The sequence below is a fragment of the Vombatus ursinus genome, unplaced genomic scaffold (assembly GCF_900497805.2).
Source record: "Vombatus ursinus unplaced genomic scaffold, bare-nosed wombat genome assembly UNPS02014798.1, whole genome shotgun sequence".
Lineage (NCBI taxonomy): Eukaryota > Metazoa > Chordata > Mammalia > Diprotodontia > Vombatidae > Vombatus > Vombatus ursinus.
In genome coordinates, this window is record NW_020954576.1 from 2628933 (window position 1) to 2773111 (window position 144179).

Here is a 144179-nt window from a genome sequence, read left to right on the forward strand (position 1 = left end):
TTTACAGATGAGGAAACTGAGGCAAACAGGGTTAAGTGACTTGCATGGGGTGACACAGCTAGTAGGTGTCTGAAGCCAGATTTGAACTCAGTTTTTTCTGACTGCAGGACCTGCCCCACCTAGCTGGCCAGCCTAAGGGCCCTCCATATGAGAAGTTGCTTCTTTCTTTTAGCTATGACCACATTTTCAGTATGGCTTGCCCTTCCCTCAGACATAAAGTCATAGGACTTTAGCATGGGAAAGGACTTTATAGGGCAGCTAGATGGTGCAGTATATAGAGTACAGGGCCTGGGAGTCAGGAAGACCTGAGTTCAAATCTGGCCTCAGACACTTAACAGCTGTGTGACTCTGGGCAAGTAGTCCAACCTCTGTTTGCCTCAGTTTCCTCATCTGTAGAATGGGGATAATAAGAGCACCCACTTCCCAGGATGGTTGTGAGGCTCAAATGGGATAATTATAAAGTACTTAGCACATATAAATGTTTGTTATTATTTAGTTCAATTTCCTCATTTTATAGGTAAAGAAATTTGACTCCTAGAGAGTTGAAATGACTCACCTAAGGTTGGTTAATGCAGAATGGTTCAGTGGATGGAGCCCTGGACCGAGATTCAGGAAGATCTTAGTTCAGATCTCACCTCAGACACTTACTAGCTGCATGACTCTCAACAATTTCCTTGCCTGTAAGACATGGAGGTTGGACTTCATTGCCCTTAAGGTTCCTTTTTGCTCTTAAATATATATATGGGGAGTCAAATCCCAGGATTTCAGGGCTTCTCATTTCAGGGCTTCCCCCACCCCAGACTGCTGCCGCTATGAACCGATACACTTTTACCCCTGTATTATGAACCTCTCAAAAACAATACCAGGGGAGGCTGGGAAAGGGGTCACACAGGAGAGCTGCTTTCAGTCACTTATACACGCACAGACACTTTCATGTGTCAGTGAGTGGCTGGGGCCCTGGTTCCAATCTACTTGAGTAAATATGTAACCTGAGCCTGTACCAAGCTGTGGTGTTCATCGGGGTAAGTGTGCACTGATTTGGACGCTTTTCCGATAAAAGACGCTTGCATCCACGTGTTTGGGTTCTGTCTAGTCAGCCCTAGCCCCCCTGGCCTGAGTGATGTCATCCCACCTGCCAGCCAGAACACAGCGAAGCTTGGGAATGGCTTCTATCCCCTGTCCTCCAGTATAAATAGAGCTGCAGTACCCCCAGGCTGGAGAAAGGTGTCCTAGGGCCTTTGGTGGAAGAGGCAGCCTGAGTCCCTGAGGACTGGAGTAAAAGGTAAGCCTAGAGTGGCTGGGGACCCTTCCCTCTCTTTTCCCCCTCAGCTCTCTGTAGGTGATCTTGGCAGCAGGCTGGGGCCAGAAAGATTAAGAGAGACGGGTACAGAGCTAGAAAATAACAATAACTTTGAATGGCAATAGAGGGCAGCTTGCCCGGGAAAAATCAAATTGGGAACACAACGAGCCAGGAACAAGCTGCTTTGTAGGGAACTTTTGCCAGCAGGAGGCTGAGGCAACAGAAAGAAATTATCCAACATCTCATTAATTCCCTTTGCCTGCAGTTGTCCCACTCCACCCCCAAAAGAGGTTTGGGTTTTTTTTTTTGTTTTGTTTTACAAAGAGTTCCTACTCCCTCGTAACATCACAAGAATGAGACCATAATGACTCCATAATAAACCTGTCCTCTCTACTTCTGGACCCAAGACTTGAGATGGAGAGAAAGAGGCAGGCTTGTATCATGCAGCCAGGATGACCTCAAGTCAGAGAGGAGAAGGCAGCCAATGTAATGACTGATGGGAGGCAACAGCGTGGGCATGGGAGGAGATGTGGGGGTCTGGCCAGATCCTCAACCCCCATAGTGGATGAGCCTTTTGGAGAAAGGACAAAGGAGCTCCGATCTCCCAGGGGACTGGAGGTGACACTGCACCAGAAAAACTGAGTTCTGTATAATGGAGGGGGCAAAGGTGGTCAACACGGGCAGGGCAGACATGGCTTGGCACCCTCCTTTTTCCTCCATAAGCTCCCTCTCGAGTATTTTGAAGCCTATTTGCCTACCACTTGTGCTTGTTTTGTCCTGGCTGCGAGGCCTTGGAGGCTTAAGTAGCAGAAAGTGACAGAGACAGAGAGGGGGGCAGCTGAAGAAGGAAAGGTTAAAAAGGAGAGGAAAAGAGCCAAATGGGAAAGAAGAGAAGGGGGAAGAGGAGGGAAGGACTGTGAGTCTGCAACAGATGGAACCATCTTTCATTTTCAAAACACCAGCTGCCTCCTACCTAGAAACATAGGCTTGTTGGGGACGGGGGGAGAGTTGGGGGAAGGGGAGCAAAACTCAAGACTACAATTGAAGGGGAAAGACAATCTCTAGCTCGAAAATGATCTGTGAAATTGCTTAGTCTGAGAGGGAGGCCACAAACTGCAGAAGGGGAGCCTGGGCTGAGACGGGGAGGAGGGAGTGCATCCCTGTCTTATCTGGATTAAGCAGACCCATGCCCTGCCTATGGATCCATAACTGCAGAGAGCTCGTGGAGCAATTGATTCCCAAAGGCTTTACTGCTGACTCATTTAGATGAGAAATCATTTGGCAAATTAGGCTTTGCCTGGAGTGGTTCAGAGGATATTTCTTATTTCCCTTCTTCATTATGTTTGTTTGTTTTAAATATAAATCTGTAATTTCATGGTGCAGGGAACTTCTGGTGTGGAAATACCTTCTAATGATGTGGTTCTTTAACACAAATTTGGGATATTATCCTGGGCAGAGAGAGTATAAGTGATTTGCTGAATGTCAAATGGTGTCTATCAGAGGCAACTCTTCACTTCATGACCAATCTATCTACTAAGCCAGGCTGCCTCTCCAGGCATGCCTCTCCAATCATTTATATTTGGTAAAAATTGTAGGTAAAGGGGGCAGCTAGGGGGCGCAATGGATAGGCACCAGCCCTGGAGTCAGGAGGATCTGAGTTCAAATCTGGCCTCAGACACTTGACACATACTAGCTGTGTGACCCTGGGCAAGTCACTTGACCCCATTGCCTCACCAAAAAAGAAAGAAAGAAAGAAAGAAAGAAAGAAAGAAAGAAAGAAAGAAAGAAAGAAAGAAAGAAAGAAAGAAAGAAAGAAAGAAAGAAAGAAAGAAAAAATTGTAGGTAAAATCAGAACGTATAAGCTGGGGTAGGGGTTGGGGGATGGTGAAGAAAAATCTTCAGGCTTTAGATTATGTCCCAGCATTGTGGTAGGCAAGACGAAGGAAAAGTAAATACAGTACATACAACTGGTTAAGTACAAGATAGGAATCACTGGCCATGTGCAAGGATAGTAGAAAAAAAATCTAAGGATCACAGTGGACCACAAAATGATGCTGTTCAGCAACAATGTAGTTAAAATTAAAGGTGGTAGTTAAGAATTTAAGCATATTGAAATCATACATGACACTGAAGCAGTCTGCACAATTTTATAGTACGGTATTTTTTTTTTAAATGATGGCAGCTGTTCACCTCCCTAAGGGCAGAGTAAGGGGAGATGAGTCTTTGATTAGCATCGTGTAGTGCAAAGAGAATTGGACTTGGAGCAGAAAGAGTGTTACTTTTGGAATCAGAGGATTTTGGATCAAATCCTGCCTCTGATATTTATCTGCCTCTGTTGTATGACCTTGGACAAGTCACTTAACTATCCTGGGTTTCCCTTTCCTCTTCATAAATCGAGAGGGTTGAACTAGATGACATCTGAGGTTCTTTCCAGCTCTGAATAAGGATTCTGGGATCCTATGACCAATGGAGAGAATAGGGAGCTGGGCCTGGGGTCAGGAAGACCTGAGTTCAAATTTGACCTCAGACACTTACTAGCTGTATGATCTTGGGCAAATCATTTAACCCCAATTTATCTCAGTTTCTTCAAGTGTAAAATGGGGATAATAATAGCATTAACCACAGGGCTGTTAAAAAGATCAAATAAGATAATTGGCAAAAAAAAATTATTAGCACAGTGCCTGGAACATAGTAAGCTTTATATAAATGCTTATACCCTATGTTTTAATACTTTCTAGCTGTTTGACCCTAAACAAGTCACTTAATTTCTCTGACACTGTTTCCTCATGTGCAAAATGAGGATAATAAAGCTTGCACTGCTTACTGTGCAGGATTGTTGAAAGGAAAGTGCTCTGTAAAAGTTCTATATAAATGGGAATTGTTGCTGTTTTATAGGCTGAGATGGGAGAAGGCATTTTTATGCCATAAGCTTGGTTTGAAAATTGCTCCATCTCCTCTGGGTTAGTGTCTACCACAGGCTTTGAGCCGCCACCCTAGTCAGTATACACCAATATTATCCCCAAATAAATACCCTATGGACAGGGAAATTTTCTGAACATTAAGATATTCACTTTTATTAAAAGTAAAGTAAAAAAGTGTGGTTCTTTTTACTGACTTCTTCTTAGCCATCTTCCTTCCCTCCTTTTTTGCCTTGCCCTCATCCCCACCTCCTGGCATTTAATGTTGTGCCCTATGCATACTTTGCCCACTCCTAATTCCAGATCTCAATATCAACCTAAGTGTTTCTTCACATGAAGGGTTGTTAAATATTAGAAGCAGTTACCAGGTGGAAGTGATGGAATTTCCTCTCTGGAAATCCAAGACAGATAAATTCTCCTGTGTGGAATGGATCAGTATAGTTCTATCCATTCATGGGAAAGATGCAAAGATCTCTCAAAGTCCTTTTTGATCCTACAAAGTCCACCCTTGCTGTAGTAACCCATCAGCATCTACATTCCATGGAGTAGTGTAGGGTGGCTCAACATAGATTGTGTTCTTACATCATTTGTGGGATTTGAGAAATGAGATCTAGCCCCTCATCACAGAACTCTATAGCTATGTCTTCTTTTCCAAGCAATCCTTCAGTGACTGTCCTCCCTACTGGGTTATAAGTGTGTTGAAGACACAGATTGGGTTTTTGTCTTCTCCCGCCATATATTGGACATGTAATAGCACTCATTAAGTACTGATCTGATAGACTGATACTTGGCTACTTTGCGACGAAGCTCTCCAAGGTCTGGTCTTAGCTCTACCAATGACATATGGTTCAGTCTTGGGCTACCCACTTCCTTTTCTCTGCATTCCTGTAATATAGGACAATTATCCACAGAGGCAAGGGGGTTAAACTATAGGATTTGGAGCTGGAAAGGATCTAGAAGACATCTAGACCTGCTCCCTTATTTGCATATGAGGAAAATGAGACCTCAAGAAATTAAGTGGCTTGCCTGAGGTCACACACATAGTAAATAGCACAGCCAGGATTTGAACTCAGTTCTTTTGACTCCTAGTTCACTCTTTTCACTACGCTACACTGGGCAACTCTTAAAGGACCTGGCCTATTGTAGACACATGATAATCAATCTTCTTTACCCTTTTCCAAAAATGTCATTTCAGGAAAAGCAGGAATTGTACCTGTTAGTAGCACCTGCTCCAGGATGTTACTGAGAGTCATTGTCATCCTGTTGGGCTGGACTGCCCTGGTGGTCAGTGACCGGGTGTACGTTCACCCTTTCTACCTCCTTACCTATAACCAAAGTACATGTGATGAGCTGAAGAAAGTGGATGCGGAGACCACCAAGGAACAGACCTTCACCCCTGTCCCAATTCAGGCCAAGACATCCCCTTTGGATGAGGTGGCCCTCAAAGACCAGTTGGTATCTTATGCCCAGACACTAGATGCAGAGGACAAGGACAGGTCAGTTGAGGTGGGGATACTGCTGAACTTTGTGGGTTTCCGCATGTATAAGATGCTGAGGGAGATGGCGACCTCAGACAATGGGGCAATTCTCTTGTCCCCTGTTGGCCTCTTTGGGACCCTCGCTTCCTTCTACTTGGGTTCTGAGGACTCCACAGCCACTAACCTCCAGGCATTTCTGGGTGTCCCTGAGAAAGACCAGAACTGTACCTCCCGACTAGATGGGCAAAAGGTCCTCTCTGCCTTGAAGGCTGTCCAAAGCCTCCTTTTAGCCCAAGAAAAGAAAGGCAGCTCCAGTCTGCTCCTGACCACAGTGGTGGGCCTATTCACCTCCCCTAACCTACGTCTGAAGCAGTCATTTGTGCAGGGCTTGGCTCCCTTTGCCAGCATCACCTATTCCCGCTCCCTGGATTTGGCCACAAACCCAAATGTTGCTGCAGAGAAAATTGACAAGTTCCTTAAGGCTGTCACAGGATGGACAAGGAAGACACAGCTGACTGGAATCAGCCTGGACACCACACTGCTCTTCACTACTTACATGCATTTCCAAGGTAAGGACAGCTCCTTGGTGACAGTTGTGCAGAGGCAATAGCTTTTTTGTAAGGCTTTTTTGGTTTCCAGTTGCTGCTTTAAACAACCAGAGCAGGATCAGGTCTAAGGACAACTGAAGACCAAGCAAAGGTCAACTTCAAAGGTGGCAATAAAGACTCTTTCCCACCCACTCCCTTGCCCACTTAACTCTGACCTTGGCAGGGAGGAGTTTATATCATGGTAGAAAAGCCATGCCAATTTCTCTCTTTCCCCCTCTTGTCTGTGGATTGCTTTTTTTAAATTATTGATTCCTTTGTTTGTATGTCACCTTGATTTCCAAATATATCCTCCCCACTGCCACCCCTAAGAAGCCAGGGCTCTGAAGAAAGAAAAAAAAAGAAAGGAAATTCAGGAAATCTAAACATCAGCCCTGATAGTATGAGCAACAAATAAAGGATGGCATATTTTCTCATCACTTCTCTAGGGCCAAGCTTGTTTATTATAATTACATAACACTTTCATTTGTTTTGTTTTATTCTTTCCATTGACACTGCTGCAGTCATTGTAAATATTGTTTTCCTGGTTTAGATTACTTCCCTCTGGGTCAGTCATATAAATTTTCCTAGCCTTCTCTAAATTCATCATGCTCATTATGCTCATCATTTCTTACAAAGGCTGCCCATAATATTCCTTTACATTCATAAATTACAGTCTGTTTAGCAATTCCAAAATCAATGGGCATCTACTTTGTTTCCAGTTTTTTGCCATCACCAAAAAATCCATATGCCCGATCTTAATTACTTATTTACTTAATTAATTATAAATTCATTTATCCTCCAGTTCCTCACTGAATTCCAAACTGGGTCATTCCATCATGAAACAAGAGGTAAATCTGCTGGTTTACATAATTCTCCAATTCAGAGGTGTTAAGAAAACCAAACAAAGAAAACCCACTTAGATCATTCTATAATACTGTAAATACTGTATAGTATTTATATAGTATATAACATAGTAAATACTGTTTAGACACAGACCGGTCCAATAGAAGATTGTTATTTTAATGACCATGGCAACGTCCTGGGCTTAAGAGAAAATAGCTCATGAAATGGAGCTTTTGTACTGCCCTTTGGACATTGGTAAATAAACCCAGAAATCATTCATTTCATGGCATTGGAAGAGAGTCTCCTAAATAACCAGAGCAGGGAACACCTTCATATGCCCTTGGGGAAGCTGTCTACCATGTTTGGGGCAAGAGGATTCATGTGAAGGGTCCATGAACACTTCCAAATCTAGCTTATGAGCTCTGCCTGATGGGTTAAAGAATACATGCTGATGCCTGAATGTCGGGACTTAATGGGAAAATCAAGGCTAATTATAAGGCAGAGCCAGGACAGGAGATCATTCTTAGGCCAAGGGTCCCATTAAACCAGGACTCTTCTGTGATGTAGATGGTTCATCTGAGAAAGAAAAAAGAAAAATAAAGTCCAACCACATGCAAACATCCCTTCCAAAGGACTGAATGTTTCCAACCACCCGAGGTTTGAGTTTTAGGATCTGGTGAGATTCATCCTGCCCTTTGATCAGCTATTCCAGCTAGTTCTGGAGCACAGGTTAATGACCACAGTAGTTTCCATGACATCAGTTGACTTAACCTTGTAAGATTTACCCAACTTTGTTCCCAGGAACAGTGGTCTTGCTTCTAGTGGAGGGGGTGGAGGAGGATGGCAGAAAGGATGACAGCACTCCTGTCAAATGCCAGCATCTTTCTGAAAGCAGCTATTATTATTATTATTGTTATTAGTGGGTACAGAGGGAAGGAGCCTGAACAGAGTCGTGCTGTCAGGGAAAGAAATCTAGTCATCAAAAACCCTTGAACGGTCATTGTCACACACTCCTTTCAGAAGTCAGTTGCTGTAAATTCACGCTGTTCTCTCCATACAACAGCTATCTCCCGCCTTCCTATCTTGGCTCAGGCTGCCGTCCACGATGCCTGAAATGCACTCTCTCTTTACCTCCACCTTTCAGAATTCCTAGTTTCCTTCAAAGCTCAGTTGGAGCCATTTCCTCCACCTTCTCCGATTCCCCCAGCTACTGGTGGCTTCCATTCCCAGGATGTAACTTGTGTTTCATATTCATGTTGCATACACTTAAACGTCTATTTATATTCTCACTTTGGGCAAGTCACCATGTTTCAAGGCCTCAGCTTCCTCCCCCACAAGATGAAGGGGAGGGGGGCGGCTTAGATGATCTCCAAGGGTTCTTTCAGCTCTGAATCTTATGATTCTGTGAATCAGTTAGAATCCACATCAGCCATCCAGGTACAGTTCATAGCTACCTCTCAGAAGCAATCTCTCTCTCTGCTTTCTCCTTTTCCTGAGAGACTTTCATTCTGAAGACTGGGGCCTCCATAACAGGTTAGGCGAGACTTAAGAGCTTGGACAAGGGCTAGAAGAAGGGACCTCCAAGGTCATCTAGTCAAACCCATCATTTCACAATGAGGCAAACTGACATGTAGGTGTTAAACATCCGAGGCAAGATCTGAACCCTGGTCCTAGTCCTCTTTTCCTCCAAACTACACTATATAGCAAGATAATTGATGTAGATGTAAAAGACCTCAGAGACCACTTAGTCCAAACCTGAAGAAACTGGGACCTAAAGAAATTCAGTGATTTGCCCAAGGTCACACACCATGTTAGTCAAGGATGGAGTGAGGGTCTCAATTCAGGTCTTAAAACTCAGCTTAGCCATCTTTCCATCATACGATGCCTCCTCTTTCAAAACCAGATCTGTTCATATTCCTCAGCTCCCTCATCCCAAATCTGGGTTGACTATTTCTCAGGCCTACCATCCTTTCTTAGAAACTATCATGGAACTTCTCTCTCTGATTAACTGCCAGGGATAAACATAGGAGATTAGAGATGAGGGAAGACATCCTAGAAGAGGCAGGTCTTGAGGTAGGCCTGGAAAGATAACATGTTCACTGCTCCTCCCAACAATTAACCTATGTAAAGACCTCTTCCACCATCTTGCCTACTTCTTTAAGGTTCAGTTAGTCAATCAATAAACATTTATTAAGCACCTACACAGTGGCAGGCAGGTTGGGGATACAAAGGAAAAAGAAAGACAGTTCCTGCTCTCAAGATTACAATCTTATGGTGGAAGACCCCACAAAATGAAGCTGAAAAGGTGGAAGGGGAAGAAAAGTGTTTTTGGGGCATGGTGGAGAAGGGCAGCCAGGTGGGAAAGGAAGAGACAACTGGCCTGGGTGCCCTCTTTCAGTGGAGGTTTGGGGAGGGGTTCTTCCCTTTATCTACCAGTCAAAGGGATCTGGAAGCAGAGGCTCACAATCTAAATGGTGATTAGCTAAAGCTTGACGAATAGAAGAAAAATAGAGAAAGACGTTCTGGAATACCCTTTTCCCCTTCCTACCCAAAGTCATATTTCCTAAACTCTTTATCCCTTTGACTATCTAAGGAAGAACCAGGGTGAGGCTTCCTGATTTTCAAAGAGTAACGAAGGCATTTTTCCACTGAAATCAAAACAATTTGTAGTCATATGAAAAAATGCTCTAAATCATTATTGACTAGAGAAATGCAAATTAAAACCTTAAGATATCATTTTAGATGTATCAGATTGGCTAAATTGATTGAAAGGGAAAGTGACAAACGTTGGAGGGAACGTGGAAAAATTGGGATACTAATTTCTTGTTGGTAGAACTGTGAATCAATCCAACCATTTTGGAGAACAATCTGGAATTGTGCCCAAAGAGTTATTAAACTGCCTATACCTTTTGATCCAGCAATACCACTACTACTTCTGTTTCCCAAGATGATTAGGGAAAAAGGAAAAAAACCCATATGTCCTAAAATATTTATAGCAGCTCGCTTTGTGGTGGCAAAGAACTGGAAATTGTGGGGATGCTTGTCAATTGGGGAATGACTGAACAAAGCCTGGTATATGATTGTGATGGAATACTACTGTGCTATAAGAAATGATGAGTTCAATGATTTTAGAGAAAAACAAGGATAGACTTGCACAAAATGGTGAAGAGAGAAGTGAGAAGAACCAAGAGAACATTGTATATAGTAACAACAATATTGTTTTAAGAATAACTTTGAGTGACTAAGTCATTTTGACTATTATTAACTACAAAGGACATATGAAAGAAGATGCTATCTGTAACCAGAGAAAGAATTGATAAATAGAAGTATGTATAGAATGATTTTACATACACACACACACACATGCATGCACACGCATGTTTGTGTCTAATGGTAGCCATCTCCAGGGTGTGGGGGAGGGAAAAAAAAGAAAAAAAAAGAAAATTGATAACTTTATTACACATTTAAAAGGAATAGAAAGTTGTACATAATAGATTTGCAGCTTCATGCATAATCATCTTTTTTTTCCTGTTCTGCCATGTTAAGGAAACAAGTTCAGAATAAAATAAGTACATTTTTAAAAAGGGTAATGAAGGAAGGACTCCCACCCCTCCTGAATCAGGACTAGAGGATATTATTATAGATAGACTTTGCCACAAGCTAGATCTCTTACTCTTTGATGGTGAAGAGACTTTCCAAACTTGTAAAGAAATCGGAGTCTCTTGAGTTGAAAATAGAACTTGGTCTCGAAAGGTAAGTGGACCTTAGAACAAGGATTAAGAAGGGCAGGGAAAGACCAGCAGTTAGAAGGGGGAAAAGGGAATGTGTGACATTAGGAGAGATGGTTTGGTGTTTTTGATGGTCTCCATTCTTCCCTGGCCACCACATCCCCATGTGGGTTGTCTCCCTCTATTAGAAGTAAGCTTCTTGAGGACAGCATTGTCTTAATTTTGTATTTTTATCTCTCTTCTTCCCTCCTTTCCTTGCTCTCATCCCCTCTTCCGTTACTCTCCTCTGCTCTTTCCCCATCTTCTCTTTTTTCCTCCCTTTCCCCGATTTCCTTCCATTGTTTACTCCTCCTTCATGGAAGTAGAATTGTCAGTGTTTAGATTTCTTTTTGCTATGTCCTTTCCAAGAGCTACCTGGGTCTGCTGTTGACCCTTTCTTCTCATTTCCTCTTTGGATTCTCAGGAGCAATAAAGGGATTCTCCCAGCTGGCCCAGCCCCAGGTGTTCTGGGTAAACAACACCACTAGGACATCCGTGCCAATGCTTTCAGGAACGGGCATCTTCCTCTACTGGAATGACATCAAAAACAACTTCTCTGTGACTCAAGTGCCATTTAATGAGAATGCCTTCCTCCTACTGCTTAAGCCTCAAAATGATAACCTACAGAAAATTGAGAATATTGCTTTTGGTCACGACTTTTCAAGTTGGATGAAAAATCTGTCCCCCCGGTATGACTTGGGGTGGGGCTCTGGTAGTATCTTGTATGACTTATTCTGAACCTCAGGCTCTCCATCTATCACATGTGGGTGGGAGGCAGCACCAACAACCCTAGGATGGGGGTTTGTTAGGACAAAGAGGATGTTGTTGCACTGGACCATTTTCTGAATTCCCTGGAGGTAGGCATAGCCACTTCTCCCTACAGGTGGAGATGGAGAGGAACAGGAAGAAATAGTATCCCAGCTCTTCATTCACATAGGTTTATTCTTCCAAGTCTTCTGTCACTGACAGTGCTTTCTGCTTTGTATCCCTCCTATTTTGAGGAGAAAAGGTGGGCAACAACTCCTATTCCCTTTCTCCCTAGACCATAAGCCCTGCTCCCTTCTATCACATGGCTCCAATGTCCATGGTGACAGGATGGGGGTCCTGTCCACATTCCAGGATACCCACAGGGCACCCCAAAGCTAGAGTCAGTTACTTTGAGGAATTACACATGGTAGTGTGTTTTCCAAAGGCAGTGGAGATGCGAGTGGGAGTACGGTGTCTGTTTCCAGGCTAGGCCATTTCCCAGTCTAAAAGACCACCACAGAGAATCGGGGGGGGCGCAGGGGTCCCAGCAAATTTCAGTTCACTCTAGGAGAGGAGGTTTGGTGTAGGATTCCTCTGGAGCACTGTAGAATTCTCCAGAGGCCTAAATAAGAAGGTGGCTAAATGACTAGCCTTTACCTGGAACACCGGATGGCTTTGCTGGTGTTGGCCCTTTAGCGACTGTGATGATAATTTATTACCTTCTCTTACTATGGTAGAAACACAACAGTTTAGCCTCAGTAAGAACGTCAGATGGCTAATTCAGTAATAAGACAGAAGTCGCGGTTTCTGACTCAGCTTACCAGTCTGATTTGAGACAGCTTCACATCAGGTGATCTAACAATGGAGGTTATTGATAGTATATGAACAGCTCTAATGGACAAAAGATATCAAAGAATGCATGTACCGCTTGGGTCTAGACATTGGTTCTGGTTATGAGAGACAAAGCAGCTCATGTGAGAATCCCCAGTCTTGCCCAGAGCTTTTCAGGCTGATTCTGAGCGGACTGGGGCAGTCAAGAGTCTATGGGGTTTTATCCGGAGACGGACAAATTAAACTGCAGCCTTTACCAAATGCGCCAATCTACATGAAGCAGACACCAGTCACCTGTGAATATGCCAGTCATGAGTAAATGAGATCAGGAGGAGCACGGGGTGGACAGAACGCTGTGGGTGTCAGGACCTTGTGTTTCCCCTCCTCCGTCTGGGAGGCAGGGGCTCAGTGTAACCAGACTGCATCCCTCTATCAATGGCACTAAAAGGACATTTTAGTAGATGGACATGTTTGTCCTCCTTAAAGTCAAATTCACAGTTAGAGGTATACATTGAACATCTTAAGTTTCCTTTACTAGAGCTATCAGCCATATCTTACAGGTTTTTTGTTTTGGTTTTTGGTATGCAGTCCTGACGTTCTTCCTCCTTGCCCTCCTCCTTTTTAACATCGTGGTTCTTTTTTTTTTAAAGCCAATTTGTTTAGTTATTTATATATAATCAGTACATTTTACTTTTATCACATACATAGTCTCATTTTTAACTCAACTTTCTTCATATATAATTAAGGTTTTAACTTGTGGATGGCTATTACAATGGCTTCATCTTGCTATTTTTTTTAAGTGAAAGTCTTCTGAGATTTTGAGAGACAATTTCAAAAACCCTCATTTATTGGCAACTCTGGTGCTAATAGCTCTCCATGTTGAGAACTGATTATGATTAAAAAGTCTAACATGAAAATCATTGTCCAAATACATCCATCACTTCTACGAGAGAAGTTTCTTACAAAAGAAGCAAACCCTCCAGTCTGTCATCATTACAGTAGGCAGTGAAACTATCAGCAAGAAAAATATTGGTGACCTTGAAAAATCATCAAGACATAAAACAATAACTCTTACTTATGCTGATACTGATGTGAAATTAGTACACTGGGTTCATCTTTTTTCTTGCACAAAACACTGATTTTTCTAGTGACACAACTTTAAAAAAGGTTTTATGGGTCCTTTAACCTTTGGTGCACAACTATTTTAAGACTGCCAACCAAAAGCATAATTAGGAGAATGTGTCTTTATCCCCAGTTCCCTGAGGGTTAAAATGGATAACATCTGACTTCCTCCTACTCCCCCCAACATAACTCCTGAAACAGATACAAACAAACAAATCAACTCATCTGTCTAGTCTAAAAATGTATGCCTCATTCTGCACCTCTAGGTCACCACTTCTACTCTCCAGTGACACATTTAGTCACTATATTTATCAGAGCTCCTTGTGGCATTCTTTATCCCTCCTTCCTTCCCCTCTCCCATGTCTCTCAGCCCAGCCTTGGGATGCTATGGAACATGAGGATATGGTGAATGGGCAACTAGTAAAACACGAATGATTTCATTTGCCTCTTAAGAACATGGAAGGTTAATTTAGATTATACAGGAATATATTCTGCTCCTCAGAGCATAGAAAACTTCAACTGTCCTAAGTGAAGGGTTCTGTAGGTTCATGGGGCTCACTAACCATCAGCTTCAGTGTCCTTGGGCTCTGTGAGGTCCTTCTTCATGTCTTGAGTGTTAGATAGATATTGGAAGCAAGACTTTACAATTCCCCTATCTTTTTAATCTCCTTCTAGGAAGATCCACTTGACCTTGCCAAAGCTGGTACAAGAGAGCACGTATGATGTGCAGAGCCTGCTTACCTACACCAAGTTGCCTGGATTGCTTGGAGATGAGGCAAAGCTCAGCAAAATAAGTGATACAAACCTCAAAGTTGGAAAGGTATGACATTTTAAAGTCTGTTCAGGCCACCCTCCTTGCCCATACTGCCCTTAGTTATCTGCAAATGAGTTCATGGAAATGTATGGTATGTATGGAATGGAGTATGGAAACAGAGGGATGCAAAGGGGCCAAGGGAAAGAAAGGGAAGGGAAGAGAAGAGATAGGAAGGTAAGGGGAAGTGTGGGTCAGGAGAGGGAAGAAAGGAATCAGCTCCTGCCTGGAGCATGGCAGGCACAGAAAGCGGGGTCGGGGTCAAACTATTCTACTTTCCATTGACTCCAATTCTTGTTGTGGCTACTTCCCATTGCCCTGCTCATCCTGCCTTAGCCTCTGGATATACTGTCTCCTACTCTGCATGTGCGTAGACATTCACATCAACACAGAATCTAAGAGGTATAAGGGAATCCAGCATTTAGCTCAACCCATACACAAAAGGAACACTATTATCTCCACTTTCAGAAAGATTCATGCACATACATGTACAAACACACACACACACACACACACACACAACAAACAATCCATGCAAACACATTCTATGGGCAGCACTATACTGGAAGTGTAAATAAAACATGCCTCTGAGAAAACATGCCTTCTATGCCCAAGGTACTTAATGCCTGAAACACTGAATGAATGACAAAGCATTTATTAAGCACCTACGTACCTGACACTGTACTAGGTGCTAGGGATACAAATACAAAAGTGAGACAGTCCCCGTCCTTAGGGAGCTTACATTCTAATAGGGGTAGGCAACACCTGAGGCAGAGTGGTGGTTAATTAGAGAAGTGTTTACATATACCTCTACTTCCCAATTCTTCTGTCATTTGGGATGGGTTCTACCCCTGGGAATACAACCTGAAGTGGTAAATCTTGATCTCTTGAGTAAAATGAAATGTGTGTGTGTTGCTGTCTTATAGGTGATGAATAGAGTACTTTTTGAACTGAAAGAGAGTCAGGGAGGACAAGAAGATCTTTTCCAAAGCAGTGAAGCTGTTCCCCTGGAAGTGAAACTGAACAGTCCATTCCTGTTTGCTGTCTATGAGCAAGAATCAAGAGCCTTCTACTTCTTAAGTCGTGTGACAAACCCACTGAGTGGTGTTTGAGACCCCAGGATCACACACACCCATGACACAGAAAGGCAAATTAGAGGATAACCCTAAGCTTCTGTAAGATTTAAAATTGTTATTCCCTGCCTTCTTCAGTGCTCTGTCAAGCTAGTGCCAATAACTCAGAAAAGCAGCAGATGGCACAAACACTAAATTGTCACCAATTTCCACTTTTTCTTCTAATTATTCAACTGTGAGCTAGTGGGAAGACATTTCTCCTTAGGTTAGTAGCATGAACTTGTGATGGCATAAATAAGCTTCAACAAGCTTTTTAAGTACCATGGAGCTGCTGGTTTTAGAGAGAATTTGAGAATTGTGTTTGAAAACTAAAAAAAGATTCATTTTTAGTAGAGAAGAAAATGTTGGTCTTAAAAATAAAATAGAATTGTTTGCTGCCTGTATTCAGACCCATCTCATTTAACATTTGTGAAAGTTACTAAGATGTGGTCTGAACAAAGGGCTCTTTATTTGGAAAAAAAAAGTTGGGGTAGGTATGTATGCTAGAAAATCATGAATACTTGCATGCGTGCAAACACAATGCCACTGGTGATTTTATTTTATGCTACTAATAAATAAGCTTTGCTTTATTAAAAAAAAAAAAGCTTCACCTTTCACTTAGTAGCAGCCCAATGGGCTAGCAGGGTGTCTTGTTACATATGTATGCATAAACAAAGGTGCTCTATAGACTATGAAACATATTTTGTATGGAATATCTGTGGACGTCCTGTCTCTGGTACCTAACCAGTCTCTAGGAATGTATGACTCAGTCCCCTTCTGTATTTAGACAGTAATGGCCAACAGAAAGCTGAGTTTGTGTTTGTGGGAAGTATTTCACTTCATATTGTACCTGAAAAGGGAAAAAGGAATGAGATCTCAGGAGCCACAACGGAGCAGGGTCTATTTATTGGACAGTCAGGTGTCAGGAGCATCAACATTTAAAGACTGTTGCTTGTATTTTACACGGGAGATGTTACTATCAATATGTAGCACAACATGGGAGGGCAAAGCCTTCACAAATAAATATTGACATGATGCTTTCTAGATGTTCTGTCTCTGTTTAAGCTCCTCCAGGGTGGGGACAGGGTGGCTGTTCTCTAAGACCTTAGAGTGCAGGATCCAGCTTTAGGAGCCCAGCAGGCTAAAAGAATGGTTGTAATTAAGCAAGTGATGCTTATAATGCATTGTTGGTACCAGGATTTTCTGGGTCTTTTACAGCCACCCCTCGTAACCGACTGAGTCTGCAAATGGCCACATTAAAGGAGATCCTGAGACCTTACCTTATACATTTTAGAAGGAACAGTGCATTTCCACTATTGCCATCAGAGGATGTATATGCAACAAATTTTCTGTTCTATCTACAGGACTGAAAATCTTGAAGCAATTTAAGTTCAGGATTTATGAAAAGAAATTAAATCGTCCCTCATTCACATCAAAATACATTTTTCTTCCTCTAGCCACCTATGAAAGTTTGTTGTTAAAATTCTGAACACACATTTCACTAACCTTTGAGATGAACATCTCAGAGGTCATGCAATTCCTTTCCCCTATGGAGCTGATGCGACATAATGTCACACTATTAATGTGTGGAATGGAATACCTTCCATTTCTATAATATTTTAAAAGTTCTTTACTTAAATTATCTCATTTGATCTTCCCAACAATAGTGGGAAGCAGGAACTATAGGAGGCAGGTAATATACATTTTACAAATAAGAAATCTAAGGTTCAGAAAGGTTGTGACTCATTCATGGTCACACACACCAATTCCAGTGTTCCTTCAGTATACTATATTGGAGAAATTACTTTTCCTTCACTTCACTGAGATAACAGAAACTTTAATTTTAAATATCATCTCCATCTATCTGACCAATGCGGTGGGATTGGACCAGTGGTTTAATTGACAAAGGGAACTTTCAGTATGGAAACTTTCTTTCTGAAAGCAGATCAACACTTAGATGATAATTTATAGTCTTAGAGAGCTGCCTGGGGAAACCATGAGGTTAACTAACATGCTGCAGGTCAGCCAGCCAGCATGTGTCAGGGGCTGGACTTGACAATCTTCCTGACTATGAAACTGACACTCTTTCCAATAGGCTGCAATACCTTTCTGACCTATGTTGTTCAATCACTTCTCAGTGGTATCCAACTCTTCATGATCCCATTCGGGTGTTCTTGGCAAAGATACTGAAGTGGTTTGCCATTTCCTTCTTCAGCCTGAGGCAAATAGAGTTAAGTGACTTGCCCAGGGTCACACAGCTTGTGTCTGAGGTCACATGTGAACTCAGGTCTCCCTGACTCCAGGCCCATGCTCCACCTAGCTCCCCTTCACGGGCTCTACTGCGCCACCTAGCTGCCTATTCTCTGAGTTGACTTATTTTCATGGTGATTCTACATTTTAAAAGCTAATAATGCAATGAAATTGCTGAGTTCTTTTAATTGTTAGCAACGACACTTGAAAGGCCTCCTAGAGTCCTAGGGAATATCTCTTCCATCTCCAATTTTCTTTAGGAGATTAAGGCAGTGTGAATTCTGAGAGCCAATCACTGCTTGGGGGAGAATATAGTAAAAGTAATAATAGCCAACATTTATACTGTCCTTTAAGGCTTGCAAAGTGTTAGGGGCAGGCCTGCCTCGGACCAGGTCATTGTTAGTTCAAGTTCTATTTTGAGGACAAATAAGGTGCTTGTTGATCCTTCGATAGGAACTAACAAAAGGTTTACTTAAGACAGCAGAGAAAAGATATTTAACAAAAGTACTGCAGCACTTCATTTAGGGAGATGCTGGATGAGAATCCCTTGTCTCCATGTGGTTAACAGGGTAAGGTGTGGAAACTCAGGCCTATCTGCAAAGTTTGAAGGGCCCCAACTCCACACAGACGTGTCTTTTAATGCCTTTGGGTGACCAGAGGCGAACAGGTAGCTGTTAATCAGTTAAGTTAATCAGTTAAGTGTCAATCAGTTAAGGTAGGCACAGTTTGAGCCTTGGATACCTAGGCCAATCAATTTCCAGGGACATCTTGGATCACCTTTCAGGGGAAAACGAGTCTAACCTATGTTGCAGAAGAAGTGGGGGACCCTGGTAAATAATGTTCCTTTCACACAAATCACCTTACATTGAACTCATTTATCTTCATAAGAACCCTGTAAGACAGGGGCTATTATTACACCCCTTTTACAGATGAGGAAACTGAGGCAGGCAGAGAAGTTACGCGACTTTCCCAGGGTCACATAACTGGCAAGTGTGTGAGCCAGTATTGGAACTCAGGTCTTCCTGACTCCAAGGCTAACACTGTACTCATTGAATCACCTACTGGTCCCTAATTTTCAGGAGAGAAGAGAAGAGATTTTTTTTTTTTTAGAAACAATCCCCACAGAGCCACTCTGAGGCCTATAAGCATCCCAGCAATCACTGCATGGGTAACCCATAATATCATTCCTCACCTTAAAGGTAAAGAATAAGATTATCTCTCTTTTCCCTGTTTCTAACCTCACCACTTACAGGGAGTCAGGGATGGAAATAGGGAGGGAAAGCAAAAATATGGTCATGAAACCCAGCACTGCAGCTTCCTGAGCCTTGGGGCCTTTCCCAGGGGCACCATCCTGTTACTGGGCCTGCAATACAGATTAACTTACTGCAAAATTCCCAAGGAAAGAGAAAATGTATCTTATGCTTTCTTGTGAGGATGAAGACATTACTAGGTAGTCATCCCCGTACTGTAACAGAATTCTGGTGACTAGGGAAAGGGCTGGGTGGGGAAGCAGGGGGACAACATGAGGATAGCCATGTAAAGGGATGACAGGGGGAGGGACCTATCTTAGATTCAGGAAGGCCTTGGGATCCCATTTTTGAGGGACACCAGCCTTCTCCATCATTATGCCATGGGTGAATTGTTCATGGTTAGGTATAGTGTTTCCAGAGGAAAAGTTGCCCTTCCTTCCCCGACAGAGTCTGGTCTATGCTCTTTATTGCTCAGCCAACTTTTATTCACCCCCAGCCGTATTTCTTCATATCTGTCTTTCCTCTTATCCCTTAAGGGGAGAGGAGTTGGAAGAGGTCTGGTAGTGATCTCCCTTACTCTGAGATGCCTAGAACATCAGAATATATGAAGGGCAGTAGGCCACCAGCCAGGGGAGAGGATCCTGCCTTGCTACTGGAGATGACTGGGTGTCATCAGGGAAGCAAGAGTCATTTGCTTCCTAGTTGAGGACCAGTGTTGCCATGGTGGGAAAGAGCCTGCAGTAGGTGAAAGGATGAGTTCCTTAGTTTGTGTGCCAAGTCCTCAGCTTCCCCTCCCTGTGCTCTGTACTCCTTTGATTCTCTTTTCTCTGAGTTGCTATGGTACTGAGTTGCTATGGTAAACCTGTTTTGCCTAGGTGTCTTAGGAAGATGGATGATAAGGCTTTTGAGCTATTTAAAAGCTGAGACTTTTGAAGCTATTCTGGACATCTTCCCCGTGCTGGCTCTGGAGGTTCAGAGCTGAGTGGCCAAAAGGAATTTTTTTGGTTTTGTTTTGTTCTTTTGAGTAGAAATCTGTGCCTTGTCAAAGGTTTTCTGGAAGCTAAGGCAAAGACTGCATTATAGTGAAAATGGGTTTTACAAATTATGATGGTTCCCCTTCTTGTAACTATTCATTTGCAAAAATGTCAAGGTGAATAGGGCTGTAAACATTGAAGAAGAATCTTTATGGAAGCTATCTTTAATAGATACCAACTGCTATACTTTCAGAAAGGCGTATCCAAAAAGCTTTGCTATGAGATTTTTGTGGAAATAAGAATACCTTTTGAAAATGGAAATGCTTTGCTTGAACAGGTGAGTGGGAAAGCTGTTTGAAGGAGATTCAGAATAGATGTTAAGGCCATGCAGGAGGAAGCCTCATTCATGTGAGACAAGTGGTTTGGGAATTAAGAGGATGGTACCATTGAGGGTCTGGATTTTGTATCTGATGCCAGTAGCTAAACTGCCTATGAACCAAGATGAGAGAGGAAGTGTCAGGAACTTATATCCCAGCCCCAGGACAGAGCTCAATTTGCTTTGCCCATCACTGTTCTTTGCCAGTTTGGTACTGGCAAACAAGCTATCATTTCTAAGCCAGTTCCAAGTATGCACTGGTCTCCTTCTTCTTTTCTCTCTTGTACATGCACACAAAATGAACAAAATGCATAATTCTGGCAAATGACTTTATCCGGTCCAATGGAACGCAAACAACATCAAAAGCAGTGAGCTAGGAATTAGCAGACAGTGTGTGACCACAGAAAAGTCATTTTAGTTTTTTCATCTGTAAAATGGGGATTATAATATCCATTATATTATGTAGTTATCTTGCCATGATGTCGTAAGGATCCAATGCAATGATGTCTAGGAAAGTGCTTTGGAAATTGCAAAGAGCCAGACAAATGTAAGGTGTTATAAGGGGCCCTTTATAAGTAGTCAGTGGACTGAAGTTTATAAGCCACTATGTAAGATAACTTGAAAACATAAATATCTCATTTTTGTGAGATGACTTAAGAGTTTTAAGGCATGAACCATGTGACTTTCTGACCTCCATGAACTAGTGCCCCATTTTTGCTCTCCCATCATGGTGTTCTGTAATATAAGCTCGGCCAAAACAGCATGCTTTCCTCAAAGTAGGCCACTCTTTTCCTGGGGATAGGAGAAAAGGGATTAGAAATAGGGTTACATTCCAGGCACAATAACTGACTTAGGCATAGTCCTTCCAAAGAAATCACTAAACAAGGAAGGCCTCCCTCAACATCACCAAGCTCACCTGGAAGTAGTTAGGCAGAATACTATAGCCTGTCTCCAGTGAAGACAGACTCTGTGTAAATCAACAAGCAAACCATGTGTGAAGAAAGGAAGATAGCAGGAGACCTACACCATTTTTAAGTGGCAAAGTGGGAAAATTGAGCACACAGGTAGAATAAATGCTTTAAGGACACATGGAAATACAGTTTCTGCAGCAAAGCCTTGCTGCAGGCCATTCAGAAATAGTAGCCATCTGCCAGGCAATTCTCTGGCATGAAGTGGTTGTGAGCAAAAATTCTTCCAGGATGCCAGTTAGTGGTATGGGCTGAGATGTAGAGTGATAGGCTCTATTCTAAGCAGTAAAAAGCAATATAATTCAATTAAATTTAATTCAAAAATGGTTAATCACCCTGGATACAAACCCAGGGTGCCTTTATGCAAACACACAAACAACAAAACATTAACAGCAAAAACTAGTTGCTGCCTTCAAGGAGCTGATGTTCTGCTGGAGAGAATATGACACATATACAAACAGGACAAGGCAAACTGATGATTGAGGAGGCATTAACTGAGGGAATCAGGGAAGACTTTGTAGAGCAGGTAGCACCTGAGATGAGACTAGAAACAAAGATTCCGAGAAGAAAACAGAAGGGAGGAGTAAGTGCATTCCAGGCATGGGGAACTTATTACTTAAATGCAAGTATGTTTAAATTTAGGAGTTGGAGGGAATGACTATTATTTACTTTGGAAGTCAGCATTTGGGGAAAAGGGTAGTCAACAAGCTAAGGAGCATTTATTAAGTGTCTACGATGTGCTGGGCATTGTGCTAAGTTCTGAAGATAAAGGAAGACAAAAACAACCACTGCCTTTAAAGAGCTTACAGTCTAACGGGGGAGACAAAATGCAACCAACTGTGTGCAACCAATATATACACTGGGAAATAATTTCAACTGAGAAAGTTTTCTTGTAGAAGGTGGTATTTTAACTGAGACTTGAAGAAAACCAGAGAAGCCAGGAGGAGGGGAGAAGGAAAGAAAGAATTCCAGGTATGGGGTGGCAGCTAGTGAAAATGGAGAATTGGGAGATAATAAATTGTATGAAGAAAAGTTAAGGAGGCCAGTGTCACAGTGTCACAGAATCACAGAGAAAGGAATAAGCATTTATATAGCACATATGTGCCAGACACTGTGCTGAGCATTTTTCATAAATATATCATTTGATCCTCATCACAACACTGCAAAGTAGGTAATCCTCATTATCCCCATTTTATAGTTGAAGAAACTGAGGTAGAAATTTGTGCAGAATTAATCTATGTAGGTTATTAAATTCAACAATACATCAATATCAATGGATAAGGTAAAAAGGAAGTATCTACCTGTGAAAAATGGGTAAATAAGGAACTAACACTTAGGACGGTGGCCAGTGAGTCAAACTCTTCCAGAGGAAGCAAGTTTCCTGTGAGAATAAGATAGAGTGTGAAAAGAAATAGAGAATAAAGAGAAATTTATTAGGGACTAAATGGGATTCTTCATGGGACACAATGGAAAAGAAGGGAACAGAGGAATGGGGAGTGTTATGATTGGGCTGGACAGGGATGAGTATGCAGAGAGGCAACAGAAGATTTCACACTGGGAGATGATGACTCTGAATCACTGGGATTAAGGGAAGAGGCATATTTGCTAGCCTAAGTAACATTTGGTTGGAGCCTCTACCTTCCTATGATGATGGAAGGTGGTACTGGGTGTGGTATTCCTTCTCTAAACTGGAGATTTGGGAGATGGTAGTGGTAGCAGAGAACGCAGGCCAAAGGTCTGGGCACCATGGACTATACTGAAATTACAAAAGGTGGTCATATTCCAAGATGGTGGGGTATGAGGAATACCAAGGTCATACTCCATGTAGAGCTTATATTTATTATGTTAAATCTGGTAACTGGGACCTTGGTCAGGGTAGGACTAAACCTTTGTCCAAGACACCTAAGCTCTAGTACTGCCTCTACAACTTTAAGTAAATCATTTTCCACTACTGCAACAGCAAAGGTCTCTTGATCACCCTTCATTCATACCTAAATATCTAGATAGTATTCACCATCATTTATTAACCTTGTCTTAGAATACAAAGGATAACGACACTAATATATAGATTGTCCAACACTGACTTTGTCAAAAGAAATTATACTGTGGCATTTTTAAAAAATGACAAAATACAACCTAGGGATACTGTGCTTACCAATATTTACTTTATTTAGCAGACCAGGCACCTGGCAAGAGTTTAGGCCCATGATGCTACAAACAAATAAATGTTTCCTCATTTTGGAAAAAAAAGAGTATGAATATTTTTCACAGCTTGGAGGTTAAAGTCTATTTAAGAATGGCCTCTAACAAAATCCACTATGCAGATCTTCTTTATTTAACATTTATTAAGCCACCACTATGTACAAGGCACTAAGTTAGAAGCTATGTTAGATGGCAATATGGTATAGAGACAAGAACAATGGGCTTGAGACTTAAGCAACTCAGTTTCTGCCTCTGTGTGGCTGAATGATCAATTGGAAAAGTCACTTAACCTCTCTGGGCCTCAGTTTCCTCATTTGTAAAATGAGAGATTTGGATTATGTTGGGTGTTCTTAACCTGGGGTCTGTAAACTTATTTTGAAATTTTGGTAACTCTATATAACTGATATAACTGGTTTCCTTAGAAATCCCTCATATTTTATTTTACACCATTAAAAACATTAATTCTGAAAAGGGGTCCATAAGCTTCACCTGACTGTCAAAGCACTCCATGATACACACAAAAAAGGTTATGAACCCAGGGTTTAAATGATCCTTTTGGTCCCTTCTAACAATGTGTAAGACACAGAAGTATAGAACACAATTCCTGACTTTGTAGAGCTTTACTAACTGCCTGTTAAAAAGACTGAAGAATTAAGTTACTTTACTTTCTTCCATCTTGATAGCCGTCCTGCTACCTGTACCAGAGACCATGCACTGGAAGACTGCATCTTCTCAGATTTCAACTCCTATTCTGAGGCCTGAGGTCCTGATTGGTAAGAGCTTCCTGTGCGTCCTTCTAGTGCAGGCTGGCTGTTCTACTCTTGGTTCACTTGACTTGGCCACTATCCTCCTGCCAGCTGTTTTGCTGTCTCAGTTGTTTACTCCATACCTCCCCTCTAATAACTCAACAATATTGTAACTACTGGAAAAGGTGTGTCAATCTACTCTCCTACGGTTCCATAAACCACTCCTAACTTTCCAGACCAAAATACCTCTCTCCCTCGCCACCATTCCCCTACATATGTTGTTTCCCCCATTACAATGCAATCTTCTTGAGGGCAGGGATTGTCTCCACTTATGTTTTTGTGTCACTAGTGCATGGCTTGATAAATGCTTATTAATCCATTCATGCATTCAAAAGACATTAATTACTTAATGTACTACTACATGCCAACCACTTGGCTAAATGCTGGTGGAAAATATAAAGTTTAAATAAGACACAGTTCCTGTTTATACAGCGCTTTTAATTCCATTTCACATCTATCATCAACAATTATTTGTACTAATGGAAAAGCAGAAGAGTAGATTGACACATTCATTCTACTCTCCTTCATGATCCAGCCACACTGGCTCATGTACTACTCATTGCACATCTCCTTTCTCTATACCTTTGTAGTAGGGAAATTATCTATAGAAGGGATAAGCAATCTTGCACTAAAAATCAGTGTCATTATATCATAGCTATCCCTGCTGACTCGGGAAAGGGGTTAAGCACAACAAAGATTTGAAAGTATGAGAGTAGGTTCATCAAGAATGGTAGGTATATAGTTACTGTGGCACACCCTCTGCCACCTCCACCCCCCACTTTTACCCTCCTCCTCTTTTAGGATTAGACTATTATTAAAATGATAGTTCATAACTGAGGGGGTCAGCTGCTCAGCTCCAATGTGCTATACCTTCATTATCTCCCTACACCCTGGTCATTGATTTCCCCTTACCATTCTCCCTTCCTTTTCTCCCCTTTAGGTTGGCCTAATTTTGCTGCCTTTCTACAACATTCTACCAAAATGCATCTTGGTTATTTTGATTTCTCACATTCTTGATACTCAAGCTTTTTAATGTATTAAGGAAAACAAGAGCAGTGGTGAACAGAGAACTGGCTTTGGAATTCTTTAGGAAATAACAGTAAGTTCATGCCCAATGGTACTGACTCTTACCAATGTCAGAATAACGTGCAGCCCTATCAGAAGCACATGAATAATGAGCACCAGAGCAGAGAACCACCATTTTAATGTTTGTTCTTTTAAAGTCACAATAATTTACAGCCATTTAATTTCAAGGAAAGTGGAGTAAGGAACTCTCCATATCATCAACTGTGAGATCTTCACAGCAACATCTTTTTTCTTCCAACTGTAGTGTCAGAAAGACAACTTTTTGCATACATACATATAGATTTTTAGATATATTTGCTTTAGTCATATTTTAGAAATCAGTTCTTCCACACTAAGATTTACAATAAAAATAATTTGCTTTGTAACCTATAGTAGAAAGTTTCAAATAAACAAAAAACCCCCCACTGTCTTCCATATAATGGAAGAAAAACTTGTGTGATTTTTTTGCTTGTGAAATAAGCCCCAACCATGTAGACAGGAGATGCACCAATTTGTTGCTGGAGAAGCATCCAGAAGCACTTCATTGCTCCAAAGGGATTGGTAAGAGAGCAGTGCCACCTTTCAGGTCTGAGAGGCCCAACAATCTGTTTCCCTTTTCAGGGGTATTCCAAAGTGCTTATGGCTGTTCTGCCATTGCCTGGTCCTTGGCAGCTACGACAAGCTCTATAAGAGCTGTAAAGCTTTTTATGTTGCTTGTTTGCAGGCCCATCTTTTGCATCTGAAAATGTTAAAAAAAAATAATTATGTTCTCAATTCTTTATGTTAAAAGAGGAAAAAAGACTATTTGCTATTTTTTTTCTTCTGTTGTGTTCTGTTTCCTCTTTCTGGTGGTTCCTCTTATTGGCTCTAATTCTTACAACATCAGTAATGTGAAAATATGTTGAAGAAGAATGTATATGTATAGCCTATATCAGATTGCGCTGTCTTGGGGACAGAGGTAAGGAGGTAGAGGGAGAAAAATTTGAAGCTCAGAAGCTTCTGGAAGTGATTGTTGATAATTCAAAATAAATTAATTAAAAAAAAAAAGAGGAAAAAAGAAACCTCCGTCCTCTCATAAATCTGAAAAAATAGCTCTCTCAAGCCCTGGTTAACAACTCTCTCTTCTATCCTCACTACCTTCAAAGCAAAGGACATCTATATGAAAACATTTTATTTACCTGATGAGTCAAATACCTAATATTCTAAGCAGTCACACCAACTGGTGCTAGGTGTTTAAGTATAGCTCACCATCAGTGAGGCCAATCTTGGGAGAGTAAGTCTCTTTCTGCATCTTTTATGCAAGGAGCATTTTCATGCCAAGGGAAACACAGAAACAAAAAATTCTAAAGTGAAAGATTTTGAAAAGAGGATGCATTAAACTTTTACTTTCTTGGCAACTTGAGAATTTACCTAAAAACAATTGGGCATAGTAACCACCATTTAATAAGCTGATGTGTTGAACTGAATTAAAAGTGGAATGACAAATGTAAGGTTTTAGGAGAAAATGTTTTTGAATCCACCTTAATGTATTTTTAAACTAAAAGTTTCTTTTCAGATATAGTGTTCCTACGTGTAAAGGCTACCCTTATGTTATATGTGAAGCATCTATTTCCTCAGTCAGTTGCAGCATCAAACATCAAGACGAAAATCTATTCACCTTTAGTTTGGAGTAAAAGCTTTGCAGCAATATGTATGCCATACTTTGCAGGACGCACAAACAGTTACATGCATATCCTTGTAAATCATACATAAACACTTTTCTTTCTACCTCACGTTAGAGATGTGGTCAACACCTATGATTAAGAACTCAATGATTACGTTTAATTATGATTAAGTACCGTATAGCAAAACTTCAGCTATCTGGAACCCTGAGTTGCTCTGGAATTAGATTAACCTTAAATGCTAAAACATTATATTTTAACTTTGTAAATGGTTAATTTGTCAAATATAGAATTCGTTATCTTTCCCCTTAAACTTAGTCCTCCTCCTCCTCCTCACTTACCTCTGTCTGTTGAAGGTTTCATCCTTCTAGTTATTCTTAGAGTTAGCAACCCTGGGATAGTCTATAACTCTTCATTTTACTTCTCTCTTATCTAATCTATTTCTAGATCTTGTTAATGCTACCTCCCCTTCTCTACATTTCCATGACCACCTAGTGGCTCTAAACACCTGGACTATGACAAGAGTCTCCTGAATGATCTGCCCGCTTCCCTTCTATCTCTTTAATATCCACACAGATGCTAATTTGATATTCCTAAAGCACAGAACTGACAATATCACTGGCCCCATCAAAAATCTTCAGTAGCTCCCTACTGCTTCTAGGAAGGGTAACAGGGAATAAGCATTTATATGGCACCTGCTATGTGCCAGACACTTTGTTAAGCAGTTTGAACAAATATTATATTACCTGATCCTTACAATAACCTTGCAAAGTAGATGCTGTTACTGTCCTCATATTACAGATGAGGAAACTGAGGCAAAGGGAGTTAAGTGACTTGCCCAGGGTTACACAGCTAGTAAATGTCTGAGGCTGGATTTGAACTAGAGGCTTTCTGACTGTATGCACAATGCTCTGTCTATTGTGCCACTTAGATGTCCCTAGGCACAAAATACAAACTTTTCTGTTTGACATTTAAAGCCTTTCATAATATGGTTATAGACTGATTCCATATGACACCCCCTCAGCCATTCTAACCAAAGTGGAACACTTGCTATTTCTTATATATGATATTCTATCTCCCACCTTGAATCCTTTTCACGGTCTGTCACCCTCACCTCTGGCTCCTGAAATGCTTGGTTCCTTCATCTTTTCTGATTGCCCCACTTGTCAGAATCCTTCCTCTCTCCCCAGTAATTCTATCGTGCATAATCTGTATTTACTTATCTGTATATGTGTTGCTCCCTGAATAGAATGAAAGGTCCTGTTAATTCCTGTCTTAACACAATGCCTGAGACATACTAAGCACTTAACACTTGCTGTACTGAAACATTCCCCCCACCCCAGCCTTCTGCTACATGCCTCTCTCCCTGTCTCCACTCCCAGTGTCAGTAACTGCATTTCTCTGCTTATAATTACTGAACTACCATCTCTTCGCTATCCCTTCTCACTCTCCCCGCATTTCTTGGCTATCCCATTTAAAAGTTTGGCCTTAAAAGACATCTTAAGCCGATCAGAATGCTTGCTTGCTTCCTTCCATGTAACATACTCATCCACCTCAGTGAGCACTTCAGGTATAATTCTCAAGTCAGGAGGTTGCACTGATTTGTGGCTAGGTGTTCAGAGTGCTGTGTTTTGGACCACATGAACTACAATAACTCTTTTAAGGGACTCCTGGCTCAGTTTAAGAAACACAGGAATTGGAAGCAGTTTATATAATACCTGTTCTCCTAAGGACTCAACATCCAAGGCCAGCTGCAGCCTGATCTTGTTGTCATCACTCATGCCGCCATTACTGCCAACAGGGTTGGGTGTGGCAGTTTTTCTGGCTTGCTTTAGTCTTTTCAAACTCTCTTCCATCTTCTTCACAGAACTCAGAACATCAGATACAGTTTCATAATACCTAAAGAAAATGACAAACATACTGGAGGATGAGAAAGAAGTCTAAGAAATGTGTGCATGAGGCAAACACAACAGTGTGACATGCGAAACAAGGTCTGGGGGAAAACACTGTAAAAAGAATAACTAATCTTCCAATTAAATGTACATCCTTGGTAGATGTTTAATGTGTGTTAAGGCTGAGAGAAGAAGATGGTCTCAAATGTATAAAGCTACCTTACGTCTCCCCTTCAAAGTCAGAGAATATAAGAATGTATTGCAGCATTTGTTTGGATGCTCCACAATAATATCAACAACTATTCACATTTACATAGAGTCTTTTAAAATGTGCAAACCATTTTGTTTATAATGCTCCTGTGAGGTAAGTAGTCTAAGTATTATCATTTCCATTTCACAGGTGAGAAAACTAAGGCTCTGAGAGGTTATGGGGTTTGCTGATTATTGAGAACTAGGAATGGTTTCAGAGTAGGTTCAGATGCAAGGCTGTTATTATTATATATTATTATAGAGGCCACTTGGGGTCTGACCAAGTCAAATAATTCAGAGCCAGATGGGATGGGAAAAATCAATCATACCCAGACAAATATGATTAAAATTCATTTTACTAAATGACAACATTTTCAATAAAACTTATTCATCTCCAATCATTCAGCTCTAAGTACAGGTACTTGCCAACTTATAAATAGGCAGTTTCCAAAGGTGATCTGTAAGAAGGTTATTTGGAACTTGGAATACTATATAAATGGAGGTCTGTTTAAGCCAAGCCTGTAGACTGGCAGTGAAAAGCAGGTGAACCCTAAAAAATTTCAATACTAATAATGAAACAGTAAGCCTGAACAAGGATATTTTTAAATTTTATTTTACGAATTGTGATGCTTTAAAAAAATAAAGAGAAGGATGAAGATAGAGAGACACTTGTATGAACTGTGCAGAAAACTTTACAGTTCTTTTCAAGAGCCTTGGAAACTAATGCTACTGTTTCTTTTTTATGTTTAACCTTGAAATATTTTCTTGGCATAGAGGAGATGCTTAATAAATGCTTACTGATTAACTGACACATATGTGTCACTATTACTATTTTCATGATTGGGTCATATTTTGACTCAAGTAGAATGGAAAAGGCAAAGAAAGTAGAGGACAAGAAGAAGGATAGAAAGGAAAGATGGAAGATGGGGCAGAGAGAAAGAAGGGTGAGGGAGGAAAAAAAAAAGGGAGAGGAAGAAAAGAAGAGGGAAGAGAGAAGGAAGAAGAAGTCAGCTAGTCACTCAACAAGTATTTTTATTCAGTTCTTATGATGTGCCAGGTACTGTGCTAAGCAGGAGGGATACAAAGAAAGGTGATAAACACAGTCCCCACCTTTAAGGAACTTATATTTTAATGTAAGAGACATCATGCAAAAAATTATATGTACAAGATATATATATAGTGTAAAGGGAAAGCAATCTCAAAGGGAAGGTACAAGCAGTGGGGGAGATAGGAAAGGCCTCATGTAGAGGGTGAGATTTGAGTAGAGTCATGAAGGAAGCCAGGAGGCCGAGGTCAAAAGAAAACAAAGAGCATTCTAAGCATGGGGGACAGGCAAGAAAAAGGCAAGGAGTCAGGAGATGGAGCTTGCTGTGTAAGGAACAACAAGACCAATGTCACATGACTGTAGAGCATGTGAAAGGAGGTGAAGAAGCCTGGAAAGGTAGGAAGGGGTCAAATTGTGAAGGGCTTTGAGAGCCTAAATGAGAAGGGAAGAGATTTTTCTGAGGATCTTAGTTAAGAGTCAGAAAAGAGGAAGCAAGGGGGCTTTAAAGGATGTACACACATCTTAAGAAAGAGCCTGCCTTAGGTAGAACTGAGTTGTGAGCAGTGGAAAAATGGAGGGCAATGCAGCCTATGCACAATGCAAAAGGAAAGAAGTGGTTTGGGGAGTGGGTAGGTGAGGAAATGTCTGGGAAATTGTTCTTTATAGGGGGTCCAGGAACTTGGCTGTTATCTAAAGATACGAGAGCTGAAGAATCTGGGGTGATGGGGAGGAATGGAGTCTGTGTTACAAATCAAAAGGCACATATTTGAAACATCAAAAGAACAAATGCTCTGACTTTTTCGGCTATTTTACCTTTATATGAACTTGATTTTCTAATTTGTCTCTGGCTTGGGACTTTTTTTTGAAACAGAGTATTTCATATATTTCTACTGTCATATTACTTACTTGTGAGTACTTTCTGAAAGAGCACCTTCTAACCACTGATGAACTATTGACTGCTTGAGTTTCTCCTTGTGCTCACTCTGAAGCTGGTAGAATGGCTTCAGAGCACTGTCCACGTAAGGGGAAGCTTTGGTCGGGGCCTCCTGTAATAGTGTTGGCACAGGGGTGGGGATGGGAAAATTGGGGTAGAAAGAAAAATGGAAGAGAATCACAACTCATTCAAAAATCTTAATGTCAAATTCATGTTGCAGGTGGACCTTCATTTGGAGAAAGGCACGGCATGTTTTAAAGTAAGACACATAGCTATACAATAAGCTGCTGAATGGCAAGGAATAATTGGGCTGTGAAGGATATGAAAAATGGAAAGCAATCATTCCAAAAAAATAGCTCCTCCCTTCCCCAATTTCCAAATGGTTACTGCAAATGAGAATAGAAGGGGTAAAATGCAGCATTCTGAACGATAAAACTGAGCACTTTAGCACAGTGCTCACAGTGTTTCTTTGTATCTGAGATGTAAGGAAAAAAAAGATGAAGTATAGGCACTGGTTATAAACCTCTAGCCAGAGGAGCCAAGAGCCCTTCTATCATCCCTACTCTGTACAGAACAACTGTAAGAGATAACAAGAAATCGTAGAATCCTTGTACCCACAAGGCTGACCAAATAACAGGCTTGCTAAATAAGAAACTGATTTTTATAACAACTCCAAAGGGATTCAGAATAAGTATACTTAACATTTCCTGACGATCTGTTAATAGCAAAGGAAGTAAAAATTAACTATACCAAAGGAAAAAAGAATTGAGAGGAAAAAAAACAGATTTCTTGGATACTCTAGAAGAAGGATAGTGAGAATAATGTAGGATGAGGAGAAAACAATAAGTCAAACAGGTACTAACAGTGACAAAAAATTCTCTAAATCAGTTTGCATAGAATGGAAAACTACAATTGTCTTTTTCAAACAAATGTGAAGGAAAAAAGGGAATCTTGTGCAGTTTTTCAACTTTTTAAAACCTTGTAATATTCCTTGAAAAGAAGGTAAGGTTATTCATCTTTTCTGATTCTTAACTCATTAAATAATTGTAGTAGTTCACATGATAACAGTTTAGAAAGTACTTTCCTTATAACCATCTTGTAAAATAGGCAATATAAGTATTAGCATCTCATTTAAAAAAAATTTTTTTTTTTTTTTTTTTTTGGCAATTGGGGTTAAGTGACTTGCCCAGGGTCTCACAGCTAGTAAGTGTCAAGTGCTTGGTCTGAGGCCGGATTTGAACTCAGGTCCTCCTGACTTCAGGCCCAGTGCTCTATCCACTGTGCCACCAAGCTGCCCCAGCATCCCATTTTAAATATAGGCAAACTAAGGATCAGGAAGTTTAGTAACTTGTCTAATCAGTCACTGACTATTAAGAGACACATTTAGACTGACTCATTTCTTTTGACTTCAAATGTAGGGTTCTATTGCCTCTAACAGGGTCACGCCAGAGCACGATTGTCAGGTCAGGAAAAAAAGCCAACAATATTCAAAAATCTGTGATTTTACCACTGAGAAAGACTTCAATCTATCGTCCTATCTCTTTCCTCTCCTTCACTGCCAAACTCTTCACTTACTTATAACCCCTTCAACTCACTTCTCAATGTGGTTTTGATCCCCACAACTCTACTGAAAACATTCTTTTCAAAGTCACTGATGACCTTATTACTTAACTTGTTTTTTCTTTCCTTAGCTTTCTTCACCTCTCTGTAGCATCTGATGCTTCTGGTTACCTCCTTCTTGATATCCTCTCCTTTGGCTTCTGGGTCTCTCCTACTTAACTCTGACCACTCCATTTTGTTCTCCTTTGCTGGCTCATCATGCTCCTTCCTTTTTAAATGTGGGTGGCCCTCAAGTCTATTTTTGCTTCTTTCTTCTCATGGTAACCTCATTCTCTTCCATGACTTCATCTGTCAATGCTAAAGTGATATCCCTTTATCATCAATGATTATCTATGTGGATAACTCTTAAATCCAGATGTCTACCTCTAATCTTTTTAGTCTCATACTTCCAGCTGTCTGTTGGGCATAATTAACGGCATTTCAAACTCTATATGACTAAAACTGAACTCATAATCTTACTCCCAAACCTATTCCTCACCTTAGTTTCTCTATTTCTACTCATGGTAGCAACATTTATTCTGTCACTCAGAATGGAAACCCTGGATCATCTCTGACTTCTCTCTTTTTCTCACCACTTTTATCCCATTAGTTGCCATGTACTATTACTTTTACCTCTACAATAGATTTCTGATATAGTTTTTCTTTTCTTGCTTCCACTGCAACAATCACAGTGGGACCTGGAGTCAGATGACTTAGCTCTTAGCTCTGCTATTCTCTCTGTGACCCTGGACAAGGTCATTCTTTCTGAATTGCAGTTTAGTCATCTATGAAAAAATGGATTTAGATAGTTAATCTTTAAAGGGCCTTCAAGCTCTCACATTTTATAATTTTAATAAGCCAAGCTATACCCTAACTAATCATCTTGCCTCTAATCTATCCTTTTCTTACCAATTTTCACATTCTCACATGAGTAATCTTCCTGATGCACATCTCTGATCAAATAGGTAGACTCAAAAAACTATCAGTGGGTCTCAGTTGTCTGCTGAATAAACCTACATGTTCCAGGCATTCGAGGCCTTCAACAATCTGGTGACAACCTACTCTCTCAGTCTTTTTTCATATGATTCCCCACTCACATACTCTATTCCAACCAAACTGGACTACTTTGGGGTTCTGTGTTATATTACTTAATTGCTATATCTTTGAAAAATAAAATAGTTTTTGTTTAATGAGACTGACCTTATTGGTTCTTCGGTAAAGTCTAGGAACTTCTAGGGCACTTTTCAGAAAACTGAAGCAGGACTCACTCAAGTCTTGGATGATCCTGTTACTCAGGGAAGGCATGCAGGAGGATAAAGAGATTTGAGAATCCTCAAGGGCTGCTGTTGAGGTATAAATATTCAAGTTAAACCTCTCTCCAAGATAAAATGTAAGTTTTATTTTAAATACTATATACCCTGTTATAATATCCACAAGAGCCTAAATCTCTAAATCAGAGTTAAAACAAGAACTTTTATTAAAAGAATTAAATGGGATATCAAAATAAACAAAATATTGCATTTGAGATGTTAAGGACTTACTTCAAAAGTTGAAGAGAAAAATATAAATGTTCACATAGTATTATGTTTTCATAAGTTCATTTTAAAATATTTACTGGTTAAAGAATTGTTAAGAGGTAGTAGACTTATTTTTACCTGAGATAGAGGAAAAGTTCTTGAAACCAATTACTTCAAGTTTGGGCTTGATTATTTCCAAGAGTTCTGGAAGCTGAAACAAATAAATAATGTATTCATTCTGCTGCTTTCTAAAAATATGTGCATTTTTTAGCTCCACAATGATTACACTATTATTAATATATTATAAACCTACAATTGGCATGTCTAATAATCTTGATCAGAGGAAAATAACATTCTTAATGTTTTCCTTATAAGTGTATTTAACAGTAAATGTAGTAAAAAGTGTAATTAGTGGTTGTTATATGGGAATTTGAAAAGAGGAAACAATATTTTTTTATTCTGTGATCCTCTTAACATATAACACAATCTTATTCACTCATATACCACAAAACATTATGTTTCTGGGTGGGAGGGGAGAGGGCAGAGAATAAAATTGTATATCAGAGGGCTTAATGAACATGCACACCACATACACTCTTTTTAACAATGAAAGCAAAACTGTGGCAGTTATATGAATGCCACAAAGGAAAAAAAATACAAACTATTAAGATCTGAACAGTTAATAAAGCTTAGCTGATGACTAAATGTTACCAGCAAATATTTCCTTAAGTAACCAAAATAAAAATTCACCACACACAAAGAGTATGCCCATAGAAGATTAGTATTAAGCTGCTATGATAAAGTAAGCATGAAAATGAAGTGGGAATCTAGTAAATACATATTTCAAAACTTCACTTTATATACTATCAAAAACAAACACATAGAAAGACGCATGATTTTTGGTAATAATTAAGAAATGTGAGTTACTCAAGAAGAGGATAACTATTATCTGTCCTGCATAGTTTTGACTTTCATCCAGGCAGGTCAGGAAAAACCAAATCTCTCCAAACCCCTTCTACCTCTATATTATAAGCCCCATCACGCCCAGTTGTGCAAAACTTAACAGTGACTATTATAACGCAAATTGATTAATATTGACATTTAAAAACAACACTGGAATGCATGCCTACTTGTTCCTGAAGTTTGTCAAGATCTGCAACCATATATACAAGCTGCGTATTGGAAATGAAAGCTACTGCTTGTGTTTCAGAAACACCATTTCCTTGGTCCTCATTGGTTCCTTGGGTAATGGAGGAAGACTCCTTGTTACTAGTTATGGAGGATTTTTTATTATCCTTGGCACTTTCATTGGAGAGAGGCCTGAGTAATAACTGAAAAATAATTTAATGATTAAAATTCCATTCAGGACAAACACTCTTAACTGCCATAAAATGACTTGTTGAACATGTTAAATTATGCTTAGCCTTATGCAAGGATACATAATGGGTACTCAGTAAACATCTACTGATAGGCTGGGCAAGCATCACATGATGACAGGTAGCCCCTGTAACTTATTTTTTCACTTTTGTAACCAATTTTAGATTAGCAAGAAAGAAACATCTTCGTATTTTCCTGTTCACCACCTTGATCAATCTTAGATCAATCTGAAACCATATAACAAATTACAGAGGTCCCCTCTCCACCTCAACGTTCAAGCATCTAACTTTTGATCCATAACATAGTTCTATGAAATCAAGTAAGGTTCAGAACTAATTAAAAAAAAAAAACAACCTCAAACTGTCTTGAAACAAACAGAAACAAGAACACCACAGTATTCTTTGCACAGCTACAGTTACAAAAAAGAAATCTGTTAACAGCACAATGGCAACAAGACAAAGTGTCATCTGCTTTTCAGAGCAGGGGGATGTACTAAGAGAAGAAGCAGCAGAGGACTCAAGGTAGTAAGAATCGGTGAGATTTATCAGGCATAACATCCTTTCAAACATATCTCATCATTCCTCTGTCCCTGATGTCATGTAGGAAATCTCAAACACTTCTATGTGGTTTTAGACAGAGAAGAGGGTTAGGCAAGAGCAAATAATGAGTAAGAGCATTAAGGTAGGAGCCAAAAGATCTGGATTTTATTTTTGGCTCTGCTACTGATTATCAATGAGACCTGAGCAATTTACTTGACATTTCTGAGCCTCAGCTTCCTCGCCGGTAAGATGATGGCATGAAAGTGATCTATTAGGATCCTTTTAGCTCTAACATTCTAGAGTCAACGAGGGTAAAATTCAACTAAGTTTTGCGGCACTACAGTCCTCTATATTTCGGGGACATAGAAAGCATAATGGTTAAAATTAAAATCACTAAGACTTTCGAGACATGTAAGAAGTTCCTGGGTTTTCATAGAAGGTGACCACCCTAGACTCTACAGGATCCTATCCTAGTCCAGCTGGCTTCCAGGTTCTTCACTCATTTAAGGAAAAAAAATGAATATAGATATACATAGTCTCCTATGTTTTCTTTTCTTTCATTTTTCTTTCTTTTGAATTTAAGCTCTGCCTGAGCTAAAGGATCTAACTTTAAGGTACACATTCCAGGTTCCATTAAGGCAAGAACTGCATCTCACTCATGCTTCTACCTTCCACAGTACCTAGCACAGAGTAGGAATACACTAATATTTGAAGAATGAATACTTAACAGAGCCTAATGCACCATTACAGAACATGTTACTACTTAATAAAGATATTATTTTTTTGAAATAAGAATAAATTTAGTACATTTTACAAAAACAGGAAAAGAAACCAACTATTTTTATTTATTTTCATCTCAAATAGTTTTAATAAAAGGAGCATCTTTTTCTAATTCGAGAATAATACTAAGAAAGTATCAAAAGATAATATATCCAACTATATAATTTTGAAATTATGAATGAAAAAGAACCTTTCAGTAGATGATGATTTTCAAGAACCGTGAAACAGTGAAAATGTGACAGTGCATGAATCTTAAAACAATACTTAAATAGAGAACTAAGGGCCTGGTATAGCCTTGAGCAAGTAAGTGGTAGCCCATTACAGTTTTTTAAAAATAGTAACTTTTCAAAACAGAAATCTGCCCTCTTGAACTTTTTGAAGAACAGTTTTAAGACAAGCTTAAATCTCATCACAATATTTAACTTATATTTATCTTTGATCTTATCAGCATTGATGATTAACACTTAAACACCCAGCCCTTACCTCGTTAACAAACATGGAGTACCGTGCTAAAATCTGTAAAGTGAGTTTCCACAGACGGTGTGCTAGCAATGGTAAAAACATCTGATCTGACCAACACTTCATAAGACTGACCCATGCCATATGAGAGGCCAAAAGGCAAAATGAGCTCCCAGCTAGGGGGGAAAAAACATACATTTAAGGGATCCCAGTCACCTTAAGTCAATTATGATCTATAAACTTTTTGTAAGTCTTATGTAACAAACTAATCTTTTCATTCCATGCTATTTAAGAACCAAAAAAGTGGTATTTTAAATTACTTGATTACTGTGAAGAAACTCAGTTTATTCCCAAGTTATATGGATAGTTATATAGTCTGCCAGTACTATTAAGATGATCCTAAGCTAATAACGCAGACAATTCTTCTATTAGAGATGTCTTTCTCATCACAGTTCTCTACTGACTAAATGAAACAACCAAAAGGAAATAAATACATTATATTCAGACAGCAATTTATTAAATCAAAGTCTTTGCCAGTTTGTTGATGACCAAATGTCCCCCTTCTTTAAATGCTACCTACTGAATATTTTGACAGTCACTAAAATCACTTAGAACATTGAAAAATGAATTTTGGGGGGTGGGGGGGGTGGAGGATAATGGTATAAGAAGGTATGCACCAAATCAATCAAATAAAGTTTAGGGACTTCTATTTCCTCTTTGCAATTATTTCTTTTACTCTTACCTTAACATACTCCATATTCATGCTATGGAAATTAAATGCTACCTGACTAGGTGTTCTCTGAGGTTCCTTGCACATCTAGGTGTATAACCTATGCTAAATAATACCTCATTTCTGGCCTGAGCAATAGCTTGCCACTAATTTTTCACCTTAGCACTGAAATTGTTATTGTGCTTAAACAGAAACTGGTATTGTTACAAAGAAATGGAACTCATGGTTTCTTGTTTCTTTGTTTTCTCACAAGGAAACTCTATAGAAATGTTCAGAGAATAAATAATATGGTGGTTCTGAGGTAAAATCAAAACATCTTCACTGATAAGTGATTATAATATATACAAATAAGGGGTCACAGAGTTGTGCTAAAATATTTTAATGGGTACATGTTGGCTATGGGAACCCAGCAGAGCAACTATGGTCCAGTCAATTTCTGAGGGAAGAAAATATCTATTCTGACCCTATATTAGTTTCATGTTTAGAATACCAGTCAAGGGCTCTTTCTGTACCAGAAGACAGAGACCAATACAGAGGACTGATTGACATGCATGCTTAGTTCTGATGGTCCAATAATTTTTCTATGAAAAATGGACATTTACACACTCTTTAAGGTGTCTCATTTTTATGTGGTAAATTCAGAATACAAATTCTGTTAGACTTAAAGATGATAATCATTTCAATACTCCTATATGAACAAGCACCAATGAAATGGACCCTTCTGGCTTCTACATTGCCAGTTCAATGTTTTTTGTTTTTTTTTTAAAGTACTACAGATTTTTTTTTTTAAATACCTGAATGTCTTAAGTATCCAGCTCTTAAAATATTATAAGGACATTAAGATCTAGAGGACTTGTTTATCTTAACTAACAATTAACATTCAGCCACATTTTGTCAATTACATATTATCAGCAAGTTACCTGGAGCTTCTTCCAGCCCATCTATAAGTGCTGCTTCTAAGGCTCCTGCTATTTCTCTAAATCTGATATGAAGAACAAGAATAACATAGTCATAATATGCAATTAAAACATATTAATCTTTAAATTACATATACTGTATCTATATGGTCATGGAGCTCCATGAAGATGAAAAATAAGCTTCATATGGGACTTAACATACCAATTATTCCATCCAAATTGGTAGGTTTTATTCTTTCAGTTCACTACTGTATCTATCTGTAGTGCCAAAAACAGTCGAATTTCTCTTGTCCTCCCTGACCCTAGAATGTGAGAGTTAAAAGGGGCCTCATAGACCCAGCTCCATCCCATCATCTTACTGGTGAGGAAGCTGATGCTCAGGACTGTGGAGTGACCTATTCAGGCCACACGATCAGTAGCCGAGCCAGAAACAGAAACCCGGCTCCCAGCTTAATCCTATTCACAGCTGATCATCTGAAAACTGATGTAGAGGGAGAGCAGAACCTCCCTGCTGGAGGGCTATTCAACATTTTAAGTCAAGGGCTACTTGGGGGAAAGTTAGGGAAGGGAAGATTGGCAGAACCTAAGGGATTAGTACTTAATACAGTTTAAAAATTAGTTTAAAACAAATACATCAAAAATCTCATACTGAGAGTGTTAAAATAGTTTCTTTGAACACACTAGTATTTAAAATAACTCTTTTATTGTGGTCTTTGGATTATATTCTTATTATTAATCATATTACCATAGTTGCTAAAGCTTGTTTTATGTGTATTTTATCTACTCCAAAGAAATGTAAACTCCCTGAAGGCAAGCAATGAACTATTAACTTGTACTCTAAGACCTCAAGCAATTTAATTAATTACTTTGAAAACAGCAGGTGCTCAATAGTACCAGTTTAAGGAAAAGGGACAAAGTTGTCTTATTTTCTCCTAAAACAGAAGCTTAAGGTCCTAGAATTTAATCTGAGTGAAGGCAACCAGAATCACACAATTTTAGAGCTGGAATGGACTTTGGCAGCCATCTAAGTCCAGTTCATAATTGAGAGAATCACGACTAAAACATCTGAGATGTAGTCATCCAACCTCTATCAGAAGACATCTCAGGGTTAGGGAATGGAGAACTTTCCTCACCTTTCAAGGTAGCCTATTACAATTTTGGTCAGCTCTAATTGTTGGGAAGTTTTTTCAGACACCAAAGCTGATCTGCCTCCAGATGGGCCTTCAAATACTTGAAGATAACTATCATATTCCCTGGAGTCTTCTTTTCTTGAGGTTTAACATTCCCAGTTCCTTCAACCACTTCTAATGATACAGACTCAAGGCCCTTAACCATGCAGTTGGCCTCCTCTGGATACTCTTTAGCTTTATCTAACGTCAATCTTAAATTGTGCAAACTGACTACAATAATCTAGATGGAGTATGACTAGTGTAAAGAGGGACCACCACCTTCTTATTCATGAAAGTATGCTTGCTCTAGTGCTCCACCTCCCTCCCTCCTTCCCTCTCTCTGTCTCTTTCTCTCTCTATACACACACACATTATACACCTCTCAATGAAGCCCCAAATTGCATTAGCTTTTCTGGCTACCTTATCAGACTGCTGGATCATATTTCCAGGTGGAAAGAGATATTAAATTTTAATTCAAGTAATCCTAAGAGGAAAGGGACACCATACAAAGACAGTATACACCTCTAATTTAACTGCAAAGAACACTTAGGGTGGAGAAAAAAAACAACAACATAAAATGTGCAACACTGGCATCAATATTTCCACACAAAAAAATTTCAACAAAATGCCTTCAATTTTTGTTTACTTTAAATGACTCTGATGCATATCATATGGCACAGTGACTATGTGTTTGCACAACTTTTTGTCACTCTTCATTAATAAACAATCCAACATGATAAAAATCAATAGCAATGTGCCACAACATTCTACCTGAAATTTATTTTAAATGGATAAACAACTGTGTTGAAAAATGTAACAAAAAAAGAATTTTTGTGAATTTTGAATAAATAGTGGTAAGTGGAAAAATCCACCAACTATTTTTAGCTGTGCAGGTAATGTTTAATTAAGCCAGGAATTTGGGGAAAGCAAAAGCCTTTTGGAGGAAAGTGCTGTTGTTCAACAATAATTCAGAGTTTCAATAATAGCTCTGAGAGAAGCCAGGACATCACATTGAGATTGACCCAGCCTGGCACACATCCTCGATATTCCAGGGTTGAAAAGAGCCTTACCTAGCCTAAAACAGGCAAGGCTTAGAAAGGTTATTATAAGAAGAAAGGGCTTTGAAGAAATGGTTTATGAAGGAATGATTTAGGGTTGGGGCTGTGCAGGGAAAGGAATGGAAAATGAACATAACAGAAACAGAAATGACAGGGAATGCATTTAGTCTGATTGGCTGCTGTTTCTCTTTTACAACACCATAATATTACGGAATATTCCTTTAATATATTTAAAAATTTGCCCATGAAATAAAAGGACAATGTGCCCTAAATTCACCTCATACAATTTTCATATGATACAACTGTTTCCAATTCAATACATTAATTTTTAAAACAAATGAATAACTCCTTGACCTCTCACTGAAAGACAAACGTACATTCTGGGCCAACTTAATGGGGAAGACATACTTCTGTGTCTGATAAGACACATTTCACCCTAATAAATGGGATTCAATTATCTAGAATAAAATTACATTTGCAATCATGACAGGCAATTATAATGCAAGTTTCCTCATTGCTAACATATTCCTCTTTCTGTGATTTTTTTTTTCTTCTCTACCTGGCAGAAGGATACTAACACAGATAATGAAAATATCAAAGCCCTTTAAAAAAGATAAAATTCTCAAAGTATTTCTACTAAAGTATTAGTTAAACTTTACCATGTGATGAAAACTATAATTATCTAATTACATAATTTTCTAGGTGTATCTTAATTACTATTATTACTACCTAATGATATTTATAATTTTTCCAATGGCACTTATAAATTAGTCTTTTCATCCCAAATTTCTCCCTTTTATTAAAAAGAGTACCATTATATTAGTAAAGTGGTTCAGTGCCACTGGTTTGTAGAACAGATGAAAAAGGAAAGCAAGATAATTAAATTATCAAAATTAAAAGTAGGGCTTTAAAATACTGGCCAACTGGACAATAAAGAGCATTATCTAGAACGACATTCGACTTAGGAAAAAATGCTAAAGATTCAAAATAGGGCTTTTTAATGTTTGGAACAGGAACAGCAATAAGGAAGAAATAGGCCTAATGGGTCAGTACAGAGAGTACTATTATCATTGATAAGAGACTAGACTAGATGACCTCTTAGATCTATTTCAATTCTAAGATTCTGATTCTAAAGTCAAGTAAATGCTTCCTTAATATCTATTTATTCAATATTATGAGTAAGATTTTACCTAATTTTCCAGATTTCAAACATCTTTAGAGTTGTTTCATAACCCCAGCTACACTAAAAATATCTCATTGCCCAATGCACTGTCTTATATTCCAGACCTGTTAGAAAAGCAGGCAGAAGAACAGAATAAAACTTCAAAATTTCTCAAAATTAGTTTCATTTGCATTGAAGTAATAAGTTACAGTGTGAAATCAAATTCAGTAAAAGTAAATAGCTTGAATCTTTTAATGGATTTTTTGCTGAGTTGTTTTTCAGTCATGTCCAACTCTTCATGACTCCATTTGGGGTTTTCTTGGCAAAGATACTAGAGTGGTTTGCCATGTCCTTTTCTAGTTAATTTTACAGATGAGTAAACTGCGGCAAACAGGTTTAAGTGATGTGTCCAGGGTCACAAAGCTAGAGAGTGTCTGAGGCTATATTTGAACTCACAGAGATGAGTCTTTCTGACTCTAAGCTTGGTGCTCTATCCACTGTGCCACCTAGCTGTTCCCTTCTACTTGATATCTTATATTTAAAATAGAAATTAAAAATATAAATGAAATATGCTGTTTTAAATGTCTGGTAGCACTTTGTGCATTCTACATTATTTATCTTTTCATTATCCCTGTAAGATAGGAAAGAAACAGTTATCTCAGCATTGCATAATGAACAGGGCAGTGAACATGGGAGTCAGACAGCCCTAGGTTCAAATCCTTCCTCAGACATTTACTCTGTGACCCTGGGAATGTCACTCAACCTCCTTCTGTGTCTGTTTCTTCATTTGTAAAATGAGGGCGGGGGCGGGCAGGAGTTAGAATCTATGGCCTCTAAGGTCCCTTCAAGTTCTAGATCTATGATTCTATGATCTTCATCTAGGATAGAGTGAAAATTGAGACAAAATAGCAGCTCAAAATTTATTATCTTCCCTCTCTAAACCTACTGTTCCTAACTTACCTGTTTCTGTTGAGACTGTTTCTAATCTTTCAGTCAACTATGTTTACTATCTCAGATTCATTTTCAACGTTTCACTCTTCTTCAACTCCCAAACCAATCAAATGCCAAAGCTTGGTAAATAACATGGCATCTCTTGCATCTGACTCATGCCTTCATCACCTCTTCTTGCTGGGACTATTGCATGAGTTTCCTAATTGGTTTTCCTGCATCCGGTTCTCACTCTTCTCTAATCCACCTTCCACACAGCTATCAAACTGATATCAGATAAAACACACAGCCACCTAGCTGCCCCTACAATCTATCTAGACTATTGCAATATCTTCCCCTAAGTAGTTTTTCCTCCTTTATTCCCTTCTACTTCAAGATCTGATCTTCTTGGTTCAAAATTCACCAACAGCTTCCCAAGTGACTATCAAATAAAGTAGCTTTCTATTGTTTGGCACCTCCCAATCTTTCTAGTATATCTCTGAGTTACTCCTTTCTTTGTGCAACACTTTTCCATAGGTCTGACCACATCATTCCCTGGCTTGAGAAGCTTCACAGGAATCTGATTTGCCTAAAGGATAAAACACACATTTCTGTTTGGTGGTAAGCATTCTTTGAAATCTGGCATCAACCTATATTTTCAGACTGATACCACCTTACTCCTTCTCAGCCCCACAACAATCCAGCTAAACTGACCTGTAAGATGTTTTTCCTATATGAAATTCCATATCTTGCTTCTGTATCTTTGCACAGGCTGTGCCTGAAATTTTCTCCCCCTCCTCCTTTCTGCCTCCTGGAATCCTTACCTAATTTCAAAGTTCAGTTCAAGGGCAACCTTCTCCAAAAGGTCTTCCTTTCTTAAATACTCTAGTTCTCTCCTGAAATTACTTTGTATTTATTTTACATATATATGTATTTGCAGTGTACGTCTTTCCTTCCCAGTAAAAATGTAAGCTCCTTAAGGGCAGGACTTGTTTCATTTTTATATTTGTTCTTTAGCCCCGAGCAAAGTATCTGATATTCATATGCATGTTGTGTTTGCCTGGTAGGATAAACATGTGTTATCTCATGTGTAATCTAGTATTCTGGCAGTGATGATATCATTTACAGACTGTAAACTTTATCACTAAAAGGAGAAAAGTGATAACCACAAATAAAGGCAGCTCTGATTAAAGACAAGATTCCTGATTAACATCTAAATTCAAAATAAATAAGGGGGGGGGATTTAACTACTGACCTTATTTGAAAATAAACAGGTAAGTTCCACTTGTTATTGAAACTGTGGTAGGCAGGATGTGATCTTAATCTTTTTACACTGGCCTGTGATCCACATTGTCGCTCAAATCTTCTGACAAAATCCATACTTATGGTGTACTTCTGTAATAAAAACAAAAAAACAATCTTTTAAATTGAGTTTCAATCCCCAACCAACATGCAATTAGTAAAGTATACTCATAAAAGCAATAATTCAGATCTGACATGGGTCAATACAATTTATTCTTCAACACAGAAGACTATACTTAAAGTCGGTTGTTCATAATGTGTGCCACTGGCCATAAATGAAATTGAAGGAGACTAGATTAAGGTGATTTCATTAGAAAAATAGGCTGAAGTACATGGGTAGTAGCATCATCTACACACATGAAGGACAGCACTTTATTCTACCCAAATGCAATGCAAGGAACAAGAAGGCAATAGTAAATATTCTTCCTATTTTCCACTACCGTGGTCCGCGTACAGAACCTTGCTGTATTCCATATTTTGTTGTTGTTCAGTCATTTTTTAGTTGTGTCCAACTCTTCAAGACCTCATTTGGGGTTTTCTTGGCAAAGATATTGGAGTGGTCTGCCGTTTCCTTCTGCAGCTCATCTATCAGATGAGGAAACTGAGGCAAAGTAAAATGACTTGTCCAGGGTCACACAGCTAGTAAGTGTCTGAGGCTGGATTTGAATTCAGGAAGATAAGTTTTCCTGCTCCAGACCTGGCACTCTACCCACTGTGCCACCTAGCTGCCCCTACAATCTATCTAGACTATTGCAATATCTTCCCCTAAGTAGTTTTTCCTCCTTTATTCCCTTCTACTTCAAGATCTGATCTTCTTGGTTCAAAATTCACCAATAGCTTCCCAAGTGCCTATCAAATAAAGTAGTTTTCTATTGTTTGGCACCTCCCAATCTTTCTAGTTTATCTCTGAGTTACTCCTTTCTTTGTGCAACACTTTTCCAACCTGGTCTCTATTCACAGTGCTTGTTAGCCCATAATGCCCTTTCTCATCTACTGAAACTCTACTTTTCCTTTACAGCTGAGTTTGAATGTCATCTTTTCTTTTTATAAATGGTTTCACGACCCTTCCCCTGACAGGCAGTTGTTTTGTATCTCTCTCAGGCACTTATCAAGAACAGTAGCATGATGGAGTAGAAAGAGTACTGGACTTGGGCCTGGCTCTGACACTTTACTTCTATAAACTTCAATTTCCTCGTATGTAAAATGAGGATAATAATATTTATGCCACCTATCTCTGAGCTGGGAATTAAATACTTTATAAATTGTGAAGTAAAATATGATCAATTATTGTAAGGCACAATTTTGTATTATAATTGGGTGTATACCATGCTGCCCTACTAGTCTGTGAATTCCTTGAAGGTAGGAACAGTATATTATCATTCTCAGTAAATCTCTCAGACCTAAGCATAGCAATCTGCAAACAGTGGGTGCCTAATAAATATTGGCCGAAGTTCAAAGAGTTGGACTGGTGCAGAGGCAGGAGAACATTCTAGAAAAAGGAAAAGAACAGATGGACTGAGCTCATGACTGGCTTTCAACAATGTAATTTTAGAGCCACACTATAGTCTATAGCATCGCAATAAAACAAACTATAATTACCTGCTTTTTGTGCTTTCTTGTGGTCATTGTTCTCATCCTAGGTTCTTATATATAATACATTTTATCACTGTGGGACACATTTTTGCTATCTACTCTGACTAAATGCAGATGTTATATATGTCCTTAAATTCCTCTTTAGGAAATCTGTATTATTCAATGGAATAGCATCATTTGTACCACAGAGATGCCAAACTACCAAAAGGCAAGTAGGTTAGTGATTATCCCGTAAACTTCAGTACTGAAGTGAGCTAACAAGGAGGGACAGGGGAGAAACTGTTTTGTGTAGGCAAAAAATACTGAAGAAGGATTTTTAAAGAGTTAATTGCCATCCCCAGAGAGATGTTATGGCTCAGATGGCCAGATGTAAAAATTTGACTCCGTTAGGTGGGAGGTTACATAGTTCCCTATTGGAAAAATGCAGAAACATCAGGAACACAGATTGGGTTGGTATTCTTCCTGGAGAAGTTGTTAATTACCCTCTCATGCTAAAGTTGGTCCTATATTAGTTACAAAATGTCCAGCACTACAAAAATTAATTCAAAATTTCTGTAGTGAGTACCTAAAGAGGGATCAGGTGGAATGGGGCCAAAATCTTATGGAAGTTGAGGAAAGGACTTCTTTGTCCCACCCTGTGCTTCAAAGAAGCCAAAAGAGATGCTCATCCCAAAGAGACTCCTAAAGAGAGTCACTCATCCCAACATGGGTGGGTGACTGATAATATTACTTGATGGTATGGGCAACAGAAAGTGCCCACATTCACTGGCAGCTCCTTCCCTGTCAGTTGGCCCTGAGTAGAAGAAAGCTAAGTTTGAGAAGCAAAGCTTTAGGTTTGTTATCTTTTCATCCTACTTTCTAGATGCCTGTTGTGTGAGGAAAATTGGGTGGAAAGGCATGGACCAGCAAGGCTCTAATGGGGCAGGCTACTTCCTCCTGCTGGCAGCTTGTGCCCAGAGAACAGCATGCAGGTGGCTGGTGGTGGAGATGGGAATAGGAGAAATCAAAGCAGGAAACTCTTATACTGAGATTTCCTCAAACTCCATTTTTCTCCCTTAGAGAGAAATATAACTCTTTACTTTAAACAGAAATTAGATGAATATTAAAAAAAGCATTTTGATGTCAAACTGGGGAGCTCATTATGGATTACTGTGACCAAAAAATCTTTCACAAGTTGGACAATCTCCTGATCACAGAATTTCCATACTTGGTGAGGCAAGGCCTTGGAAAGCAGGCACAGTCTACTACCAGACTACTCCCTACTGGAAAAGCCTCAAAAACTCAGGGTCAAAAAACAAAAAACAAAAAACAAAAAAAAAAAAACCCAAAAAAAACTCAGGGTCATTTCTGAGCCACAATAAGGTATCATTGTAGATCATCTGAGGGAGAACTAGTTACTAAAGAGTCAAAAGTATGACGCTAAACCCTCAGATAATTACTCTACAAATATAATATAGAATACCATGCAAGACTGGCATGGTGTCTTAAATGGCCATTGTCAAATAGCAATAAAAGAAAGTAATTTCACCCATGTACTTTAAGCTATTCTGAGTTTCAGGGTGAGGAAGCACTGTATAATAGAAAGGGCATTGGATTTAGAGTCAAGAGAGACCTACAACTGAATCCCAGCTATGAAAATTTCAGGTTATGTTACCTAGAGAAAGTTACTTAATCCCTCTAAGCTTCAGTTTGCTTATCTGTAAACTGAAGAAAATAATTTTATTGCCTAGCTTCTATAAATTTGTTGTAAGGAAGGTGTTTTGTACACCTTAAAGGTTTTTGTCTCTCTCCCCTTCCCTGCTTGGCACCAATTAATATGAATTTCATCATTCAAAAGTTGGAGGAAACAAAAAAAAGGAATGTCTTTTCTGGGCCTGATTCTCGATAAAAGGAAGATTAGGTTGAAAGAGGAAGAAATAATGGGAACCTTGGAGGAAAGTAACCATTCCAATTTGGAATGAATGATAAAGAAGGAAAGAAAAAGTTGGGCAAAATCTGATATATATTGTAGACTTTGGGAAGGTACATTTTAAAGTGGTCAAAAAAAGAATAGGAAGAATTCTAATGAAAGTAGTTCTGAAGGGATGACAGAATCACAAAATTGGAACTGGAAGCAATGGGAGCTAGGAGAGATATAAAAAAGTCATCTGGTTCAAACCTCTCCTTTTACAGATAAGGAAATTGAGGTCCAACAAGGTCAACTGAGTTGCCAAAAGAGACTAAGGTGAATGCACATGGAAATTACTGATTAACTTAGATTTTTTAAAAAAAGATACAAATAGGAGATAGAAATAAGATCAAGGTAATAAAAGGATGAATACAAAAACACAGATAAATCTGAAAAAAAATTTGAGGCTTCCAAGGGAAACTAAGGAAAACAAGAAGGACTTTTAAAAACTATATTGGGGAAAAGAACAGGACCAAAGAGGGGAAGGATCACCACTGCTCAGGGTAGATGCCATGATGACTAATAACTGAAAAGGAGCTACTCAACTTTTATTTTGTTCCTTGTTTCTAAGACAATAATCTCTGGAATGAGAAGGACCAAGACAAAAATGGCAAGGGAGTTGAAACCTAAAATAATAAAATAAGTAGCTCTTTATAGTTTCAACTGAGCAGCCCCAGGTGAACTAAGGGTACTGATAGAACTGGTGGATATGATTGATGAGCCACTGCCAATGATCTCTGAAACATCATTAAGAAGGAAAGAGATGCCTTAGGACTGGAGAAGGGCAATTTGTAATTTTCAAACAAGGGAAAAAGATGGGTTCTGAAAACTATATGCTAAAGAGTTTGACTTTGATAACTGGTAAAATTCTAAAGCATATCATTAAAGGTTAGGGAAAAGGAACTTATGATCACAAAGGGCCACATGGCTAATTAAGAATAAGGCACACCAAATTAACCACATGTTTTTTTTGACAGTACTACTAGACAGTGAGATCAGAGAAATATTAAACTTTGGTATATTTTTAGCAAAGCATCTGACAAAGTCTCTGGTGCTATTCTTGTAGAAAATATGGAGAGCTAGAAGCTACAGTCAGATGGATTTGAAGCTGTTTGAATGGTTGAACTCAAAGAGTTATCATTAATGGTTTTGTCAGCTTAGAAAGTGACTGATAATAGAATGCCCCAGTGATCTGATGTTGGCCCTATGTCATTTGACACTTTTAGCAATGACTTGGATAAAGGCATAGATGGTGTGCTTATCACATTTACAGATGACACAGAGCTAAGAGGAACAGCTAACATTAGAAGAGAGTTAAGACACAAAATGTAATCAGATAAAATTTAAAAGGGATAAAGGTAAAGTGTTATACTGTTAAAACAAACAAACAAACAAACAAACAAACAAACAAACAAAAACCTTTACTAATACCAAGATGGGGAAAGTATGCCTGGCCAATAATTCATCTGACAAAGTCAGCTGGCTTTAGGAGAGTGCAAGCTCAATGAGTCAAACTATGTGATATAGCAGCCAAAAAGAGCTACTGTGACGTTAGATGGCATTAAGAGAAGCATAGTGTCCTGGAAGGGGATAATGAAATTATATAAAATAAAATTATATAATTTTAAAATTTAAAATTAAAAATATTTAAAATTTAAAATTATATAAAATAAAATACTGAATTCTGCACTGGTCATACAACATCTGGAGTACTGAGTATAATCCTAAATGACATTTTAAGAAGGACACTGATAAGCTAGAGAGTATCCAAGAGAAGGCAACCAGGATGGTGCAGAGCCATCTGTCATAAGACTGGTTGAAAGAACTGGAAGTGTTTAGTTTGAAGAGGATAAGACTTGGAGAGAGACCTGATAGCTGCTTTCAAGTACTTGAAGGGCTTTCATCTGAAAGACGGATTAGACTTCTATACTTGACACCAAAAGGCAAAATTAGAAATACGTAGATGCAGTAGAATGGGATGCTTTTGGATGTGAACTCATGCAATGTTTTAATGACCATTTGTTGTAGTGGGCAGGTAGGAGTTTTGTGGAGAGAGAACTGGACCTGGAGTGAAGATAGATCTAAATTAAAATCTAGCCTCAGACACTTATTAGGTGAATGCCCCGGGCATGTCACTTAACTTCTGTCTGCCACAATTTCTTCTTTTGTAAAATGAGAATAATAATAACAAAAGCATTTACCTTCCATGTTTGTTGTGAGGATAAAATGGGGTATTTGTAAAGTACTTTGAAAGCCCTAAGTTCCAGAGAAATTCAGTTATTAATATTATCATCATCATTATTCGAGGGGATTCTTGTTCAGCTATGGGTTGTACTAGAAGTCTTCTGAAGTTCCTTCCTACTCAGATACTATACTTCTATGATCTAAGTCAGGAAATGACTCTTCATTTTTAAGGATACTATTATATTACTAAAATTGTAATACTAAGCAACTGATCCAGGCCTTTTATCATTTTAGTTTGAATACCTTTTGAGTAATTCCTAGTATCAGTTTGGATTCTTGAGAATGATTCACACTTAGGTAACAAGGCAATATTTTTGTTCCTAAAATAATATATAATTTACTTTATTAATTTAATCTCATAACATTTCACAAAATTCCAAATCTGAAAATCAATTCTAAAAAGTCCTGGCTTTTGAAATACATTAAATATATTAAAATGAAATGCTTCCACAAAAAATTCAAAATACTCAAGGAAATAATGAATTTCTTAAAAAAAAATTTAAAGAACTCAATTTATACTTATACATGACTTTTGTTATCTGAGTTATACTACAAATGGTTAAATTAAAACTTCCTACTCCTTCAAAGTATTAGTGATCTAAACTTGGATAAAAACTTTTGCGCAAGTGCACATTTTACAGTAGATACATGATCATATAATAGCAAGATTTTTTCTTTTCTTTCTTTCTTTTTTTTTAAATGAACCACAGTACTCAGAAAATGGAATGGAGGACATGGTATTTTTTAAATCCCTGACCCTCAAAATGGAACTGAGAAGCATCAAAATACTTTAAAAATTTAAAAAAAAAAATTACCTCATGGAACGAATCTGGATTCCCAGGATTAAATAATGAAGGTAGTTTCTCTTCTAAACCATGCACTATTTCTGGCCACACAGAATTCACCAGAAAATCATATCCAGGAACAGTATTACCCTTTTCACTGTGAGATAAATATGGCAAGATTTCAGTTTAGTGCATTCCAATTTGGAATGTCTCTTCTTTATACAAAAATCAAATGCTACAGTGATGTCCCTACTAAATGTTCTTCACTCTAGAACTTAGTTTACATCTCTGTCTACTCTCCCTCACAAATACTTTTGCCCCTCTTCCCTAATCTCAATTCAGCTCTTCAGTCATAGCCTTATTCTCAAATCTGACAGTTTTTAATCTGTTCCCTAACCCCACTACTACTTTACAACCTTAGGCTCTAGAGTTCTGACTACTTAATCCACATTGTGCTGCAAGCCCATGACTAATACAGGGCAGGAACTTTAAAAACTTTTAGGAATGTCACTACCACTACAAACCCTGAAAATTTCATTGTTGTTACATTTTCATAGAAAATATGCAGCCCCCACCATAAAAGAAAATTATATTTTTGTTCAAATTGCCATTAATTCATAGTACTACAGGATATGAAGTGGAAGAAACCATAGAGATCGTCTGTCTCGTCCAACCTCCTCATTTTACGATTGAAGAAACTGAGGTCCAGAAAGATTAAGTGATTTTGTCCAAGAACAGCATAACTGGAATTCAAACTTCAGATGTGTCTTCCCATCCAGTGTTTTGGTCACTACACCATGGCTATCTGCTATATCTTTCCCCCAAATCAACAAGTTTGATGTAGGTTATTCAGCTTCAAAAGCCAATGAACCAGTAAGTACTTCAAGCAAAATTTTGACAGATAATGTCCTTAAAGAAATGAGGAAGAACAGATTCAAATTTCTTTCACACAGTATTTCTAATTAGTAAGATCTCTAAATAAAGAGCAATGCAGAATTTTTTCTGAAACGATATTATCTTTTATATAAACAGCAACCATCACAATCTGGCCACTGAGTTGTTGTCTAATGATTTTTTTTGTTCTAGTTTAGTATTTTCTAAGCAACAAATGAAAAAGTGGACTTATTTTAGCAAAACTGGAAAATAAATGTCTTAGAACTAAACTGTTTTCCTAAAATAGGGCTTGTTAACATTTGACAATGGTGCTAAAGTATTGTGCCAAAATCCCATCTTTATTCTTCATAATATTCTAGCTTAGCAAAAATGGTAGTTCTTTCTACAGGTACTAGTATGAAAGCGGAAGAGGGAGAAGGAGTAGCAATTTTTTAAGTATTACATTTTTAATTGCACATAGATGAATTTTAAATTAAGAAATTTGGAAACTGAAGAAAAAAGGAGGATTTTGCTATTCTGGCTTTGGATATCACAATAATTAAAACTGAAAAGGGCTTAAAATTTATTGAAAGTAACAAATGAAACACAAAAAATAAATTAAAAGCATACAACACCTGCAAGCAGATAGTCAATTAAGTCAATCTGTAGTGTTCAGAGAATATAGCTTAAGCCTTGCTAGCTTTAGAAGCATTTTACATCGCTGTGATTACTGCTACTTATAATAGTTAACTGCAAATGACAGCATATTAATGTGAATAAAATTTTATTTTATAAATGATAATCTAAGTTTAGCTTCTTATTATTCATGTGACATTGGCCAAAAATCACTTAACCTCTACAGGTCTCAATTTTCTCACATGTAAAATGATGGGGTTGGATTAGATATTCACCACAGTCCTTTCCAGCTGTAAATTATATGATCTTATAAAATACCCTCTAGGAATTTAAACATTCAATGTTTAAATCATTCTTTGTGTGTATAGAAGATAAATATGAAACAAGACATGTAACACTATAATGATAATAATACATTTATATAGCACTTACCATGTGCCAGGCACTGTGCTTTACAATTATTATCTTTTGATCCTCACAACAACCCTCGGAGATAAATGCTATTATTACCCCCATTTTACAGATGAGAAAAATGAAACAAACAGAGGTTAGGGGATTTGCTCAGGGTCACTTGGGTAGTTAGTTTTTAAAGCTGGATTTGAATTCAGGTTTTAATGTACAGTCAGGGGTCCAAGCCCAAGAACAAACTGGTATTCACATTAAGTACAGTTAAGTGTTTGTGCCTTGGAGCAGAGGAAGATAATTTCGTATTTATTCATGGAAGATTTCATGAAGTAAACATAATTTTAAATAATTCTTGGAGAAGGTGAAAGATAGGGACTTGTGGAATATAGACCATTTATGTGTGGAAAAATACACTGAAGAATACTTGGGAAACACCCAACCCTGTTCCTCTGTAGAGGTGGAAGGTCTTCAAGTTGTACACTGCACATATTTTCAGACTTTTAGGATTTATTTATGCTGATTTTTTCCTCTTCCATTTCCTTTTTTGTTTTTAAAATATATTATTTGTTATATGGAATAGCTCTCTGGGAGAGGAAGATGAAAGAATGCTGGGGGTGTTAGGATGATATTTAAAAAAAAAGAAAACTGTTCATAAAAACTTATTTTGTTAAAAAAAAAAAGAATACTTAGGAGCACAAGTACTGGAAAAAGAGAAATGCAAGCAAGTTTCTTAAAGGGCAGGGACTATCCTTCTTTTTGCTTGTATTTCCAGCACTTTAGTGCATTACCTTGAAGACAGTAAGCACTTAATAAATGATTGTTGACTGAATGACAAGTACATTCAAGAACCTGGTTAAGGTAACATAACATATATGAGGAAATTCTGGAGCATTTTGATAGAGGTCTTATAACTAAAGGATCTGATTAATGACACTACCATTCTGATGCCTCAGATTTCATGAACTGCTACAGTTAGTAAAATTACAATGAGAAGACAGCAGAAAAGACAATGTAAAACATTCAGTCTTGACAATTCAGGACTAATAATGGACTTGTCAAAGCCTAGAGGTTGAATAATTGTCCTGTCATTATAACTAATTGTTTAATGTGTGAAGTAATTTTATAAGCTTTCTAGCAAATTCTCATCCCAAACTCAAAAGATTGCTGCTGTTATTTTATATAAAGGTGATTAAAAAAATTGGTCTCGGTTAAAGTCTTTTATCAGAAATAATAAGTAACAACTGAAAGGCCAATAAACGTATTTATTACCTCAGATTTTCAAATAGCAAAAATCTAAATATATAAATAATATGTAGCAGTTTTTGATTTGCATTTAATCTACACATACCCTCAAAGAATTAGTGATATTCAGACACAGGCTTTAGGATTTAGAAAGAAGGAAAGGAAGCAACTTTAATGGTAAATGACAAAACTGCAAGTTGTTAAGAGTACTTTACAGCTTGAAATCTAAGCATGATAATGAAACTGAAGGGCAAGCTAAAGAAGTTACAGTACCTTGAGATGGCTCCTCCTGTGACTTCTCTAAGAAGGCGGCAATGGTGAGGAACAAATTCCAACAACTTATTATACATTGTTTGAAGGCCTTTTGGATGAGATTGAACAAACTGTTCTACAATCACCTGTCAGCAAAAGTAACAATATAAAGCATCTAAACAAATGGAGATGGATTATTGACACAAAAAATGGTGAAAAATCTCAAAAACCTAACCCTGCTCTCCCAAATCAATGAATATTACAGTTAGCACACAATGTTTCTTAGAATAGTTATAACAATAACATTATCCCATCAAGTGGCATGACAAGAAAGGCCAACTTTGACCCTACAGAAATACATGTCATGCAGAGGAGTTCTGACACTGGCAGATCAGCACTTTTCAGCTGCTTCTCTTTAACATTATGCCTCTTGGTGATGCTGATAGGAAAGCAATGGGCTAGGTACTGATTCAGGGAATTGTGTTCCATTGCAAAAAAATTCTTTTTCTACTTGGTGAATGATTTTGTGATTATCTCACCCTGTTTCCTCCACCCCCATTCAGATAAAAAGTTTATTGGATCATGGAGGGACAAGGATATAGAAAAAAGAAATTATGGAGTAAATAAAGAGAAAGAAAAAAGTTTTTGTTATTTAAAGGTAATATGGTTGACAACACGTTCCAATTAAGTCTCTTGTGGTTGGTTTGATATCTTACTAAAGATATTAACGACAGACTATGGGCTCTGGATCCCCCTATACACATACACTTTGAACTTTCCAAAGAATTTTAGGAATCCAGCTGCTTTACCTTCCCACATATCCCCACCTAAATACTCAATAATCCTATCAACTGTCCTCCCTCTGACCCAGCCCAGCCCTTCATTGTCTGTTACCTCTGGACCACACCAAGCTTCTTCTACTCCTAATCCCCCCTTCCCTGTTACTTCTGGGTCACCCTAGGCTATTAGTCAATCCTTGATTCCATCCAAATCTTCCCACAATCCTTTTCACTATAAAAAAGAGTCAGTCTTGTCTATCAAAGGTAGAGATTCTTAAAATCCTGCCTGCTTCTAATGCGGATACAATAAATTTTGTCTGACTGAGAGAAGGCTTGAGTGGTCAAATTCTTTCAAGGCAGACTCATGCCTTTTGCCCTTGAATTTCAGGGTTCCCAAGACCCCCAGACCACATTTCCAACCTAAAATATTCCTTTAACTTCAACTGCAATCTTTTTTACTGTTAACCAAAACAATACCATAAGTCCATGAGACATAGATTTATTACAAGAGAAAGACACGTGCATTTGGAAACTCCTTATACCAAGGAGCTCAGTGGCTCAGGGAAAGCCTTAGGCATTTAAGTTTACAGGGAAAGGCAATGGCAAAAGTGGTATTGTTTTCCCTTAGGAACTGCTAGACCATGAAGATATGATGGTCTGCTTACATACAAGGGTTCCAACTACACAAAACAGTTTCTCAATGTGGTACAGACTGGCACCTGTCTTGTCTCCCAAGGATACATATGGAGTCCAGCTTGGGGTGCAAACAACAAATTATGTCAGCTCAAGGTAGGGCTTCATCTTTAACATGTTCAGGGCCTCCTGCAAACTTTGGGGTCCAATGTGTCTGGAAAATATGGCAACTCAAGAAGACAAGTTCAGGGGGCCCCTTAATAACATGTAATATTACAGAAAAAGTTATATACTTGTTTTGCCTCCATTTCCTTTCCTTATTTCTCAACTCCTTTTCTTTTGTCTTTTGACCTCATCATTCAATTGAAACTGCTCTCAGTAGGGTCACCAATGACTCCTTAATTGCTAAATCTGATGGGCTTTTCTTAGACCTCAATCTTCCTGACCTCCTTGTAGTCACCCAGGTTTGCAAGCTTAGATTCTTCCTCAACTCTTCCCTTTTTGTCATTCCCTATATCCAATCAGTTGTCAAATCTTGTTGATTTTGCCTCAACAGCTAGTTCAGGCTTTTGTCATATCTTACCTAGACTAGTTCAGTAGCCTCCTAATAAGTCTCCCTGCCACCAATTTCTATCCTCCTACAATCTATCACCTGCCAAACTGTTATTTCTAAAACACAGGGTGACCATAACTCCTTATCCCACATTCCCCACAGAAGAATGTAAGCTTGAGGGCGGAAATAACTTTTGTTTTTTTCATTTGTTCCCACAGTACCTAGAACAAGGTCTGCAATAGTGCCGAGCACAAAAGAGGAACTACATGAATGCTCCCCATTATCACGCAGTCATTTATTTTGAAGTCAATAGCCCTGGGATAAAATGCAAACTCCCTTTTCCAGGCTGGTATTTGAAGCCTTTCACAAAAGAGCCCCACTCTTCTTTGTAGAAATATTAGTGGGAGAGGGAGAGGGAGAGAGGGAAAGAGAGAGAGAAAACTTAAGTACTTAGTAGGTGGTAGGAATTGTGCTAATTAAACCTTGGGAATAAAAATATAATAAAGTAAGATAGTCCTTGCCCTCAAGAAGTTTACATTTTAGTTGATATTTCCAGCACAAAACGTTCTAGCTCCTTTCTCCATGTCTGTCACTCATGCCTGGAATGAATCTCATCCTCACAGAATACCTAACTGCTTTCAAGGTTTAGCTCGAGCTAATTGCTCTAAGGTGTATTTTTCGACCTTCAGAGTTGTTAGTACTCTCCCCCACAAAATTATTTTTTTTCTGCATTTTATTATTTTATTTTTTGTATTGCATTAAGAGGCAACATGGAGTTACTACTGATGGAGAACTGACCTTTGAATCAGAAAGGCTAGTTGTATGAACAGGGGCAAATATCTTAACCTCTCAATTAGCCCAGGCATTTTAAGACTCTGAGTGATTAACAAGGTGCTGATCTACACTGATGGGAGGAATTTCCAAAATAAAAGTTCCCTGTGCTTATGAAATCAAAGGCCTGCCACCTCCACACCCTACCCTGCTATGTCCTTATCTGTGTTCATGTTATTTCTTCTCAGTAGAAGCTATTTGAGGGTGAGGATTATTTTGTTTGGGTCTTTGTAGTCAATGCTTTTTGAATAAATACTCTATTTTCAGTTCTATAATAAAACGAATAACAGGCACAAAATCTAGAGACAGTAGTATGATACAGTAGAAAGAACCCTGGCCTTGGAGTCAGTGACCCTGGGTTCCAATTCTCCCTCTGCCACTCATTACCTGTGACCTATGTGACCTTGGATGAATGACTTCATCTCTCTGGTTTTCTCAATTGTAAAAAGAAGGAACTGTCCAGGTGGCCTCTAAGGTTTCTTCTAGTTCTAAATCTATGATCCTAGGAAATAAGATCCTTCAGAATAACTGATAAAGGAATTGCTTGAAATCAACCACCATTTTCCTCCTAATAAGACAGTTATGAAAGAGAATGTAAGAGGAAACACGCAGAACAAGAGAAAATCTCATTTGTTTCTGCTAATGTGATATCTGATTTTATTTTAAATGGTTCCTAAAGTGTTATTTTCATCACTTAGATCCAAAGAACTGCTGTGGAAGCATTGGACTGTTCACTTTCTTTTAAATGAGGGTTATCCAGTCATAAAGAAGTGGGAATTAAACCATGCTGGAGAATGGGCTGCTCTAATAAAGGCAGCTGATGAGGGACTGAAGACAACTTTAGCTTAATGTTGGCTGGGAGACAGAGAGAATACAGATTGTTAGCATGAAGAATTTAGGTTTCTGCGAGAAAAGAGCTCTCTCAGTAACTAGAAAGTGCTAGATAAATGAGATATTATTATTTAGTAGCCTTCAGTCCAACCTCTACCTAAAAGAGAATCCTACCACTCTACCATATCCTCAAATGGCCACCCAACCTATGCTGGAAGACCTCTGATAAGGGAGAATCCACTGCTAACTCAGTTTAAGTACTAGGGAGAATTCTGTAGTTTCAAAGGTGATGAAATCTTGATATGAGTGCTATGGATATATATGTATATACACACACAAATACAAAGACACACATGGTTATTTTTAAAAATATGTATTTCTAATTTATTTTATGGGTTTAATACAGATTCAGCCTAACCAACATCTTTGGTACCATACAATAACTGATGTTTATATTGGTAATTTGAGATTATAAAATGAAGTACTTCCTGTGTGTGAAAAAAAGATTAGATTATGTATAGCATAGTCTTAAGTACTTTAATTTAATTTTTTAATTACTAGAAAATCTGGGGGGGCAGCTAGGTGGTGCAGTGGATACAGCATTGGCCCTGGAGTCAGGAGGGCCTGAGTTCAAATCCAGCCTCAGACACTTGACACTTACTAGCTATGGGACCCTGGATAAGTCACTTAACCCCATCTGCCTCACTAATAAATAAATAATCTGTAATAAATGCAGTTAATTGGCATAATACAATAATGCAATTACTGCAATGATACAGAAATGTGTCATATTTTTATATAGCCCTTTATAGTTCCACAAACATTATCTCTTTTGAGCCTCACACCAATTCTGTGAGATAGGTGGGTCTCGCAATATTATCTATATTCCAAAGAAATTAAAACTCAGTTTTAGTTAGTTCACCCAAGATCACAGCCACTAAGTGGCAAAAGGAGAATTAACTAGGACAGGTGAATTCAAGTCTAGACCTTTTTCCACTATACTATATTCCTCTTATAGAAATACCTGATTAATAGGAGCACGTTGTTTATCCAACTACTTTGGTTAACTATGAATTTATTGTAGTTTTAGTAGGAAATTATACTTTAGAGAGGTTAATGGTATAAAGATTTCCAATTAGTTGACAAAAAATCTGTGAGCAGTGCTGGCTCAGGTTCACAATGATAGAAAGCTTCGGCTATCCAGAACTTTTATGAAATGAGTCATTATGAAATAGCTGAATTTTCTGACAAGTTGAGGCTTTACCACATAAGCACCCAAACTTTTATTTTAATCATTTCCAGCAGAAAACTCTCCAAAATGTATTAAGCTGATTATACCAAACATAATGTGGCCTCAAGTTGAGAAGACTGAATGGCTTTTCTCAATTATCTGTGTGAATATCAAATCCAATTATTTGGAAGGCAATGATACTCACAGGACCTACTGAGGTGGGTTAAGCTACTTGTGCCTGCATTAAACTGTCTCAGACCACCCACTCTTCTGAATTCTTGCATTTGTTTTTTAATAGTTTTTCTTCAGTTTACCTTGCTATGAATCGTTTCTTCTCATTGTCAATGTGTCTCCAATAAGAAGTCCTTTCCAATGTGTTCTATTTCTAATCTGCTGTAGTTTAGAAATTTTGTTAGAATTGTATGAAAAATAAGAAAAAAGATACCCTGAGTGAGGCACTGGGAAGCTATAAATTAAGTGAATGAATCTAAAACATGAACTTTGTGATATCATTTTGGCTAAATAAGACATCTCTTTTAAACTATTCATTGCTTTTAGTTGTATTCTGAATGTGAACTGTTATAATTCTCCTTCCTCTAGACAGTCAGCCTTCAACATTTGTGGTTTGGGTTAATCATCAATAATTAAACAGAAATTTTTGGAGATTTGTAGAATACTGCAGAAAATCACAGATGACGTACATATGTACAGAAAACAAAAAAAATTAGTTAAGTCATAAATGCATAAATATTGTATATATTAATATATTTTATTATTTACTACCATAAGTATATGTACATTAATGTATCATAAACAGTTACATTTTGTTAAAAGTTTCAATGCGAAAGAATTATGGGCAAAAGACTATCTTTGGGAACCCCTCTTCTCTGTCTCTCTACCATCCAGACTCAGTCACATGATTTTCTCTCACAGTAATCACTGTATCTTGTGCTTTTTGTAGAAGGAAATCCATGAAATAGCTGCTGCAAAGACTCTGCATAGTGTGAGAGATACTAATCTCTTCCACATAGAAACTGCAATTTTTTTAAGGGGTGTAATGTGTTGTTTCACTTGTTTTGTGTGTTAAATAAATATGACCAGAATTATTAAAAATAAAGGTTTGGAGTGGAGCCTAGAGTAATTTGAGGTTTTTCACATTTGCAGGAGTTCTGCTCCCCTAACTCTCATGAATGTCAAGGGACAACTGTACCTGTTAATTTTCCAAATAAAAAAATCTTGTAGTGTACATACCTCATCAATGTATGGCTTCACTAGTACTTGTCCAACTAATGCCTCTGCATCTCGTGTCTTGTCAATTGTTGCATAAGTCCTCAAGCAATGACGTATTATATCAACATTAGAAGTCTGGAGACCTTCTAATAGTAGTCCTTCTAGTGACTGTTGCAACATGGCTGTAATACCAGCGATACGCTATAAGAAAGAGAAAAATAGTAAAATATAAGCCCCCAAACCTCTAGCTTACAACAATGATTTTTTTACAAAGTTTCCTGCCCCAAGACAAACCATAATATAGTCAAAATTAACAATGGTATTCAAATTCCTGGAAAAACAAACAAGAATTTCATACACAAAATAGAGGGAAGAATAAAATATTTTTAAAAAAATGAAACTTGTAATCATCACAGATTTAAAGATTCTCTAAGAAGCTTGGAAAACTAAAGTTGACCACTTCTTGGATTATATGCAATTGTTACATATGATTTACTCTTCATATATTTGTATAGTGCATTATAATTTTTAAAAAATGTTCACATATACTGTATCACTTAATTCTAACTGCCTTTGGGGTTCAGGAGAACAAGTAGAATCCCCATTTTTTTCAGAAGCTCCAAGAGGTTAGTAATAATTATAACTGCTAGAATTTTACAAAGTTAAGATTTGCAAAGATGAAGACATTAAGGCTCAAAAAAAATTAAGTGACTTGCCCAGGATCACATACAGAGTTAATGTTTGAGGCAAGATTTGAATTCAGGTCTAACACTATACTCATTGTGCCACATAGTTAAATCACCTGCGAAGGATCAAAAGTCCAATAAGGAGTGTGACTAAAATTAGGACCCAGGTCTTCTAAATCCACAAGTATGGTGCTCATTGTTTACACACCACAGTCCCTCTCTGGATGTATCACTAGAGAAAACAAAAAACTGAACTACGCACATTCCTAAATATATTAATGTCCTAAATCCCCTAAACCCATGAAAATCAAAATGATACTTACTGGTCTCACTTTATCCAAAAGAGGCATTCCTTTGCTTTGAACAGCATGAAATTGTAACTGGTTAAACTCTGTGGCAATTCTCTCTAAAATCTGCCCAGTCAAAAGTGGGCTAAAAAGAAAACGATTAAAGGAAAACTTTATAATATATAAAATTTAACTAATTCATTGTGTTTTCTCTTATCTGTCATTTTAAAAAAAATCTATACTATTACTTTAGTTAATTTATTTTTAGAAAATAATATTCCAAACTTGGTTACTATCAACAAAGACATTTGAATACACAAAAATGAAAAATAATTACATACAAGACTGTAAACATTATTGATTATAATTTGTATTCTAAAATGTGGATGTTAACATTGAAAAACTACTCCTAGGTCCTCTTCTGGACTCTATTCTCTTCTGGGCATTTTTACAAATTTTATGACTATTAAAAATATCATTATATAATTTGCCTTGCATAATGTCAATGTACATATTACTATTTTTCTTTTCTTGTCTCCAGTGACCTTTTTCCATATCTAACTATTTAAAAGGCTAAACTTGAAAATTATTTCCCTTTCTCTGAATCTTTTCCAACTTGTGAGAACCAAGTATGTGCAGAGCATTATGTTAGATCCTAAGGTAAATGGCAAAGGAATAGCCAATAGTTTTTACCTACTGACACCCTCGATTGAACTGTAGAGCACTAACTCTGAACATAGATTAAGACTAGAACTAGGACTTTAGACAATAAGGTGAACCAATTTTTTAAAATTTTTATATGTTTCTGCCATTATTTCTCTGTTTTTCTATTTGCTGCTTCCAACTTGACTCCCAAACGTTCTCTTCACTTGCCATACTATTTATAGCTAGCATTTATATAGTGATTTAATGTTTGAAAACATGCATCATCTTATTTGTATCATATATTACATGTATCATCTTAACTGATCCTCACAATAATCTGTAAGGTAGATTCTCTTACTATTCTGTCAAATAGTCAATAAACATTTATTAAGCATCTGCTATGTGCCAGGCACTGTGCTACATGTTGGGGATACAAAAAGAAGCAAAAGACAGTCCCTGTCTTCAAGGAGCTTACAATCTAAGAGGGAAAACACTAGAATTAAGACGGGTTGGGAAAGGCCTCCTGTAGGAGATGGATTTTAGCCGGCACTTGAAAAAGCCAGGGAAGCCAGGAGACACAAATAAGAAAGGAGAGTATTATAGGGATGGGAGACAACCAACTGAGAGGTGCAATGCTTGTTAGTGGAACAGCCAGAAGGCCAGTGTCATTGGATCAGATTATATGAAGGGTAGTAAAGTATACAAAGACGAGAAAGGTAGGGGAATGCTAGGTTAATGGGCTTTGAAAGCCAAACAGAGCATTTTGTATTTGCTTCTGGAGGCAACAGGAAGCCACTGGAGTCTGAGTAGAGGGGTGACATGGTCATGAACCATGAAAGGAAAATCACTTTAGTGGTTGAATGGAGAATGGATTAGAGAAGAAACTTGTGGCAAGCAAAACCACGCGGGAGATAAATGCAAATAATCCAGGTATGAGGTGATGAGGGCCTGTAACAGAGTGGCGGCAATGTCTAAGGATAGAAGGGAGTGTACTGGAGAGATGTTGCACAGGTGAAATTGACAGGCCTTGGATATGAAGGGTAAGAGACAGCAGAAATCCAGGATGTCACCAAGGTTCTGAGCCTGAGGGACTGGGGAGGATGGTGTTGCCTGAGGGGGCAGTGAGGAAACTATTGTTGAGAGAACTAAATGGCTTATCCAGATTTACATAGTGTCCCAGGCAGGACCCAAACTTAGGTCTTCCTGTTCAAGTCCAATACTGTGCCACCAACGTAAATCTTCCCTTTCCTAAATTTAATTCTTCTTCTTCCTGAGAACTGTCTACCTTTTCATAATTTGTTACTTTAATAAAATAAAAATGGCCCTCAAAATAGCAAAAATAGCAAACTAAAAATCTGTTTTGTGTATATGCTTACTTTTAATTTTTTATGAGGGCAGGGAGCAAATTTCACAATCTCACGAATAAAGATGTTAATGAATATAAAACATAGAACTTACAAATTAGAATCAAGTAGAAGTAATTAAATGTATGATATAATCTCATCTAAAGGATAATGGTATTAAGCACAATTTAGATGTAAGACAATTCAAGAACCTCTAATAATAAAGAATTCACTAGCAACTGAGGTAACCCATTACATTTTTTGAGAACTTTTATTCTAATTAGGTTGAAACCAATTTTTCTGCAACTTTTACCCATTGTTCCTAGTTCTGTCCTGGGCCAAATAAAACAAATTAAATCTCTTTTTCACATGTGATAGCTGTTTCACTCTAAGTCTTCTCTTCTCCAGGCTAAGCATCTTAATTTTCTTCAACTGATACTTCATGACACGATTTTAAGTCCCCATACCACCTTAGTCATTGCTTTCTTCCTAGTGCTTTCCAGTGTGATACCATCCTGGCAAATGTTCTGGCACCCAAAACTGAACAAAGCATCTCAGATTTGGTCTGACCAGGGCACAATAACCTTTTTCATTCAAAGAATCACAGCTCTGGAGTTGGAAGGGCCATCTAGTCCAACTCTGGACACTATACTTCCATTAACACTGCCTAAGACTGCATTAGCCTTTTCAGTGGCCACATTACACTGATGACTTACAGTTATTCAAATACTCCTGTCGTTTTCACATTTTTGTCTAAGCCCTATTTCCCTATTCCTATACTTTTACAATTGGTTTTTTGAGTCTGAGTACAGTAATTTATGTATTAAGACGAATTTCAGCAGATTTGGCTAAACCAACAGCAGTCATGGAGTTGGGATATCTTGGGTTTGTCTTGTCTCTGACACATACTGGCTGGGTGACCCTGGGCAAGTCACTCAACCTCTATGTCTCCACATAACTCTAAGATGCTAAATTGGAGAGAAGTCACCAATGTGTCCTGCTGGAGGAAGTTTCCTCTCCAGGAAAATAATAGCCTAGATAAAAAAGCAAAAACTGACAATGGTAATATGACAAGTTCTTTTCTTGCCTGGTTTCTAAGACTACTCTGGTAAGCAGCCATTTAAAAAGCTGTAAAGAATTTCCTCATTGTAACCAGTATTTCACCTATGTTTTTTCCCATTACTATGTTTTCACTCTTAACTTCAATTTGGGCAAAATCTTTTCCATTAAGACCATGAGCCCTATAAGTGATAATAACAACAATAATGATAATAAATAATTCCAGTTCATTGGAATGATGGTGTAGAAGGGAAAAGGATATGCCAACTGGATTGTTCAATATAAGCATAAGAAGTTACAAACATGTTCACACATTATAGGTAGTTATCATGTTGTGTAAAAAGCAATGGAATTAGAAGACAAAGGTTCATGTTCCACCTCTGCTACAGAATGGCACACCACAGTCTGAGCTCCAGTTTCCTCATGGATAAAATGGAAAATAGTGCCACTTGACTCACATAGTTGCTGCAAGGATCAACTAAGATAATGTAAGCAAAGCACTTCGTAAACTATAAAGTACTATATCAGGAACTATACAATTGTAGTTTATTTTGGTATTCTATAGATATATTATTCCTATGTAATTCCTATAGAATTCTACAGGAATATGGCTCAACCCACCAAACATGGATGAGCACCAGCCCCTCCTCCCTAAATTTCTGTCTTTGGTCTTTTCTCTCTATAAGCTCTCTCTCCCTTGGCAATCCTATCCAATCAAAGGCTAGATTATCAACTCTGTTCAGATGATACCCACACTTTTATCTTCAATCCCTTGCCCTAATCTCTAATTGTGTGCTGAACATTTCCACCTAGATTTCTTAACAGCACCTCAAATTCAACATATCTAAAACTGAACTGACCATCTTTCTCCCTAAACCTGTCCTTCCTCCAAACTTCCCTATATCTGATGGCATCTTCCAAGTCAATTAGTTCATAAATAAGTCATCTTGACTCTGCCCTTTCCCTTCCCCACATCCAGTTAGTTGTTAAGGCCTGTAAATTACCCCTCTGAAGGCTCTCTTATTATATCTGTCCCCTCCTTCTTATGGCCTCTACTACTACCCTTCATTTCCTCTCACATGGACTACTGTGACAGACTTCTAAATTGTCTCCTTACCTCCAGTCTTGTCCCTAATCCAATCTAGCCTGCATTTGACTCCCAGAATCATGTTCCCATTTCACTCCAACCATTTCATTAACAGCGCAAAAACTTTTCAGCAAGTCTTCATTTATAAACAGAATTAAATACAAATTTCACAGCACTCAATGCTCTTCATAATTTGGCTCCAAGTGTATTTCCAGACTGATTACATACTACTTCCTCTTCACATACTCTTATATTCTAGTAAAGATGGTCTATTCCTCATTCCTAAATCCTTCCTGCCCTTTTCCAATTTTGTGATTTTTCACTCTACTCCCCCAATCCTGAAATGGACTCCTACTACATCACTGCCTACTGAAATCCTCCTCTTTCTTCAAGGCTCATCTCAGGTATTTTCTCCTAAAAGAAGCGGTTGGCATAAATGGAGGCAAGCCATCAACTCCTTTATTGATAGGCAGCATACCCTTTTTAATAAATGCTATCTTACTCAGAGATATGTGCCTCAGTTACTTTTTTGTTAAATTTCACCTGCAACATTACTATCCAGATCTTTTCTATGCTTATCATATCCTAACTTGCATATAATTTATATATCTTATTGCCCTATAAGTCTGAAAAACTACTTGAGGGTGAGGACTGTGTTAAATATCACTTCTGTATCCCCAATACTCGATAACAGATGCCATTTCCAAATTAGGGGTTGGAAAAGGAGAAGACAATAAAGTGGACTCAAGCAAACGGAGTTAAAAGGTAAAAGAGGAACTAGGTCACTATCATTAGAACGATTATTTTATTTGACAGTCTACAAATCCCATCAAAGGAAATTTAATGAGTAGTACATTTTCAGCAGAATTATTACAAGCAAGATAAAAACACCGCTAGGCCACTCACTCCATCAGCACTTGTGGTTGCTACTATAATTGCTTGCAATAAGCAATTAAGTCCTAAAATAGCAACCACTTAAAAACAGAAATACAGGATTTTTCCTATACCTCTACGGTAGAGGAGACATAGTAGTTTGACAAAGGCCATGCTTTCCCAATATCCTGTAGTTTGAAAATGTTTTCCACTCCCAAAAATTCTCCCTTTTGAAAATAGGAAATAATGGAAGTTTTCTCATAGGTTTTCATGGCCAAACAACTTATCACTTAGAGGCCAGCCTAGGACATGATGAACCTCTCTGTACTTAGTTATGATAATCCTCAGACAACTAACACAATCTAGGGATAAAAAATGAAACCTAATAGTCAAAGGGAAGAAGGAGAGGGTCATTGCTAGCTCCCATTACCAAATTTCCAACCAATTATGTTATTCCTGGCACCTCAAGTGTATAACCAATTATGCTGCTCTCAACCCTATGATGTCATCTACCCTGTTCTGTTCTTTGTTCTATACTCCCCAAAACCTATAAAAGGGGAGCTGTCTGTCTCCTCGGGGTCTTTGGCATAAATGAAGGTAATCCATTCACCCATTTATTGACAGGCAGTATGCCCTGTTAATAAATGTTATCTTGCAATTACAATTCACAAGTATTAATTCATAAGATGATCTACTTTATCTAAAGCTGTTTTGTCTTCTAATTTTAATGATTTAGTTCTATTTACTACATCTTTTGCATAATTCTTTTGTTTAGAGACTGGAAAGTTAGGGAGATATGTGGATAATTACTAATTCACTATCTTTCAGGTCAACAGAAATGAAAGTGAATTATAACCAAGACCTTTAGGTACAGGTGAAAATTAATGAAGATGCTTCCATCTTCTCAGTCACTCAGGCTCAGTCCTGACTCCTCAATCTCACTCACCACACAAATCCAATCTTCTGTTAAGTCTTGTACATATCTCTTATACATCTATCCCTTTCTCTCCCCTTACACAACCACCACAAAGGTGTATCACCTAATGCCTGGACTACTGCAATTATCTTCTGGTTGGTCTCCCTGCCTCAGGTCTTCTGCATTCCAATCTATGCTGACTTCTAGTGATCAAAATTTCTTTAAATGTACACACTGGCCAGAGGTGCCACTGAAAATTTATCAGTTTGGCAAAGCTGACAAAAAAAGGAAAATGCCAAATGTTGGAGGAGTTATGAGAAAACAGATACACAAATGAATTGCTGGCAGAGCTGTGAACTTGTCCAACCATTCTAGTAAGCAATTTGGAACTATGCCCAAAAGGCTATTAAACTGTGCACACCCTTAGACTCAGTAATATTGCTACTAGGTTTATACCCTAAAGAGAGCAAAGACAAAGGAAAAGGACCCATATGTACCAAATTATTTATACCAGCTCTTAAATGAGGTCCAAAAAAATGGAAACTGAGGGAGCAACCATCAATTACGGAATGGCTGAACTACTTATGGTATATGGATGTGATGGAATACTACTGTGCTATAAAAAATGATGAACGTTTCAAAGAAACCTGGGAAGACTTGCATGAACTCATATAAAATAAAATTAGCAGAACAAGGAGAACAATTTATATAATAACAACAATATTAGAAAGAGAAATAACTTTGAAATAGGAACTCTGGGGGGCGGAGCCAAGATGGCAGAGTGTAAGCAGTGACTTGCTTGAGCTCTCCCCCAAACCCCTCAAAATACCTGTTAAAAAATGGCTCTAAACAAATTCTAAAGCAGCAGAACCCACAAAATGACAGAGTGAAACAAATTTCCAGCCCAAGATAGCCTGGATGGTTGATTGGAAAGGTATATCACGCGGGGTGGGGAGAGGAGCGCAGTTCGGCGTGGGCACAGCAGTGACCCTGGTGCAGGCCTCAGAGGACTAAATTGCGGGCAGCTGTGGTGGTTTCCTGACTTCTCAACCCATGAACGCCAGACATCTTAGAAGGTCAGTGGGAAAAGTCTGTGACTGTGGTGAGAGAAGAAGCTAGGTCTCAGCCACCCACAGGGCAATGGCTGCCTCCTGAGCTTCTGGCCCACAGAAGGAGGAGGAATCAAGTGGCTGATCAGAGGGGGATTGCAGGGATCTCTTTGCCAGTGCTGAGGCAGGAATCTCTTGCTTTACCGGTGCTTGGATCTGGGTCACAGTTCTGAGGGGGGGTCCTGGGGCGAGGAGGAGTGCTGGCGTGGTGGAGAGGAAACACCTTGCCCCTTATCATACCACCTTGGAAGAACTGAAAATTTACAGGTCCCTAGAAGTAGCTCTGAAAACAGCTATACAAACCCCCGAAGCTTGGGACAGTACATTCTCCATATTGGAAGCAGATTCTTACCTTAACAAAGAGTTTATAACTCAAGTAATTGGCCGGGATCATGAGTACGTAGCGCAAAGAGTCAGACTATATTATCTTACTTTGGTGACAAAGAAGATCAAAACATACAACCAGAAGAAGACAACAGAGTCAAAGCTCCTACATCCAAAGCCTCCAAGAAAAATATGAATCAGTCCCAGGCCTTGGAAGAGCTCAAAAGGGATTTTGAGAAGCAAGTAAGAGAAGTAGAGGAAAAACTGGGAAGAGAAATGAGAGTGATGAAAGAAAATCATGAAAAACAAGTCAATAGCTTGCTAAAGGAGACCCAAAAAAATACTGAAGAAAATAACACCTTAAAAAATAGCCTAAGCCAAACGGCAAAAGAGGTCCAAAAAGCCAATGAGGAGAAGAATGCCATCTAAAGCAAAATTGGCCAAATGGAAAAGGAAGTCCAAAAGTTTACTGAAGAAAATACTTCCTTAAAAATTAGAATAGAGCAATTGGAAGCTAGTGACTTTATGAGAAATCAAGACACTGTAAAATAAATCCAAAAGAATGAAAAATTAGAAAACAATGTGAAATATCTCATTGGAAAAACAAATGACCTAGAAAACAGATCCAGGAGAGAGAATTTAAAAATTATTGGACTATCTGAAACCCATGATCAAAAAAAGAGCTTAGACATTATCTTTCAAGAAATTATCAAGGAAAACTTCCCTGATATTTTAGAACCAGCAGGCAAAATAGAAATTGAAAGAATCCACCGATCTCCTCCTGAAAGAGATCCCCAAAGGAAAACTCCTAGGAATATTGTAGCCAAATTCCAGAGTTCCCAGGTCAAGGAGAAAATATTGCAAGCAGCCAGAAAGAAACAATTCAAGTATTGTGGAAACACAATCAGGATAACACAAGATTTAGCAGTTTCTACATTAAGGGACTGCAGGGCATGGAATATAATATTCCAGAGGGCAAAGGAGATAGGATTACAAACAAGAATCACCTACCCAGCAAAACTGAGCATTATCCTTCAGGGGAAAAAAATGGACATTCAGTAAAATAGAGGACTTTCAAGCAATCTTGATGAAAAGACCAGAGTTGAATAGAAAATTTGACTTTCAGATACAAGATTCAAGAGAAACATGAAGAGGTAGACAGGAATGAGAAATCATAAGAGACTTATTAAGGTTGAACTGTTTACATTCTTGTATGGAAAGATGATATTTGTAACTCATGAGACCTTTGTCAGTATTAGGGTAGTTGGAGGGAAAAAATTATATGTATGTGTGTGTGTGTATATATATATACATATATACATATATATATCTAGATAGATAGAAGGCACAGGGTGAGTTGAAGATGAAGGGGTCATATCTGGAGAATAAAATTAAGGGTTGAGAGAGAATTATACTAGGAGAAGGAGAAAGGGAGAGGTAGAACGGGGTAAAGTATCTCACAAAAAACAGAAAAGAAAAGGCTCTTACAGTGGAGGGGAAACAGGGGAAGGTGAGAGGGAATGAGTGAATCTTATTCTCATAGGATTTGACTTAAGGAGGGAATAACATACACACTCAATTGGGTATGGAAATCTGTCTTACCCTACAGGAAAATAGGGGTGGGGGGGGAAGGGGACAAGAAAGTAGGGGGATGATAGAAAGGAGAGCAGATTGGGAAAGGGGGTAATCAGAAGCAAATACTTCTGAGAAGGGACAGGGTCAAAAGAAAGAATAGAATAAATGGGGGGGGATAGGATTACGGGAAACAGTTTTTCACAGCATGTCTACTATGGAAGTGTTTTGCATAACTACACATGTATAACCTATATTGAGTTGCTTGCCTTTTCAGTGAGGGTGGGTGGGGACAGAGGTAGGGAGAAAATTTGGAACCCAAAGTTTTAAAAACACATGTTTAAAAAAATGTTTTCACATGCAACTGGGAAATAAGTTATACAGGAAATGGGGTACAGAAATCTATCCTGCCCTACAGGAAGATAGAAGGGGAAGAGGATAAGAGAAGGGGGGGAGAGACAGAAGGGAAGGCAGACTAGGGGAAGGAGTATTCAGAATGCATGCCATCTTGGGGTGGAGAGAGGGGCAAGATGGGGTAAAAATTTGGAACTCAAAATCTTGTGGAAGTAAATGATGAAAACTAAAAAAATAAATAAATTTATTAATAATAGGAACTCTGATTAACAAAACAAATAACTACAACTCTTTAGAGTATTTATGATCAAACATTCTACCTATCTCAAAATTGAGACATGATGGATTCAATGCAGACTAAAAAATACTTTTGTAATGTGTTTAATGCAGGAATTCTTTTATTTGACTACATATACTTGTAATACATTTTGTTTTTCTTGCTTTCTAATGGGTAGGGAAGGGAGAAGTGAGAGGAAAAGAATTCAGAAATTTTAAAAAAAAAGTGAATTTTAAAAAATGTACACAGTTGGATATTACACCAAGCTCAACGATCTTTATCACCGGCTTAAAAAAAATGCCCATCTCTAATTTTCTAGTATCTCTCATATTTTCCATAATTCCTCAAAGACCACTGACTGGACTTCAAGTATTGATTCTGTAAGATCTTTTCAGTATCCTATATATAGTTCATCTAAGCTGGAAAAGAACTTCTTTCAAAGTTGCTAGATTCTGTTTTACTATCCCTCACATATCTTGTCGTTCAATTCCCTCTTGCATCTTTTCTGACACAAAATCATTCTCTGACAAATACAGAAACAAAAAAAATTTGAGTAATCTGCTTTCAACTATCAAGCAATTTCCCCATTTATTTCAAATGGCAATGTTGTTCTCCGACCTATCTTCTTTTGTTTTTTTTTCCTCTTACCCTAAATATACCTAAAAGTGTCCATTTTGTTTTTTTTTTCCCTGAAAAATTTCTCAGATCTCAGGTCAATCTGGGCTTTATCTTTCCTGACAACTATTACAGCTCCCCTGTAGTCTTTTGTACTGTTCTGTGGCTGTGTGCTCTTGTTTTCCATATCTTGTACTTGACCTCCTTGAATGTGACCATGAAGATCTTTCTGTTAACTACATTAGTCTATTGAGATCCCTTACCTCAAAATAATATATCAAAATGTTTTCTAAAGGTAAAATACCAGGAGAGGTGGCACAACATGATCTCAGAGTCAAGAAGACACGGGTTCATAGACCCACCTTTGATACACACTGGCTTAAATAGACCCTGGACAATTCCCTTAACCTCTCAGTGTTCGAAGGTAAGATTAAAAATAGCAGAATAGTTGCTAATCTGCATTGGTAAAGGAAGTTTCCTCTGTACAAGTTCCCTATTCCAATGAAATCACTAGTCTGGCCCCAAAGCGCAAAAGTCAGGCATTACATTTAGCAAAATGTGAAAACAGCTAGAACCACACAGGATAAGACAGCACTGATGGGTTGTCAATCATACCTTTGGAAAGACCACTAACACTGATGAAATTACGGATCCACTGGAGTACAGCATAATTACTATTTTTTGTCAGAATTATTCCCAGTTTTATTATCAGAATTTCCCAGTTTTATTGTAAGAATTTCATTCTATCCCTCAAACTACCTCTACTTTTAAACTCTTTCCCACAGAATCATACCCATCTTTTCTCTATTCTCTGAAAGTTTGGAAAAACTTATGCTTACTTTGGTACAATCTATTTTATAGTTAAAATATTCAAACACTGAAAAGAATCTTTTCCTACAAGTCCTTTAGTTAACTATAGTTAACAAATACCCACTAAGTGAAATAGGCATGTCCCTAAATGCTGTAAGAGGATACTACAGATGAAACTGAAAGCACTTTATTCACTGCCCTTGAGAAGTTTATAACACAATAAGAGAAACATGATTAATACATCTAAAAAAGACTTAAAGAAAAATCAAGGGCAAGGCTTAAGAAGCTAACAGTTAAAGTATGTTTACCAAAGATCCTACATGTTTTAGAGGTTTGGTCCAGAAGATCCAGCAACAGAACATCTAGCAAGAATACAAGGAATGATGAGCATGGCAGCATATGTATTATATAAAAATCTCCAATTTTTATAACATCTTTTATATATAGGTCCCATATCCATTTGGAGTTTACTGCTGTATATGATGTAATAAAGTATTTTTAATCAACAGTGTGGGCTACTGACTTCAAGTGCTACGGATTCTGTTGTAATGATTAGCTTTTCTATTTTTTTAACCAATAACAAATCATTTTGTGGAAGCAGACAAACCAGCCCCCATTCCCATTTCTGGAAATATTAAAACATTTAAAAATTATCCTAGTCTGAAGCCTATTGATTAATCTGGATAAGAAACTTTATCAGACATCTTTAACTCTCAATTCCAAAACAACATCCTTCTCTTTTCAGATCAGCTTAGGAAAAGACTCAACACTCAAGTAATTAATAAGAGCAAGAAACCTTTGAATAATCCACCTTGACTAGATTAAGATATTGATCCCACTTAAAGGGAAGAAATTCTTTTGATAACTTCAGTTAATGGAAATTAGGATGGCATGGACCAGTTGGAAATGACAATCCCTGAACTGAGTGGTCAATGAGGGATGGCTTTAGGAAAACAATTCTCCAAAATTGTGGCGAAAAATTAAGTGACTATTGTCCTGATAGATGAAGCAAATTGTTAACTGAACTGTTACCTAATCTTTGGACCTTTGATCAGTCTTGACAATGAAATATTCCTTGTACAAGAATCCTATTAAATTGGGGCATCAAAACGACTTGCGAGAAAGACATCCAATGGTATGAAAGAACTGTGTCAGTTTGGACATTTCTTGCTTTCAACAGAAAAATACTTAGATTTGGAATAATCTAAAAATAATAAAAATTGTCTCTAGTAGGCTTGTGTCTGTAGTGCAGACAGTTCTTTGATAGTTCTGATATTACTGTTTTATAATACAGTTTGAACTTTGTCATTTTGTCTCTGTGTCTTTGGTAGATTGACAGGTGAAGGACTAAAAGTATAAATTAACTGAGGTAGAATTTTCATCTTTATTCTATTGCGTCTGCCCAACCATGAAGAATGTCTATCAATTTTCAAGTGTTCCTTTATTTCCATGTTTTGAAACTGTATATATGTCTCGAGTATCTTGACTGACTGATTCCTTTTTATTTTATGTATTTTGTAATTGTTTTGAATGAGATTTCTCTGTAATTTCTTTCTGATTTGTATTACTGCTCTAAGGAAATACTGATGAAGAGAGGGAGGATTTTGTATCCTCCTACTTTCCTGAAGCTACTAATTATCTCAATCAGTTTTTTTTCTGATTTTCTGGGGTTTTCTAAATAAACTATGTTGCTATCTGTAAACAGGGGTAATTTAATCTCTTTGCTGTTGTTTATGCCTTTAATTTCATCTTCAATTCCTTACTTTCACTTCCAATCAGTTACCAAATCCCATCAAATGCTACCTTTCTAACTTTTACCTGTATATGCCCCCTTTTCTCTTCCAACACTGCCACCACCCCAGTGCAGGTCCTCATCCCCTCATACCTGGACTATTGTAATAGGCTTTAATCTCCAAAGTTACTAATAATTTCTTAATTGCCAAGTTTAATGGCCTTTTTTCAGTCCTCATTCATCTAGACCACTCTGCAGGCTGTGATCACCATATTCTCCTTGATACTCTCTTCTCTCTAGGCTTTTGAGTCACTACTTAAAATCAGTTCTACTGGTTCTCCTACCTTACCTATCTGATAGCTCTTTCATTGTTGGATCTTCATCCAGGTCATGCCCACTAAGCGTGGGTATTCCATAGGATTTTCTACCCTGGGACCTCTTCTCCTTCTACACTATTTCACTTGGGAGGTTGAAAATGAGAGGATGAGAACCTATGGGAATAGAATTGCTTTAAAGAAATTTAAACAAAAATAAACAAAGACTACTATTTTTATACAGAAAGGGAGAAAAAAACCTAATTCAGAAAAAAAGAATATAACAAATGCAGAAAAATATAAACCTAACTCTCATAACTTTGTGAAAGCATTAAACAATCCAATAAATGAAAAAGAGTGACAGAGTAGATTAAAAATTTTTTAAAAACCCCAACAATGTTATTTTCAAAAAACTCACCTAGAATAAAAAAAAGATATATGAAGAAAGCGTATCCCTCTCAAAAGGGAAGGGACAGGAAACATAAGCACCTCTATAAGATCTTTGGTTTCTCACTTAAGAAAATAACCTAAAGCCATTCTCCTGGTACCAACAAGACACTGATATGTATCCTATATTAAGTGACCCTAGCTTTGTGGTTTCACCCCTGAAATCAGCCAAAAAGGTCTCCCACTCTTTTCCCATTAATTTCATAGATAAGTGTCCATTTCAGGCTAGATGGTTCCAAAGCATCTGACTTCATAGATAAGACCCCTGTTAACTATCATTAAGTAAATCAAAGAACATTCCAGTCACATATCCTTAGCCTGTTACTGTGTCCAAAGCTCTCCAAATATATATTTGGAAGTGGAGATTGTAGACAAAACTACTTTGCTCCCCCCATCAATTACCATCCTGACACACCCAAACAGTAGGGAGCATATATGTATGTGTGTGTATATGTATTTTGTGAAAGCTAGAAAAAATGAGATATTGAATTGAAGTAGCTTCATGCTACAAATCACCCGACATGTACAAAACTAGCATTAATGTTAAAGAGAACCATCTATGTGAAATAAGGTTCCAAAAGCAGGCATAAAACTGCCAAGCTGCTTGATAAAGCATAAATTCATAGTTTGGCTATGTTTCAGTCAGGAACATATGGACCCTATGATGGTCCAGAATCTTTGGAGTGAGACCAATGATCACCTGTTCTTTTTGAAGTAATTGGCACAGACATCACATGGGATTAGGCTAGGCCGAATTTCCAACCATACTACAACTCAAATCTTCCAACTTCAGCAAATTAATGGATTCACTGTCATCTGAATACATCTTGTGATTTCTGTCTCCCCAACTCTGCTCTCACAGTAGTCCCTGCCTAGAATTTCTTTCCTGTTCCTTTATTCCTAGGCAAAGACTGCTGAATCTTTAAAGTTCAACTCAATCATATCTATCCTGTGTTCACTGACCAATTCAACTGGCAGTAATCACTTCATCTTCCAAAATCTGATAGAATTTACTTTATGTACCCCTTACCAGATATTTATGATCCTCCTGCGTGGTATCACATTGTTATGTACATCATGCCTTCTCAACTTGACTACTGAAGATAAAAATTAGACACTATATTTCTTTATATATGTCTAACAGTGTCTTGCACACAGTCGATAATCAATAAAAATATTGTTACTTAAGAACTAGGAGGAATTGTCTTATTCCCATCTCTTTTATGTCAAGACGATTAAGAGAATTCAGTATGAGAAATAATCTTAGAAGTAGCAGACACATAACAGATATAGCTGAAATGTTAGACTAATTTTAATAAGAATCCCTAGGTTATCCAATCACAAGTCTGAGTGGTAGATAAGAGCTCACAGACCTTATTGTCTTATGCTAATTTGTCATTCTTTTCTGTTTTTATGATTTAAATAAATATCTTCTAAGTTGTTTCATAACATTCTAGTGCAGGGGCTCTTAACCTGGGGTCTGTGGATAGATTTCAGGGGGTCTGTGAACCTGGATGAGAAAAAAAATATATATCTATTTTGATATAATTTGTTTCCTTTGTTATGTTCTCTATTTTATTTTATGTATTTAAAAACAATATTATGAGAAAAGATCTTAGGCTTTACCAGACTAGCAAAGGGGTTCATAATACAAAAAAGGTTAAAAACCCTGGTTCTAGTGTTACAATCTCTTAGCAATCTCTTTTAAATGATTTACCAGAGATTAGTAGAAATGTTTATTAAGTTATGCATTATGCCTATTAAATTTGTTAATAGTTGCCCCATTATGCCACTTTAGACTCAAGGTACATTAATGTTCATTTGAAAAGTTTTTATAGCTCATCCTAAATATTTTAAGATATTAAAATATTTAAAATAGGTGTCAGCAAGATACCTAGAGCATACTGGTCTGACAAATGTATATATCATGCCCCAGAGGTCAACAATGGCTATATACATCAAAAGGGGAAATTTCAGAGACAAAGACTTGCAGCAAAAACATTCTGCCTCTGGTTCCTGAAGTTAGGGTTCTGAAAGTGTGAGAACTTACGGTTGCTATGAAAATTATTCATAGGAAATAAGTTATATAATTCAAGTAACACAGAGAATTTTAACTACATGTCACAAACCTAGATTTTTAATATCATGACTTTTTAAAAGTTCATGTGGGTCCATTTTGTTCTTTTTTAAGTAAGCCACAACTTATAAAATTGTGATAAGCTAAATATGATTGATATGGTTAAAAAAACAATTAATGGGTACATTGGAAAAAAATGGCTATCTTACATATTTACCTGCTTGCTTCTAATGAAGATGTCTCCTTAGAATTTTGGGAATTTAATATTTTTTCAATTTTCTCAACTGAGCGAATAACTTGAATAAGTCTCAACACACACATCTGTAAAGAATAAAGCAAAAAAGTAAGAAAGAAATCTTTTCATGACGTTTTATCTTTACTACCTTATTTCCTGAGTCTAAATTCAGGACAAGACTTAAAGGTAATGTTTGTTCAGTCAAAACCTTTAAGTTATGAACGGTTTTCTATGTCTTAAAATTTGTCATTGAAAACACAAAGAAATATTAAGACTGACTTTCCAGAACAAATACATCGCCTTGCTTTATTACAGCATGATACAGGAGGCTTATTGTAACAAATGCTGACATTCCTTACTCCTCAAATTTTCTATCCTTGCTCCCTCCCCCACCCCCTTTTCGAACCATGAACTTTTTCCTCTGCCTTACTTTTTCTGAGCTCCCTCAATTTTAATTGTGCTTATTTTCTTGTTAGATCTTTCTCTTTATGCATATATGCACTAAGTATATACCAAGAATCCTGAACATAACAACCACATTTACATGTATATGTGGGAGTAAATAGACATAATTTTATAGATAGTTAAGCACTTTCAAAATAGCTGAAACAGGGTAAAGATAAGCAGAGAGGAGTATTTTGAAGGGATGGGTAAAAACAGCCACTTCTTTACAAAAGATAAGTTTTGTGTCATGGATAAGAGCTAATAGGAACATAATGATCAGAAATAAGTAAACAGATAAGTCTGTCAAGGAGATCTGTTTTCTCAGCCTTAGTAAAGTTTACAAATTTGTGTGTATGTGAGTGTGTGTTCCTCTTTTTTTCCAATGGTGAGGTGGTTGTTGGGGAGGGTCTAGACCTGTTATTTCACTGGTGTAAGGAACTTCCCATGAGAAAAAAAATCCTTTTACCACTGAAGTTTGGCAATCATTCTGCAGTTATTTATCCACTATGTCACACTTTTAAGACCTACAACATCTACAATTCCCAGGTGGCTTCAAATCCAGGTCCTAACCAGGCCTGAATCCTCCTAGTCTTCTATGATCAGATAAGATTATGTGCCTTCAGATGGTTTGGCTATAGACATTATACTGATAAACAAGTTTTTTCTGTGGAAGATTACTCTCAGTATGGTCTTTTGGAAAGATCACTAGATTAGGATAGCAGACTTGAGTTCTATTTCTAGCTCTGCACTTGTATAACTTTAGATGACTCACTTATGTCTTATCCCATTTCTTCATCCATAAAATTAAGAAGTTAGTATTGTCCTGACTCCATGGATATGTTATTTAACCTCTCTTTGTGTCAGTTTTCTTATCTGTAAAATGGGATATTATCTGCTGTACTTTACCTCACAGCTTGTTGAGCATTTTGTAAAACCCAAAGCCCTGTATAACTGTCAGCTATTATCATTATTAATACTAGAAAGAGTAGTAACCTGAGAAGAGGCCTGAGTTCTATTTTAGTCGCAGATTTGCATTAACTAGTTGCGTGAGATTAGGAAAACCATTTAACATCTATCTCTGAGACCGGACATTTTTATATGTAAAACTGATACCTGAACTAGATGATTCTAAAAATTCTCTAACTTTATGATCTGACCTACTTACATCAAAAAGTTAGTGGAAACATAAGATTAAACCTACGAAGTTTTTTTAAAAGCATGAAAAAAATAATATATGGGGGAAAGATCCTGAAAAAATAAGTGAGCATTAGTGACAAAGAAACCAGACTGCTATATTTAAAAAAAATTAAAGCCATGATGATAAGTTAATGAACAAAATAACATGCCAACAACCAATATATTTCCTTGCTATTTTTCCTTTGATTATACTCCACTACCGTTCTTTTTAAAAGAACTTTTTATATTGGTATTTTATATATTTGCCCATACCTTTTTTCTTCTTATATCCTCTTGCTTAGACATTCGCTCATCAACTGCCCGAATTCCCTCACTGACAGTGGACTTAAGGCTCTTAAAAAAAAGCAACATAAGTTAAAAACAAATTAACCCATGGCTATAACAAATAAGGTATAATATTAGCACTTTTTTTTTTTGCTTATTTGCTTATTCAGTTGCATAAGTATGTACTAAGAGTCTATCTGTCAATACTATACCAAGTGTTATAAGAACACGAGGTATAAGCTTCATGAAACTGAATATTTATATGATAGGCAAAAGTAGGCAATTTAAGTTATAGGCCAGGAATGTTATATGACGACAATGGTGTTTTAGGATTATTAGGACTATAGGGTGATAACTGGAATAGATCAGAGGAGGAAAGGAATTAGGAGATAATTCTGATAATCCTGGTGGGAGGTAATTAAGGTCTGAACTAGAGTGAACAAGATGAAAGAAAGAATCAAAAGGACTTCATTACTAGAAAGAAAGAAAACAAAAAGTTTGCTTATTCAACAAATGTTAATCACATAAAACTATAATAATATAGGACACTAGAGGAGAAAAAAACAAATAAGCGTATTCTAGTAGAGGAAAGTAGGATAGGTACAAAGAAAATAAAATACAAAATAAAATCTAAGTACATAAGAAAATAAAGTAGTATCAGATTAGATAAAGGAGAAATCATTTAACTTAATTTGAGTGAAGAATTAATAGAAGAGGCGATATTTAATTTGGGCTTAGAAAAAAGGATAGAATGCAAACAAATGAAGGTTTTGTGAACAGGGAATTTTAAGATTATGCAAAAACACAAACAAAAAGGGATAGGAAAAGCAAGGATGTATTCAGGGAATAGCGCATAGAGAATACATGAGAAATGGTATGACATAAAGTGAACAAGGTTAGTTGGATTAGGATTACAGATGGTTTTGTCAAATCATCAGAGAAAGCAACAATGCCTTTACCCTCCACCATCATGACAGGAAGGTTGGCAGGGACCAAGATCCTTGCCCCTGAACCCTTTCATTCCTTTTTCAAACACTGGCCCCAGGAGACTGAGACTCCAATAGGGAATACTCAAGAATTGGATTCAGAGGCCTCCTTACCTTGGAACATATAGACACATGTGAAGTCAATTCCTACTCTGCTTGTTTCACTCAACCTTCTGGGAAAAAAAACACCACTTTAGCCCTTAAGAAACACTCAGCGTCCACACCAAGATCAGGGCCTCAGATAGCATGCCTAACTAGGAGCCAAATTCATGTTCCATAAGAAAAGTATCTTTTGAGCGCATAATCTCTTGCCACTTTGGATATCATAAAAGAAATGGCCCTGGGGAATGGATCACCAAGTATTTATCAACCAAAACACATGACATGATCTCTCTGTTGGCTTCTTTCCTTGTGCTACAAGGAATTACATCTTCTGCAATCATAGGATCCTGGAGTGTGGGAGTATTCAAGTTAAATGGCAATTCTTTGGTTTATGAAAAGTAAAGTCAATTCCTCAGAACCCAATCACTGTGATTCAGTTAAAGATGTCAAGGTAAAAGCCCCTTTCTCCTGTTACCACTACTCATTCTCTGACTCTTACCCTACTCCTATCACCTCTCCCTACTTCCTATCCCACCTCCTATCCCTTTTTACTATGTCTCCTCTGAAACCTTTTCTATCCTTAAGAAACTTCCCTTCATCCTAAACCTCTGTATCTCACACTCTTTCCATTTCTTCACATTCGTGGAAATCTGGCTCCTTCCTGAATCCCTGGACCTCTTTAGTATCCAGCACTCCTTCTCTTATGCCACCTGGTATAACGGGCCAGGAAGAACAGGAAAATTCTTTGTTTCTCACCACCAAATCCAAACCTTCCCTCTCCGGCCATCACTTAATAACCTTTCCTCCTTTAAGGTCCACTTCATCAGCCATGTTCACATCCTTGTTGTAGTCATCTACTGGCCTCTAAATTACTCTCCTTCCTTCTGAAAGTTCAGTAATAGGCTCACAGTCTTCCTCTCCATTCCAACACCTACACTTGGAGACTTAAAAAAACATGATGATATCCCCCCAAACATCCCAGCCTCCAAGTTCATAAACCTGTTTGACTCAACTGTTTACTTAATTTCAACAGTCCACAGGGATAATTATACCTTAATTATCAAAACAGGTTCCTAATTCCTTTCCTCACTTGGTCTATTCCACATATCATTCCCACGGTCCTAATTGTCCAAAACTGTATTAATTCCATGATCCTGTATCACGAAATTTCCCTTTCTGATCATAACGTCTACTCTCTTCAAAATCTCTCCTTTCTCCTGCCTTCTTTCCAACTACCTATAAATATGTCCAAGTTTTCCTCATTCCTTCATTTGATCCTGACATGCCTCAAGTTAAAATGATATCTCTTTCACAACTAAACTCGTAGAAAACATTATTTAATTTGTCACCTCTATCCCTACTACTCTCTTCTCAATATCTTGAAATATGACATTTGACTCTATGATTCAGGTGAAAGATAAGGGCTTGGGAGGAGTCCATGCAGAGGTGATAGCTGAAGTCATGAGAGAATTGGCCAGTCCTCTAACCATGAGAGATTTCAAAAAGCACTTCATATTTTCCTATATTTTTCTATCTAAAAAGAAGGTAGATTTACTGGTTACTTTCACATCTTTATTTTTCATTAGAATAGGAAGGCCTAAAATGTTCTAACATATTAGCTGGTTCAAAGAGAATTAAGATTCTTTAAGACAACTATGCTGACTTCATCGTGCCCCAATATACTGAAAAATCCTAGAAGAGACCTGTAATCATGATGAAGAATGTCTATTTCCCAGATTTCAAACAGAGCTTGTCTAACAGAATGTGTATCTGAGACAGACAGTACAGATGAACAATGAACCGGTATCAGAGTTGTACAGGAGGAAGAAGGAGGGGGGAAGGGAACAAGTATGTATTAAGCTCCTGATATGTTCAAGGCACGGTGCTAAGTACTTTAAAAATATTATCTTACTATCATCCTCAGGTCCTGAAAGAACTGTCAGATATGACTACTGAGTTTATCAGTGTTAGGTGGAAAAAGAAGAAGGTACCACAAGAATGAAGAAAGGCAAATGTCCCAATTTTCAAAAAGTAAAGAGACCAGACTCTACAAACTATTAGCCAATGAGCTTGACTTTGATTCCTGGGGACTTTTTAAAAAATACATTATTAAAGATATGGTTGGTAAACACCTAGAAAAGGAAGTAGTAATTAAAAAGAATCAGAATGGATTCATCAAGAACAGGTCATACCAGACTAACTTTATTCCCTTTTATGACAGGATTCTTAAGTAAATGAAGTGGATGCTGTGGATATCATTTAATTAGATTTTAGCTAAGCCCTTGATAAATTATCTCACACTATTCTTACGGAAAATATGAAGAGATATGAATATGACAAATTTTAGGAAGGATGACACAGTGATGACAAAGTCAGGATTCAAAAAGATCTTGACAGGCTAGAGCGCTAAATTTCATAAAATGAAATTTAACAGGGACAAATGTAAAGTCTTGTACTTAGGGACAAAAAAATTAACTTCACAAGTATAGGATAGGAGAGGCATAGATAGACAGGTAGAAGAGTATATCCAGGAAGGCAGGTCAAAAAGAATAAGGACTAAAAAAGGGCCATCAGATGTGTTACCAAATCAACAAGCATTTATTAAGTGCCTGCTATGAACCAGGCACAGTGAAAAGAGCTGGGGATACAAAGAAAGGCTATCACTACCCTCAACCCTCCTTCCCCCCAAAAAATGAGTCCTTGCCCTCCAGGAGCTCACAGTCTAATAGTAGAAACAATAAGCAAATAATCATGTAGAAACAAATTATCTACAGGATAAATTGAAGATAATCAACACAGGGAGGGCATTAGGACTAAAGGGGATTGGGAAAGGTCTTTAGCTGAAGGTTAGATTTTAGCTGGCACTTGCATGAAGCCAAGGACACCAGGGACACAGAATTCTAGGCATGAGAGAAAGCCAGGGAAAATGCCTAGAATCAGGCGATAAAATGTTTTGTTTAAAGAACAGCAAGGAGGCCTGTGTCACTGGATCACATAATACATAGGGGGGGAGGGAAAGGTGATGTAAAGTGTAAGAAAACTAGAAAGGTAGGAAAGGGACAAGCTTTAAAAGTAAAACAGAGGATTTTATATTTGATCCTGGAAGTGACAGATAACTACTGGAATTTATTGGGAATGGGAGCTAGAGTGCACTTTAGGAAGATCCTTTTGGCAAATGAGTGGAGTATTGGACTGAAGTGGGGTGAGACTTCCAGCAGGGAGACCAACTATCAGGCTATTGTAGTAATCCAGGTATCAGGTGATAATAGCTTACATCAGGATAGTGACAGTGTTAGAAGAAAGAAAGGGGCATATGTGACAGCCATTAAGAAGGTAAAATCAACAGGCCTTGGCAAGAGATTTTATGTGGGTGGTGAAAGAGTGTGGGCAATTAAGAATAACACCTAGGTTACAAGTCTGGTAAGTAGGAAGATGGTGGTAACCTTGACAGAAACAGGAAAATTAGGAAGAGGAGAAGGCTTAGAGGGGGAAAGGTAATGAATTCAATTTCAATTTTGGACATGTTGAGTTTAAGAAGTTTATGAAACATCCAGTTCGAAATGCAAGATTGGAGGTCTGGAGTCAGGTTAGGGTGGGATATAAGAAGATCTGAGAATCAGATCAGATGTTAATTGAATCTGGGGAAAATGATGAGATCACCAAGGAAAATAGCATGGAGGAAGAGGAAAATAGGACCCAGGGCAAAGCCTTTGGTGATGCCCACCATTAGGTGGCATCACCTGATGAAGATCTGGTAAAAGAGATGGAGAAGGAGCACTAAGACAGGCTGAAGAAGAACAAGGAGAGACCAGTATCATGAAAACCTAAAGAGAAGAAAATATCAAGGAGAATATGTGGCAATTAAGAGATAACTGGTAACCCGGAAGAAAACAATCTCAACTGAATGATGAGACTGGAAGTCAAATTAAAAAGGGCTGAAAAATATATGAGGCGAAGAAGAGACAAAAAGTGTAGACAATTTTTCCCTAGCAGTTTGGCTGTGAAAAGGAAGACAGATAAAGAGTAACAGTTTGGGAGGTTGGTAGGATGTGTGAGGGTCTTTTTTATATGGAACGGGGAAGACTTGCTCATGAAACTATAGTTTGTAGTCAAGATAAAAATGGCACACACTTTAATTATATCTGAAAATATTTAAGAACCTAGCTGCACAAACCAAAAATCTAGCCTAAAAAAACAAAAGGTTTTGACACATTTGATATTAACACAAACCAATTTAACAGCAATACATAAGCAAGAAAAAATGAAAATGATAAATTCAAGAATTTTTGGAAATAAATCCACAGAACCTTCTTTCAGGGTTGGTTTTATTCTAATAATGACATATTTTTATACTGCCATGAGTTTTAGGATCCTCAGGGGTCCTCAACATGCCACTACCCTTTGATATTAGGATGCTTTGGCAGATTCTCAGAAAGAGGGAAGAGTTTTGGGTATCAACATGTCCAATCCTTCTATCAGTAACTTCAACAATCACAAGACTTTTAGAAAATCAAAATTCACTACTCAGGGAAAAGCTGAAGCCTACTAATCTAAAGTAAATCTGATTATAACATGTCCTTGTATCTACTTAAGGACCTAATGATTTTAAAAAGTAAATTCCCAGTTCAAACAACCTATAACATAAAGGGCTCTATAAGATCAAATCAATCCCCAAAATACCCCCCTGACAAATCTAAGAAGGATAAAAAGCACAATAAGCAGAGTGTTCTGGCCCTTACTGATTCAGCAGCATACCTTAATGCTCAGTGGCCTATATGACATAAATTAGTAATAAAATATATGGACAATTATTTATATATACTCCACCTGTGAAGCAGATAACAGGAGTTTTTTAGGTTCCTTCACTTCCATTCACAAAATCTATTGCTTTCATCTTTCTCATCAAATCAAAATTTTTAAAAATTGTGAAATCACTTCACATGTAAAACAATACATCATTTCATTTCTGGTTGGAGCTATAGTAATTTACCCAATTATTTTCCCTACAAATAATAAACATTCTATGTTTTAATATGTAGGACATGACTCATTGTTTTGTACCCACCATAACCTCTTCTCGTAACTGTCCCAAAGGCACAGAAAGCTGGTTGAGGGCTTTGTCCATGCCAACCTAAAAAGGAAATTTTGTTAACAAACACACATTATAATTATCAGGAGTGATAGTTACGATAAATATCAACAGAAAATAATACTAGATTCATATTCACTTATGATAACATCTATATTCAATCCTCAATTCATCCTTTTCTATATCATATAAGTCTACTATTATATAATGCTGCAACAAGCAATCAAACTAACAAAAATATAATTTTCCAACTACTGTTACTGAATATGTCTTCCATCATAAAATTATATGGGAATATAATAAAAATTGTTTTGTATGAAGCTTCAAAATCAGAGAGATAAAAAGAGAGACAGAGAGAGACAGAGCACCCAAGGGAGAAAGGGAGAGAGGTGAAAACAGATGAAAACTGAGTGGGAGGGAAAAAGGGAACGGGAGAGGGAAAGACAAGAATGAAAGGAAATAAAACTAATTTGAAAAGCAATTTGAAAGAAATGTGCTTCTATTATTTACTTATGATAATCAATAACCAAAACAAATTTTTATTACATTCCTTGGACATTATAATATTCAAGAAAACTCTAAGCAACCTGGAGTAACTTATTAACATTTACTAAGTGCTTATTATACACCAAAGCCTGTGTAAGCTCTGGGGAGACAAAAAGAAAAAAGCACTTCAAGGTGTTTAGAAATAGAATACAGTAGAAAAATCACTTGAAGAGTTCAGTGCAACCTATTGGTACTTTAAGTTGTAAATTTCCAAAAGCAAAGAGAGTAATCATTCATTTGAACTATGGCTAGAATTCCAAAAGAGCTAAGCTGGTTCTGTATTATCAATAAAGAAAGAGTCTATAAAGCAAATTAAAATTCTAAAAAGGAAGAATTATTCAAATATTATATCCTCATGCATTTGAACCTTTCCATTTATATGCTATAGCTTCCTGAGGCTAATTATATAAATTAGTTAGCACAAGTCTCCTAAGGATATTTAATGGTAAATATTCCCTTAGCCTAGTTCCAATTTAGCATTTATACTTGCAAATAAATTAAACCATGGCAAATTTCTTTTAAAATAACCTATATTTTCACTTTTTACTATTTCAGACTGGTCTTCCAATTTGACTAAGTCACTGAAGTTTTTACTTCAATAAATGGAAAATTTCCCCCAAATAGTCATGATCATTACATTATTGCCATTTAATAAAGTGCTAACTTCTATTTTGACCTAACTGAAAAAGATAGACCAATAAAGGAACCCACTTAAAGAAAAATAGGTTTTCAAATGCTTAAGTTAAAAAAAAAAAGAAAGAAAAGAAAGAAAAATATTTAACAAGTTAACTTCTCTGTTAACTAGATGCTTCAACCTTCTAAAATCAATCAAGGATAAAAGTTAGAATGGAAAATTTCAAATGTAAAATCACTCAGATAAAACATTAACAATTATATAGATATCCAGCTTGAATGCTTACTAAATTTGTAGAAAGGTTGACAAAGTCTGCATAATCCTTATTAATGAGTTCTACCATGGCTGTTTTAAGAAGTTTGTAATACAGTTCTAGATCATCTCTAAGTTCTTCCAACTGGACCCGTTTCCTACAGTCAGACACAAAATGATCAACATCAAAGTCATCCTGAAAAACAAACAAAAAAAAAAACAAGATACAATATTTACAATAATTTCCAACATTCAAAAAAGAAAATATTAAGATAAATAACAAAAGAAAATCCTACTTCTGTGGCAAGTTATATAGCTCTAGGGAAAAATCAAGTAACAGGACTATCAGCAATATAAATGACAGAGATTCACTTTCTGCAGAATTCAAAATGAGGCTGCATTAAACAAGAGCACCCTCTATTGTTGTTTAAATTCTGCAACTGCCTTTATTAATCAAACAAATGTGCCCTAACGTGGGAAAGAATTACACTGTGCTCTCTGAGACAAACTTGAAAGACATCTTATTTTCACTCATCCATAGGGAGTCCTATAGTCAAACAGCAACAATGCTTCATAATTAGGTAGAAAGAACAATGACCTAAGGAATCAGAAAGAATAGTTTCTACTCTCAGCTCTACCATTAGTTAATTAGTTACCTTTGGTGACTCAGTTTCCCTATCAGTAAGATAAGGAGACAAGGCAAAATCATCACAGTTCTAGGATTTCAATATAAATTTCAAACAATACCAGAAATAATGAAACACTAATGGTTAATATCTGGTGAACACAATTTCCAAGTATTTAATTGATTTTTAGTTAATACTACATGGCTCATAACTGGCATGTTCAAAACCTAAGACATTATTTAGAACATTCACCTGGGATCACTTTACAAAACAGAAACAATAAAAACAAGAGGAAATAAATTGTTCACAGCTATAACAAAAATTCTAAGTTAGGTGAATAAACTTCTTAGAAGCAGTTTTTAAAGTAATTTTTGGGGGTAGGGTGTAAAAAACTCAAAAGAGCTTGATCCATATAGGAGTTCCATCTGTATAGGGGGAACCAAATAGATTATTATAAAGATTTTGGACAAAGAACACAAATAAACAACAATTTGGGCCTAGAATTAAATAGGAGGAGGAAAGTGGGCTAGATTGCCTTTGGAAAATTACAAAACTTGTACATTGAACATCAATATGGCAAATTCACAATATCAAGGGCCATCACATTGCTGAAGGAGAAGTGAACTGGCCCATTTTGGAAACAGAGCAGCTCAAAGCTCCTCTGCAAATCAGAAATGGAATTTAGGCCCCTCCACTTTAAGCCTAGGCAAAATGGGGAGACTCAACTATAATAATATTAGTAATAATAACAATGATGATGATTATAATAATAATCCACTATCCCTACTTTCTAGGCCTTTATATAAATACTCTATCCTTACATATATAGCTAACATATGTATATGTAGACATAGTAAATGTATAAATATACAGCACAGATATATGTTATGTTGTTGTTGTTTAGTCATTTCAGTTGTGTCTGGGGTTTTCTTGGCAAAGATACTGTAGTTTGCCATTTCCTTCTCCAGCTCATTTTTTTTTAAACAGATGAGGAAACTGAGGCCAAAAGGGTTAAATGACTTGCCCAGGGCCACACAGCTAGTATGCCTGAGGCCAGATTTGAACTCAGGGAAGAGTAGTCCAGCACTCTATCCACTGGTACCACCTAACTGCTTGATATATGTTATATACTCATATATAAAGATAATCAAAGACTATGAAATGCATAAAATTAATGACAGATAAATACTATAAGTTCAGACAGGTCAGGTAAGTTCAGAAGAGGACTAGGAAAGTTAGGAAAGCTTTCATAATGAAGACAAAACCTGAGTTAGGCCTGAAAGGATAGACAGGATTTGGAAGAGTTTGGAGATGAGAGAAAGGGGAAGATCTTTCAGCTGGAATTGGAGCAAAACATTATGGTCAGAACTTGGCACACTAGGTTAAAATCTAACGGAACTTTGACCTCCCTTACAATTTTCATGTAAAACATTTTTTATCTCCTAAAAATCAATCAACCAACAAGAATTTATTATGGATGTCCACTACTGATAAAGTTAAAAACTTCACATACTATGTATGAAAATTATTTGCCACATACTTTAATTTTCTCAGGTACTTTCACAAATACTTCAAAACTATTAAGTTGGTAATAAAATTCCCCAAAGGAAAATTGAGGCATAGAGTCATCCTTTGTATCCAAAAAATGCCTTCCTAAAGGTTATGAGGAATTTAAATAGAGGACTAGTAGGCTTCTAAGTCAAAGATCTAAGCCCTTTCAAAGGACTTACAGAAGATGCTTCTCAAAGCCTGGAAGCCATAGGTTAAAATGAGTTACATAGAGACAAGCAATAATTAACAATAATTCATAACTGGTACCTTTATTGCTCTCTCGCTCCTTCTTCTGTCTGTTCCCTTTCAGGTCCCAAGACATCATCACTCCTGTGTTTTTCATCATTTTTATCAATAACTTGGAAGTATAGATTCTCTTTTTTGGTGATCTCATAAACTTAAAGAAGTTCAATTGATCATCTCTAGGCAGACGATTTATACACACATATGTGTGTGGATATATGTACTTATATGTACATATAGATAAATGTGTATCTATGTATGCATGTAGGTAGGTATTATGTTCACTTAGCCTTAATCTCGCCCCTGAGTTCCAGTCACACATCTCCATTAAGATGCCCAGAAGTGCCTCAAGCTCAAAGGAATTTGTCTTCTTTAAAATATTCCTTCCCTCTAAATTTCCTATTTCCGTTCATATTATCCTTATGCTCCCAATTACCCAGACTCAAAACCTTACAGCACCTTTGATTCTTCCATCTCCTTCACTCCTATCATTCAAGCAGCCTCCAATTCTGCTAATTCTATGTCCACAGTATTACTCTCCACATAAAATGTCACTACTCAACTTTAAGCCCTCAATCACCTCTCACTATTCTCTCAGAGTCCTTCTCTGACCGCACTGCCTCTGGTCTCTCCCCCTCTTTGATCCATATTTCATACAGATGCTAAAATAATATTTTTAAGACACAGAGACTTCCTGCTCAAAAATCTGCACTGGTTCCCTATAAGATAAAATATAAATTCCTTTGGCTAGCATTTAACGTGCTCAACAATCTGGCTCTAAGCTTCCTTTACAAAATTATTACATACTACTTCCATTCTTGTACTCTACCTTCTGGCCAAATTGGACTGCTAGCTGTTCCCTGATCTCAAGCTGTCTCCCATACCTGGAACTAATCTGTACTTAATCTCCTTGTTCTTATTTACTCTACCTGTGGAAATCATTTTCCTTTAAAGATTTGCTCTAGTGCCACCCCTTGTATAAAGATTTTCCAGGTTCCCCCAGCTAAAAATGATCTATCCCTCATATTTTCCTAGAAGATTTTGTCCAGATCTTACCCTTATCTTGTCACAGTCTACCAGGTGACTAAAGTCTTTTGTATGTATTCTATGCTTCTCATTAGATTACAAGTTTCTTGATAGCAGGTCGTGTCATTTTAATTTTGCTATCCTCAAGAGTTTAGCACAGTGTAGGACATATAGTAGGTTATCTACTAACTTTTGGCTGAATTGAATTTGAAGAGTTTTTAAAACAGCATATTCAGACACGTATTTTTAAAATCGCTTTTAAGTAATTTAGTTGGTTCACTAGAAAAAGCACTGACGAGTAACATAAAAAGCACTGACATTAAATAGAAGCTACTATCCCAAAAATCTAGGAGTTGGAATTCCAAATATCCTGAAAGAAGAGTCCTCTCTACAACACACCTGACAAAGTATCATTCAACCTTTGCCATTAACAAGCATTTATTAACCAACTTCTATGTGCCAAAAAAGACAGTCCCTGCCCACAAGAAGCTCACAGTCTAGTAGGGGGTGACAACACACAAACAACTATATACAAACAAGATTTACACAGGATAAACTGGGAGTAGTCCCAGAGGGAGGGAGGGCAAGCACTAAGATTAAGGAACACTGGAAAAGGCTTCTTGCAGAAGGCAAAACTTTAACTAAGACTTGTAGGAAAATATAGGCACAATAGAAGAAACAAGTCTTACTCCCAAGGAGTTTATATTGTAGTGGGGAATTTAGCAAGCAAATATAAGCATAGACAGAATAAACATAAAGAGATTAAATATTAAAAAATACAAAATATTTAAATACAAGGTGGTTTGAGACAGAAAGCACTAGCAGTTGGGGACATAGGATAAAGCCTCACACAGAAGGTATTACTTCATTTGTGTCTTGAAAGGAAGAGAGAGGATTCTATGAGGTAGAAATGAGGAACAAGGGCATGCCATGAGGGAGACAGGGAGAAGTCTAACTCTTAGGAATTTCTTCTTTATATCAAGCATAAAATTACCTCTTCAACTAACATTGCTCCTGGTCCTGCTGCCTATGGCCACGCAGAAGACACCTCTTCTATGTGGTCTTCAAACAGTTGAAGACAATAGTTTCACTTAGGGGAAATGTCTTCTCTCTTCAATTTAAATATTTCAAATGCCTTCAACTGCTTCCCTTGTGATAGCAACTGAAACCCTATAATATCATGGTTGTCCTCAATTCACAATATAACAAGCATCATATGGATACTCTCCAATTTATCAATGTCCTTCCTAAAATAAGTCTTACAGAACAGAACACAATACTCCAAATATAGTGTGACTAGGTCAGAGGACAGTGGAAGTATCATTTCTCTAGTCCTAAATGTCATTTTTTTATTTTGTACAGTCAAACACTGCTTTAGCTTTTTTTCAAGACAGGACTATTGATACAACTATGCCACCTCCAAAAAGACAACTATTACTTAATATAGTAAAATGGTATTATAAAAGCCAGATTAGAAGTGGCAGCACGGTATAGTGTAATGAGCACTGGATTTAGAGGCAGAGACCTTGGGTACGTCATTCAATTTCTCATCTATAAAATGAAGGGAATTGGGAAGTTGAGAAATATGCTAGATTCACTCTCAGGACTAAACTCCATGTTCTCGTAATTAGTTCCTTCCCTTAACTGCTGTAGAACTTTATTTTTAATCGTCAAACAATGAATATGCATGTTTCTATTCACCTTGAGAATATGAGATACACTGATTTTAATTTTCGGGACGAAAACAAAACAAAAATTATGTACCCTAACTTGGGCACTCTTCATAAATGAAAAACTCAAAGCTTCCTAAACCCACTGCAAGACCAGATTATTATACTATTAAATAGTTTAAAAACATGATTTGAAAAGCTATGTGTAAAAGACCTTAAAAGATAAAAATAAAGGACTATTACATTTATAAAGAATCTACACTTCCTGAGTTCTGTACAATTTTACATTACTATCATTAAAAACCCAAGAAAGCATTTATTAGAAAATATTAGGGGGGCAACTAGGTGGCACAGTGGATAGTGCACCTGTCCTGGAGTCAGGAGGACCTGAGTTCAAATCCAGCCTCAGTCACATAACACTTACTAGCTATGTGCCTCTGGGTAAGTCACAATCCCAACCGCCTCGCACCCCCCAAAAAAATTACCTCCAGGATCAAATATAAAATCCTGTTTAGTATTCAAAGCTCATTATAAACTGCCCCCCCACATATACCTTTTTGCTATTGTACAGTCGGTTCAGTCCTATCCAGTTTTTCATAACCCCATCTGGGGTTTTCTTGGCAAAAATACCAGAATGGTTTACCATTTCCTTCTCCAGCTCATTTTATAGATGAGGAAACTCAGGCAAACAGGGGTAAATGACTTGCTCAGGGTCACACAGCTAGTATGTCTGAAGCCAGATTTGAACTCAGGAAGATGAATCTTCTTGACTCCAAGGCCTGGCACTCTTTCCACTGCACCACCTAGCTGCTTCATATACCTTTAGTCTTCTTACACCTTATTTCCCTTCCCCATTCTCTGGTACCATGTGATTCAGTGACACTGGACTCCCTGATGTTTCTTTTTCAAGACACTTCATCTCCTGACTCCAGGCATTTTCAAGAGCTGTCCCTCATGCTTGGAAATCTCTCCCTCCTTCTCTCTGCCTCCTGACTTCCTTCAAATCTCAGCTAAAATCCCACCTTCTAAAAGAAGCCTTTCCAGTTCCCCCTTAATTCTAGTGATTTCCCTCTGTTGCTTACTTCCAATTTATCCTGTATATAGTTTGTTTGCCCATAGTTGTTTGCATGTTGTCTCTCCTATTAGACTGTGAGCTCTTTGAGGGCAGGTATTGTTTTTTGCCTTACTTTGTATCTCCAGTACTTAGTATAGTACCTGGCACATAGTAGGTGCATAATAAATGCTTGTTGACTTAATATGGTAGAAGTATTCCAGTGCTTGTGCTCTGCAGGCTTTGGGAATAAAAATCATCTCCATGATTACATAAAGCATTTGCAAAGGATATCCATGCCACAGAAAGAAAATTTTAAAAATTAAACAATAAAGAGAAATGTAAAGTCCTAGATATATGTTTTAAAAAATGAATAGCATAACTAAAGCAGTAGCTCTTATGAAAAAAATCTTAAGTATCTGACTTGACTAAACAGTTAATGTGAAAAGTTTTACAGACAACTATGACTTAACAGCATGATGTTCTCTAAGCTAATGCAATCCTAACTCACATGAAGTGTATTTCTACTGTACTCTCTTGGTCAGACCCCAGGGGAGCATCTCATTTCCCTCTCCCTGACTTCACACAAGTTGTGCCCAGGCCTGGAATGCATTCCTGACTCACTTCCCCATTTTAGAATCCTCCTTTTCCTTCAAGGCTCAACTCAAAGGCCACCTCTTCTGTGATTCCCACATTATTACTCATTGCTCTGACCCTTTTAGAATTTTACCTTGCATTCACTTACGTTGTATTCACACGTATGTATTCTCCCAGTAAAAGGAATACTACTTATCAACATTTCACTGTTGCTTTTCTATCTGTAGCACAGCATTCTAGGTTTGAATTGAATTGAACTGATCCTGTAAAAGGTATTGTTTATTCTTCATGCCCCAAAGAAACAGAAATATTACCCATCAATCAATAAGAATTTATTAAGCACCTGCTACATATGCCAGAAGCTGTGCTTGGTGCTTGGGGACACAAAGACAAAAATAAAACAACTCCTCTTCTGAAGAAGTTTACACGCTACAGAGGGAGCCAGAATATACATATATAGTATATACAGAATAACTAAGAATAAATACCAGGTAGTTAAGAAAGGAGCGAACTAACAGTTGGCAAAGGAGTGGAGGGGAGGAGAACAAGAAGGGTTTCAGGGAAGTGGTGCCTGAGCTGCATAGTGAAGGAAGTGAGAGATTCTATGAGGCAGCTGTGAGGAAGAAGTGCAAACCAAGCATGGGTGATGGCCACTACAAAGATGGGAGATGGAGTGTGTGAGAGACAGAGAGGGCAGTTTGGCTGTACAAAAGATTGAGGGAAGGAAAGTGATGTTTATGTGATAAGTTTGGAAAGACAAGCTGTAGCCACATCATAAAGGGCTTTAAAACGAAACACAAGAATTATATATTTTAGTCCAAATACAAACGGAAGTCCCTGGAGTTTACTGAGTAAGGGAGTGACAAGTTTGAACTGCTACTTAAGGAAACTCACTTGGGTTGCTATGTAGAGGATGGGGAGTAGAGAAGGGAGACTTGAATAAGGGAGGCAATTACTAGAGAGTAGTAGAGACAACTACTAGAGAGACAAACTGTATATATAGATAATAAGGATAGTAAGGATAGTAATAATAGCAGTTATAAAGTACCCAATGTGCCAGGCACTGTGCAAAGTTCTTTACAAATATCAGATTTGATTCTCACAAATACTCTGAGATGTAGGTCCCATTATGATCCTCATTTTAAGGTTGAGGAAACTGAGGCAGACAGACATTAAGTGACTTGCCCTGTGTCTCAAATAGCTAGTGTCTGAGGCCAGATTTGAAATCAGGTCTTTCTAAGTCCAGGCCCAGCATTCTATCCACTGCACCGAGATCTGGAAATAATCTGTAGAGAGAATAGCTATAGGAGCTAAGACTGTAGAGAGAAAAGAGGACCCAGGAAAGGATCATGGAGTAAACCCACTGTTACTAAGATATAGATAATGAATCCAGAAAATGCAGTCAGAGAACAGAGAGAGAGCAATTTTACAAAATCCCAAAGAAGAGAGAGCATCCAAGAAGAGGTGGTGGTAACAGTGCCAAATGCTATAGAAAGGTCAAGAAGGAAGAGAACTAAAAAAAAAAAAAAAAAAGGATGAAGACTGAGAAAAGACCACTAGATTAGGCAATTGGCAACTTTGGGGGAATTAATTTCAATTGAGTGATGAGGTCCAAGGTCAGGACATAAAAAGTTTAGAAAAGAGTGAGAGTAGAGGAAGTAGAGGCATTAAAATATAGATTAAAATTTAAATATTAAATAAATGTTAAATATTTGGAAAACATTTAACAAAAATAATTGTTCCTCCATTAGGCTATAAAAATACAATACAACAAAGATAATATTAATTTGCAGTTTTCTAAGTCAATATGCAGTCAGCAGTGATCCATTTCTATGAATCTGACACCATCGGCTGAGGACACTGAGACAGTAAGCTACTTGGCCAGGGTCACAGAGCCACTATGTGTCAAAGCCAGAATATGAACCTAGGTCTTCCCATCTTTGGGGCCAGAATTCTATCCACAACAACACACTGCCTCTTCAGGGATGTCACAAAGGGAATTCATACCACTAGCAAGAGAATGGACTATAATAAAATAATAAAATCTCAGAGGAAGAAGGGACCTCAGAGACTATCTACTCCAATGGGCCCATGAACTTGAACGGGAAATAGAACACATGTTTATTTCAATATATGTTCCCTTTTAATGCTACTCACACACCCACCCACCCACACACACACACACACACACACATCTCATCATCCTCCCAGTATCCCAGGCTTGCAACCTAAGTATCTTTCTCCACCCCTCATTCTCTCTCACCATCCATATCCAACCTCTTGTCAAAGTCTGTCAATTTTACTTTAGTACCATCTCTTACACACGTCCTCTTCTCTCTTCTCATACTGTCACCACCCTGGTGCAGGCCCCTCATCACTTCAAAACTGGATTGATGCAATAGCCTGCAGTTCGGTCTCCCTGCCACAAATTTCTCCCCACTTCAGTCCATATCACTTTAGATGCTAAAGTGATCTTCCTGAAGTGCAGGTCTGACCAGTCACCTCCTAACTTGAACTCCAGTGCCTCCCTGTTACCTCTAGGATTCAATTTAAAATTCTGTTTGGCGTTCAAAACTCTTTATAAACTGTTCCCTCACGTCCACCCTTTACACATTTCTCCCCCGAAGTGTATGACATGATCCAGTGACACTGGAAAGCTTCCCTGCTGTTCCCTTTAACAAGACACTCCATCTCCCCATTCCAGCCATTTTCACTGACCGTACCCTCCTGCTTGGAGTTCTCTCCCTCCTCCTCTCTGCCTTCTGGTTTCCTTCAAATCTCGGCTAAAACCCCACCTTCTGCAAGAGATCTTTCTAGGTCCTCTTTAATTTCTGTGCTTTCCTTCTGTTTGTACAAATTATAGTTGTTTGCAAATTCTGTACCCCATCAGACCCTAAGCTCCTTGAGAGCAAGGCCTATTATCGACCTGTGTCACAAGCACTTAGAACACAGCCTGGTACACAGTGAGCATTTAAGAAATGTTTATTGACAGGCTGTTCTATTTAATTCATTTAAAGATATTATTCTGAAAACATAAGGTATCTATAGACTTCACCACATTGCCCAAGGGGTCCACGACCCAAGCAAGGTTAGGAAGCCCTGGTGCGCTCTAACCCCGACCAGACCAGGGCTCCACTCCCCCCTAACTATAACTGCAACTCATCCCACAAAGGATCATCTAACCCCAGCGTGGAGAGCCGTGAATGCTAGGACAAGCCCGAGCCCTTAGTGCTGCCACCCACTTCTCAATATTTTGGTCCTTTGCTCCGCCCCCACTCCCCACAAACAGGTGTAGCGTTCACTCGCTTCCGAGGGTTGCGCTCGGACCCGGGCAGGGGGCGGCAGACACAGCAGCAGCCTCGGCACAGCCCCTCGGTAACCTGGGGGGACAGGAGTCGAGGGCCAGGACCCCGTGGAGGGAAGGAGTAGCTGGGCCCAGGGACCAGCGGCCCCCTCAGCCGGGCGCCCGCACCTTCATGAACTCGTCCTTGTCGAAGCACAGCGTATCCGGTCCCTTGGGCAGGTTCATCCTCCTCTTCTCCATCCCGCCCGGCGCGGCCCCGCTTCGGGCCGAACTCTGGCAGCCGGGGTCAAGGTAGGAGAGCCGGACGAGGGGCCGGAGACAGGAGACAGGAGACAGGAGGCAGGACCGTCACTTCCGCCAACGCGGCAGCGCCTGCGCAGCGGCCAACGATTGGGCCCGCGGGTCAGAGGGTAGTTCTCCTTCCGCTCGCCGCGGGGAGGGACTCGAATGGCTCTGATGTCACCTTCCAGGGGTGAACTGCTGCCCCCTAGAGGGAGGAGGCCGCACTGCTGCCCGGAGGCTGAACTGGGAACCAGTCCCTTCCTTAACCTAAACCGAAAGGAGGAGGAGGAAGCAAGACCTAGTGGAGGTAGGTCTAGGAGTCATCTCACTTCCCTATCCCCTTCCCTGTCACCTTCCTCCACCGATTCTAAGAAAGAAGTTAGATGTTTAAACTTACTCATCTAATGGAACTCAGACATCACCTACCTCATCTACCTGAGCATCTTATACAATTGTCGTTCTTATTTGCAATGTAGATGTATCTGTGTGTTTTGTTTAGTCAGTTCTGTCGTGGCCCCATTTCCTAACCCCATTTGGGGTTTTCTTGGCGAAGACAAATTTGGAGTTTGTCATTTCCTTCTTCAGCTCATTTTACAGAAGAGGAAACTGAGGTAAACAGGGTTAAGTGACTTGCCCGATTTGAACTCAGGAAGATGAGTCTTCCTGGCTGCAGGCTGGGCACTCTACGTGGGCCACCTAGCACTTGCCTATAAATTACGGTACATGTCTTACACCAAGGGTGGGAAACATGTGGCCCTCTACGTCCTCAAGTGCAGCCCTTTGACTGACTCCAAACTTAACAGAATTAATAAAAGGATTTGTTCTGTAAAACTTAGACTCAGTCGAAAGGTCCCACCGGAGGACCTAAAAGGTCACATGTGGCCTGGAGGCTGCAGGTTCCCCATCCCTGTTTTACACAGCTGGCATTCTTGTTTGTAATGTTATCTTTGTGTGTGTGTCTAGCCTTAGAGACTTTCTTGGAAACTGTAGCACACATACTGATCTGCCTTGATAGTATTTGATCCTGAGTTGCCTGGCCCAATGAAATCACAGGTTGAGACTCTAGTCTAGAAGTCTAGACCCTTCCACCAGATGGTAAGATCCTTGAGGACAGGGAACTCTTACCCTTCTATTTGTATTCCCATCCTCATCCCCATCCCAGTGGATTACATATGCTACCTTAATTCAGGGCTTTATCACCTCCCACGTGGACAATTTTAATAACCTCCTAGATGATCATCTGGCTCCAAAAACTACCTTTTCTAATCCATTCTTTACAATTGTCAAAATAATCTTCCTAAAGCAAAGGTCTGATCATGTCATTCATTTGCTCGAAAACCCTCAGTGGCTCTCTGTTCCCGTCAGAAAAAAATAGAATTTCTTCAGCCTGGTATTTAAGACCTTTCATAATTTGTCTCTAACTCACCTTTTGAACATTTTTTTTCAAATTACATTCTTGACATCACATTCAGTCATGCTACTTTCTGTCAAATTGTATCACTAATTCTTCACTAAAATCCCCTTGGACTTGCTTTTCATCTCTATCTGTGGAAATCCTTCTTTCCCTATGTAGCACATCCTTTGGGACCACTTCTCCAACTGGAAACTCACACTGACAGGTTGAGTTCTCAGAGAGGCAAATACTACTACAAAAGGCAACCCTTAGCAGACACATTTATAACGCTTGTTCCTGAGCCCCACCAATGTTCTTCTCATCAACAATCAACAAGTTGACTCTTTTAGCTTTTAGAAAAGGGCTTTACTAAGAAAGTACAACAAGAACCAGTGATATAACTGGCATTCCCCAAAAAGCCTAGACTTATTCTCTCATAAATCTACATAGTGGGTGGGTGTTCACTGACAGTAAGGACAATGATAGTGAGGTACATGTGGTTGATCACACCCTATTTTTAGAAATCCTCTTTTCCCTTTGTAGAACCCTCATAAAGTTTAAGGATGGATAAATCATTCCACTGCTCAACTGGGCTGCCTCATTTGAAGGTATGATATCTTTGCTGGTTGGGTTGACCTGTTGCTGGACTGGACTGATTTGTTTCAGGCCTAGGATATTCCACTAATGCAAAACTGGGCTGTTCCTCAGCTGACATGATCTACTTCTCTGCTAAGCCAGGAGGCTCAGCTGATGATAATTCTCTTTTTCCTTTACTTCTCCAGTGCTAAAGAAGAGGAAGTCTCTAGATATTACCATGAAAACTCTCCAGACCTTATAGTGTTCACAAGGTAGCTGCATGTGCCCTACCATGTCAAAGGTGGTGCACAGTCACCTTCAGACTCCTGTGGCTACTGCTCTTCACCATGATAGATACTGTGGTTGACACTACTTATCTCTAACAGATAATGGGATATCTTATAGAACCTGTGGAACTCCCAAACTCACAAAGTCACCTGGACATCCCCATCTGAGAATATTCATTTGCAAAAGATCAGGTAAGACAGGCAGAGCCAAGATAGTGGAGTAAAAGCAATGACTTGCTTGAGCTCTCCCTCAAACCCCTCCAAATACCTGTAAAAAATTACTCTAAACAAATTCTAGAGCAGCAGAAGCCATAAAAAGACAGAGTGAAAAAAATTTCCAGCCCAAGACAACCTGGATGGTTGATGGGGAAAGTCTGTTGTGCAAGGCTGGGAGAGGAGTGCAGTTCAGCATGGGCTGCAAAGGTAAATACGCAGTGAACCTGGAGCAGGCCTCAGGGGACTGAATCACTGGCAGCTGTGGTGGTTTCCAGACATCTCAACCCACAAATGCCAAAGACAACTTAGAAGGTCAGTAGGAAAGGTCTGTTGGACCTGGGTAAGAGAGGAACAGCTCTGGTGCAGCCCTGGGGCAGCAGTGGTAGCTGCTTCCAGAGCTCTCAGTCCACAGACAGTGGGGGAATCGAGTGACTGATCAGAGCAGGACTACACGGATCTCTTTGCTGGCACTGAGGCAGGATTCTCTTGCTTAGCCCATGCTTGGATCTGGGTCATAGTCCTGGGTGGTGGTCCAGGGGCAAGGAGAAGTGCTGGCATGGCAGAGTTTGTGGTGGCAGTAGAGAGAGAATCCTCCTCACAGTTCCAAGGCAGAAAACAGTGCTTATGGTCACTCATAGACCAGAGCACAGGCCAGGAAAGGAATAAACAGCTCTCCTTTGATCATACCACCTTGGAAGAACTGAAAATTTACAGGTCCCTAGAAGTATCTCTGAAAACAGCTGCACAAAGTCCCTGCAGCTTGGGACAATATACCCTCCATACTGGAAGCAGAGCCTTATCTTAACAAAGAGTTTAAAAGTCAAGTAATTCCCTGGGAATGTGAATAACTAGAGGAAAAAAAAACTCAGATTATAGAATCTTACTTTGGTGACAAAGAAGATCAAAATATAAAACCAGTAGACAGCAAAGTCAAAGCTCCTACATCCAAAGCCTCCAAGAAAAAATATGACTTGGTCTCAGGCCATGGAGGAGCTCAAAAAGGATTTTGAAAATCAAGTAAGAGAAGTAGAGGAAAAATTGGGAAGAGAAATGAGAATAATGCAAGAAAATCATGAAAAACGAGTCAACAGCTTGCTAAATGAGACCCCAAAAAATACTGAAGAAAATAACACCTTAAAAAATAGCCTAACCTAAGTGGCAAAAGAGGTCCAAAAAGCCAATGAGGAGAAGAATGCCTTAAAAAGCAGAATTGACCAAAGGGAAAAGGAGGTCCAAAAGCTCACTGAAGAAAATAATTCCTTAAAAATTAGAATGGAGCAAATGGAAGCTAGTGACTTTATGAGAAATCAAGAAATTATAAAACAAAACCGAAGGAATGAAAAAAATAGAAGACAATGTGAAATATCTCACTGGAAAAACAACCAACCTGGAAAATAGATGCAGGAGAGATAATTTTAAAATTATTGGACTGCCTGAAAGCCATGGTCTAAAAAAGAGCCTAGATATCATCTTTCAAGAAATTATCAAGGAAAACTGCCCTGATATTCTAGAATCAGAGGGTAAAATAGAAATTGAAAGAATCCACTGATCACCTGCTGAAAGAGATCCCAAAAGGAAAACTCCTAGGAATATCATAGCTAAATTTCAGAGTTCCCAGGTCAAGGAGAAAATATTTGCAAGCAGCCAGAAAGAAACAATTCAAGTATTGTGGAAACATAATCAGGATAACACAAGATTTAGCAGCTGCTATGTTAAGGGACCAGAGGACTTGGTATATAATATTCTGGAGGGCAAAGGAGGTAGGATTACAACCAAGAATCACCAGAATACTCAGTAAAACTGAGTATAATCCTTCAGGGGGAAAATGGACATTCAGTGAAATAGAGGAGTTTCAAGCATTCTTGGTGAAAAGACCAGAGATGAACAGAAAATTTGACTTTCAGATACAATACTCAAGAGAACCATAAAAAGGTAAACAGGAAAGAGAAATCATATGGGACTTTTTAAAGTTGAACTGTTTACATTCCTACATGGAAAGATGATATTTGTAACTCATAAGACGTTTATCAGTATTAGGATAGTTGGAGGGAATATATATATATATATATATATATATATATATATACACATATATATATGTAGACAGGTGGCACAGGGTGAGTTGAATATGAAGGGATGGTATCTAAAAAATAAAATAAGGGGTGAGAGAGAATTGTGCTGGAGAAGGAGAAAGGGAAAAATAGAATGGTGTAAATTATCTCACATAAAAGAGGTAAGAAAAAACTTTTATAGTAGAGGGGAAGAGGGAGGAGGTGAGAGGGAATGAGTGAATCTTATTCTCATTGGATTTGGCTTAAGGAGGGAATAACATACACACTCAATTGGGTATGGAAATCTATGTTACCCTACAGGAAAATACGGGGAAGGAGATAAGAAAGGGGAGGATGATAGAAGGTAGGGCAGATTGGGGGAGGGGATAATCAGAAGCAAGCACTTTTGAGGAGGGACAGGGTCAAAAGAGAATAGAATAAACGGAAGGGAGGGGATAGGATGGAAATATAGTTAGTCTTTCACAACATGATTATTAAGGAAGCATTTTGCATGACCACACATGTATAACCTATATCAAATTGCTTTCCTTTGGCAATGAGGGTGGGTGGGGAGGAAGGAAGGGAGAGAATTTGGAAAAACTCAAAGTTTTAAAAATGAATGTTAAAAATTGTTTTTGCGTGTAACTGTGAAATAAAATATACAGGCAATAGGGCATAGAAATCTATCTTGCCCTACAGGAAAATAAGAGGGGAAGGGGATAAGAGAAGGGGAGGGGGGTGATAGAAGGGAGGGCAAATTGGGGGAAGGGATATTCAGAATGAATGCTGTCTTGGGGTGGGGGAGGGGAGAGATGGAGGAGAAAATTTGGAACTCAGAATTTTGAGGAAGTGAATGTTGAAAACTGAAAATAAATAAGTTAATTTTGAAAAAAGATCAGGTAAGAATAAATACAAAGAAAAAGAGGCAGCCATTTGCTTACAGCTAGATAAGAGACAGGGCTGCTGCCCTTTCCCCAACCACTCTCAGGAGCAATTCAAAGTATTCCTCTGCACCTAAAGGGAAAGAGAGAAATGAAGGGTAAGCTGGCCCTTTTGTTTATCCACTAAGTTCTGGTTCAGCAACCCCTGAGTCATATGTTCTTCTATCTCAGCAGCCAGTTAGAAGACTTTTTTTGTCATCGTATAGTACCAGTCCCTCAGTCGCACATGACCAGAAACCAGCTCCCCGTAAGTTTTCAAATGGTTGCCTCTACCCAAGCTATATTTAGAGACTCAGCAAGGTGTGCCATATACATTTAAACATCACTATCCCTCCTCCCAACTAAGAATATTCTTTTTTTCCATCCTCAAATTTTTCTATACTACTTTTCATGGCTCTCTTTTTTGTCCCTATTGCACTCCACTTTATATTTCTTTGTGCGTATATTAATACATAACAAACTGTAAGCTCCTTGAGGGCAGGAACATACCATTTTTAAACTTTGCATCCCTGGTGCTTAGCACAGTGCCAGTACATATTTGGTGAATTGAATTGAATGTAACAGGCACTTAAAGTATTTTTGTCAAGTGGATGGATAAGTTAATGAATTTCCTAGCCTTCTTTCTTCCTCTTGAAGAAGTGTTTATTTCCTTGATTTGTCCAAGGCTGGTTTATCAACTTCCTCACAAAACATCTTGCCAAGATCACTTTTCTTTCCTCATGATATGGTCGTTGGATTGGAGTCCGTCTTGTTCTACCCTCCCCCACACAACCATTCTTCACTTTCTGCTCATCTCTTGCTATAGCCAGAATCCAGGTGAAGTCATCATTTCTCAGAAGCTCAGTTATGACCCATGAGAAGAACAAAGAGAATGTTATCTGCATTTCTCTTTTTATTCTCTTCTTCCTAGCCCCCATGAAATATATTATTCTTATGTTCCCTTATTTTCTTCCTTTCTTCCTCTTTCCTTTTGTCCTTTCGCCTTAAGTTGTGATTGCCACTGACAAACCTTAGATTGTGATTCATTAATGTCTGCTCTTCCCCCATATTCTGAACACCCAACTCATCCATCTCACTCAGCACTTTTCATCTTACAACAACACTTCTTCAGAGCCAAATGAGGCCATCCTTCCTGTGGCCTGATTTATGTAAGCTTGGCCTGGATTGTTCCCTGAAGTGCTATGTGCAATGATAAGCTTCCAAAGAGCATTATACAAATGTTCTCCTTCTTAAAGGGAGGCAGGGAGAGCAGGAAAATCCCTCAAATGTCATGCTGCTATGACCAAAGAAGGCTTAAACAGGAAATTGTTGGTATTTTCTAAGAATGGAAACAAAATTAGCCCCTGGACTTGATATGTGTAAAACCAGCCTGGAAGAATTGTCCTTGCCACTAACAAAAAGGGACAATAAGAATAAGAACTGTATTTTCTCTCCTAGGAATCAGTCCAGAGTGTCAAAGCAGAAAGTTACGTAAGCTAGCTTTCCCTGAAACGTAGCACATCCTTCTTCTTGTGTCTTCTTAAAAAACAAAGAAAAAGGGAAATTTCTAGACCTTTATATCACAGATTTTATCAAAACTCCACCCCCTGCTTCTTCCTCTCTGACTCAAATTGATTACATGTTATGGTTACTTTAAAGTAGGAACAAGGGTTACCTTTTTTTTTTTAACCATATACGCTATATGGTATAGTACTAGTACATGAGCCAACTCTCGGTAAAAAAAAAAAAAATGACCTTTTTGCTAAATTATCTCGATTATTCTGTTTTCTTCTGTGACTGGTACCTGAAAATTCTTATGAAGAAGCAATGTGTCAATTTTTCCCATTTTGAAAATGAGGTTGAACCATTTTCTTCCCTCCTCAAGCCATGCCCTTGTCCCCTCTCTCCTAATTTAGGACCTTGCCTACTTTCCTGAGAAAATTGAGGTTGTTCAAACTGAGCTCCCTTTCTCAGATTCTCTTTATCTCAAAACCCCATGATATCATAGTCTAACTCTGCCTTCTTTTCCATCATCATCTGACAAAGAAGCTGCTACTAGGTGGTGAAGTGGATGGAGGTCTGGACTTGGAGTCAGGAAGACATGGGGTCCTATCCTATCTCAGATACTTACTAGCCTAGTGACTTTGGGTAAGTCACTCACCTTCCTCAATCTCAGTTTCCTCATCTGTAAAATGAGGGAGTTGCACTCAAAGTTCCCTACTCAATATTATGAACCTAGGTAGACTATCTTCTTGCCAAGGCCAACCTTTCTACATGTATACTTGATTCAATCTTCTCCAGCAGGTTGTGTCCTCCTACCTGTCTAATCATTCCTTTTCAGTCCCCTTTGGAGCATCATCTATGTCCTTACCCCTAATCAAAGATGTTACCAAAGGGTTTATCCTAGATCTTCTGCTCTTCTCCCCCTACATTCTCTCTCACTTGGTAACTTCATCAGCTCCCATATATTCCACTACACGCAGATAACTCTCAAATCTACATATTTTACCCTAGTCCCTCCCCTGAGCTTCAGTTTGACATCACTAATTGCCTACTGGACATTTAAAACTTAATGTCCAGGAGACATCTCAGACTTAACATGTTTAAAACGGAATTCATTTTTTTTTTTTTACCCCAAACCTTCCCTTCTTCCAAACTTTTCCATTTCTGTCTAAGGCACCAGGTTTATAACCTTGCCATTATCCTCAGCTTTTCACTCTCCCTCACTTCACATGTCCAGAGTTGCTAATTCTTGCCCTCTCCACCTCCAGTATGTTTCTCCTATCTGACCCCTCCTCTGTACTCATACAGTTACTACCTTAGTTAAGGCCCCCTTCACTTCTGTTAATCAAAAACAATATCACAAGTCCGTGAGATGTGTGTTACAACTGGATTTGTTACTAGAGAAAGGTACATGCATGTGGGAACTCCTTATACCAAGGATCCCATCAGTGTAGGGAAAGCCTTGGGTATTTAAGTTATAAGGAAAAGGGGAAATCATAGGGGAAGAGAGACAGATTAATCCCCTCCTGATGGGGAGGAGAAATTATGAGTAAGTAAAATGGCAAAAAGCAGCATTCTTTTTCCTTGGGAACTGCTCGAGGGGTGGGGAGCCTGCAGCCTTGATATGGCCTCAAGGCCACAGGTTCCCCACCACTGTAACCATGAAGATAGGGTGGTCTACTTATGTACAAGGGTCCCAGCTGCACAAAACAGTTTCTCAGTCTGGTGCAGACTGACTGGCACCTATCTTGCCTCCCAAGGACACACAGGGAGTCCCATGTAGGGTGCAAATAACAAATCATATCAGCTCAGGGTTGGGGGCTTCATCCTTGACATGTTCAGGGCCTCCTGCATACTCCAAGTCTGGTGGTTCTGGAAAATATGGTAACTCAAAAAGACAAGTTCAGGATACCTCTTAATACCTCTCAACAAGATTGTTTGCAGTAGCTTCCAGATTAATCTTCCTATCTCAAGTGTCTCATCTTTGATGTTTACTGCCAGTGTGACCTTGGGGAAGTCACCTAACCTTAGTTTTCTCTTGTAAAATGAGGATTGCACTCAATAGCCTCTGTGGTCCCCTCTAGCTCCTATACAAGGCTACTAAAGTTATTTTACTTAAATGCAGATCTGATCATGTGACTCATCTATTCAGTCAACTCCAAATGGTTTCTTATTGCCCCTGGAATTAGATACAAACTCCTCTGTTTAACTTTTAAAACCCTCTCACTTCCCCACCCCACCCCAAACTGCTTTTTCAAGCCTTATTGAACATTATTCTCTCATCCACATCCTGCAATTTGACCAAACTGGCCTTCTTTCTCTTCTTCACGTGTGAGACCGTCTCCCATCTCTATGCCTTTTTATAAGCTTCCCTACATGCCCACAATAGAAAGCTAGGTGGCACAGGGGAAAGAGTGCTGGGCCTAGAGTCAGGCAGACCTGAGTTCAAATGTGACCTCAGACACTAACTGTATGACCCTGAGCAAGTCACTTAACCTCTTTACCTCAGTTTCTTCATCTGTACAGTGAACTAGAGAAGGAAATGGCAAAGCACTTCAAGTATCTTTGTCAAGAAAACCCCAAATGGCGTCACAAAGAGTCAAACATAACTAAACACAAACCACATATACATGTCCAGAATACACTCCCTCTGTACTTTGTCTTATGGTCCCTTTCTTCCTTTAAATTGCAACTCAAGAGGCAGCTAGGTGGCACAGTGGATAGAGCACCAGCCCTGGATTCAGGAGGACCTGAGTTCAACTCCGGCCTCAGACACATAACACTTACTAGCTATGTGATGCTGGTCAAATCACTTAACCCCATTGCCTAGCCAATAAATAAATAAATAAATAAATTGCAACTTGAGAACCACTTTCTGCAGGAAACCTTTCCTGATCCTACCAACTACTAGTGATCTGCCTCTCAAACTATCTTGTATTTAACTACTTTGTATTTATTTGTACTTATTCAGTTTATATTTTTGCTGTGTGTACTTATTCTGGATAAAATTTTGTTGATGTTTTTTGTTTTTTATAACACTTATATTTCCCCTTGTATCCTTCCCCATACCCTCCACTCCTTTCTAAAGACCCAGCTCCTATAACAAAGAAATGTTTAAAAGATGAAGATGATGGGGGAAAATCATCAAAATCAATCAATATATATTCAAAGAATCTGACTTTTTTATTGTAATATTTCACATCTTTGGAAACCCATCTCTTCAAAGGATTGGGGGGAAAGTGTCAGTCAATCGATAAGCGTTTATTTAGTACTTACTATGCACCAGGAATGGTATCTTCTAATACATCTTCTTTTGAGCCAAGCTTTATAATTTTACACATTCAGTTTTAATTATATTGTGGTCATTGCTCTTTACATTTCATTATCATCGTTGTGTCTATTTTTTTCCTGGCTCTGCTTTGTTAGTTATGTAAGGCTTTCCATTCTTCTCTGTATTCATCATCTTTGCTGTTTCATGCAGCACAGTAATATTACATTACATTCCTATACCACAATCTGTTTAGCCATCCTCTAATCAAAGTATATGGGCATTTTAATCATTTTATTTGCGTCACTCCAAACTGCTTTCCATAATGCTTATATCAGTTCACAACTTCACCAACAATGCATTTGTGTGCCAGCCTTTCAACAACCCATCCCAACAAGAGAAGAGTGGATGTGATGAGAAAAGGCAAATTGAAGGTACTTCGAGGATCCCAGGAGAAAAGCAGTGCCATACCTAAGGGAGCTTTGTGAGTAGCCTATAAAAAGGAGGAAAGAACCAACCAAAACTAGGAGCTGTGAGTTACCACTTTACCACATCTTCTATTAATGTGAGCCCTCTTTCCCCTGAACTCTGTGTGTACTGGTAAGAGAGTGTAGCACAGACTCTGGGATATGTAGGTGATATTTCATACCACCATTTATTTGCGCTTACATTCGGTTGACTAATTGACAGTGATAGATAATCAATGAGAGAAGCATACTGGTAGGCACTCATGAGTTACAGTCCTAGAAAGGTACCCCCCCCCACTAGAACAATAGCCAATCTTCCAAGGCCAATGGGAGTAAATGCAGAGTATGTGCCAGATGTACTTGTCTTCTCCATTTAGAACATACAGTCCTCATGAGAAGAGTTTATTTCATTCTCTGTACTTATACCCCTGTACCTAGTATACCTAGTATACTCATTCTCTGTACTTATACCCTTGTTCCTAGTATACTCCCTAGTATATATAATCAGTGCTTAATAAATGCTTATTGATTGATTAGAAAGCTATTAGGCTATGTCTAACATCTTGTACACTGCCCAGAAAGATAAAAAAAATGGACATTTAAATAACATAGCAGATGATCAAGAAAATGACCTATGTTTCCATCTGTCTAAGTACCAACTAATTTTCTTCAAGGATCCTAGTAAGAACTAAATAAATGATAATTTTATATTCATGTCTAAATGCTTCCCAATTCTCCTTTTTAATTTAATTTGCTCATCAAAGCACATACACCTACATAACTTATTAGGCAACCAGTAGTTTTCTTAAGAAGACAGGTTTAATCTGATAGAAAAAAATTGGGTTGCAAGAAGAACAGAGGGTTTAGAATCAGAGACTTGAGTTTGAATCTCAACTGTTGTATTTCTACCTGCGTTGCACAGATTTAAATAAATCATTTAATCTTTCTGAACTTAAAAATCCTTATCTCTAAGATGAGAGGTTTCAACCAAATAACCTGATTCCTTCCAGCAATAATTCCTATAAAATTGCAGGCCATTGACAGAGAGCTAGAGAAGGCCATTGAGTGCAATCCTCATTTTACAAGAGGAAACTAAGGTTAGGTGACTTCCCCAAGGTCACACTGGCAATAAACATCAGAGGTGCACTTTGAATGCAAGTCCTCTGACTCCAGAACCTGCCCTTTCCAGTGCTCATACCAGATTTTTTCCATCTTTTTCAAAGTTTTCTCCTGTTCTGTCTCCCAATTCTGACCCATTGCCTTTCCTTTGTAGATAGCATACATCACCTTATCCTTTACTTATAGCTAAATATTTACCCATCTTATTCTGCCTCTCTAGAAAACTTAGTTCCACATTTTAGTTCTTTTGAGATGGACCCCCATTTCTCTTCCCACACCTCCCTATTTATAGTTTTCACATGTTGGCAGGTTTGCTGCAGATCTCTCAAAAACTAGAGGGAGAAATATCTAACCATAAAAACAGAAGTTCATGCAGTAACCATGACTGCAATCACATCAGGTTGTTGAATCTTAAAGCAGCAACTAGATAACTACTTCCTGTGTTCTTGTATGATGGAAGGTTTTCATTTAAGAATGAATCATGTGCTGATGATGAAAGAAAACACAGTTTGGGAAGACTAAGTTTTGGTGAGGTGAGGTGTAGGAATGATTATTGTGGTCTCAAGTTTGACTTAGAAAGTCCTTAAAAAGGAAGAGAAGGGACCATTTGAAAGTCCCTCCTTTTTGTTGTTGTTGACTTGGTACTTCGATATTTGCATGTATATTGGAAGACAACCTGATAAAATAGTGCCCACCCATAACCTTGACTTACCTATCAAGTTGTTACATAAATGTTAACATAACTCCCAAATATTTTACTGCACATAGTGTGAAAAAACCTCAGATTTTCAGAGCTTCTCTGAGATCCAAAAAACTATCTTGAAATAGGCTGTCTACTTTAGGCATCCACATCCCCACCCCCCTCACTTCCCCACCCCTGCTTTCTTCCCTGAACACACACATCCTCTTCCTCTCTGGCACACTGTCCTCTAATCACCACAATTCCTTGCTTTGACATCTTTAGAAACTTACATGCTGAATGCAGGCGGGGAGGAGTGGAATGGGGACAACCACTGGCCAATTCCTGATATTCCCTGGTTGTGACAAGTGAAGTGGGAAATCAGCAAGCTGAGCAAGAATGATTCTCTCCCTAAAACACTGTGGCACTCCCTCTGGGATTACTCTCCCAACTAACATTGCTACTTCTAGTACTCTCAGGGTTTTGGGGGTTACCTTTGGAGTGGATATCTTATCACTGTAGCTCATGAGCTCCTACTGGTATACTGCCCCTTAATAAATAGCTAACTTAATTAGATTTTTAGAGAAGGTACTTAGCATAAATGACATAGGAAGAATAGTAGTTAAGGAAGAATTCTCCCTCTCCCCCCCATAACCTGGACTGCTCTCTTCCATAAATATGGTCTGTCAGAGCAAGAGCAAGTCTGTTTAAATCTGTGATTTAAAGTACAATGAATGAATGAAGCTTTTATTAAGTGATTACTACGTGCAAAGCACCATACTGAATGCTGGGGATACCAGTAGAAAAGCACGACAGTCTTTGTTCTCAAGGAGCTCACATTCTAGTGGGAGAGAAAACATATGTGGGATATTTCAGATGCAAATCAGAGGGGAAAGTCCTGTGGAAACCAGCTGTGAATGCTTCTTTAATGTCATTTCCACTGATAAAATCATATCACTTTCTAATGTTGAACTATTTGATGGTGCTGAGGACTTTGGTGGCAAGAAATTTCCTTTCTGGGTCTTCAGTAGCTGTGGCTGAAGCACCTGCAGGAGCAGTTGCCTGGCTGCATCTCCACAGGGGCTGTTTCCCAAGATGATGGCTGAGGGCACTGGGCTGGAAGCAATGCTGTTCTCAGGCTCTTGGCTTCAGCGTCTTGGGCTGTTTCCATCTGGGTCTGGAGAGGAGATGGTGGTCAAGGTGGTGGTGGCGGTAGTTTGACTTTCCTGCTACATGCCATCTCCTGTCTCTCCCTCAGGGTGCTTTGATGCTTTAGCTGGATTGGCTTGTCCGGCCTGGGTGTAGCAGTTGGTTGGCAGTTGATGGGGAGGGTTAGCACTTTCTCCACAGGAGCTGCTTCTCTGGATGATGGCTATGAGGGCTGGGCTGGAAGTCTGGGGGATGGTGCCATACCAGGGCACCTGTGCCTATCTGCCCATTGGTGGCAGTTGGTCAGCAGTTGTTACTGGTGGGCGTAAGGAAGGTGGGCCCCCTCTCAAGAATAATTTCTCCCTCCAATAATGGATGTGGGGGCTGAGCTAAAAGCAGGTCTGGTGGTTTTTGTTTGTGTTGTCTCTCCAGATAGATTAATAATCAGATGGATCAATAATAATAGCTAGCATTCATATAGCACCTGCTATGTGTCACACACTTTACAAATAGTATCTCATTTGACCCTCATACCAACCCTGGGCAATAGGTGCTATTGTTATCTCTATTTTGTAGATGAGTAAACCAAGGCAAACAGAGGTTAGATGATTTGCTCGAGATTAGACAGCTAGTACAGGTCTGAGGCTAGATTTGAATTCAGGTCCTTCCTGACTTCAGGCCTAGTGTGTTATACATTGTGCTATGCAGCCTATAGGGCTGCACAACATACAGACTGCCAAAGGATTTCAGATGACTATCATGTGGGTGGCAACCAACCATTGTCAGTCCTTCTCTAGTCTAACCTGTCTGCAGGCCCAGAAGAAGTTTACAAGTTGTGCAGGTCTGCTGTAGGCAGGGATTTTTCATTTTTGTTTTTATATCCCCTGCACCGGGTAAAAAAAATTGTTTTTATATCCCCTGATTTGTGTATGTGGCATATAAGTAGGTGTTTAATATATATGTTGATTGAATATAGTAGATGCTTAATAATTGTTGAATTTAATTGAACCAGTGTATCACCATGTGGGAGGCTATAATGCGTTAACAAAAATTTACCAGGCTGCTAAGTTTTGCTTCATCATTTTTTTAAAAATTTATTTGCTTATTAAGGAAGCTACCCTGGTTTAATATCTCTTATCAAAAGGCAACTGCTTGTCACCGTTGGAGTCTATAATAGAACAATACCTCAAATTTGTATGGTCATTTAGAGTTTATAAACCAAATTCACACCCTTTATCTCATTTATTAGCTCCTTCAAAAAATGGATGAGACCACCACCAGGATTGTTCAAGGCTGCCTAAGGGACCTGCAAATTGCACCGAATCAATCATTCTGCATTCAGAGCTTCTCTAAGGAGACCTGGGTATTGAATGACCTTTGCTCACTGATCTTGTGTCATGTCTCTTGTGGGAGACTGCCAGCCTATGCAAACGGATTTTTGCTAAATTGCTAAATTTATCACTTGCTAAATTCCATATCTCATTTGAATCGCCTTTCAGAACTCTGTGCTGGAGGGTGTCTGCATAATTGTCTTCATTCATTTGTTAAATGTAATTGTTTTTTCCCCATCTTCTCTCTTCATCTTGTTCTGCAGCTGGGCCCCTAACAGATGCGATTTGTTCCCTGTGGCATGGCCTAGGAAGGAGCCCTGGCATCAGTAAGCTTAAGATGTGTCTCAATTTCATTTTGCAGGTTCTTGAGGAACGTTCTATTTGAGAACTAGGGTCTAGTTAAAGGATCATTCTTTTAGAGTTTTATCCTCTCTCATTCTGCCTGTCATCATGCTGAAACAGCCACAGAATAAAGAGGATCGTGTTGCTCACAGAACCAGGGGTGGCACTTTCTGCTAAATTGCCAGCGCTCCCAAAGAAATTCATTCCAAATGTTTAAAGACAGTTCCATCACCAGCGGGAAAGAAGAGAAACCTTTGTATAGAAATAAATTTGTGATGTAGCCTTGAAAAACAAAACTGTCATACTGATCTCTTATGATTCCTGGACACCATTCTTTCAGTGATCTCAAAGTTATTTATTTTTCCTTTCTTTCTTTTTCTATTTTTCATTTCTTTTTTGGAGACTGGTTCTCCCTATGTTCCCTTGGCAGTAAGTGCAGCATCTACTCACAAACTAATCCCACCACTGATCTTCATAGGAGTTTTGATATTCTCCATTTCTAATCTAGGCCACTTTGCCTCTCCTTAGGCAGCCTGTGTCCCCCTACTCCTGGGGGCTCACCATATTGGTGCCAGACTTAGTGTAGACACCCAATCAACTTAGCCCACTGTAGCTCAGAACTTCTGAGCTGAAGCTATCCACTAACCTCAGCCTTTTCAGTACCAGGGATTATGGGTTTGTGTAATCACACCCTGCTCAAAGTGCCTTTTAGACATAATCCCACATCTTCCTCATATTTTCTGGTGGTACTTATTCCTGCAACAAAAAGAAAACTGAGATACTTTAGAGTTTTATATTCCTTTTGGAGCTGTTTTAACTTTCAAGTGAACCAGTGATAAAATATACATACAATTAAAGATCTATCCAGCTCTTTCTTAAAAATTTATAGCATTTCACAGCAGGTGTATGCCAAGAATTGTGTTCCTGTACAATGCTGCTACATAGTACCATCAGGCAGGGGCATGGGAATGAATAACATTCTTTCCTTTGCCAGGACCCCCATGAAACTGCTCCATGGGTTTACTTGAGTATGATTCTGTTGTTGTATCACACTTTCATATTCATTTAGTCTTTCTAGAGTTGTTGCTAAATGCTGTGGATCAGCAAAAGCTATTATTTCATGTCTGGTATGGAAATTGCCATATTAGAATAGCACACTAGGCTTAGAGCACTTCAGCCTCTAAAGCCTGGAGGTCAAGAGTATTTCAGTGAAGTTTTACCAAGCCTATCATAGGATAGAGTGGCTCCAGGAAGATTATATCTAATTTTATCAGAGTTATATCAGCAATTTTGGTGCCTAGAATCAAGAAACCTATCTCTAGGCCCTCAAATTAAGCTTTCTAATTTTGTAGATAAAAATGCCACAAATAGTAACTGAGACAAATTCAGGAGAGTGGGAGAGGAACTTGGCTACTATAGTTGTTCACAGATGGATATTATTAATGATGACCAACAAGGAGCTAAGTTCAGTTGTTTCTAGACCACTAAAGGAATATATCCACTAAGTATTTAACTCCATTCATTTCAGTGATCTTGATACCCTAGTTATGGCTATTAATTTGGAGTGGTCTCATAATGTCTAACTCCGGATGCATATCAGGATGCATATCAGAGTGAATTGGTTCTAGGCTCGCCCACTAATCTGTAGTGGGATTCTGAGATCCATTTGGCCCTCTGTGAGTGAACTTGGGTTCTCAGAGAAGTCTTGAAACCAACCATGACTCCCATAGGCCTTTTACATTAGGGCAAACCAAAAACCATGTTAGGTCAAATTATTTCTACATAGGGAGCTCCCTTCCTATTCAGTTTCCATACCTTAAAGACAGTGAAGGCTTTCTAAAATTGACTGCCTCTCAATGGAGGATACTCTACTCTTGAGAATGCACTAGGCAGATGTGTACATCAGAATGTTTTTGTATTCCATGCCCTGAACATCCTGGCATGATCTAGAATGAAGCCTCTTAGGATATTCTGCTGCAACCTGATAACTACTAAGGACTTCATAGCTCCAAAATCATGATGCTAATGTCATGAATGTAAGATAACCAGTCTTTTGTATATGTAGGTCCAGGGTATTAAGAGAGCTGGTATCTATTTAGTTGAGGGACACAGAAAACTTCCATTTCCAAATATCTCCCTCAAGTCCCTGCCCTGGCAAATAAAAGATCCATATTACTCCCTTCTTCTGATAAATGCAAATGTCATTATTACCTGTGGCTCAGAGCCCATTTGCATGACTCTCCTCAATATTCTGGGCCCGTTAGAGGCGTGGAGTTGGCAAGGACTTTGGAGAAGAGATTCATGGTCTTTTATGCCGTTTCAGATTCACTTCAGGTCCCTGAAAGGAAAGAAAGGAAGTGGTCAACATGTAGAGCAGCTGGTACATGGATCATGTTCCTATTCCCAGTTTACTGCATGGAAATTTGGGGGATATTTCCCCTTGGGTGAGATCTAGGACTCTCTCTCTCTCTCTCTCTCTCTCTCTCTCTCTCTCTCTTTTGGTGAGGCAATTGGGGTTAAGTGACTTGCCCAGAGTCACACATCTAGTAATTTAGTAAGTGTGATGTGTCTGAAACCAGATTTGAACTCAAGTCCTCATGATTCTAGGGCCAGTGCTCTATCCACTGTGCTACCTAGGACTCTCTTTCTCTTGATTGAGCTGAGATATCTTACTCTCAATCATAGCTTCTCTGATTTCTGTTTGCTATCAGTTGGATAAATGGGTTTTTTGCTATTCGCTACGTGTGTTCTTTGTGGAATTGGCATTTGGTAGGAAGGGAATCAAGTCTTGGATACATCGCTTAGGGCACCCCTTCCTGGTAAGGGAAGCTCAGGAGCTCAGATTGAACCTAAAAATGACCTCCTCTGGATTAACAATTTTAGGTGGGCCAGACAGATGTAAGTCTCTCCTGGCACTCCCTCTTGCTGAGCAAAATGGGGTGGCTAGACTCTAGCCCCAACCTCCTGCTTCTTCTCCCGGCAGGAATCAAAGTCTCCCTTTGTGAAGTGTGCGCAAAAGAGACTCTACAGGAAACTATCTATTCACTAACTGTCTACTCACTCCTCCTTCTGAGCCACATCTAGTCAGGCCCATGTGGATACACATAACCTACATGGGCAATGCATACCACCCCTTATATAGTACAGAAGCTAATACATTAGCTAATATTCTAATTCTGAATTCAAGGAAGAGGGATGTAGCTCATACAGTGAACATGCCTAATTAGAATTTATTGTTATTAAGAAAAAAGATTAAACAAGGTCAGATCTGTGAAATAGTCAGTTTCTCCTTTTTCCTAATTCAGGCCATGCCATAGTAGAAGTGAATTGGTTCTGTCAGGACTTCACATTGATTTGAGTGCCTTCTGAACACTGGAGTTTAGACTCTTTTATACTCAAGGGAGCTTGGATCTTTGCAAGCATAAATCTTGAGTAGGCAGACCTCAAGCACCTTTGAATACACCCATAATGAGTGAGATAGATAAAAACACACACAGAAAAAGAAAAATTCTTTTGACATTCAGTAGGTATACCTAGATTCATCAGTCACTAGCTGTTTCTGTATGTTTCCCCGCTCCACTTTCTGGGAAAAAGGAACTAGTCTAATCAGATTGCCTTACATTATCATTCAATGTCATTATTAGTGTCTTAGATTAGTTTTAATAACTTAGCAGAATTTGGGGTGGGGGTGGGACTAAAACATGATTGTTTAATTTGTATAAAAGAGAGGAGGACCTTGAGCATAAGGTATTGGGGTATTATTGGAGTGGGGAAGGAGAGAACCATGGTGGTGTTTCCTAGGTAATCAGGGAGCAACATGAAGGCCCTATGGACTTGAGACAGGGATTATAAAATGTAGAGGTGAAAGGAATTTTAGAGCTCATGTAATCCAGGCATCTCAGACCTTAGACACCATCTGGAAGATGGTGGGGTAAAGGCGTGGACTGGCTTGAACTCTCCCAAATTCCCCTCCAAACATTTTTAAAATAACATGTCAAAATGAATTCTGGAGAGGCAGAACCAAAGGATAGGGTGAAACAATTTTCCAGACCAAGACAACTTAGAAGATCAGCAGGAAATGTCTCTGTCACTGGGATGAGAGTATAGTCCAGTGCAGCCTGAGCCCTGGAAAACCAGCAGCAGGCCTTGAGAGCAGCTAAATTGGCAGTGGTGGCTTCCAGAACTCTCAGCCGCAGATAGTTAAGGGGGTTGGACAACTGGTCAGAAGGAAATTGCAGGGGACCCTTTGCTGGCATTGGGTGCAGGACTCTGTTGTGTTGCTTATAAGCAGTTCTAGATAGGAGGGCCAGGAGGAGCACTAGTACAAAAGAGTATGTGGGCACAGGGGAGTGGGGACCCTAGTCACAGTTCCAAGATGGAAAAGAGTGCTTGTGGTTACTCATAGACCAGAGAATAGGCCAGGAGAGTAGTGACTGCACCTCTCCTTAGATCATACCACTTTGGAAGAACTGAAAACTTAAAGATCCCCAGAAGTAGCTCTGAAAAAGCAGCAAAAAAGGCCTGAAGCTTTAGAGAATCCTCCCTACATCCTGAAATCAGAGCCCAACTTTAACATAAAGTTAAAAGTCAAGAAATAGGTAGGAAAAATGAGCAAACAACAACAAAAACAAAAGAACTTGACCATAGAAAGTTACTATGGTAACAGAGAAGATCAAAACACAAACTCAGAAGAAGGCAACAAAGTCAAAACAGCAACCTCCAAAGCCCTCCCCCCCCCGCCAGAAAATTGTGAATTGGCCCCAGACCCAAAAAGAATTCCTGGAAGAGCTCAAAAAAGGATTTTAAAAATCAAATAAAAGAGGTAGAGGAAATATTGAAAAAACAAATGAGAATGATGCAAGAAAATCATGAAAAAAGAATCAACATCTTAGTAAAGGAGGCACAAAAAATACTACTGAAGAAAATAACACCTTAAAAAACAGAATAGGCCAAATGAAAAAGGAGGTACAAAAACTCACTAAAGAAAATAATTCCTTAAAAATTAGAATTGGGCAAATGGAAGCTAACTACTCAGTGAGATATCAAGAAACAATTAAACAAAATCAAAAGAAGAAAAAAAGAAGAAAATGTGAAATATCTTATTAGAAAAACAACTGTCCCAGAAAATAAACCCAGGAGAGATAATTGAAGAATTATTGGACAACTTGAAAACCATGATCAAAAAAAGAGTCTAGACATCATATTTCAAAAAATTATCAAGGAAAAATGCCCTGATATTCTAGAATCAAAGGGTAACATAGAAATTTAAAGAATCCACTAATCACCTCCTTAAACCCCAAAATGAAAACTACCAGAAATATTATAGACAAATTCCAGATCTCCCAGGTCAAGAAGAAAATACTGCAAGCAGCCAAAAAGAAACAATTCAAATAACATGGAGCCATAGTCAGGATAACACAGGACTTACCAGCTTCTATGTAAAAGAATCGGAGGGCTTGTGATATGATATTCCATATGGCAAAGGAACCAGGATTACAACCAAGAATAACCTACCCAGCAAAACTGAATATAATCCTTCAGGGGCAAAAATAGATATACAATGAACTAGAGAACTCTCAAGCACTCCGGATGAAAAGACTAGTGCTGAACAGAAAATTTGGCCTTCATATCCAAGACTCAAGAGAAGCATAAAAAGGTAAACAGGAAAGAGAAATCCATGACACTATCCATCTCATCCTCTGCCATCTTTTTTTTTCCTTTTGCCGTCAATCTTTTCCAATGGCAAGGTCTTTTCCAATGAGTCCTGTCTTTTTGTTATGTGGTCAATGAGGTTCAGCTTCAGCTTCAGCTTCAGTATTTGACCTTCCAGTGAATAGCCTGAATCAGTTTCTTTAATTATTGACTGATTTGATCTCCTTGCTGTCCAAGGGACTCTCAGAAGTCTTCTGCAGCACCACAATTCAAAAGCATCGATTCTATAGCACTCAGCTTTCCTAACATAATCCAACTCTCACAGCCATACATTACCGCTGGAAAAACCAAACTTTGATTACATGAACCTTGATCGGCAAAGTGATATCTCTGCCTTTTAGTATGATGTCCAGATTTGCTATAGCTTCTCTTCTAAGGAGCAAGCATTTTTTTTTTTTAATTTCATGGCTACAGTCTCCACGAGCAGTTATCTTTGAACCCAAGAATATAAAATCTGGCACTGTTTCCATTTCTTCTCCCTCTATTTGCCAGGAAGTGATGGGATCAGTGGCCAAGATCTTAGTTGTTGTTTTTTTTTTTTTTTATGTTAAGCTTCAAGCCAACTTTTACACTCTCTTCTTTCACCCTATCAAGAGGCTTCTTAATTCTTCTTCACTTTGTGCCATCAGAGTGGTAGTTCTTTAAGCCAGGCTTCAACAACATATGAACCAAGAATTACCAGAAGAGCAGGCTGGTTTTCGAAGGGGCAGAGAGACTAGAGATCAGATTGCCAACTTTCTCTAGATTATGAAGAAAGCAAGGGAGTTCCAGAAAAACATCGATTTCTGTTTCATTGGCTACGCTAAAGCCTTTGACTTTGTGTATCACAACAAAAGGTGGCAAATCATCAAAGAGATGAGAATACCAGATCATCTTACTTTTCTCCTGAGGAACCTGGATATGGGCCAAGAAGCAGCAGTTAGAATGGAACATGAAACGGCTGATTGGTTGAAGATGAGAAAAGGAGTACCACAAGGCTGTATGCCGTCATCTTATTTGTTTAACTTGTATGCAGCAGACAGCTGTTAAATGCCAGGCTGGACCAATCAAGAGCCAGAATTGAAGTTGCTGGGAGAAATATCAGCAATCTCAGATATGCAGGTGATATTTCTCTGATGGAAGAAAGTAAAGAAGAATTAAGAAATATACAGACATTTATATACATACATATATGTGTATATCAAGCAACCGTTCCACTGACAAAGTGTCTTATTTATTCAGATCTTGGAAGCTAAGTCAAGAGTGTGCCAGACTTGTTGCACCATGCCTATCACAGGATAAGGACCCCAGAAAGATTATATATATTTTGACAGAGCCATAACTAACCATTTTGGGGCCTGGAACAAGAAAGTAGCTTGGACTGGGTCATGTCTGATTATCATGGGAAATGAGGTACTCCCGATCTTTTGCTTCCTACTTTATAGGGTTGTTGTAAGGAAAGGACTGTATAAATGTGAGTTATTATTCAATTTGTGCAAGTATCCAGTTAGCTGTTAAGCTCTTAATTCATTGCTCATACTACTTTAGCTTGCTTCCTGAGACTCTAGCATAGGAGAAAAACATTTTTAGAGGCAGCATGTTGAAGGCGGAAAAGCATTTGACCAGAAGACAGGAGTTGTCTGAGCTCTGTGGTCTTTGGCAAGTTTATACACCAATCTGGGTGGCAGTGTCCTCATCTGTAAAAGGAGGGGTTGAGCTAGGTGGTCATCACGTTCAACGATTCTGTGACAAGATCATATTTTTGGAGTGGAACCTATTTAACTTTACATTAGCTTGCCAGGAAACCTGGGCTTAACTACTGCCTCTGACATATACTGGTTGTATACCCTGAGCAAATCACTTAATCTCTCAGTGCTCTGAGACAATCTAAGACCAATATGTAGAGAAGGTGCTGACCTACACTGGTAGAGGAAGTTAACTTACCTGGAAGTTTCCTATGCAAATAAAATCCCAGACCCATTCCTTATCCCTATTCCTTAGCAAGTCTGCCCACAAATATTCATTCTAGTTTGCTTTAAAATTTAGGTCAATGTTTAGGATCCTAATAATTTGCATTTTGAACCAGTCAAGCTATTTTTCCAGGCTGTGGATGATTCCACTCAATCCCAGTGTAACACAAAAGAACCTTCTTTCTTTACCTTGGGCACATTACAGCTTTCCGGACAGTCACTGCCAATAACCAAATAGAACTTCTCTCCTGCTGTTCCCTGAGTGAATTGAAGAGTGAATTACCTAGGGATACTGCTCATATTCCAAAAAGGGGAAAGGGTCAGATCTAAAGACATGAAAGAGAGAGCTTTCCTCAGTCTTCTTAATATTAAGCAGCGAAGTCTTGGTCCATAGCACATGTGCACCACCTTTTTGGTATTGTTTCCAAAAGATGAAATCTACTTGTTTTAAAAAGGTCTGAAGAAAAGGAGCTAACAATCACAAACAGATGAGCCACTTAGTCAAGAGCCTCATTAAACAATAACCTTTCATTCCTGATCTTGTCTTCAAGTCAAAGACAAAAGGATCCCTTTTTTTTTTTTGTCAGCTGAAGTAGGTCAGGCACTCTTTCTTCACACTCTGTGGTTGCAGAGAAACACATACTACCTCCCTTCAAAGGAACAGGGAAATAGCTTAAATGCCACCGAGAACAATCCTGCCTGGTTTTGAAGTGGCCAACCTGTGGCAAGCAGAAGCTCTTGCGGGGCCTTTGAGTGCTTGACTTCTAACATTTTAAGATCAGATTTGTGGGTATCATAGAAGTTGTCCATTTTTTATGACACTGAGCGTATTAATCAGGTTAATTGAGCAATTTTACCACTGTTAACACAATGGTGAAAGGGACAAGTTCTTTATGAAGATTCCAAATATCTTGATTTTGAATTCATTAAATAGGCACCATCAATAAACACATATTTATGAAGGACCTAGTCATTTAGATTGGACCTGTAATTTCACTGGGATAGAGAACTCCGATGAAGAAACAAAGTCAGTCAGCAAACATTTATGAAGCACTAATTTCGTAATCCTTCATAAGTGGGCCAGGCACTGTGCTAAATGCTGGGCATACAAAGAAAGGCAAAAACATGGTCCCTGTTATCAAGGAGCTCACATACAAATGAGGAAGAAAATATGTAAGAGGTAGACAACATAAATGGAAACTAATCTCAGCCTCCTCTCATTGCAGATTGGCAGCTCTTCTGTAACAGATAGTCTTAGAGAGTGACATGGGGGCCCTGAGAGGTTAAATAGCTTTCCTGGGGTTTTACAGACAGTATGCTTTAGAGGCAGGGCTTGAACCCAGGTTTTCTTGATTTTGAGGCTAGCTTGCTATCCACTATACTGCCTCTTAATAAACTAACTACTAGAATAAGCGCTTACTATGCACAGGGCTGAGTGGTAGGCCCTAAAGATACAAAGGTTTTTAAGAATGACAGTTCCTTCACCCAAAGGGCTTTCTAATAGACAACGTTCACATAGACAAGTACAATATAAGGAAGGGAGAAGTAGGAGCAAAGAAGAGACCCAGACAGAGTACTTGCTCTCATCTAGGGAACATTTAAGGTCAGAAAGAATACTTTAGTCTGAGGGTTTCAGTGAATGCTTCGTGAAGGGCTTGACCTCAGAGGTGAGTTTTGAAGGAAGACAAAGATTCAGAAAGGCAGAAATGAGGAGGTTGTATGTATCAGTCATGGCTGATGGCCACTGTGAATGCAGGAGACTATTTCAGGATCAGGGTATGGGACAGTTAGTAGTACAGTTTGGTTGGAACATGAAGGTGCATGAAGGGGAGGAATGTGAATTAAGAGTGGAGATGTAGGTTGGAGATAAATTCTTGAGGTCTTTAAAGCCTGAGGACCTTGTTGTTAATTCTAGAAGTAATAGGGAGCCACTAAAGATTTTTGAACAGGGAAGTGACATGGTCAGATCTAAGCTTTAAGAAAATTACTTTGACGATCGTTGTTGTCAAAGTGCAAAGGGTGTGTAAAGAATGTAAAGGAGTATAAAGGAGTGTAGAGGATAAATTTGAGGTGGGGAGAGGATCAGGAAGACCAGCTAGGGGATTTTTATAGTAGTCCAGGTGAGACAGGACAGGAGGGTGGTGGCCTTATAAGTGGAGAGAAATAGCCAAATGTGAGAGGTAAGGAAGTAGGCTCTGTAAGCCTTATAATTGAATGAATTTGGGAGCTGGGGGTATGAGGAAGAGGGATGAGTCGAGAAATATAAGAGTTTGTAAACTTGGGTGACTGGAAAGATACTGGTAGCCTCAACAGAAATGGGGAAGTTTGTATGAGGAATGGATTAATGACTCCTATTTTGGACATGTTGAGTGTCAAATACCTACAGACAGAAGTATGCTAGTAAATGTTTAACAACTGAGTCTCTGAAAAAATTAACATATGTATGAAACACTTTTAAATTTAATTTGCCTTAGTAATATCTTCCCCATAGTTTTGTTAAGCCTAGATAATAATAAAAAAGCAATAAGCCAAGCCCTGATTTGAAACACTTGCTGATTTCTGAGGTGTCAGTGCTCACACTGAAAATTTAACATTTAGCTTTTGCATGCCAGTAGGAGTTGACTCCAGCACACCCCTAGACAAGCATCCAAAAGGAAGTTGGTCATATGACACTGGAGTTGAGAAAAGAAGAATGACTGATGGGGCAAGCTCCAAGAAGTCCACAACAGATGCATCCAACACAGACCCGGTCCCATTGAGGCAGCAATGCTCCCCAATGTAATTGGGAAATATTTAACAAAACAAAATGCAATAGACCACAGATAATATTTATATGTGGTTTTATAAGTCAGCATGTGGCCTTCAGGGATCTTTATGTACTGTGTAGTGGTCCTGTTTCTATATGAGTTTGACGACCTGCTCTATAAGGATTAGAAGAGGGGAAAACGAGGGCCAAAATTACTGTGCTAGAGGGAAGGGACCTTGATAACTGAGGCAACTTTCTGCCACAGCCACTAAAGCTTTTGTATTTATTCTTCTTTTGCATACCTACCTCCCTACATACATACATATACATACATATACACACATATACATATATACATATATACATGCACACACACATACACACACACAGGGGCAGCTAGGTGGTGCAGTGGATAGAGCACTGAGCCTGAAGATGGGGCCTGAGTTCAGATTCAGTCTCAGATACTTACTAGCTGTGTGACCTTGGATAAGTCACTTAACCTCTGTTGGCTTCAGTTTCCTCAATTGTAAAATGGGGAGGATAACAGTACCTACCTCTCAGGGTTGTTGTGATAATCAGATGAGATAATACTTGTATAATGCTCAGCACAATACTTGGCACATAGTAGGTACTATACAACATCTGTGGTGATGATGATGATGATGTGCATGTTGTCTTTCCAGAGTCTATAAGGGCAAGGGATGTTTCATTTTTATATCTTCAGTGTCTAGCACAGTCCCTAGAACACAGGGCAGGTATCCCTGCCACATCATGGGTTTCCCCATCGCGGCTTTGATCAGTTGCAGGTTGACTTAAGAAATTAAATGGGAATTTTCTGGGGAGTTTTGCGGAAGCTGCAGATGATGTGTAAAGGCCAGCAGACCACACAGAACCTATGAGTAAATCCATAATCCAAATTTTACAATAAGGTACTGTAAACAACCCATAAAAGAAAAAGAAAAAAATTCAAACTTCTTCTCTGGTACAAAGGGAGGGCCAAAAAATTTTATTCTGATTTTCCAGATCAATGGGGCACTGCACCCCTAACCCCCTAGATGTGGAAGAAATAACTGTAGTTGCTTAATAGAACCTATAGAGAGGTTGACTGCTATTCATGAAAATAGGAAAGGACATGTATTTCTATGCCTCCTCCTGTGCTGCCCTCCCCCCATGCTGCAGGTGCCAGAGATGGGAAGAATGCCACATCTTCACACTTTGCTGGAAAATATATTTTTAGAAAGGGGTTATTTAAAAAGGTAGGAGAAAGGACATATTCATAAGTGAGCAACACTCTGGGCTTTCAACACTCTGTCACCAGTGAAGCAAGTGCTCCCAAATATTGAATACCCTAGTTCTCTTGCTGACAGAACTGTCAGTCTGCAAATCCCTCCTAGGACAGGAGACAGACCACAAACCTAGGTTAGCTGTTATCGAGAGAATGACCTCATTGGAGATGGATGGATGGTTATTTTTCTTTCTGAGAAGGTGGGGGGAAAAACCTCCTCAGAAGAAAGTTGCCTGTGGTCATGACCATTTAAGAAAAGAGAAGTAATTTCAGGGATATGATGCATCCTCCATCCTCAATGTGCCTCAAACCAAATATTTCTCTGAAATACCAAACTAAACAAGTAGTATTACAGAGTAATGTACTCTTTATGTTTTTGTATACACCTCTTTATGGATGTTGCAGAGGCTGCATGGGCCTATATAGGCCTTTCCATGGAGCATGTACCCAGAGCTCTCCTGGATGCTTCCAAGGGCTCCAGGGACTCATCCATGGGCCTTTGGGGGATGACAAACTTCTGCCCATGTGGTGGACCATGGTTAAAAGGTCGTGGTGTTTTAGAATGATGTGGTAAACCCTAAGTGTTCCTTTGTTCCTCCCTTGCCCCGTGACAGCGTAGGAGGGTAAGGCACTATGTCTATTAAAATAATAAACAACTTTTAGCTTAGCTCTTTTTGACTATGACTTTCAGGGTGTCATGATGTAATTCCAGTGAGGAGTGGGGAATGATGGGCCCTTCTCTGCTTTAGTTATCTGAGACCCTGAGTTGCTCTGAAATTTTGCTAAGTACCTAGAAAATAACCCCCTAAGTGCTAGAACTTAAACTTTTTAACATTGTGGTTGTTGTTGTTTAGCAGTGTAGTTTTGGTCATGTCTGACTCTCTGTGACCTCATTTGGGGTTTTCTTGGCAGAGATGCTTTAGTGATTTGCCATTGCCTTCTCCAGCTCATTTTGCAGATGAGGACACTGAGGCAAACAGGGTTAAGTGACTTGCCCAGGGTCACACAGCTAATTAGTGTTTGAAGCCATATTTGAACTCAGGTTTTCCTGACTCATGGCCAGTACTCTATCTACTGTGCCATCTAACTGCTCCTAACATTGTGGACCATGTGTTCAATGTGGAACCCATTATATTCCCCTTCTAACCTCATACCTTCTCCTCACTTCCTTATTTCTGTTGAAGGTTCCATTCTTCCCATCACTTAGGTTAGCAATCTTGGAGTAGTCTGTGATGCTTTGCCTTACCTCACCTTCCTCTCTAACCAATTTCTAGATCTTTTCAGTGCTCCCTCCTCTTCTGTTCACCTTCATAACCATGATCATAGTGGTTCTCATTACCTAGACCATAAAAAGTCACCTTATCAAACTCCCTGCTTCCTGTCTCTCCTTTCTCCAATTCATCATCCACATAGCTGTTAATATGATATTCCTTACCATGTAACTGCCCCTATCAAGAAATTGCAGGCTCCCTCTTACAACTAGAATAAAATTCAAACTCTTCTGTTTAGTTTTTAAGCCCTTCGTACTGTAGCTCCAGCCCACTTGTCCAGGATTATTCTATATTTTTAGCTTTCAGACATTCTACATTCCAGCCAAACTGGTCTGCTTGCTCTTCCCCATACACGTTTCATCTCCCATCTTTGTGCCTTTATGCAGATCATTCCTCATCCATGGAAAACGGTCCATTCTTGTAGACTCTCCAGCTTCCTTCAAAGTTCAGTTCAAGAAACATAAACTACAGGGAGTCTATTCTCCCAGTTGCCAGTGTTCTCACCTATACTCCAGAAATTATGTTTTATGTAATTTGTATGCATCTTCCTAATTACTTATCTGTGTACATGTTGTTCACCCCCAAAAGAATGCACTCTTTGAGGAGACGGACAATTTCATTTCCCAATACCTGAACCTGCATGGCTCATGGGGAAGGGTAGAGAAAGGGGAAGGAAACAATTATTTATTAAATGCCTAGACGCTGCTAAAATCTTTATAAATATTATCTCATTTGATCTTCACAACAACTCTGGGAAGTAGGTATTATTATTATCCCCATTTTATGGTTGAGGAAACTGAGGTAGATAGCGTTTAAGTGATTTGCCCAGGGTCACACAGCTAGTAAGTGTCTGAGGGTGGATTTGAGCTCAAATCTTCCTAACTTCAGGTCCAGTGCTCTATCTACTGCACTTCCTATCTGCCTCTAGATAAGTGCCATAATAACCTTCATTTTACAGATGAGGAAACTGAGGCAGGCAGAGGTTAAGTGCCTTCTCCAGGATCACACAGCTAGTAGGGGTTTGAGGTCACATATTAACCCAAATCTTCCTAACTCCAGGTCCAGTGCTCTGTCCATACTTAATAAATGATTGATGAATTTAATTAAATTTGAGGGAGTAGAGTGATTCTTCATACAGTTTTAAAAGTTTAATTAAATTTTAGTTTTTCAATTAATAAACATCTACCTTCTCTACATCTCCTCTCCTTCTACAAACTACTGGGGGGAAAAAGAGAAGGAAAATAAAATCTCTGCAACAAATACCCAGTCAAGCCAAAGAAATCTCCACATTGGTCATGTCCACATTTGCACAGCCTCGGCACACTGAGTCTATCACCTCTCTGTCAAAAAGTGGGCAGCATTCTAAATCATTGGCCCTTCTGGAATCATAGCTGATCACTGTGCTTATTAGAGTTCTTAAGTCTTTCAAAATTGTTTTACAGTGTTGTTGTTCTAATAAAGGTTGTTCTCCTGGTTCTGCTCACTTCACTCTGCATAAGTTCAAATGATGCCAGTTCTCCCTCACTCTACCCATGTAGATAGATTTCTACTTGTACGCTCTTGATTATGTGACATAATAAGTTCCCCCATTCCTCCCGTTTTCTTCCTTAGTATATCATTCTCCCATCCTACCCTCACCCTTAACCCCTGCCTTTCTTGTCCTTTTTCCTTTTAAGATCACTAAAAAAAAAATATATATATATATATATCAAAAACCATTCTCGCGTCCTCTATCTTACTTAACTCCCTTTGTGACATCTGCTGATAGTGTGGTTCTCAGGGGCTGCTTATATCGACCTCTCCTCTCCCACATCCCCAACATTAGAATGCAAACATTTCATACCTATGAAGTCTTTTCCAGTTGCTCACTTATATTTATCTTATGTTTCTCTTTAGTCCCATATTTGTCTTTCAGAGTTTTTACTCAGTTGTAGTCTTTTTATCACCAATATTTGTAAGTCCTCTATTTAATTAAAAATCTATTTTCCCCTTGCTAAGATTATACTCAATTTTGCTGAATGAGTTATTCTTGGTTATAAGCTTACATCTTTTGGAATGTTATGTTCCATGCTCTCCGCTCCTACATAGTAGTAGCTGATGAATTTTCTATGATCTTAATTATGGTTCCTCAGTACATGAACTCTATATGACTTCTTATAGTATTTTTTTCTTTGACCTGGAAGCTGTACATTTTCACTTCAATGTTCTTGGCGTTTTCATTTTGGTGTTTCTTTCAGGAGGTGACCAGTGAACTCTTTCTAATTTCACTTTGCCCTCTGATTCTAGAAGAACTGATCAGTTTTCTTTCATGATTTATTAAAATATGATATTTTTTTCCAATAATTCTTAAATTATCCCACCTTGATATGTTTTCTAGGTCAGTTGTTTTGGATATGAGATAACTTACATCATCATCTTCTTCTTCTTCTTCTTTTTCTTCTCCTCCTCCTCTTTCTCCTCCTTCTCTTCTTTCTTCTCCTTCTCCTTCTCCTCCACTTCCTCCTCCCTCTTCTTCTGCTCCTCCTTCTCCTTCTCCTTCTCCTCCTTCATCTTTTGACTTTGTTTTAACATTTCTTGTTGCCTCATGGAGTCTTTAGCTTCTGGTCCATTCTAATTTTCAGAGATTCTGTTACTTTGGATAAGGTTTTACATTTGCAGGCAACAAGGTGGTACAGTGGATATAAAGCATTGGTCCTGGAATTAGAAAGATTAGAATTCTAATCTAGCCTCAGATCCTTCCTAGCTGTGTGACCTTGGTAAATTCACTTAATGTATTTATCTTAGTTTCCTCACATATAAAATGGGGATAATAATAGTACCTACTTCTCAGGGTTGTTGTAAGGATAATATGAGATAATATTTGTAATGTGCTTTGTAAATGTTGAAGTGCCATATAAATTTGAGCTATTGTTATCTTATCCTAAGCTATTGATTCTTTTTCCAATGTCTTCTTCATAGTTCGAATTTCTTTTACAGTTCTTTCATCTATCACTCTCATTTCATTCACAATATTACTTTTAACTTATTTTTTCAACTCTTTCATTTCTTCTAAGAATTCTAGTTGACCCAGTGATCTGTTATGGGCAACTATATCCCCACCCCCACTCTCTCCAACTAGGGCACACTCTCCCCTTTGCCACCCTGATTTCTGGGGAGAGTGAATTTAAGTTTAAAATGATTGGTGCATACAATCCTTCAACAAAATTCTCTTCTACATGTGGCACAGTCGATGGACGAGTCACTCCCATGCTTGCAGGACATAGTATCTCAACTTTTAGATCTATTTACTTTTGAGCTGTGTCACGCAGGTTAGTCCTCAGGCTATGTGGCTTTTCATCTGGCCTAGCTACAACAGCTCTGACAGTCTCTGCTCTATAAAATTTAGGTACTATGCTAAATGCTTGACAAATATTACTTAATTTGATCTTCACAACAACCCTGGGAGGTAGGTCCTTTACAATTGAGGAAACTGAGTCAGACAACGGTTAAGTTATTTACCCAGGGTCACACAGCTAATAAGTGTCTGAGGCTGGATTTGAACTCTTCCTAACTCCAGGACCTCCCTAACTGACTGTTCTTGCCATATATTCTCAGGAAATGTCCCTTTGTAAAAGATAATTGATGTTCGTTGTTTATTGATGATATTAAGGAGATGCCAACTGGTTAAATGATATTAGGGAGATAGTAACTATCACTGGCAAATGATTTTGGGGCACTAATCACTTGTGATATTGAGGAACACACAGGATGGGAGTTTGGAACAGTATCACCAGAAGAACCTCATCCTCTTCAGGGGTCCCCATTGTGAGGGGAGAACTTAACCTGTCAGGCTCTATAAAGAGCTATAGAGGCCTTTCTTGCTACCTGTATGATCTTGGGGAATTTATGTAGCCTCCTTGCATTTTAGATCCAGATTGAGCTAGATGGACTCTGAGGTCTTCTGGTTGTATATCCGAAACAAGTCCATTCTCCCTTTCATATTTATACTCCCTTTTGTTGTGAATTTGCATTTCAAAATGCCATTCTCTTTTAGAGCTTCCTGCAGCCTGCATTCTAACAGACCAAACTCTCCCTCTCCAAGAGAACCAAACTAATCTCAAAGGTTTGATCCCAGTGTGTTCCATACTTACAAATACTTAGAAATATTTGATTTCCCTTGAGTCTGAGGTGGACGTAGCAGCTAGACCCACCAGAAGCTCAAATGTGTCTTAGCTGATGGGAATCTTAATCTTTCGTCCATTCATTTGAAGGAGATAGCAGGAGTAAGAACACAGTCTTTGGCATTGCACTGATGGGTATAAACAATACTATTTTCTTTTTTGTTTCTTATTTATTTATTTTTTTGGGGGAAAAATTACATCTTTACTTTCACTAACCTAAAACTGAAATCAAGCAATGCCTTTAATTATTTAAAAACAGTATTCTGAGAAATTGATCAGCTTTATCAACAACCAAAAGAGTTCATGACCAAAAAAAAGTTAATAAGCCCTGAATTCGATGATTGCTAAGGCCCTTTCTAGATCTAAAAGAAAAAACAACATACAAAATAAATTAATAGTGTTTTAATATATTAATCTATGAGAAAGAATAGACTCTCACATTCAAGGCTAAAAGATTGACTATGCCTGCAATGTGGTAAACCCTGCTGTTTTCTAGGTAAGATCTACCCCTGCAGTGACACCCTAACAGAGCCACTCTTCCAATTCTCCAGTTAATCAGAGACAGCTAGCAAATGCCTGGGCAAAAGTGGGTACCAGAAAAGTAAAAGGGACAATCAGTGAAGTAGACTTCAACCAGATTCATTGTTTTCCCTTTCTTTCGTTTACATTTTTCTGTATCACTACGAACTACAGACTGGTGCTTTGCTTGCTTTTCTCCATTCATGACAATCTCCCATCTCTGTGCCCTTTCACAGACTGAGTCCCCCAAGCCTGAAATGTCCTCTGATTTCCCCGCTGTCTCTTGGAATCCGTAGCTTCCTTCAAGGCTCAAATCAGGTGCTTCCTCTTACATGACACCTTCTCCAATTTCCCCAAGTCTCAGTACTTTCTTTCCCTCCAACCCCCAAACTACTTTGTATTTGTGTAATGGAGATTAAATGCCTTCCTTGTAATGTGTCTTAGCAAATAGGATAGAAGAATCTAGGAAAAGGCCGTGTGATGTATTCTCCTCTATTCTTCTTTCCATCCATAGCTACCGGGCCTATAATTTTAGGCTTGTAATTTGTCTAGGGAGGGGGAGGATTCAGCTTTAATTATAACAGCTCCCTCTGGTGTTTATTTACCTTTCCTGTTTATTACTTTGGGCTGACTTACAATTTGTTAGGTGCAGGCTTGGCAGCGAGGACTAGTTCCTGGGATGATTCACTTTTCTCCTGGCCATTTGAGCCCCAAGGGAATGTCTTCCCAACTGAAAACTGGATGACTTTCTTCTTGCATTTATGTCAGACAGGCTCTGTCCCCCCCAGTTCATCTCCAGTGCTCCCCAAATGATCATAAAGTCAAAGCTAGTGCACTAAAATAATTTTGTACATCAAGGAAGATCAATTAGAACATAAATGGGGAGCAAACACATAACTGGTTGTAATCTATGATACTTCATTCACACTGCCAGCAGCATCTCTGGGTCTTTGCTTTGCATGGTTGCCCTAGATACAGATGCTGGGAAGACATGTTGGATGCACTGAGGTTACCCACAGGAATCTCAAGATCAGAGTTTGTCCACTGGATCTCCTCTTCTACCTTTCCCCCATAGAAATCTCATGGAACCAATCGTAATCACACACACACACACACACACACACACACACACACACACACACAGCCTCTGGCATTACCTTCTACAAATCTCTCTGAAACTGTACATTTTGGGATTGTTGTACATTATAATACAGGGGTAATGTTTGTATATATTTTATATTTGCTTATCAGCGTGCATGTTTTCTTTTCCCTGTAGAATTTAAGCTCTTGGAAGGTGGGTATTATGTCTTTTTTTGGGGAGGGAGGAAGAGTGTAGCTCCTTTTATATCTAGCACTTAGCATGCTTATTGGCGCAGTATAGGCACTTACAAAGTCTTTGTTTAATTGAATCAAATCCAGTTGCAGAAAACTGAAGAACAGTTTTGAATCGTATGTCTGCTTTGCTTGTGACCTACATACCTTTGATTCTCAGAAAACCTTGTCACACATCACCATTTGAAATGTTATAATTTGCATGTATTGCTTCAAAAGAGGCAGATGCCACAAATCGGGAGTGGGTAGCTAAAAAGTGTTTAAAAAATTAGATGTGCTATTGAAAGAAGCAGTTTATAACAGTTAGAATAACATCAAATATTCTGCATTCACACAGGCCCTTTTATCTACAGCCTCGAAGGATCTTAGCAACATTAACCCACTATCATGGGTCATATTCCAAGCATCTGCATCTCTATGTAAATGCAGTTCTTGAAGCTTTTTGAAATCCTTGGGTGAAAGGAACACTATAAATAAAGTTATTAGGTAAATTGTACAATTTGCACAAGGTTAAAACGGCACAGGTGGGTGGTACTGTAATGAAAAGCACCATTAGGCAGAGCTGTGCTCAACAGAAGGCAATTAGAGCTGTTAACAATGTGATCTAGATAGAAGAGAAATAGACCTAGGTTCTAATGCTGACATCTCTGATGCCTTGTAGAGGCCTCTGCGAGATTTATGAAATCATAGAATAGTAGAGCTAAAAAAAAAAAAAAAAAAGAAAAAAAGATCTTTGAGATCATCTAATCCAATTCCCCACCCAGTCTGTGAATCCCCTTTACACCATCCCAGAAAGAAATCATCCAGTCTCTGCTTGAATGTTTCCAGTTACAGGGAGCTCACTACCTCACAAGACAGTCCAGCCTATTTTTAATAGCTGTAATTGCTAGGAAGTTCTTCATTACATTAAATCAAAACCAATCTCCCTCTAATACCCTTTGGTCCCAGTTGTGCTTCTGGAGCCAGATAATCAATTCAATCCTTTTCCCACATTAAAAAAAAAAAAAACAAACAAAAGAAAACTTCTAATATTTGAAAACTGTTTCATAGTCCCTCCAAGAACAATCCAAATAGTCCAATAAACATTTGTAAAGCACTTTCTATATGCCAGGCACTATGGATACAATTAAAAAATATAAAGACAATCCCTGCTGTCAAAGAGTTTGCAATCTAATGTAGGGAGACAACACACAAAAGGAGGCAGGAAGGGGGGAGGGAAGGAGGCACACCAGGGAGTACCTGACAGTTTCGTGGAATTGAAACCAGGCAGAACAGAATATATGCAGAGTACAATGAGCTCAAAAGTCCAGTTTACGCCCTCTCTAATGGTAAGTAGTAGAAGGGGTTTGATAGATCGCCTCTAACCCCCCCAATCGGGACAGATAGGTGGTACAGTGGTTAGAGCACTGGATCTGGAGCGAAGAAAACCTGAGTTCAAATCCAGCCTCAGACACTTACTAGCTATGTGACTCTGGGCAAGTCACTTAACCCTGTTAAGTTTTGATTTTTTGATAAATTGATCTGGAGGAGGCAATGACAAACCACTCTGGTATCTTTGCCAAGAAAACCCCAAATGGGGTCATGAGGAGTTAGAAACAGCTGAATATCAGCAACAGCCCTCCAGTCAGAGGGGAGAGGAGGCTGAGAAAGGTGGTGTCAGCCACGACTTGAGTGAGCAGTGTGATGGGGAGATTAGAGGTGATAAACTTAACCTGGGAGGGTACCTTGTTCAGTGGAGTTGAAACCAGCAGTGATTTCAAGTCCTGTAAGCCTGCCTGAATCTCAATTTGCCTGCCTTAGAATGACAATAGCTTCTTTTTATTTACATGCATCAAAACCTGGGAATAAAAGACTTGACATACTTTTAACACCGTTTCTGAGTCAAAATTAGGAAATAGGGAAAGAGCTTTGAGCTCTTCCTAAAGAAAATTAAGAGATATAAACCCAATCTAGCATTATCAGTCATTTCAGAAGCACTCAATGAGATCATCATGAGAGTATTATTCCCTGCCACATGCTTATGGGGTAGCCACCAAATGATCCTTTGAGCATGTGTGGAGCAGTTTACAGTTTCAGGAGACAAATGCACCCAAAGGACTTCTAGAGTATTTGAGACTATAAATGGCAACAGAATTAGAATTGAGGAAGGAAGAAAGGATGGAGAATTTATGTACTCTCTCTGTAATGCCTTATGAATGAAGCTGTCTTCCTTTTCTTCATGACTAAAAGAAAGAGACCTGATCTGTGATCCCGAAAAATTCTCCTCTGACAAGCCCTAGAGAACAGAAAGAAAGAACTAGAGACAGAGAAAACAGATTCCAGGTGCTGTTTTTGGACAAAACTTTGGTATAAGTGGCAGGAGCATTGGAAAGCTAGTTTAATTCAGTTCATATCAATCAAGGAAGCATGGCTCTGGAGTCAGAGAACATGGCTTCTGCCTCTAACGTTTACTACCTATGTGACCTTGGGCAAGTCACTTAACCTTATTCACCCTCAGTTTCCCTATCTTTAAAAAAAAAAAAGAAAAAAGGAAAAAGGAAATTGTGCTTAATGAACATTAAGGACCTCCTGTATGCCTGGCCCATGCTAGAAGCCAGGGATACCAATGCAAAAAAATAAAAAAAAATTGTCCCTGCCCTTTAGGGATATATGTTCTACAGAGCGATGAGAGGTAAATTAATACCTCAAGCATGGAAAGGAGTTTGTAAGTTCTTGTCATCACTGAAATTTCAGCCATACATGACATAAAGGCTGCTGATAAAACATTTAGCTACATAGTCACTTAAAAAAATAGATATGTAGAGTTAAAAAAAAAAAGAAAACTTTTCCTCTAGTTAGTGTTAATAAAGACATATGAATACAAGTTTCTACTTTTAGTACAGATCTGAGGAGTACATCTTCATTTGGTTTCCACAGACACATTCTTTAATATCTTTAGAGAGAATTCTCACTTGTGAGGGAGTAAAAATCAGCCTCTGGGTGTTTTGAGAAGCCTACAGCAAGAAATAGGTGAAGCATACAATTTGTTTTCTAAAAGTTGAGAAAAATGATTTTTCAAAAGTGCAGAGAAAATTATGTTAGGGCCTGGAGGAGCCCAGATCGCCCACAAACATATGAGAAAACTAAAAATCCACTAATAGGAAGAACAATAAAGAAAACTAGAGAGAAGCAATAATTAGTTCCTCCATCTAGTGCAGGACTGTTTCAAAAGACTGCCAGAGTTCTGAGGAAGCTCTGAGTGGAGATAAATTCAAGCAGAGAGGCCAAAGCATGAACCCAGACCAGAAGAAAAGGCAAAACCAGTGCCCAGGAGGGGCAGCAGTGTTTAGTTGCCAGATAGTTTTGCACTCAATAGCCCACTCCAGACATAGCAGAAGATAGGGCTAGACCAGTGCTCAAATATCTCAAAGTCCAGGTCCAGGCAGCACAGCACCAGAGCAACCCAGTGCCCAAGAGACCCATGCCTGAACCACACAGCAGGAGAAAGGGCCAGGTCAGCGCGTAGAAAACAAAATACTTAAGGGTCTCTCAGGGAGCCTGCCACCGGGACCATCATCGTCTAGATGGGACCTGTTAGGCTCACAGAAAAGGGCAGAACCAAATAGGAATTTGGAACTGAGCAAAATGAAGGGAAGAGCCAAGGGAAAAACGTAAGTTACGCCATGAAGAGACTGAGCCAAAAACGAGTAATTCCTGTGGAAGATGGGGTCTGGTCTTAGTTACCACATCCAGGACCAAGCAGGATCCACCTATTCCATGCAAGAGTATAGCAGTAAGTAGAGTCTGACCCCGATTCACAGCATGGATTTGTTCTGTAAAGCTTGGACTCAGTCAAAAGGACCCAAGGACCTAGAAGGCTACATGTGGCTTTGAGGCTGCAGGTTCCCCACTCCTGAGGGCCTAGAACCTGAGACTAGAGATGAAGAAACAGAAGAAAATACCAAATAGAATGAAGAAATCCCTTGGATTCAGAGTAACCTAAGAGGCAAACCCAGACAAAAAGAGTAATTCCACAACAAGCCCAAATAATAGGAATGTATGAGATAAAGACTATATTAGAGTGTTCTAGAGTGGATTGGGTTGCCTAAAGACATGGTTTTCCCTCCTTAGAGTCTTCAAGCAGAGGTGGACCACCACTTGTTGGGTGTGGTATGGTGGGTATTCCTTTTGAGTGAGTTGAACCAGATGGACAGTGAGGTTCTTTTAGTTCTTCTAGCTCTCAAATTCAGGGATTTTATGATGCTGTAATCCTACTATGTTTAATTGACACTTGTTTAATGAACCTGGCTTTTCAAATATTTAAAGAATGATGCCTGGCATATTGTCTAAAAGGTCAAAAAAGTACCTGTCTCTTAGAAGCTAGGGGTTCTAAATTTAAAACTAATAAATTTGGAACTTTCCCTCTTTTTAGGGGGTAGTCATTAGATGGGATTTAAAGAGTTTCTGCTTTCACTGATCATTTGGTTTTTTAATAAAAGAGCCACCGAGAAGTTTGCTTTTACTCTCAGTGGAAAAAAAAAAGATACCTTCTGGATCCCCAGGCAAAATTTTAAGATCCTTCTCTCCTTCATTACCCAAGCACGTATTTGTTGGCGAAGGAATCTCTTTCTTTCATAGGTCTTCCTACATCATAAGGTCTGGTTGGGCAATTTTTATGCCTATGTCTATACTGCTTCATAATGATCTGGAGATTGTAAATGACCATTTCATATTTTGGAAAGTGAAGTCTCCTAGTTGCTTACTTAAATAAAATGCAACTTCCCCTTCCTTGTAGCATCTCTTGGGTCCTCCAAATAGTTTCAGATCAAAGGAAGGAATGAAACAAAGGAGGGAAGGAAAGGAGAATGGAAGAAAGGAATGAAGGGAGGAAAGAAGGAAGGAGGAAAAGAAGGAAGAAACGAAAGCAGGAAGGCAAAAAGAAAGGGGGAAGGAAACAAGCATTTATTAAGTGCTTACTATATATGCCAGTCACTGTGTTAAGAGCTTTAAAAATATTACTTCATTTGAGCTTCACAATAACTCTTTGAGGTAGGCACTATTATTATTATCCCCATTTTATAGTTGAGAAAACTGAGGCAAACACAGGTTAAGTGGTTTGCCCAGGGTCACACAGCTAGTGAGTATATGAGGTTTTCTGAGAATGAGCATACTCATACTTTGCAGTTTTTGTTTTGTTTTGTCTCACCTCCTCATTTCAATCAGAGCTGCCCATGGGCTACCTTTTTCATAGCCAGCAGCAGATGGAATGATGCAAGCAGTACCTGTCATATTTGGAGTTGTTTATAGTCTCTTGCCCACCCTACCCCACTGCCCCTTCTCTGTTTTGCTTGACTTTCACTAAATGTTTTCCTTATTGGAGGGATCGATCTTCCAAGTGACCTGAGAAAAGGAAGTTATCAGAATTCTTAGTACCAGGACTCTAATCCTGGAAGATGACTGGAACACCAACCAAGGACCAAGCTTTTGATAGCAAAGAGGTCAGGCTTTTCTGCTAAAGTAGGGCTTCTCACCCCAAGGTCTGTCCTCATGGAGTTCCCACAACACCCAAATCCTAGAGCCAAATCCCTAGTCCACTTAGATGACATGCTTCTGTTTTAGATAGAAATACTAACAGGTCAAAGGTAGAGGAGCCAGCATCTCCCACACTCATAGAGTTGATTTTTGTTCTAGCCCGTTAAAGAACTGTAAGACCTGAGAGGAACAAGGCCAACATGACCTGTTGGAGGTAAAAGTTTCCCCAGCCGGCAGGAGAACCCAGTGGGAGCAGTAAGTCACTTGGAGGTTTCCATGGAGCTGCAGCTGTCATCTGTCTGAGCCTCTATTCATATTCAATACAGGTCATCACAGTTGAAAAGAACCAGGGGAAAGGTAAAAGATCAAACAGACCACTGTTGTTATGGTACAGTCAGAGAGGCTGTGATGGGATGTGGTAGCAAAATGGGGCTAGGCCAGAGCCAGTCTCACATCAGCAAAATTTTAAGCAGGAAGAGAATAAGTAGTCTAGGCTGCATCTCAGAAGCATTTCTCGACTGGGGTTCATATGTCTGAAAGTTTCCCTAAGGACATGGTGATGACATTTCTGGGGCTGGAATGAGCTTCCTTTTGCAGAATTTTTCTGGGGTGTGCTTGGACTTTTGGCTTCACCTGCATCAAAGTGGTCCTGGATCCAAATGAATTGGATCTATTTTCATCTGAGAAAAAAACCTACATAACAGGAACAATGAGGATCCTGGGCAGTGTCCTTGGAAATCATTTGCCTGGGATTAGAAGGTGGTGGGAGATAAAATCTGGGCTTTATCCTTTGAACCTGCTCCAAATGCCAAATACCTTTGGACTGGATTTACTGACCCATCGCTTTTTTTGCTTTCTTTGGGTTAGCACTCACATTGATTCCTTAAGGTTGTACAGTCTAACCAGACAAGAAGGAATTTAAAATCACAAGAGATACCCAAGGAAGAAAGCACCAAAGGGCCCATCTCAGTTATCATCATGAAAATTATGGCTATAAATCATAGCCACCTAGGCTGCCACAGGACTGCCCAATTCTTGATAAACTGACGACCGACATTTCTATGAAAATTTATCACAGGGGACACATCTACATTTTAAGTGGGTGAAATAATGAAAACAGCATTCTAAATTAATCATAGTGCTTCTTAGTCATTTGCAAATGTAGTTTTGCAAACCAATGTGCTCTCAGGTTAAAAAAAAGTAGGTAAACAGGAAGCTGTTATTCGGTTTAAGATTTTTGCTATTTTCAAATTTATTCTTCAACACAGACACAATTGTCGATGAACTTACTATAATAGGTAACCCTAGAATAACAGTAGGCATAAGGCTAGGAAGCAGGAAGCCTCAGATTTCATCCAGATTCTGTCTTAGATGAATTATTTCCTGTACTTGAGAATCATTTTTCCTCTCTCAATTAGGGCTGGTGCTTAGTAGAGTGCCTAGCACATAGTAGGTCCTTCATATATGCTTTTTAATTAGTTGAAGTAGATGAAGTAGGCAGCCACTTAAATAATGTGATTTGACAGGTGTGAGGAAGTTTTTCTGTTTCATGAGCTGCCTGTACTTGCATGGTCAAGAATGGCTCAATTCCTAACTAGTCCTGATTGTTTTCCTCTGAAGTTCACTGGGCTTTATTTAGCTGTTCCGGTACCACTGCCACCAACCACCTGTTCTCTAGGGACAAAAGAGTTCCACTACCTGCCCTGCCTAAGGCATGGGAAAAAAAGGTCGTTTTCCTCCTTAGTTCAGCAAAAACAAGGCTGGAAGTTTGTACAAGGAGTTTTCATTAAGAAACTAAGGGAGACAGTGGATAGAGCTCCAGCCTTGGAGTCAGGAAGACCTCAGTTCAAATGTGACCTCAGACACTTGACATTTACTAGCTGTGTGACCCTGGGCAAGTCACTTAACCCCAATGCCTAGCCAAAAAGAAAAAAAAAAAGAAACTAAGGAAGAACTAGACAAAACACAGACAAACATAGGAATGAGCATATTAGAGAGTACAAATACATGGTCTATAATTTAAATAATATCTTCCCAAAGATTGTTTTCCCTGACCTAATGTATAGGTCACACAGTACTGTCCTGATCCATCCCATTGTTCCCTTCAATTTAGTTCCTGTTTTGCTGTTCAGTTGTGTCCAACTCTTTGTGACCCCATTTGAGGTTTTCCTTGGCAGGGATACTGGAGTGATTTGCCATTTCCTTTTCTGGCTCATTTTACAGATGAGGAAACTGAGGCAAACAGGGTTAAATGACTTGCCCAGGGTCATGTAGCTGCTAAGTGTGTAAGACCAGATTTGAACTCCTGATTCCAAGCCCAGTGCTCCATCCACTGTGACACCTGGCTGCCCAACTTAGCCCTACCTTCCCTTTTTAGATTTACCAATTCCTTTTGGATCCCTTCCATGCCTCCTGTCCTCTCCAGAAGAGAAGCTCCAACAAAATAGGATCATAGATTATTTATATAGTTTATTATATAATTTATGTTATTCTATATTATATCATTTTATTAATTATTATATTAATATCATATGGGTTATATACTATATATAATATATTATGTATACATATTTATATTAGATTATTCATTAGTTATAGATCTACCTGAATTGGAGCAGGAATTCATTTTGATGGGAACAGATTAGTGTACCAGCATGTATCTGCCTCTTTTTTGCTAATGAAGAGTTAAGGGCATTTTCTCTCTGATGTAGTCTGGGAAAAAAAAACAAAACGGACAAATAAGCAGAGATTTTCCAGGCCTAGTCTTTCTCAACATGACAGGAGATCACTGATATTACTTCATCAGTTATGATAATATGTTCATATGGGGCAGCTAGGTGGCCTTGTGGATAGAGAAGTGGGCCTGGAGTAAGGAAGACCTGAGTTCATATCTGTCCTCAGACACTTACTTGCTGTAAATCCTGAGCAAGTCACTTAACCCCTATTTGCCTCCGTTTCCTCATCTGTAAAATGGGGATAATAATAGCACCTACCTCCCAGGGTTGTTGTGAGGATCAAATAAGATAGTAATTACAAAGCTCATAGCACAGTGTCTGGCACATAGCAACCCCTATATAAATATTAGCTATTATTATTATTATTCAGTTCCTGGTATCTGGTAACCCATCCCATCTGCCAGGCCCTTTATCTGAAAGCATCTTCTCTATCCTCACCCCTCACCCATCTATAATCTTCTAAGCTTATGACCTTCCAGGCTGGATTTTTCCAGTGAATCAGTGACTCCCTTCCAGATACAATGAGTCCTGCCAGAAACCAGACACTGCTATTCCCTCTAGAACACCTGGTCCTCTTTAGCTTCCTTGATCTCCACTAGTACATGGAACAGAGAAGGACACAGGAGTCCCAGCTTGGTAACAGGCAAAAGCTTGGTACAAGGATACAGCAGGTCCTGGAAGCAGCTTCTTGTTATTATTGTGGACTGTTCATGCCATGGCCTGAAGACCGTTGTGCCCCAGGCTCTCTGACAACATCCCCGGTTTCATACGCTCCCCACTTTGCTGTTTTAGATGTATCAGCTCCATGCCCAGCACGGGCAGTCAGTGTGCTGCCCTAGTTTGTGGGATAGATGCTGTCTGATTTTTCTTCTCTTTGTTGTTGTGTTGTTGTTGAGTTGTTTAAGCTGTGTCCAACTCTCTATGACCCTATTTGGGATTGTCTGGCAGACACTGGAGTGGTTTGCCATATTCTTTTCCAGCTCATTTTACAGAGGAGGAAACTGAGGCAAATGGAGTTAAGTGACTTACCGAGGGTCAGACAGCTAGTAAGTGCCTGAGGTTGGATTTGAACTCAGGTTCAGCATTCTATCCACTGTGCCACTGAGCTTCCCTTTCTCTTCTCTCCTCTAGTTGTCCTAGTTTTACCCTTGGGTGTCTCTAGTTAAACCTCATGCCTTTGCTTAAACCTGCCAAATAAAAAAATTTATCGTTTGCATCATTGGCTGGCTCCTTTGGTTCTATTAAGCTCCAATATGTCCCAGTATGAGACCCTGGTATTCTCTCCGCTCCCCTTCCCCCTACTCCTCATATAAAGTATCACAGTGGCCAGAACATTGGCTGGTCCTGAAGTTAGCAAACCAGAGTTTCCTCATGTATAAAATAGGGATAATAATAGTACATACCTTTCAGGGTTGTTGTGAGGCTCAAATGGGATAATAATTGTAAAGTGCTTCGTATGTCTTAAAGTGATATGTAAATAGTTATTATTATAGCTAGTAATAATTAGCTATTATTATTTATTTATTTCTGTGCATATGACTAAAATAGATTTAATTAAAAGAGATAAGCAAGGAAACTACATTATGTTCAAAGGTACCATAGGTTATGATGGCTTTGAATCATGACACTGAATGGGCATTGCCTCGGGCAAACTGAGACCAGATGAAAGGGATTTTAATTTAGAAAGGCCAAGGTCACCTACTGCATCCATTGCCAGTCACCTCATCTTTGTCTTGCCATTGGACTTTGATGACTCTGGAGGAGAGAATGAAACTGATGACTTTGTGGAAGTCTGCCTCTCTTAAACCTAATTCACTTGAAGTCAAAACATCACACTAATGATGTCATTGGTCTTCTTTGAGAATGAAGGACAAATAACAAGTGATATAGCTATGTGGATATATGTTTGTATGTGTATGTGCATGTGCATGCAGGCATGTATGTTTGTATCATGCTTCAGTGCCTGTGACTTTACTAATAGATTTTTTTTGGAGTAGATCCTACTAAGCTGCAAGGGCTTCAGAGTGAGCAGGTTGTCATTGGTCCTCAGAGGATCAGCCTCGGTAAACCTAGAAAGGTTTGTCACCAGGAGGTTGGCCGTCATATAAATGTTTTGTTTGTTTTGTTACAGAACTTCCTAAAAATTATCTGAATTGGTGGAGAAAATAAAAGTCATACCAATGAGGTCAAAGTCTTTGTTTAAATATTTAACTATGCCCAAGAGTTGTTGGGGCCTCCTTCAAAGAAATCATCAAAAGGGAAACAACCAGTTTGCAGTGGGAACTCTGGTAGCCTTTTTGGTTTGGTAGACCCAGAGGACCTTGGACCATCTTGATTTAGCCTTCAAGAGCTCCAAGGTGACTTTCCAGCCCAAATGAATAGTTGGTTTAGCAAGAGAAAATGTCTTAAAGAGAAGGTTATCATGTTAAGAAGAACCAGATTGTCTGATCAAAATCTGCCTAACAGGTAGATATGGACAAGACCATATGGAATGGGGCATAGGATAACTTTCTGAGGAGTAGAAGGATATTAAAGAAGCTGAAATGGCGGAAACCTTGGAGATACTCTAGTACAACCCAATCCACACCTGAACAAGAATCCTTTCTGTAATATCCCTGAGAAGTGGTCATCCAGGTTTTTCCTAAAGACCTTCAAAGATGAGGAATCAGTTCTCTCCTGCCACAGCAATTTCCACTTTGGTATAGTTCTAATTGTTGGGAAAACTTTTGCTTATATTGAGCTATAATATATTTCTAGAATTGCCAGACATTGCTCTCATTTTGGCTCCCTGGAGCCTTGGAAAACTAATCTAATACTTCACCCACATGAGAGCTCTCCATATACTTGACTTTCTTCTGCAGGCTCAGCTTCTTCATGGCCTCCAGTCTTCTTGACATCCACTGGCCCTCCTCCAGCTGATCAATAGGCTTTCAAAAACTGAAAGAACTGAACACAAGAACTGAACACAATTGGCCATATATGTTGTGGCTAGTGCATAGTACTGGGAACCATTACTTCCCTTATTCTGGATGCCATGTCTATCTTAATACAAGCTAAGGCTATATCAACTTTTTCATTAGCTGCCAAATCATTCAATATGTTGACTCATATTGAAGCTTGAAGTCAACCAAAACCCTCAGATCGTTTCCTGACAATCAAAGACAGATTTTGCCCGGGTCAAAAATGTTCTCTTGGACAACCTTCTTTTTTTTCCTTTCTACTTAAAATTCTGTCATCCTTTCAAAGCTCAGATCAAGTTCTCATGTCTCTGTGGATCTGTCTCATGATATGAGGCAGCATGGTGTCATAAATGCCAGGCTTCATGTCAGAAAGATTTAATTCAGGTCATGCCTCTGATTCTATATATGTGACTATGAGCAGGCCTCTTAGATTCACTTTCCTGGTCTTTAAAATGGGAAGGAAGATGATTATTATAATACCAATAGCATTATAATCACAGGGTATTTGAGGCTCAAATGAGAATTATATTAAGTGTGTGATAAATTTTTAACTGCTATATATATGAAAAATATTGTGAAGCCTATCGTCCTAGTGATTGTTAGATCTATGATCGTATGTAATCTGCCCTCTGAACTCCTCTAACATTCTATCACTCATTTTATACTTAATATAAATTATCTTGTATTGTTACTCATATCTATCTATTTTTACTTTCTATCCCCCAACTAGATTGTAAGTCCATCACGGGAAGGTACCAAATCTATCTAATATATATTTGTAGCTCTAGCATCTAGTACAATGCCTGTGACATAGTAGGCACTTGATAAATGTTTGATAATGATGATTTTTAAAATATACACAAATGCCACTGGGTCTGATGTGGTCTTATAAGGATTCCTGGGAAGCCTAACCCAATCAAATTAATTCAATTCAAGAAATACTAAGTGCCTACTGTCTTTTTCTTAACTTTTAAAATTACAAGCTAATTAAACTTGTGTATTACAGATTCCTAAAAAATGTTTGTTGAATTGAATTGAGCCTTAAATAAAAACAAGCAATCAAAAAAGCATGCAAAATAAGGAACTAAATCTTACACAGAATCCTGGGTGTTGAACAAGGTAGAACTAAATGAATCAACAAGCAATGAATCAAAGAAGATTTTTGTTCTTTGTCCCTTTTTAGATCTATCTGAAATTCAGCCTTTGGCTTTGTTCTCTTTTTATATGAACACACATATTTGTGGTCAGTGTATATAGAGTTTTGGTATGTTGATCTTGCTTT

General features: G+C 38.7%; 2 protein-coding genes across 3 annotated transcripts; one reads left to right on the forward strand and one right to left on the reverse strand.

Annotated features, from left to right (window-relative positions):
* Positions 1-1079: 1079 nt before the first annotated feature.
* LOC114049551 (angiotensinogen-like) lies at positions 1080-16562 on the forward strand. The gene is made up of 5 exons (XM_027870800.1): positions 1080-1282; positions 5414-6265; positions 11318-11582; positions 14269-14413; positions 15331-16562. The coding sequence occupies exons 2-5, from the start codon at positions 5455-5457 to the stop codon at positions 15514-15516; spliced, it is 1407 nt and encodes a 468-aa protein (XP_027726601.1). The 5' UTR covers positions 1080-1282; positions 5414-5454; the 3' UTR covers positions 15517-16562.
* An 8966-nt stretch (positions 16563-25528) lies between these two features.
* LOC114050103 (conserved oligomeric Golgi complex subunit 2) lies at positions 25529-97480 on the reverse strand. 2 transcript variants are annotated; one of them, XM_027871667.1, is made up of 18 exons: positions 97303-97480; positions 87101-87262; positions 85611-85676; positions 79446-79526; positions 77535-77638; positions 61800-61908; positions 60812-60991; positions 54724-54848; positions 51325-51451; positions 44678-44817; positions 39110-39171; positions 37484-37635; positions 35435-35635; positions 34443-34515; positions 33988-34130; positions 31161-31300; positions 28787-28967; positions 25529-26146 (listed from the first exon to the last, which is right to left on the reverse strand). In XM_027871667.1, exons 1-18 carry the CDS (start codon positions 97372-97374, stop codon positions 26045-26047), a joined length of 2220 nt encoding a protein of 739 aa, XP_027727468.1. In that variant the 5' UTR covers positions 97375-97480; the 3' UTR covers positions 25529-26044. The 2 variants fall into 2 exon arrangements, with proteins under 2 accessions (XP_027727468.1, XP_027727469.1); XM_027871668.1 differs by having other exon boundaries at positions 87101-87224; positions 97303-97382.
* Positions 97481-144179: the final 46699 nt, after the last annotated feature.

Excerpts from the sequence above, each read along its gene's own strand:
- LOC114049551 (XM_027870800.1), top strand. The coding sequence starts at position 5,455 with ATGTTACTGAGAGTCATTGTCATCCTGTTGGGCTGGACTGCCCTGGTG. Across the intron at positions 6,266-11,317 it reads TACTTACATGCATTTCCAAG|GAGCAATAAAGGGATTCTCC; the intron begins GTAAGGACAGCT and ends TTGGATTCTCAG. Across the intron at positions 14,414-15,330 it reads CAAACCTCAAAGTTGGAAAG|GTGATGAATAGAGTACTTTT; the intron begins GTATGACATTTT and ends GCTGTCTTATAG.
- LOC114050103 (XM_027871667.1), bottom strand. The coding sequence starts at position 97,374 with ATGGAGAAGAGGAGGATGAACCTGCCCAAGGGACCGGATACGCTGTGC. Across the intron at positions 85,677-87,100 it reads TCAACCTTTCTACAAATTTA|GTTGGCATGGACAAAGCCCT; the intron begins GTAAGCATTCAA and ends TTTCCTTTTTAG. Across the intron at positions 60,992-61,799 it reads TTTTGGATAAAGTGAGACCA|CGTATCGCTGGTATTACAGC; the intron begins GTAAGTATCATT and ends TCTTTCTTATAG.